Source organism: Crassostrea angulata, chromosome 6 (assembly GCF_025612915.1).
Source record: "Crassostrea angulata isolate pt1a10 chromosome 6, ASM2561291v2, whole genome shotgun sequence".
NCBI classification, from domain to species: domain Eukaryota; kingdom Metazoa; phylum Mollusca; class Bivalvia; order Ostreida; family Ostreidae; genus Magallana; species Magallana angulata.
In genome coordinates this window covers 57338777-57478064 of record NC_069116.1, presented here as the reverse complement: position 1 = coordinate 57478064, position 139288 = coordinate 57338777, and the positions used below count along the sequence as shown (strand labels likewise).

The window sequence follows — 139288 nt, the reverse complement described above, 5'->3', positions numbered from 1 at the left end:
CTTAAAGTCCTTGGTACATATTGTTGGGTGCTTGTGTTTGGGCTCTACTGTTGGTGTGGCTCCTGATTTTGTATCGGCAGTCTGTGTCTTTTCTGGAATGTTCTCCGCCTTGATCTTCCTAGGTGTCAAAGAGTCATTTAACAACAGCAACACGTTGAAATTTCCATCGGTGGTCTGTTCGGCCTCATCTAACCACGCCAGTATGGCCTTGACTGCCCCCATTTTGTCTAGCTTCTCTGGTTCGCGAACAAATTTCTTGTCTTTCAGAATTCCCTTCTGAGTGGCAGGGTTTCTGTAGATGCCTGGTACAACTTGGCTAGGACCTCAAACTCCATCTCCTGCTTCTCTCCCATGGCTATGGATATATAATCCCGGACGAGCCCCCAAATGTAACAATTGCTACTTTACCTGGAAAGAAGAGAGTGAAGATAGAAATAAATTCGTTTATTTGGTTGGGTACCAGATACTGACTTCTAATGTAAACAGTACTTACATAAGAGTAACTACGGTAATTCACAAATCAACATTTTAGTATCCTGTGGCTTATAAGGGTAAATACGGTAATCTCCCAAAAATCATTTGGTATGTAACAATCTCATGAACATGAATGAATATATGAGGAATGTTATTCTCTATTTGACAGATAAGTAATAAGTCTAAATTCCAGTTGAAAATGATAAAAAGAACACCAAAAATACCAATGGCGGGAACATGCACCGCACATGTGCTTGGCCAAACCCAGTAACACCCCAATTAAACAATATTATTGTGTGATAACACAAAAGATGAATATAAACATTATACGCTGGATCTTAGATATACTTCTGCAACATTACAAATACATTACAAGTCTCAAAATATGTAATAATTACCTGGAAAGAAGAGAGTGAAGATAGAAATAAATTCGTTTATTTGGTTGGGTACCAGATACTGACTTCTAATGTAAAAGAGTTCCAATAACAGAGGACCAGTCAAAGCGTTACCATAAATTGGAGTTACCTCTCTTTGCTTGTACATAAAAAATGGTATCCCCCTTATCCTATGCTAACACTATTAACAAAATATGTTTCTTGTAACAATAGTACTCTGATTTATTGTCATTTTGCGACATATGCTGTGCATTTATAAGCAAAATGTGTTACACATTTGACTAAATTCATGAAGCAAACAAATTTCCGAATTCGGCATTTTTTCGATAAAATGCGGATTTAAACTCAAACAACAGTAAATTTAGTCATCCAGGGTTGATAAGGAAATAAAACAACGGAAAAAAATGTTCATATATCGATAAAACAATGCAAGAAAACGAACAGTTTTCATACGATATTCCTGTTCCTCATAGAGCGGCGTTGACCCCGTGACGTCACAGTTCATCTCGCGCCAAATCGGTTCGATTCAAAACTCCTTCAGGTGTGAAATCGGGTTTTCCCCAAATATCTCGAAAACGCCGTAAAATTTTCAGGATGATGTTTTTACACATATATCTCCATTATATCAAAAATTGACAGGCACTGCAGGTACCCTTTAACGTCATCAGCTGTTGAAATATAATAGCATACAGCAATAAAAAATAACACAAGCACACCACACTGAAACACTTGCTTATCAGTGTATATATTATTTAAATTATAACGATTAGCTCCTATATGTATAGTGTTCCGATGGGGCCACTTCGACCTTTCCACTTTCGCCTTTAGGGCAGAGATGCGAGAGTGCGAAGTTGCAAAGGCGAAGGTGCGACGGCGAAAGTGCGAAGATACGACGGCGAGGGGCGATACTACTATTGCTCCTTCGCCTTTGCAACTTCGCACTCTCAACTTCGCACTGTCGCCTTCGCCTTTTTTTATAGCATTCAGAAAGTCTCGGTCGATTACATGGAATTTGATGCAGACACCGTACTCGCCAAAGTTTTCCGATTAATCCATGATACTATTGGTACGCATGCGCTAGGCCATTGTGCTTACTATGAGTGTTTGTAAATATTTTAATGTATATATATATATATATATATATATATATATATATATATATATATATATATATATATATATAATCAAAAAAGAAAAAGAAAATGAACAGTTCCAAAGTTTCTATTCACTAGCGCTTTCTGGATTTACATCCTTCTTCAGGTGAATGTACATAAGTTCTTCATAACTTATGTACATTCACCTGAAGAAGGATGTAAATCCAGAAAGCGCTAGTGAATAGAAACTTTGGAACTGTTCATTTTCTTTTTCTTTTTTGATTATTTATACTGTGTGATATCACCTTTCACTCATTTTGGATTATATATATATATATATATATATATATATATATATATATATATATATATATATATATATATATATATATATATATATATATATATATATGTTTACCAGTGCTGGCTATGACTAATCATTATGTACTCCACATAAAATGTAATGTCCGCCATAATGTATACATATGCACTTCCAGACTCCTGTCACTTACCAGCTGTCTGTTTAACGTGGATCAAACACAGTAACATTCTAATTTTATTATGCGACACTCCTTGTTCATGAATGGATCTAGAGGGGGATAGGGGTCCCCCACCCGGAGAATTCAATATTAATAACTTCACACATGCAGCAAAGGGGGACAGAGGGTCCGGATCCCATCCCCCCGGAAAATTTAATTTTATTAATTATATACATGTATAATAAAATCTCAAAAATATGTCTTGGAACCCCCCCCCCCACCCGACAAATATAATTATCAATCGATCCTCCCCCCCCCTCTTCCCAGAAAAAGTTAGATCTGCGCAGGCTGTTGAAAATGAATTCTAAAAAGTTCATCGTCTGCCTCAGATGTCCTTTTATAGAGCTAAAATTGTCTTTAAACGATAGAGAGCTCCACAATTATAAAAGGGCAAAGGCGAAAGCGCGAGGATGCGAAGGCGAAATTGCGAAGGCGAAGAAGCGATAGTAGTATCGCTTTTTCGCCATCGCAACTTCTCACTTTTGCCTTCGCATCTTCGCGCTTCGCCGTCGCACTCTTGTACTTTCGCCTTCGCAACTTCGCACTCTCGCACCTCGACCTAAAGGCGAAAGTTCGAAGGTCGGAGTGGCCCCATCGGAACACCATATATATGTTTTTATGTTTAAACTTAAGATGATTATTTTATTATCATAACATATTATAAAATTTAAAACACTGAATGTTTGAATATCCTCAATCATATTGAATTGTTCACAAACGAGTCGCTAGCGGTTGTATCCGTGGTAATACCTCCCTGTCCACATGATATAGAAATCGGAGCACACTGTATGATTAATATCCGCTGCATATAAATGATCATACTGCACTTAGATATTATGATCACTTGAGTTGCAGTACTTCTATTGTTAATCGCTACAGCAAGAACACCACCATATTAAAACTTTTAAAGATGATCTTAATATCTATGAATTGTCTTGAATTGGACAGGGTATGTAGTTTCATTATGCATCTGGATGATCAGGTGAAAACAGATCAGGCTCAAGAGCCTTCATTCTCCTGACGATTGTCTGCATGTCTGTCCTCAGAGATCCAATGTGGTTCTCCATTGTGGACAGATGCTGAAGAACATCATCAGATTGTTTGTAGCTCCACTCTGTTCAGTTGTAATGGCTTCTTCTCCGTCGAAGCCGTCAGACATCTTTCTCCAACATCCAGTACTGCGTAAAGGTCATCAGGACTCCATTTATTCAGTGGTGACTTACGGCCTTCCTGAAGGGTCGCAATGGGTGGATCTTGCACCTGTTGCAGTAATGGTGCATGCTGATCTGAATGCGGCTGTTGCAGGGTCTCATGGTTTGACTCATGCACATCAATAATGGTGGCATGTTATGTTCTTAATATGCAAAAGCTCTGTGATTGGAAATGGCAAAGTCATGCACAGAACTCTTGACATGCCTGAGCTACATGTATGACAGTACTTGTGAACAGTGCTGAAGATCCATAATTCTGAGCAGAACCCTGGACAATTGACAATACTGAACCGTCTATTGCCTGGACTGTTTCAGAAATAGCGAATGTCTCTGCATGGACTCTGCAACTGCTGACATCCCTTCAACATTACAGGGTATAGATTCAGTCTCGGCTTTAGCTATTAGCAGTGTATAACTACTTTGTAGCTAAGCCGTACTTACTCCATATTGTGTATCCTCTATATTAGGTTCAATGTTGACTGCAGCTATATGTGGTAATCTTCCATCCTGTAGTTGAGCCACATTAACCTGATGCTGTAGCCCACATTGTATTTGGCTTAATGTACCATCCTGTGCTGGACCTGCACATGCATCTTGTGTTGGTTGCTGTGCCATCGCATCGGTTGTGTTGGGGCAACACCATACTGGGGCAACATGTGTAGAGGATACTACAATGATGGAAAGCATGGTGGAGAAATCATACCATAACTTATCATTGAATATGGATAACAGACACTGGATGAAAAATCAAGTTTCAGCAAAACTGAAACTATATGGAAACCTTGCTGAAACTTGAAGTTGAAGTTTCATGTATAGTTTCCGCAATGCGGAAACCATTATATCGATTCAGCAAGTATCCGTTAGGTTTCAGTCAGCAGAAACTTTAGTCTAAGATTCCTGATGGTTTCCGCAATGCGGAAACTAAATTTGAATCGTGTGAATAGTTGTGTAAATTATTATGGAAATATTAATCAGTTTCAGAACATTTCCGCTATGTTTCAGTATGCTGAAACTTTAAGTTAAGATTCCTGATGGTTTCCGCAATGCGGAAACTAAATTTGAATCATGTGAAAAGTTGTGTAAATTATTATGGAAATATCAATCAGTTTCAGAACATTTCCGCTAGGTTTCAGTATGCTGAAACTTTAAGTTAAGATTCCAAATGGTTTACGCATTGCTGAAACTATTATTAAAATTGATTTGAGTTTAATAGTGATATCATTTATTTTCAACAGGTTTAAGTTTAATTCTAGCCTAATGATAATGAATCCGTACATACTAAAATGTATAGTAAGGTTTCAGCGTGACTGAAACTATATGTATACATGTAACTATCTTCAAATGTGGCAAATAAGGCGATTAAGAACCTTACTAAGTAATTAATTGAATTTGAAAAGAAAAACTGATGTCTGATCTTGTTTAATGCATATGATGAAATCATTAATCTTAGGTACTCGGGCACGTGTATACATGTGTATACATTCTTTGTCCAGGTGACCTCCTCTGTGATTTTCCTGTATATTCTGTGTGGATTGCAGGGTTTTTTCTGTCAGGAGTGAACAAAAGACTGTTACATAACATATACACAGTACGAAGCGTGAGTTTATAACTAAAGCCCGGCGGGAATTTTTTTTCAATTTGTGTGTACCTGAATTAGTAAAACTGATAAGTAAATTATAATTATTTAGTAAAATAAATTAATATACCTATTTTGTAAGACTCCTTCTTAAATCATTTAGTTATCATTGGAATGAACCTTGAGGTACAGTAACTAATTAAGCAAACAGATCAAGGTAAAGTCGTTGTAAATTTTTACAAATCGTACCAAATATTCGTACAACCTGAAGTTTAGAGCCAATTCATTTCTTTTTTAATACCACGCCAACACATGTACACAGGAATTTTTTTTAAAAAATTCTACAGTTGATAATAACAAGTAAAACCCACTTGGAGTTTGAGTTTAATATAATAATTGTTTGATTATTTACATGCATTTCAGACTTTACTGCATGTATGACTGTATGATGATTCACTGGCGTCGGAAGCAAATTGAAAGTGGGGGGGGGGGGGGCTAGACTAATCCTCAGAAATATTGAGGGAAAACCCTAAAATACCCTAATTCCCAAAATCATGAAAATCCTAATCCGTGGGGGGGGGGGGGGGGGGGTATACCTATACTATATACTTCCGAAAATAAATTTCCCTACCCAAATTGTTTCCCCCAAAATCATGAAATTCCTAATCCGTGTCGGGGGGGGGGGGGGGGGGGGGGGGGGCTAGTATGCCTATTACTCCAACTTCTCAATCTTTCAAGGTAAATTTAGGAACAATTATATTTCCGGCGAGAAAAAGTTGGGGGGGGGGGGCTATATGCCTATTGGTTAAGTCTAACTTTGCACTAAGCCCGCCCCCCCCCCCCCCCCCCCCCCCGGTTCGACGCCTATGTGATTCGTGCATTTCTATACTTTGTATTTACTTTCTGTACTGTAAACACAGATATTGATACATGTTTATGAAACATGCACATGTTTCTGTTATAAGATATACTAGTAATAAGCATTATTTATAATTTTACTGAAGTTATACGTTATATTACAAAATCAGTTTAAAATCCAGCACTAGCCTTGTGGTGCACGTGATTTTAATCCCATTTTTAAAATTTGATTATACATTCGTATACATTTGATGTAGAAAGTATATTAAATAATTAAGGTCTTCCGTTTCCAACGGAAGACCTTATAGAGATTGTAATGTTTTTAGGGTCTTCCGTCTTCAGCGGAAGACCCTTCTATTATTCTTCGGTTTCTTTTTCAATTCTATTATTAGGGTCTTCCGTCTTCAGCGGAAGACCCTTTTATTATTCTTCGGTTTCTTTTTCACTTTTCTTATTATTATTATTATTATTATTATTATTCTTTTTTTGTCTTACAAATTTTGTGCAGGCGATTTCTCAGAGATGGGAAGATCAATTTCTCTCAAATTTTCAGGACTGAAGCCTCGTTATCTGAAATTTATACCGCTGAAACAGATTTTGAAAATTCACTTCCGGTCGGAAGTTATCGTCCGTTTACGATTTTAAAAAGTCAATTTTGTCGCTCAGGTTTTTCAAAAACGAGCAAAGATAGAGAGCTGAAAATTTCAGAGATGATAGATCTATCGATTTCCTGGTGCACCTCGGTATAGAGAATGTTCGCCGTCACTTCCGGTCGTCACCGGAAGCAAAATTAAAAAATGAAAATTTTCAACTTTTTATATTTATATATTTTTTCCAATAAAATGATAGTGACCCTTTTACCGATTCAGAATATGTAATTTGTTTCAAAATCGATCAAGGCGTTCTCGAGAAATTAAGCGTCAAAGTCCTGAAGCGAGAGTCCGAGTAGCTCAGTCGATATAGTCGTGGACATGGCCCAGGCGACCCGGGTTCAAGCCTCGAGTGCCGCAAAATTTTTTTTCATTTTTTTTGCTTAGATCAACGATTTTATCTTTGAATTGATAAGTTTAATCTAATCTATTCAAAAATCGGACGGAAGACCCACTCGTTGCTCGCAACGAGATCGAATCTAGTTATTATTATTCTTTTTTTCCTTACACATTTTGTGCAGGCGATTTCTCGGAAATGTCTGATTCGATTTCCTTCAAATTTTCACTGATGATGCCTCGCCATCTGAAGTTTGTACCCCCGTGACATTTTTTCAAAATTTACTTCCGGTCGGAAGTTATCGCCGTTTTACGATTTTTTAAAGTCAATTTTGTCTCTCAAGTTTCTCAAAAACGAGTAAAGATTTAGGGCTGAAACTTTCAGAGATGATAGATCTATCGTTTTTCTGGTGCACCTCGGTCAAGAGAATGTCAGCCGTCACTTCCGGTCGTCACCGGAAGGAAATTTCAAAATTTGAATTTTTCGACTTTTTTATTTTTTGATATTTTTTTAAAAAATATTTTACACCTTATAGTGACCCTTTCACTGATTCAGAATATGTAATTTGTTTCAAAATCGATCAAGACATTCTCGAGAAATTAAGCGTCAAAGTTCTGAAGCGAGAGTCCGAGTAGCTCAGTCGGTAGAGTCGCGGACATGGCGAAAGCGACCTGGGTTCAAGCCTGGAGTGCCGCAAATTTTTTTTTAATATTTTTCGCTTAGATGTACTTTTTTATCTTTGAATTGATAAGTTTGATCAAATCTATTCAAAAATCGGACGGAAGACCCACTCGTTGCTCGCAACGAGTTCGAATCTAGTTTATTATTATTTTTTTCCCATTTTTTGTCCACAAGAAATCTCAGAGATGGCTGGATCGATTTACTTCAAGTTTTCAGGAGTGATAGAAAATAATCGTATCTCGAGGCGTTTTTTTCATTTTTTCAAAATCGACTTCCTGTCGTCCGTTTCCCGTCCCGCGACAAAAAGCTTGTCACATCGAGATCTCAGCAACGATAAAGATTTGAACATCCAAACTTTGAGGGATGATAGACCTATAGTTGTAGATGTGTTTAAACACTTTTGTTTTGTTCGTCGTAACTTCCGGTCGTCACCGGAAGCTCTTCAAAAATTTTTGTTTTTACGTATTTAATTTATTTTCCATAGAATAAAAATATTAGTATAGATCCTTACATATGTCATCTATGCAATGTTAAATAAACAAAAAAGTTCTACTTCCGGTGAGATACCTCGATTATCTCAGGAAGCTTTTTTAAAACATATTTTGTACCCGTAAGTTCTCGGGTACTGTACGTGATCAAGACACAAAACTTTCACTAATCATAGACATTTGATTGAAGATGTGTTTAAACAGTTTCATTTTGTCGTCCGTCACTTCCGGTCCACAGCGGAAGAGTTCAAACAAATCAAACTGTTTATCCGTTAAACTGTTTTAATTTTGATAGTTTTAGCTACTTTGATGAATAATAATGTAAAATAATGTAAAATAGGAAAGTAAACAAGATATGAAAAATTTAAATTTAATTAAGCACTTCCGTTTGTCCGTTTCCTGTCCCGAGACAAAAAACCTTATATCGAAGAGATCTCAAAAAAACCGACTTCAACAATTAAACTTTGTAGGATTATAGACCTGTGCATGGACACGTGTTAACACTATTTTGTTTTATCCGGCGGAACTTCTGGTCGTCACAGGAAGTACACCAAATTCTGATTTTTAAAAAATATGTTGGTTATTTACCATGGAAGTAACATTTTAGTTACAAAAATACATCCACACATGTTTAAAAAACCAAAAAAGTTCTACTTCCGGTGAGACATCTCAAATATCTCAGGTAGCCTTCTTTTAAAACAAACTACCCCCAAGATCTCAGAAACAGTGAGAGATCAAGACACAAAACTTGTATGGATAATGGACATTTGAATGAACATGTGTTGAACGGGTTCCGTTTGGTCGTACGTCACTTCCGGTTTTCACTCGAAGTGTTCAAGCAATAAAAGGTTTTTTGTTTTGTTTTAACATAAGAATTTTTTAAACATTTTACTCAATGTGATGAACAATAACGTATCATAGGTAAATGTACTAAAATACGTATTTTCAATTTCTTAATCACTTCCGTTCGTTCGTTTCCGGTCCCGAGACAAAAACCTTTTCTCAACGAGATATTATAACTAACAAAAACTTGAACATCCAAACTTTGAGGAAAGACAAGGCAATGTATGAAGATATGTTTACTATGTTTTGTATGATCCGGCGTAACTTCCGGTCGTCACAGAAAGTACTCAAAAAATGACGTTTTGTCTTTTTGTTTTGTTTATTTCTTGGGAATTCCTTTACAGTATAAATTATATCCGTTTTCTGTTTACAAGAGAAATGGATCTTTTGTACAGATTTATACGTGAGGAACGGAAGACCTTTTGTTGCTATAGCAACAAGAGTCTAGTTAAAATTATATTTTGATTATATATCAGTCCGACGTGTACGTCTTACTTCCCGGCTTGTTTAACGCGTTTGTACTTTAATTTCCTAAGTATTCTTAACGTACTGTTCATCGCATGACCAATCAGTGCACATGTGTAACTGTAAAATAATTGCCATCAATTCATCATAGTTGTAAATTCACCGTACGGGTAAACGCTGTTAACCGGACCCCGTTAATTGATCGGCATCTAATTATATTTGTGATTTCTGTGTGTTCATGCATAACCTGCTCTGTGATGAACATAATGTTTTCACACCTCTATATTTTGAATAAGAATATGACCGTGCTTTGAATCGCGGTGAATATTGGACAAGTCAAGACTAACTTGTCAGTAAACTATATATGGCTCTATCATATTTAGTTTGGCAAAATCATCAGTATATGTAAATAAAATATAGTTAAAGACAAAATCTGATACATATGTCTCATTAAAACTTGTTTAATTTTATTAGACATTTGTAAACAAACGGTCGGCCATTTTTTTTTTGGTTAATCACGTGTTACAAATATAATTGTAACAAACACACGCCAATACTTTGTCGTATTTAACCAAGAAATACTGACTCCGACAGTTCTTATTTAAAATAAATATACATGTAAAAAGTATACTATTCGGTAAAAAATGATTATTTTGATTAAACATTATTCATTTTAAACTATCCCAAGATGCACTTTTCCAAGATTTAGCGGGTTCTGATTGGTCAGTATTGGCGCACTTTATGATTCCGAGCGAAGGTTAAAATGGACAAGAAGGTGCTGTTGTAAAATGGAGAATTCAGAAGCATTTATGGCCTCTACAACAAGGAGATAATGCAGGAACGAAGAACTCATGTCAAGGTAACTTAATTCACAATATAGATACTCCCAATAACATTTTTAAGACTCTAATTTATCTCTCATTTGTAAACAAGATCTCGCGCCATCAAATCAAGATGGCGTCATTTTTTCAAACTTGGTTCGGCGTTTTAATTTTTATTACCGTATCTCTTTTAAATATACGTTTTGACCAAGTTAACCATTAACCAACTTTATATGCATGATAACCAAGATTATCCAGGGTATACACATATATAATTATATAAACGTCCCTAATATATGAATGCTTGGTTGGTAAACAAGACGAACAATGAATCTTTCGCACATTATACAATTTAAAAACTCTAAATGTAACGAAAAAAATTTATTAATTAAATCCGGAAAATGAAATCTTTCACGTTTTTCTTTTTCAGCATTGACAGCATTCAAAGTCAATGTTTCCGGTGATTAGTTGCACCCTCTGTTCGGTGATTCGGGTGAATGTTTTGACCAGCTGGACGATGTGAACGCAAGGTATTGCTTTGAAATTGATTATTTTCACCATTAACTTATACATGTGTTGGATGTTTATAATTTACTGTAGTAATTTTGGGGAAATCCAGGTCTAAGTTCTTGAAAAGGAGGTTGATTGGGGGGGGGGGGTGAAACACACTTATTGTTGATAAGTTTTTCCATTGTTCAGCAAACAATAATTGAATCAAAATGAAAATAACATAGCTTCAAACATAAAATGAAACATTTTAGACCAGATACTACTGTAGTCATTATATAACATAGTTTAAACAGCAACTGGCAACTGCATATAGTAGCTTCTGTATTCAGAATTTTATTCAGAATGCTTTTATTACATGTTAGGCTGAATGACTTATGTTTATTGTTTAAAAATCTAAATGAAACTTTATTATTCTTGTTGAAGATAAATAGAACAGATATAAAGTACAGCCCAGTGAAAGGAACAAGTTCATCGCAAGAAGAAGAATTTTAATGCTACCACTGTCCAGAACTACTAAGTCTGCTGTAGCCATGATGTGATCATATGAGTGCTTCACCGGTCTGGACAATGCTCGAAAGTCCCCCAAAAAGGCCTATTTCCATAAACTATGACTCGGGTTACATCAACAACAGCCAATGACACTCCTTATTGATTCGAATGGACACATCTCTACGACCCGACTAAACCTCTGCAGAACAAGACTTTTTAACTGTAAAGTATTCTCATTTCAAAAAACCTATAAAATATAAAAGTAATTTTTTTATATGATCAAATACCAGTATATTACAAGGTCTGTCTGTAAGCTAGAATCTTAGAAAATCACATGGTTTTGACTTATTGAATGATTGATTAGACCTTGCAGATATTAACTTTCATTTTCTTATTTGCAAATATTGCATAAAATATTAGACTCCATGTAACATATATCCTCACACCTCCAAGTGTTAACTACTTTTTTTTCCATTTTCTTTGTTTAAACATTTATTGATAACTTAGTTTTTATTTGCAGCAATATATGAAAAATTAAGAAACCAATCTTAAATGTAAAAAACTGCATTTGGAGATGAATGCATCGGTCATAGAAATGATAAAATACACCAAACAATATTCAATTATGTCGTATATGAAAATATATAAAGACAACAAATACCCCATGTATTACAATTTTTATATAACAAAATTACTTGGATGGAAAGTTGTTTCCATGTGGGTTTTATTTTAATCTGTGTTATGTAACTAATATATAATTGGAATTAGCTTTTATATCATAAGTAAAATGCTGGTATTGATGAGAATTGTAAGGTGAATGATCTGTGTGATACTTTGTATTTTATACATTTATGCTACAAAAAGCAAGTACATGTACATGTAGTAATACTTGTCATATATAAACAATGTATATTTTACTTCATGTCTTGGATTTAAAAATATTAATGTAGGTAAAGTAGTGAAATGTAGGAAGGTAAACCGTGTGTAAAGAAGAATATTCATCAGGAATGAAGTGTGTTGCAATCAGCATAATTAATTAAATGTGTACATCATATTTTTGCACATGATTTGACAGACTGCTCCATTGTTAGCTTTTTATTGGCCAACAAGCTTTTCATATCTCCCTCTGGGTCATCTATTAAATACTGACAGGCTTATGATATTAAAATCTGATCAGTTGGTACATCATGGGTGGAAATGAAAAGTTCACTTTGGACTTAATGGATTATCCAAAAAATGATATCAAATCCTGTTCTATTGTAAAACATTAGATTATATTACTAACAAAGAAAAGGTTTATCCCAACTTGTAAGTGGGTCACTTTGACCTCATTTTGGAATTTATTGACATACATATTCAAATCATATCTGGGTCATACCTCTATAGTCAACTACTATCTTGTAGTGTATTTTTTTTTTCTTTAAAGATGGATACTTTAGACTTTTCAAAAATATTTTATGGTGTACATATTCATTGTAGTTCAAAACAAATTGAGACAAGTGTATCATGTTCATGTAGCAGTGAAGTTTTCTTTGTTTATTCATGTACGTGCAGTTATTTTGTAAATTGCATTCATATTTTTAAAAAAGTAAGATCTTTGTTGCATTTTTAAAGGGAGATTTGATAGGCATTTAATCGAGATGAAAAAAAATATAAATGTAAAGATTTCTATGGGAGTTTTTTTTCTTGTGAAATTTTATCATTTTTTAAATAAAAGTCCCTAATAAGGGAATTGCCATATGGATGTTTCTCCATTATTGTATCTTGGCTGTATTTTATTTATTATTGGAAACAATTTCAGATTTTTGAACAAAATAAATTTGGAACTGTTTGAAATTGTTTTGTTTTTACATAGAGTAGAAACCTTGCTCAGCTTTTGTGAAAGCAAAAATATAAAAAGTTTCAGTAAGTTTCAGTTGCGGAAACCCTTTGTAAACAATATGTTTCCCAATTGTATATGGAGGTTGAAACTATGCAGAAACTTCAAGTTTCAGTAAGTTTCCGTCGCGGAAACCATTTGTAAACAATATGTATCCCAAGCGTATATGGAGATTGAAACTATGCAGAAACTTCAAGTTTCAGTAAGTTTCCGTTGCGGAAACCATTTGGATTCATGGACAGCCTAAGTTTCAGCACTGCGGAAACTTAATGAAACTTGAAGTTTCCGTGCTGAAACCCGTCGGAAACTTAAAGTAACCTTAAGTTTCCGCAGAGTTTCCAAAGGGTTTCCGCAGCGCTGAAACCAGATATTTCATCCAGTGAGAGATACTGAGGCATCACCCTCCATGGCATAAGATTTTGGTATAGATCTGCATATGGTATAGCGTATGGAACAGAAACACTATTGTATGGCGGGTAGAGGCCTGGCGGGACCCCACATGGCAACATGCCTGTCTGCTGGATAACATAACCATTTGACAGTATGGGACGTACTAATGGATATACACTATGTGCACACTCACCCCCTCACTAATATTCCACCGATTACTGAAGTTTGTACCTTATTGATTGTGGTTACACTGTACTTTAACAATGAACAAATGATGTTAAATGCTTAATGCGTGCTAAAATGCTTGTTGCAGCAGTAACAATTCATGCTTTAAATCTAAAGCTTGAACTGCTGATGACATTAGAATAACCCAAACTTTAACTTAAAAAGATTAAATTATTCAAACATGGGGAAAAACCTAATTGTTTCAGACACTGATCTTAACTGCTTGAAAAAAAATCAACCTACATGTTCTGAAAAAAATTTAAATTCTTAACTTCAAAAAATTCAGGAGAAAGTTGATAAACTTTGAAAAAATGTCAAAAGATCACCGAGTGTAAATTGTAAAAATATTATAACTTCCTAAAAAAATGCAAAATACTAAAAAATATGTTTACCAGTAATTAATTGAATTAAGTTATTAATAAAAATTTATAATATTATAATCAATTAGTACCCTGGCCTAGCCACTTATTGTTTAATTAATTAAAAATTATACCATAAAATTCAAGAAGATAGGCAGTGACTAAATTGTCATTACAGGAAAAACAAGAGGCCCATGGACCACATCGCTCACCTGAGGAACAATACGCATGATAAAATCAGCTTAATTGAGTCATAATACAAAATATCTGGGCAATGTAGTAGAATACATGTCGATACTATGGAAATAAAAATCCATTTTTTCTTAAATATTCTTATGTTTATAATCAAGTCCCTTTCATATTAACAGAATGATTTGTAGTCATATCACATGTTGAGCATCGTAGTTTTCACAAGATCCTAAACAATTGTTTTTATATGGGATATAAACCTACACCAAACTCTAAACCCCTTGTGAGATCCAAGAATCGTCCAGGTGCGAGAGTCTAATAAATCTTAAGAATCAGCAATATGTCAAAATGCCTGCATATAAGTTAAACCACATGTGATAACATTGTAGTTTTTGTGAATAATTAAAATGTTTTTCTTTGTACAATTTGACCCAATATATGGTCTAATCCGACTCCTTAATATTTTGATTTGAACAAACTTGAATCTACACTATCTGAAGTTGCTTTCACTAAAGTTTCAGCTTTCTAGGCAAATGATTTTTTAGAAAAAAAGATTCAAAATAATTTCTCTATATATTTCTATGTAACCCCCCCCCCCCCCACACACACACACACACACACACACACACACCTGTTGTGACCCCATCCTACCCCTGGGGATCATTAATTGAATAAACTTGAGTTTTCACTACCTGATGATGCTTAAACACAAGCATGCTTCAACAGTAGCTTCAGCTTTCCTTGCCAAAAGGTTCTTGAAAAGAAGATTTTTAAAGATTTACTATATACATTTCTATGTAAAAATTCGACCATCCCTTGTGGCCTCAACCTACCCCCAAGGATCATGATTTTCACAAATTTAAAGTAACCCTACCTAAAAATACTTCTATACAAGTTTTAGCTTTCCTGGCATAATGGTTTCTGAGAAGATTTTTAAAGATTTACTCTATATATTCATATGTAAAAAGTCGGCCCCCAGTTGTGGACCCACCTTACCTCCGGGGGTCTTGATTTTCAAAACTTTCAATTTACACTACCTTAAGATGATTCCACATAAGTATCAGCTTTCCTGGCAACAAATATATTGAGAAGAAGAATTTTGAAGATTAACTCTTTATATTCCTATATAAAAATGTGACCCTCCCTTTGTGGCCCTACCCAACCCCCAAGGGTCATGATTTTTTCAACATTGAATCTACACTACCTGAGGAGGCTTCCACACATGTTTCAGCTTTCCTGGCAAAATGGTTCTTGATAAGGAGATGTTTAAAGATTTACTCTATATATTCCTATGTAAAAATTCGACCTCAATTGTTACCCCACCTTACCCCCGGGGGTCATGATTCTCACAACTTTGAATCTACACTACATGAAGATGCTTCACACAATTTTCAGCTTTCCTTGTCAAATGGTTTTTGAGAAGAAGACTTTTGAAAATCTCGAAAATTTTCAATAATTCCTAATTATTTCCCCTTGTAAAAGGGTGAGGTCCTTTTTTTCATAACTTTCAATCCCCATAAGCTAAGAATGCTTTGTGCCAAGTTTGATTGAAATTGGCGCAGTGGTTCTTAAAAAAATGTTGAAAATATGAAAAGTTTTCAGACAGACAGACGGGCAGACGGACGGACAGACAGACGGACGACAGAGAAAAGGTTATCAGAATAGCTCATTTCAGCTTTCAGCTCAGGTGAACTAAAAATAATTCACAAATACTACAATTTCCTACCGCTGATAGAACACATTTGTATTGGATATTGTAAACACCCAAACATTTTCAAACAGCAAAAAATACGAAAAATAATTGTATACCAAAAAGATAGTACATTGTATTTAAATAATGCTGCAACTAATAATAACTTGAACCAAAATGTTTATAAAGGCTTAGAATGATTAACTGTTATTCCTTTATACTATATCTAAAATTGTAAACAAACAAAACAATTTTCAGAATTGAAAGCGAAGGTAGTTGTTACGTCACAGGAAGTAATCTATCTATGTGCAAAAATGTCACTGTCGAATTGGCACCAAAAATCACGTGGAAAAATATGGCAACCGACCAGATGACAAATGTCAAATTACAAAAAATCTAGCGCATTTTATAAAATATCACCCCAACCCAAGGTAAACGCTAGAAAGTGACAATAAACTATCAAAATGGAAAAATGCAAGAATAAATACGAAAAATTCTACACTTGCAGACATTATCATGCACCCACGTGTTTACAAAAACAAGAATGACAAAGTCTACAATATAGCAAAAATACGGCAAAATATCGCACAACACGTCTTTTGAGACGATACTGTGCGTGTTCAACAAAATAAACTCAAAAATTAAATAGCAAAGACGAAAAATTACTCGATAGACAATACACGCCTGAATCTCGTGCTGGACACGACGACACGCAAGTATTTACACATAAGATTGGTCAATGCATATAAAATACTCCCGTTGTCTAGCGACACTTAACGAAAAACATGAAAATAAATAAACTATCGACACTTGTGTATGCACGCTTTAATATAAAACGCTCTACACGACATAATCAACAGAAATGCAAAATGTCGGAATTATCGCATATACAAGTTTGTAAAGAACAAACGCTCAACACGACATTTCCGACAAAATAAAGCAGCACCTGCTCAAAAATAGAACTACGGTTATACACGTTTGGAAAATACAAGCGCTCAGTACGGATCTTCCAACATATGAACAAGTAATGTACCACTCATTGCTTGCAAATATTGCAAAAATAAAATGTACACACGTACCGGTGACGCAAATTGTCGAGTATAGTATCCTGCCGACAACGAGGTACATGATTAAAACAATAAGCCTTACCTTAGGTTGAACAAACAAGGAACAAGTCTGGTACATCACACAATACAAGGACAAACAGATAGATGTGAACTGGTGGGTTGAAGGAACACTAACACTTCAGCTCCAGATAAAGGGTTGGGTTGGACCAGGAACAGAGGCCGTATTAAACGGGTACGTGTATTTACTTAACAATGTACATTTCACTACAATATTCACTATTCTATTATTCTCTATTGTTAAACTGTGTTTTGTTGTCTATATGTAATTGTTGGTCATGTTCAATTATTCGGCAGTTGGAGAGCGACGGTCGAAACGCTCGTACCACCGACTCCCGACCTCGCGAATTATTGCTGTAAGTTTGCGGAGATTTTAATAAATCTTATAAAACAGATACCTACTTGTGCATTTTTCGGGGTCACAATCGGTCAATTTTTGGTCGTCAATCGGTGTCTGTCGGTAGACATTTTAGAAAAATCGAAATGCCTAGATATCGACTGACTAACGGCAGACTTTACAATCTGTCTGTCGATGCTCGGACGATCATCAAGGATTGATCGACGGACAATTTAACGACTGATTCAACAATCCCAGAGAAATTGGCCACCGACGCAAAAAAGTATAACCTGGCCTGATGGACACAAAGTTGATCGGCCGATGAAAAATGTCTAAACAATGGCTGATGATCTGCCGATTGTCGCCCGAATAATCACACTTTTCGCTTAAAAAACCGTCGGCTGTTGACTGTTTTTTGAAATGTTACTAGGGGTTAACGCATTTAATCACGAACGATACTTGATTATTAAAGCCGCTGTCCGATTTTTTGCTATTACATTTATATATTAAATAATTTCCAATTACATAATTATATCTTAGAAAGTTACAGGCGTTCGCCATTTTACATCAATAAAAGATGCCTCCTTTCAAAGTTAGAGTTACATAATCTATAAAACGTAAATGAAAATAATCTTTTTTCGGAAACACAAAAGAAAAAACAATGCATCATTGGCATGTTTAAAAAAGGGAACCGTTTTGTTTCGTCCCACGAAAATTAAATTAATTTAATCGCATATTATGCATCGATCTTAAACAAAACAAACTTCAGAAATATTAGTGAACAAATAGTGCACAGCTTTATTTTTGATTTGCCAAGACATTAATACTTTTATTTATAGCGATGTCAAAGACGTAATACAATCAAACCCGCCTCGAATTCGTGGGCGAATTTGAATGGGGTGAAATAATGCGATACCCTTTTTTTTAACGTTTTGTTTGGTAAACAAAGGATCAATTGCGAATAGCAAAAGAATTGACATATCGGGGAGATGGAATTCCCGAAAAAAAAATTCTTTTGAAAATCAAAGTTTTTTGTCATTTTTCTATCGTACATATTTCTTAATTTTCGAATTTGCATTTTGAACCTATCATATTGTTAATGCAATTTTATTATTAATCTTCAAAGTTGGCTAAAACAGCATTTCCTGAGTAAAGTAATGTATACCTGGGTTTTGGCCTAAATATCCTTCAGAACTGGCCTTGTTACAACGCACTTTGAAAATTAAGCACTTTAAACATTTTTTACAAAGTGCGTTAACTTTGGAACCCAGTTAATGCACTTTGAAAAAAAAATGATTTTTTTCCAAAGTGCGTTGATATCGTCGATATTAACGCACTTTGAAATAAAAATTTGGGGGGGGGGGGGGGGGGGGGGCAAAATAATAATTGATAATTTTATACACAATAAATGATTGTTTTAACCTTGCAAAACTCAATGTGAAGTATTAAAAAAAGAACCCGTTATATTCTCAGATAACTTGATAAACAGTTTCTCGATACGAATTTTTTTCCTCTCTCATAAGACAATATTGACAATTTACACATGAAGAACAATTCAGGAGATTTGAAATATCCAAATAGGACATTAACTGCATCGCTTAACAGCTGCATTTTCCTTTTTTGTGTACGTAGCAAATTTATTTCTTATCTGGTGTATTGGACAATGTCAGAACGAAAATGATTTATAAATACAGACAGACAGAGAGACAGACAGACAGATAGATAGATAGCTAGCTAGCTAGCTAGCTAGCTAGCTAGCTAGATAGATAGATAGATAGATAGATAGATAGATAGATAGATAGATAGATAGATAGATAGATAGATAGATAGATAGATAGATAGATAGATAACATTGTTCAATTGGTTAATTGCAATCCCTGTGCTTTAAAAAAATGATGTGAAAAAAGGTGCGTAGTTTTCGCACGGTGACTCAAAATGGATGATTTAATATTTGATAATGACAACGGAAATTAGAAGAGCTATACTCAAAATGTCATCATCATAGGATGGTTGCACGTATCATAAGTCATCATCAATTTACAAGTCATCAATACTCATCCGGAAATTGCACATGTTAACAAACCGAGTTGTTTTGGACATTGGTTTAGTGTCACGTGATTGCGATTTCTGTTCTAAAAATAGTAACTGGGATTGACACACTGAAATATGAATTTAAATTTAAAGCTATTCGATGTCTTTGGTTAGAAATATGCATTAACAGAGAATGTATCTTAATAAATATATAGTTCTTGAAGACATCATGTTTTAATTATAGGCTCTTGATCAATGCCACGATACAGTATTTAGATTCCCTCGCGCTTGCGCTATAAAGTGGAAGGAAAACTCAATATTTTTATGTTAACCTAACTCTTAATTCTATTTTTCTCTATTTATTTTGTTTTATTTACTTTTGAACACCGTAATTTTTCAAAAGATCATCTTTTCATATAATATATAAAATATGTGGAGATCGTGTTTATCCAAAACAATATGATCATTAAAAAGATCTGTACGATCTATTGTATAGTTTTAAGTTTATGATTATTAAATGTTTGTTAATGTATTTTTTTATATTGAAGTGATTTATTTGATGAGAATATTAAAAGAGGGTCTATGGTAAAACACTTATGGATCCTTTAACATACAATTTGAAAAATTATTGTTTGGCCAGCTCGTCTTTTTAATTTATGTATCATTGTACTTAACTAACATCAAAGCGTATCTCTTTTTCCAAATGTCACATAAAAGTCACACATTATTAGCTTTGATTTTTTGACAATTGAAATTATCCTGTGGTGAGCCCCCTCTTTTGGAATGTTACCTGTACAATTTACCTGTAACGAGCCTCAATTCACTAGACATTTAAAATTATGATCAGTCCGTGCACAATTTGGACACGGCAGTCCGAGTGGAAGGACGCAAACAAGACTTCTCCTGGTTTTCCTGTACTAGTCCTAGCACAGTTTTACTTTCCTTTAAGCATTCTTTTTCTGAGGTAAGCCTTGTTTTTGTCATAATTATTGTGCTTTTAATGTTATCGTTTCATGAGTGCAGAAGTTTCTCGGTAATTTCAACTTAAAACTATTCACGTTTATCATTAAATATCCTTACCAGCTGTTTACCTATATTTAGCATTCTTATTATGGTGGTCCGTTTATGTCTATGTATATGCTATGAATGCCATATGTTCCGTCGGTCTCATTTTTGTAAGTGTAAGGTGTGAGTAAGTGTATCAATGTGCAAAGTAATGCATGTATTTCATGTATGTAATACGTAACAGAAGTTACGAGAAATTAGTTAAATGTCTATCATTGAGACATGAAGTATTTGTGTAAATGCCACGTGTTGGTATGGTGTCCACCTTGTGACATAAGTATGTTTTTGTATTTGAACAATTAACAGGTCTAAGTCTTCCTGGTAGTTTTCTGGTGTTTTTCCACGTATCTACATCGTAGACATCTTCGTCATTGAATTGAGCATCAGCCTCCTACAAGACCAGCACCAGCAGAACCATATCTGAAGGACCGTCTCGCCACAACCGCTATACTCGGATCTTCAACTTAATAAGCAGTGCTATCCTCCAATACCGGATTCATGGAGAAATCATTGTTTTAATGTATTTTATAACTCAATGTAGAAAGAAAATATAAATCATTTATGTAAAATCAGTATTTGTTATCATATGAGGGTCGGGATCTTCTACTATCCATACGTCACTTGGTCATTTTGTGACACCGATCTTAAACGTTTACTTCAAATTGTTGACTAACATATGTTTTGGAAGGAAAAATGAGGAGTAGGGGACCTTCTTTCATTTAAATGATACACTGGTAATTGACCTGTGTCCTTGGTTAACCCCCAATCCCCGTTCTCAAAAACGGTAAATTAGCTTCTTTGGTTTTAACATAACGTCATAATATTAACAAATTAAAAATTCAATTCCAGAATTTGTGATTTATACATATTTTTTAAAGTGCGTTAACATTCTCAATGCTAAAAAATGTTGATGTACTTTTACAACGCACTTTGATTTTTTTTTTTTAAGTGGGTTACCTTGGTCTCAAATCTCACGCTCCTTGAAAAAGAAATTGAAATGTGTTGATTTGTTCCCAAATTTAACGCACTTTGACAATTTCTTTTCAAAGTGCATAACTTTTTTTCAAAGTGCGTTGCCACACACGTACGATCGGTACGTCAAACGTCCGTTTGTCTTCTGATACACTCACAATAACTTCAAACGATATTTAACGCTACGGTCAGCCACGTGAGCCACAACTGGTAAAACCTGTAGCACACGCACGATCACCAAACACGTGCAGCCAATTGTGACTGAGGCTTAAAATACATGTAAAAGCAATTAACCTGAACTATACCTTAGTGTATAGCATGCTTTGTTTGAGAACGAGAATCATATTCTCTGATACTCGAGACCAGTGCAACGTAAAAAAATCATGCCGAGCAAAAACTGTTCCGTTTGCCATTCCAATTAAAAAGGAATATTCCGATTTGTTAAATTCTGCTCGTTCTTCTTGAGCAGTTTATAGAAACTCGGAAGCATAATGTAGAGAGATTTTCATTAAAAAATAAGGTAATATGCCCGTTTTAGTTGAATCGGTAGTAGTCTAAGATGTTGGGTGATAAATCGGACGCGGGCGATGAACAACAACAAAAATTAAAGCTTAATTTTAAACAAAAATTAAGGCGGACTTGACTGTGTTCAATAAATCCAAAAAAGCAGCGGTGGGTACTTTGTGTTTTTATTTTTTTACAATGAGAAAAATATATAAAGTCAAGAGCCTGTTAACAGTACAGGGACCTCGCCAACTGACTACAAGCAGTGCTAATTTTTTAATGATTTACTGACAATATTTTAATCTAATCCTGTTTCCAAGCTGTAAGGCTACATTTCAGTATCGACAAAACTTCTTAAATTTTATTTTTTTTTTTTTAAGTGAACTACAAAACTGAGCTAAAAGGAATTTTATTCAATCATTATCTAGGCCTTTGATACTTGCTCTATTTAGTTCATTCAAGGTTTTTGTTTAAACGATTTCTTAGCTTTTTTAATGTTTTTATAAATTGACTTGTCTTAAAAACATTTATTATGACTTTAAATTTTAATTCAGATTGAACTGAGGAGATATAAAATCAGAAATTTACATTACTGCTGCAGATTTTAGTGATGTAAGTATTGAAATTTTGGAAATTTATTGAATGCAGATTTTAGTGATGTAAGTATTGAAATTTTGGAAATTTATTGAACTTTCTTTTATTCCAATCACATCAAAAAATAATTTTGCATCAGATAGCGTAAATTATAGAAATTGTGCAATGTATTGCATAAAATACATTGAAAAGATGTTTATGTACATATATTTACATTCAGTGTATATTCCATCATATACCATCGCAAATCATAACAGATCCTATATATATATATATATATATATATATATATATATATATATATATATATATATATATATATATATATATATACGATAAATCATATCTATTCGATAGTATAAAGATATTTTTCCCGACAATGCTTCTGGACGTAAGGAAACTATTTAGCATGTTGATAAGGCTGTTCAATGTTTGCTCTCTACCCTTGACTGAAAGTGTATATATTGGCTTTTAATCGAAGATACACAAATATTTGAAACAAATAAGCATTGATATGAGTATAAATATGGGCATTAAATGTTTATTTTATTCAGACCAGCAACACAAGGCGGTGCAGACAAACTATCGCTGATTTTGTATTAATACTTTTTGAAGTCTTGAAATTTAAATGAGACAATTAATTAAATGAAAAAAGTTCCATCAAATCAATATGTCAATATATAATAATATATATTATCAATATTAATAATGTTGCGAAAATCATTCATCACAGGGTACCCCTTTTCGTAAATTGCGATCACTTTCGCTTTTAGACAATAAGGCAATGGAAAAGTTGTTACTACGATGTTTTGCCCAAAAAATTAAATTTCCTGGCGAAATGGTTCTTGATGAGAAGGTGTTTAAACAGGTCGGGTACACTACATTATATGGATAGCATTATTTAACATGTGACAATATTTACGTCAAAAAGGTTCTCCATTCCAGTGAATGAGTCGCAAAGCATGACGGTCTACAACGTGTTTACTTTTCAACACATACACGTGGTTTGTGGCTGTTTTATACACAATATTTAATTGCTTGCGGGAAAATTCGTACAACTTGATTTTTACTTTAGAAGGTAAAAAGGAAAGCTTACTTACCGTAGACATTGTTCCATGCTCACATTGAAAAATACTGTTGTTTTAATTTATCAATTGTTGCTTTAAAGATCGATCAGTATCAACAGACTGGTAAACATACGCATACAAGTACAAGCCAATTTTGATAAGGAAAAACTGCCTAATTTTGTATTGGTGACTTAATTATTGTACACCATTGATAAATGCAGGTAACTGTACATTTTTAACATACATAAATAGCCACGATATTAGAAATGCACAAATATACAAATTCAGAAGTACAAATTATGTATCGTGAAGTATTTTGTACACTAAGCATTCTGATGAGTGTCCTGAAGAAACTTCAAAATTCTACTAATAGATGTTGTCCAAAACCTGGGGTATCACGTGAAAAACGTACTCACTGCTTCTAATATAATAGGGCGTACATCTCTTTTGAACGTTGACAATGAGGTATTTAGATGGGTTGGTATAAGGCCTCATAGGTAATATTTTTCAAATGTGAGCATAGAAATGAAAGATCAGACATGATTTTCCATGTTTTTTTCATTAATTATGAAAAATAATTGAAAATGAGTTTCCAAAGGACAATTCAAAATGGTAATATATTTTCAGTACGCTTTGTATGTACACTGAAACTTGTAGTAGTCCACAATGCCTTGCAACTCAATCACCTGATTGGTTTGGCAATAAAAGTAAACAGATACCTAATTTTGTATGCAAAAGTATGCCGACGTCACAAAATCTAGTGGTCTAGACCTGTTAAAGATTAACTATATATATTCCTATGTAAAACTTCGACCCCCATTGTGGCCCAACATTACCCCATTGGGTCATGATTTTCACAACTTTGAATCCATACTACCTGAGGATGCTTCCACATAATTTTCAGCTTTCCTGGCTAATAGGTTATATTGTTACCCGCCTTACCCCGGGCGATTTTCACAACTTTGAATCTTCACTTCCTGAGGATGCTTCCACACATGTTTCAGTTTTCCTGATCAAATGGTTTTTGAGAAGAGGATTTTTGAAAATCTCGAAAAATTTTAATATTTCCTAATTATTTCCCCTTGTAAAAGGATGTGGTCCTTATTTTTCCCAACTTTGAATCCCCTTAGGCTAAGAATGCTTTGTGCCAAGTTTGATTGAAATTGGCCCAGTGGTTTTTGAGAAGATGTTGAAAATGTGAAAAGTTTTCAGACAGACAGACGGGCAAACGGACGGACGGACAGACAGACGGACCACAGACAAAAGGTGATCAGAATAGCTCACTTCAGCTTTCGGCTCAGGTGAGCTAAAAATAAATCACAAATACATGTACTACAATTTCCTACCGCTGATAGAGCACAGTTGTATTGGATACTGTAAACACCCAACATTTTTCAAACAGCAAAAAATACGAAAAATAATTGTATACAGAAAACAGAGTATTTAAAGGGGCATGGTCACGATTTTGGTAAAAAAAAAAAATTCCGAGTTTGATATTTACAATGCTTTAGAAAGGCATTGTTGAAAGGCAACCGTAATTTGAGTGTCATTTGTTGAGTTATAAGCAAGTTACAGAGCTTGAAATTCTTCGCTATATAAACAAAGCGTTTGTTTACATTTTGAACGAGTTAAAAATTTCGGTTTTAATCCTAAAACAAATGTGTTAAACGTTAGAAACTGTTTATCTATGCTTAAAATGAATAAAACGATGAACAAATAAGATGGATTTTTTTTAACTGGTATATTGAACATATGTAAAAAAAAAAAACCAAAAAAAAAAAAAAACCATGGCACGAGCCTTGTTTACATGTTAAAGAATTGTGAGCCTTGTATCTTGCTTATAACTCTTCAAATGACCCTCAAATTTAATTTGATCAGTAGAAATGCATTTCTAAAGCATTGTTAATAATAAAAACGTAAAAATAAAATTTGACCAAAATCGTGACCATGCCCCTTTAAATAATGCTGTAACTAACAACAATTTTAACTAAAATGTTTATAAAAGCTTAGAATGATTAACTGTTATGCTTATCTACTATATCTAAAAATGTAAACAAAAAAAACCAAAAAAAACAGAAAATGCTGAATTCAAAACGAAAGTAGCTGTTTGGTCACAGGAAGTAAGCAATGTGTGCACGATATATGTGCAAAAATGTCACTGTCGAATTGGCGCCAAAATTCACGTGGAAAGATATGGCGACCGACCAGACGACAAGAACACGTTAACAAATGTCAAAATACAAAAAACTTAGCGCATTTTATAAAATATCACCCAACCCAAGGTAAACGCTAGAAAGTGACAATAAACTATCAAAATGGAAAAATGCAAGAATACGAAAAACTCTACACTTGTGCAGACGTTATCATGCACTCACATATTTACAGAAAAACGATGGACAAAGTCTACAATATAGCAAAACAACGGCAAAATATCGCACAGCACGTCTATTAAGACGACAATGTACGTGTTAAACAAAATAAACTCAAAAATTAAATAGCAAAGATGAAAAATTACTTGATACACAATACACGCCTGAATCTCGTGCTGGACATGACGACACGCAATTATTTACACATAAGATTGATCAATGCATATAAAATACGCCCGTTGTCTAGCGACACTTAACGAAAAACATGAAAATAAATAAACTATCGACACTCGTGTATGCACGCTTTGATATAAACGCTCTACACGACATAATCAACAGAAATGCAATATATAAGAGTTATCGCATATACAAGTTTGTAAAGAACAAACGCTCAACACGACAAAATGATGCAGCACTTGCTAAAAAATCGGACTTATTATAATCGTTATACACGTTCGTGAAATACAAGTGCTTAATACTAAACTTCCAACATATGAACAAGTAATGTACCACCCATTGCTTGCAAATATTGCAAAAATAAAATTTACTCATGTACCGGTGACGCAAATTGTCGAGTATAGTATCCTGCCGACAACGAGGTACATGATTAAAACAATAAGCCTTACCTTAGGTTGAACAAACAAGGAACATGTCTGGTACATCACACAATACAAGGACAAACAGATAGATGTGAACCGGTGGGTTGAAGGAACACTAACACTTCAGCTCCAGGTAAAGAGTTGGGTTGGACCAGGAACAGAGGCCGTATTAAACGGGTACATGTATTTACTTAACAATGTACATTTCACTGCAATATTCACTATTCTATTATTCTTTATTGTTAAACTGTGTTTTGTTGTCTATATGTAATTGTTGGTCATGTTCAATTATTCGGCAGTTAGAGACCGACGGTCGAGGCGCTCGTATCACCGACTCCCGACCTCGCGTAATATTGCTGTAACTTTGCGGAATTTTTAATAAATCTTATAAAACAGATACCTACTTGTGCATTTTTCGGGGTCACAATCGGTCAATTTTTGGTCGTCAATTGGTGTCTGTCGATAGACATTTTAGAAAAATCGAAATGCCTAGATATCGACTGACTAACGACAGACTTTACAATCTGTCTGTCGATGCTCGGACGATCATCAAGGATTGATCGACGGACAAAAGTATAACCTGGCCTGATGGACACAAAATTGATCAGCCGATGAAAAAATATGTCTAAACAACGGCTGATGATCTGCCAATTGTCGCCCGAATAATCACACTTTTCGCCTCAAAAACCGTCGGCTGTTGACCGTTTTTTGAAATGTTACTGGGGGTTAACGCATTTAATCACGAACGATGCTTGATTATATTAGCCGCTGTCCGATTTTTGGCTATTACATTTATATATTAAATAATTTCCAATTACATAATTATATCTTGGAAAATTACAGGCGTTCGCCATTTTACATCAGCAAAAGATGCCTCCTTTCAGCGTTAGAGTTATATAACGTTAATGAAAATAATCTTTTACGGAAACACAAAAGAAAAAAACCAATGCATCATGGGCATGTTTAAAAAAGGGAACCGTTTTGTTTCGTCCCTCGAAGATTAAATTTATTTAATTGCATATTATGCATCGATCTTGAACAAAACAAACTTCAGAAATATTAGTGAACAAATAGTGCACAACTTTTTGATTTGCCAAGACATTAAGACTTTTATTTATTTATAGCGATCTCAGTCATAATACAATCAAACCCACCTCGAATTCGTGGGCGAATTTGAATGGGAGCGAAATAATGCGATACCCTTTTATAACGTTTTGTTTGGTAAACAAAGGATCAATTGCGAATAGCAAAAGAATTGACATATCGGGAAGATGGAATTTCCGAAAAAATAAATCCTTTTGAAAATCAAAGTTTTCTGTCATTTTCTATTGTACATATTTCTTAATTTTTAGAATTTGTATTTTGAACCTTTAATATTGTTCTTGCAATTTTATCATTAATCTTCAAAGTTGGCTAAAACAGCATTTTCTCAGTAAAATGGTATATTTCTGCATGGGTTTTGGCCTTAATGTCCTTCAGAACTGGTCTTGTTACAACGCACTTTGAAAAATTAAGCACTTTGAACATTTTTTTCAAATTGCGTTAACTTTGGGACCCAGGCAATGCACTTTGAAAAAAATGATTTTTTTTCAATGCGCGTTGATATCGTCGATATTGACGCACTTTGAAATAAAAATTGTTGGGGGTTAAGTCAAAATAATGGATATTTTTATATACAATAAATGACTGTTTTAACCTTGCATAACTCAAAGTGAAGTATTTTAAAAAGAATCCATTATATTCTCAGCTAACTTGATAAACAGTTTCTCCATTAGAATTTTTTTCCTCTCTCATAAGACAATATTGACAGTTTACACATGAAGAACAATTCAGGAGATTTGAGCTTAGCAGCTGCATTTTCCTTTTTTGTGTACATAGCAAATTTTATTTCTTATCTGGTATATTGGACAATGTCAGAACGAAAATGATTTATACAGACAGACAGACAGACAGACAGACAGACAGACAGATAGATAGCATTGTTCAACTGGTTAATTGCAATCCATGTGCATTAAAAAACATGATGTGAAAAAAGGTACGTTAGTAGTCGCACGGTGACTCAAAATGGATTATTTAATATTTGATAATGACAACGGAAATTAGAAGAGCTATACTCAAAATGTCATCATCATGGGATGGTTGCACGTATCATAAGTCATCATCAATTTACAAGTCATCAATACTCATCCGGAAATTGCACATGTTAACAAACCGAGTTGTTTTGGACATTGGTTTAGTGTCACGTGATTGCGATTTCTGTTCTTAAAATAGTAACTGGGATTGACACACTGAAATATGAATTCAAATTTAAAGCTATTCGATGTCTTTGGTTAGAAATATGCATTAACAGAGAATGTATCTTAATAAATATATAGTTCTTGAAGACATCATGTTTTAATTATAGGCTCTTGATCAATGCCACGATACAGTATTTAGATTCCCTCGCGCTTGCGCTATAAAGTGGAAGGAAAACTCAATATTTTTATGTTAACCTAACTCTTAATTCTATTTTTCTCTATTTAATTTGTTTTATTTACTTTTGAACACCGTAATTTTTCAAAAGATCATCTTTTCATATAATATATAAAATATGTGGAGATCGTGTTTATCCAAAACAATATGATCATTAAAAAGATCTGTACGATCTATTGTATAGTTTTAAGTTTATGATTATTAAATGTTTGTTAATGTATTTATTTTATATTGAAGTGATTTATTTGATTAGAATATTAAAAGAGGGTTTATGTTGAAACATTTATAGATTCTTTATCATATTTGAGAAATTATTGTTTGGCCAGCTCGTCTTTTTAATTCATGTATCACTGTACTTAACTAACATCAAAGCGTATCTCTTTTTCCGATTGTCACATAAAAGCCACACATTACTTGTTTTGATTTTATGACAATTGAAATTATCCTGTGGTGAGCCCCCTCTTTTGGAATGTTACCTGTACAGTTGATGTCATGTTATGACGGACGGATGACAGAAAAATAACTGAGATCGCTGAGATATGGCAACAATTTGAACAACACGTTTTGTGCTAGTTTGACATTTAATTAAAGTGGTGCCTAAACTGGTGTTACATGTATAAAACGAAAGTGGACAAAATCATATACGTACAACATTAATAGTTCCGAATTGATACTTTACATAATAATATTACAACTTTCCCTTTTTAAAAAATGAGTGTCAATAAATTTGAAAATTAAAATCTGAGCTAATGTTCGTTGAATCAAGTTACTTTAGATATGAAATAAGTTCAACACAATCATGTGAAATTACTATAACAATTGTAGACTTGGGTAGACTGCCCAGTCTGCCTAAAATAAACATTCAAGGGATTGTTTTGCCCAAATTCACAAAATATAAACACTGTTCACTAATCCTCGAATCGCTTTGGTTTCCTCACTTCTCTTCCTGACCGCGTGCGGTATCCACTTTCTGAACTCGGTTGGACTTCTGATGTCAACGGATTTAGTTTCTTTGCGTCGACGACTTCTTCCTGACTGACATCTGGGTTTGGCTCTTCGTCTGTAGAGATATCTTTGTCTTTACGAAATATCTTCTCCTTAGATGCTATGATATCCCCTCGATACATGTCCCCATTTCGTGTGATCTACTGGTATGAGCGATTGTCTTGAGCGACGACGTTGGTTGGCTTCCAGTCTTTCTTCAGTTTGAATCGAACTTTGTGTCCATGATGAATTTCCTTTTGGCTTTTGGTAGTACGGTTATAGTAGTACTGTTGTCGATGTTGACTTCGTGCCCTTTCCTTGTATGTCTCTGTTCTGTTATTGGTTTTGGGTCTAAGTTGCTTCTTGGTTATCGGTAGAATAGAGTACAACTCTCTGCTCATTAAAAGCTGTGCTGGCGAACCGGTGTCCGTTTTGGTATTCCTGTACTCCAGTAATCCAAAATATGGGTCCATGCCATCTGTCTTGGCTTTTTCCAGTAGTCCCTTTGCTGTTTGCACTGTTTTCTCTGCACGTCCATTGGCTTGTTGATGATATGGACTGGATGTGGTGTGTTAAAAGTTTTACTTTTTGTGCGAATTCATGAAATTCCTGTGAGGTGTACTGTTTTCCATTTTCACTAATAACTTCAAACGATATACATGTACCATTTCTGGCAAAAATTGATTTGAGTCTCTCAATAACTGTACGGCTCTGTGTGTTCGGCAGCTTTACGACTTCAAAAAATCTGGAGTAGTTATCTGTTACTACAAGGTAGTCACTTCCATGTAGCGTGAATAAGTTTGTTCCAACTTTTTGCCATTGTCCATCTGGAATTGGTGTTGTTACGAGAGGTTCTTTAGGATTTTGATTCTTGAAGTCCATACATGTGTTGCATTGTGAGATCATCTCGTCAATGTCTCCGTTCGTGTTGGGCCAGTAGACGATGTTCCTAGCTCTTCTCTTTGTCTTCTCCATGCCAATGTGTCCTGTGTGTAACCTCTTCAGTATTTCTGGTTGTAGGACTGTTGGCACTACTATTCTGTTTCCTTTCAACACGAGATTATCAACAACTGTTAACTGGTCTTTGATTTTCCAGTATTTGTGTGTAGATCTTTTTCTGCTGAGTGGCAAATCGTTCTGTATACAGTCCATTACTAGACTGAGTTCATCATCTTTTTCCGTTTCCCGGCAGATGTCGTTCAGAATATCACGTGACATGGGTATGCTTCTTAAGAACACAGAGTATACAAAAGTCTCTAACTCCTGTGACTGGGACTGTGACTGGGTCTCCTCCTTGCCTGCTGGTAGGCATGCATGAGAGAGCGTAGCCGCAATGACTAGTTCTTTACCAGGTCGGTATTTGAAGTTGAAAGTATACTTCTGTAATCTGAGTAACAATCTCTGCAATCTAAGGGGTGCCTGTGATAGGGGTTTCTTTAAAATGGATTCAAGTGGTTTGTGGTCATTTTCCACGACAATAAGTGTAGTGGTTAAAACGTTCAAGTCCAAATGTCACTGCAAGTAACTCTTTTTCTATCTGAGCGTATCTGGTTTCTACGTCAGTGAGAGCTCTTGAAGCGTAAGCAGTTGGTTTGTTTTCTTGCAGAATCACAGCTCCTAGACCGAATTTCGAGGCATTAACACTCACTACGACCGGTTTATTGACATCAAAGAAGTTAAGTATGAGTGCTTCTTATAAAATTTTCTTGATGTCCTTAAACGCATCTTCCTGAGGTCGTTCCTAGTGGAATGTGAAGTCCTTCCTTAAGAGTGTTCTGATTGGCTGTGTGACTCTAGACTTGTTTGGAATTAACTTTGCTAAGTAGTTGAATGTCCCCAATAATCGTTCTACACCTTTCTTGTCCTCTGGTGGGTGCATCTTGGTGATCGCTTCTATCGTCTTGGTGTCAGGTCTCACACCTTCACTACTATTGCTGTGTCCTATTTACCTCACTTCTGGACTACGAAACATACATTTCTCCTTGTTGAGAGTCAAGTTTATCTCCTTGCACCTCTCTGGCACTTCTCGAAGTCTCTAATCATGTTTTTTTTTCTCCCCAGACCAAAATGTCATCTATGTCAACTTCTACTTCAGGTATGTGTCTGAAGTGTTTTGAAATCCTCGTCTGGAATAACTCTTGAGCGCTCTTTATTCCAAAGGCATCATGCAAAAGCAGTATCGTCCAAAGGGTGTGTTAAAAGTGGTGAGTTTCTTACCTTCTGGATGTGACAATCACTGTTCATATCGAACACACCCGATTTTATTTTTCCCATAATTCTTTGCAACGTGCTGGGCCGACGCTAACAATAGGCGCTAAGATATACCCGGCCGAGCTGTCCAGCGATAAAGACGTGCTTAGTGTATGAAGGGGGTATCGTGTTAGAAGCCTGTGTGGCATGTTTTAGTTTCACAAGTTCAGCATTTGACGCGGACACGGATAGCTGACCGTGGTAAGTATTTATTTAGTTTGGTGTAGTTTATTTGTAAATTTTTGCCTTTTTATTAGTATTACGCAGTCGTCCTATAAAGTCACCTTGACCATTGTTCACTGTAGAGTTACCTGTGTGTTCACTGATGTGTGACTTTAGCGAGAGTGTTTAAATGGAATTCGTCTTTTTCTATAGTACAGTTTTTGCTATTGCTGTATAAAGAAACGGTGATTTAAAGGGCTATTTTCTATGCGTTATTTTATTTTACAATTTATTGTCACTTTTTCCACTTAACTACTTGGGCGGAAGTGCGTCACCGGAAGTCTCAGACGCCATATTGTTTACTGTAAACAAATAACTTAGTTACCATATACTTACAATATTTTGAGATGTTGCCTTTAATATAATACTATTTATACATTATCCTAGTTTGATACTATCAGTGAGATACTTATATGATGTATTATACAATATTGTTTTTATTATGGTGTTATGGTGTCACTTGTACACTTATTGTAGTGTCATATTGTTGATGTTGAGAAGATGATGATGTTATGGTGATGTCGACGATGATGATGATGGTCATGTCGATGATGATGGTGTAGATGATGTCGTTCATAGTGAAGTCGATGACGATGCGATGTTCATGTTGATGACGACGATGATGTTATGGTGATGATGACGACGACGATGATGATGGTCATGTCGATGATGATGATGTAGATGATGTCGTTCATGGTGACGTCGGTGATGATTATGAAGTAGATGATTATGGTGATGACGATGATGTCTTTTATGATTATGGTGTTGTAGGCGATGATGTTGACGATAGTGTCGATGATTATGATGGCGATGGTGATGATGATGATTGTGGTGACGAAACTACTTTAGTTGTGGTTGTCCGTAGTTGGTCCAGGACTACAGCCCCGGAGATTCGGACACTCTTCTAATTTATTTTTGGTCATTTGTATAAACATCATATTTTTTCTTGTTGAGTGAAAGTTGTGTGAGTGTTTGTGTGGTTTAGTGTTTATATTTCTATCTTTTTTTTCTTTCTCTTATTTTTTTTGTTATTAAATTTTGTTAAATTTAAGATGTCTTGTTGTTGTTTGGAGTAGCCTCCGCTCATCCCGTTACAATTGGTGGCAGCGGTGGGATGAGTTGACTCCTCCAGATACTACAAGATATCTTTATAAGTGAACAGTTGCCAAGGTTTATTTCATTTTTCATTTTTTGATCTTTTTTGTAGTACATGTAAGAGCAAGTGTAGGTCGTTGTTTCCTTTTCCCTTGGTGAGTACATTACGTTAGGCAGATTGTTTTGTTAAAAGTTGAGAAGTTAGTCCCTTTATGAGATAATTTTGAGGTAAGTTGGTCTGTCAGTCAATGCACCATGTCTACTGTCAAGGAGATGCTGGAGCTACTTGAAGTGGGGACCAAGATGGGGATGAAGGATGAAGACCTTCAACAATTCGTGAAGGACGAACAGGCCAGAATGCGGGACGAACGTGAGAAACATAGAGTCGAGAGACAGGAGGAGAGAGACCAGGAGGAGAGAGACCGCGACTTCAAACTACAGATGGAGAAAGAGCGCGCCGCAAGAGAACATGATGAGCGAGAGCACGCCCGATTGATAGAAGAAAAGAGACATCAGCAAAAACTAGAAGAACTGGAACTTGATCACAAACTGCAACTCGAGAGATCTCACATGAAGCCGAGTGTTGTGACTAAAGAGGAGAAAGAAACTTCTCAAGTGATAAAAGGACCAAAACTTCCTCCGTTTGAGGATTCGAAAGACAACATTGACGCGTACATTCAAAGATTTGAGATATACGCAACAACGCAGAAATGGAATAAAGACACGTGGGGGACTCATCTTAGCGCATTACTCAAAGGAAAGGCACTGGATGTGTTCGCAAGACTCTCACCCGAAACAGCACTTGATTTCAACGAGTTGAAGAACGCCCTGTTGAACGATTTGACATGACGGAGGACGGTTTCCGCAAGAAGTTCCGATTTTCAAAACCAGACGGAAGTGAAACTTTTATGCAATTTTCTACCAGACTGGACAGTTACCTTGAGCGGTGGATTCAGCTGTCTAAGACTAACAAGACATTCGATGATCTGAAGGACTTGTTCTTACGTGAACAGTTTTTATTGTGTTGCTCGAAAGAACTTGCCTTATTCCTAAAGGAGAGGATTCCTACTTCGATCCAAGACATGGCGCGATACGCAGACCAGTTTGCTGAGGCCAGAACAGTGACATCTTCTTCACTTACGCAAAAACCGCTCTTTGACAGACGACAGCAGTCCGATAGACAACCGCCGTACAAAGATTCCGTGCAACAAAACCAATCTGGAAATGCAGTGAAGTGTTATGAGTGCGGACGACAAGGACATAAAGCCTTTAACTGCAACTTCCGCAAAAGTCCGAATAACAGGCCGTTTAATTCGAGCGAGAAACAAGAAACAACACCGAAACATACTTACCCTAGTGATTTTCAACGTGGGTCGTACAATAATGGGAACCATGGATATCCAGGACGCGGTAGAGGTCGCCAAGGAGCCGCGAGTGTCGTCGAGAAACATGGAAACTTACCGTGTGTTGGTGATTCGGTTGCTTTCTGTGAAACGGAAATGCCAGTTGTGAAAGGATGTGTTGGCAATAAACTAGTGACTGTGCTAAGAGACACAGGTTGTAGTGGTGCCGTTATTCGTAGAGAACTGGTAAACGATGATCAACTAACAGGGACATCTCAACGATGCAAGTTAGCAGACGGTCGTATTATTGATTCAGATGTGGCTAGAATTGATGTCGATACTCCTTACTTTACCGGAAGTGTTGATGCTTGATGCTTTGATTCGCCTTCGTACGATCTTATTCTTGGTAATATTCGTGGAGTAAGGAAACCACATGAACCAAATCCAGCCTGGATTCATTCCGTTGAAAACATAGCAGCTGTTGAAACGGGTGCGCAACTGAAAAAGAAACAGTCTCCATACAAACCATTGAAAGTACCGGAAGCAATACGGGATGTATCGCCGGAGGATATCTTACAAGAACAACGAAACGACGAGACACTGAAAAAGTTATGGAGCTTAGCTGAGAGTGGACAGCTTAAACATTTCAGTGACGGCGGATTTTCAAAAATGTGTGAACGGAAGCAAATGTTGTTCAGAGAATTTTGCAGTCCCAAAGTGTCCAGTGGAAAACTTTTCCGACAGTTAATCGTTCCTCGGAAATACAGAACTATCGTCATGAAGATAGCACATGAAACGCTGATGGGTGGTCATCTGGGATCAAAGAAAACAACCGACAGAGTAGTGTCCGAATTTTACTGGCCAGGAATTCAGTCAGACATTAGACGGTTTTGCAGATCAGTTGACGTGTGTCAGCGGACTATTCCGAAAGGAAAAGTACCTGCAGTACCGTTAGGACAGATGGACTACAATATCGATATGGGAGGCAAGCTGAAAACTTTCCACGCAAATCTTCTTAAGAAGTATGTTGAACGAGATACATTGAACTGTGGTGTTTTGTCAACATGTGCAATTTCACTCATAGACTTTAGTGACCTAGATGATGATGAACAACAGGACTCTATTCTTATGCCACCTGTTACTCAAACCGAAACAGCAAAGGACATAAAGTTTACAGACAGACTAACACCAGATCAGTTGGAAACTGCTAAATCACTGTGTGATTCGGTCTCAGATGTATTTACGGATATACCTGGAATGACGAACTTAGTGGAGCATAAGATTGTTGTGACATCGTCTGAACCTGTGCGTGTGAAACCATATCCAATTCCGTTCAGTACAGAGAAAACAATTACAGAAGAAGTTCAGAAAATGCTACAGTTGAATGTGATTGAGCCATCATCTTCCCCTTATTCAGCTCCAGTTGTCATAGCTCGGAAGAAAGATGGAACGAATCGATTTTGCATTGATTATAGACGACTGAACTGTGCTACGGTATTTGATGCAGAACCAATGCCCAGTCCAGAAAGCATATTTTCCAAAATGACCGGAAAGAAGTTTGTGTCAAAGATAGACTTAAGCAAAGGATACTGGCAAGTACCGATGGCTGACGAGAGTAAGCCGCTTACAGCCTTTTCCACACCATCCGGATTGTACCAATTCAGGACAATGCCGTTTGGTCTTGTAAACGCGCCGGCAACATTTAGTCGTATGATGAGAAAACTACTTCAAGGTATGAACGGCGTAGAAAACTTTATCGATGATGTCATTGTTTTTACAGATACCTTTGAAGAACATCTACACATACTGAAGACTGTGTTCGAACGACTCAGAGATGCGGGACTTGCGGCCAGACCGACAAAATGTTTCATCGGATTTGACAAGATTGACTGTTTGGGACATATGGTGGGCAACAAGTGTCTAGAACCAGAACAGGACAAGATTGATGCAGTCAGAAATGCGCCAATACCACAAACCAAGAAACAGGTTCGTGCCTTCCTAGGCTTAGCAGGATTCTACAGAAAGTTTATTCCGAATTTCTCTGCGATAGCCATTCCACTTTCTGATCTTACGAAGAAGGGCCAACCAAATAAAGTTATTTGGACTGAAAGTCAGCAACGAGCTTTTGATACATTGAAACACATGTTATCAGAAAGGCCAATATTGAAGTTGCCAGAATTTAATGAAACCTTCATTTTACGCACGGACGCTGCAGATGATGGGATAGGTGCTGTGCTGTTACAGATGGAGGATGACGAGAAACTACCCGTAGCGTACGCCAGTAGGAAACTTCAACCAAGAGAAAAGGCATACGCTATTATCGAGAAGGAGTGTTTGGCGGTAGTGTGGGGAATACAGAAGTTCCACCAGTACCTTTATGGACGCGAGTTTCTACTTGAAACTGATCACCAACCCCTGACCTACCTTAACAAAGCAAAGACAGAGAACTCCAGACTGATGCGTTGGGCTTTGCAGCTTCAGCCATACCGCTTTAGGATCATTGCGATCAAAGGAAGCGACAATGTGGGTGCGGATTACCTGAGTCGTCAGTGAGATGTATAGTAGACAGTACAGGTATGTATATAGGTTTTATTGTAAATACGTGAGAATTTTCAAAATTCAGTGATTGTTTATTTGAAATTGCAGGACAATTTTTTAAGGGGGGAGGTGTGTGACAATCACTGTTCATATCGAACACACCCGATTTTATTTTTCCCATAATTCTTTGCAACGTGCTGGGCCGACGCTAACAATAGGCGCTAAGATATACCCGGCCGAGCTGTCCAGCGATAAAGACGTGCTTAGTGTATGAAGGGGGTATCGTGTTAGAAGCCTGTGTGGCATGTTTTAGTTTCACAAGTTCAGCATTTGACGCGGACACGGATAGCTGACCGTGGTAAGTATTTATTTAGTTTGGTGTAGTTTATTTGTAAATTTTTGCCTTTTTATTAGTATTACGCAGTCGTCCTATAAAGTCACCTTGACCATTGTTCACTGTAGAGTTACCTGTGTGTTCACTGATGTGTGACTTTAGCGAGAGTGTTTAAATGGAATTCGTCTTTTTCTATAGTACAGTTTTTGCTATTGCTGTATAAAGAAACGGTGATTTAAAGGGCTATTTTCTATGCGTTATTTTATTTTACAATTTATTGTCACTTTTTCCACTTAACTACTTGGGCGGAAGTGCGTCACCGGAAGTCTCAGACGCCATATTGTTTACTGTAAACAAATAACTTAGTTACCATATACTTACAATATTTTGAGATGTTGCCTTTAATATAATACTATTTATACATTATCATAGTTTGATACTATCAGTGAGATACTTATATGATGTATTATACAAAATTGTTTTTATTATGGTGTTATGGTGTCACTTGTACACTAATTGTAGTGTCATATTGTTGATGTTGAGAAGATGATGATGTTATGGTGATGTCGACGATGATGATGATGGTCATGTCGATGATGATGGTGTAGATGATGTCGTTCATAGTGAAGTCGATGACGATGCGATGTTCATGTTGATGACGACGATGATGTAATGGTGATGATGACGACGACGATGATGATGGTCATGTCGATGAAGATGATGTAGATGATGTCGTTCATTGTGACGTCGGTGATGATTATGAAGTAGATGATTATGGTGATGACGATGATGTCTTTTATGATTATGGTGTTGTAGGCGATGATGTTGACGATAGTGTCGATGATTATGATGGCGATGGTGATGATGATGATTGTGGTGACGAAACTACTTTAGTTGTGGTTGTCCGTAGTTGGTCCAGGACTACAGCCCCGGAGATTCGGACACTCTTCTAATTTATTTTTGGTCATTTGTATAAACATCATATTTTTTCTTGTTGAGTGAAAGTTGTGTGAGTGTTTGTGTGGTTTAGTGTTTATATTTCTATCTTTTCTTTCTTTCTCTTATTTTTTTTGTTATTAAATTTTGTTAAATTTAAGATGTCTTGTTGTTGTTTGGAGTAGCCTCCGCTCATCCCGTTACAATTTACAATCCCACCGCTGCCACCAATTGTAACGGGATGAGCGGAGGCTACTCCAAACAACAACAAGACATCTTAAATTTAACAAAATTTAATAACAAAAAAATAAGAGAAAGAAAGAAAAGATAGAAATATAAACACTAAACCACACAAACACTCACACAACTTTCACTCAACAAGAAAAAATATGATGTTTATACAAATGACCAAAAATAAATTAGAAGAGTGTCCGAATCTCCGGGGCTGTAGTCCTGGACCAACTACGGACAACCACAACTAAAGTAGATTCGTCACCACAATCATCATCATCACCATCGCCATCATAATCATCGACACTATCGTCAACATCATCGCCTACAACACCATAATCATAAAAGACATCATCGTCATCACCATAATCATCTACTTCATAATCATCACCGACGTCACCATGAACGACATCATCTTCATCGACATGACCATCATCATCGTCGTCGTCATCATCACCATAACATCATCGTCGTCATCAACATGAACATCGCATCGTCATCGACTTCACTATGAACGACATCATCTACACCATCATCATCGACATGACCATCATCATCATCGTCGACATCACCATAACATCATCATCTTCTCAACATCAACAATATGACACTACAATAAGTGTACAAGTGACACCATAACACCATAATAAAAACAATATTGTATAATACATCATATAAGTATCTCACTGATAGTATCAAACTATGATAATGTATAAATAGTATTATATTAAAGGCAACATCTCAAAATATTGTAAGTATATGGTAACTAAGTTATTTGTTTACAGTAAACAATATGGCGTCTGAGACTTCCGGTGACGCACTTCCGCCCAAGTAGTTAAGTGGAAAAAGTGACAATAAATTGTAAAATAAAATAACGCATAGAAAATAGCCCTTTAAATCACCGTTTCTTTATACAGCAATAGCAAAAACTGTACTATAGAAAAAGACGAATTCCATTTAAACACTCTCGCTAAAGTCACACATCAGTGAACACACAGGTAACTCTACAGTGAACAATGGTCAAGGTGACTTTATAGGACGACTGCGTAATACTAATAAAAAGGCAAAAATTTACAAATAAACTACACCAAACTAAATAAATACTTACCACGGTCAGCTATCCGTGTCCGCGTCAAATGCTGAACTTGTGAAACTAAAACATGCCACACAGGATACCCCCTTCATACACTAAGCACGTCTTTATCGCTGGACAGCTCGGCCGGGTATATCTTAGCGCCTATTGTTAGCGTCGGCCCAGCACGTTGCAAAGAATTATGGGAAAAATAAAATCGGGTGTGTTCGATATGAACAGTGATTGTCACACTGGATCTAATGGTATTTGCCAGTAGCCACTGTTGGCGTCCAACTCGCTGAAAATTTTCGCACCTGCTAGTTTGGTGGTGATCTCCTCTATCGTGGGTAGCTGATAGTACTCTCGCTTGATGGCTTTGTTTAGGTCGCGTGGATCGAGACAATTCCTTAACTTGCCGTTCGATTTCTCATCACAAACTATAGAGTTCACCCTGACTCCTTTAAGCTCCATTAGGAGTGCTGCGGGAAATGTTACAGGTGGTTGCACAACTGGTTCTACTGTGCTGTCTATCTGTATGTAATAAGGTTCTTGTATAAACCTAATCCGCGAAATACTGATGCATATTCATTGAATATGTCCTCCTTCCTGTAGTCCTTTGACTGTCTCTGTGTCGTGAGTGTCAGCTTGACTAAGCCTAAGTCTCTACATGATCTGAGCCCTAGTATAGGTACTGATTCTGTTTCGGTCACATAAAACTCTGTGACATGGTTTCTGTGTCGGAGGTAGCATTTCCCTAGGATGGGTATTCTGTCTCTTGTGTAACTTGTTATTCTTGCTGAAGTCCGTGTGCCATCGGTTTTCACAGGAAGCTGACTCAAAATACTTCTGAGGATAATGTTAACTTGAGATCCAGTATCTATTTTGAATTTCACTTTCACCTTGTTGAAGGTTATGGTCGTGTGCGCTTCATCTTTCCTGTTGGATTCTCTGGTAACTGCACATAGGAAGTAATTTTCGTCATCTGTAGATCGACAGTCTTCATATCCTCATAATCAACAATATTCACATTTTTCGATCTTGAGCAGTTTTGGTAATGATTCGCTCCATTACACCTGTTACAACGTTTTCCGAATGCTGGACATTTCTTTTCCTCATGTGTCTTACCACACCTTCCACATGACTTTTTGTCCCTCAATGCGGGTGAGCCTTTAGGTACATAGGCTGTTGTAGACTGTTCTGGTTTCTTTTTGTTCCTCCATTTTCCACAAGCTGAATGTTTGTATTTCGGTTTCTTAAACACTGCTGCTGCTGTCGCTTCTTCACTGTGTAGGTCTTTCAGGTAGACCACAGACTTTTCGCTGGCTCTGCATACACTCAAAGCACTCTCTAAGGTCAGGTTGTTATCATGAAGCAGTGTCTCTTTGACCTTTTCCGAATTTACTCCGCACACAATGCCATCTCGCAACATATCATTTTCCAGAGTCCCGAATTTACAGTTTTTAGCAATTACACGCAAATCGGTCACATACTGATCTATTGTTTCAGTCTTACCTTGCTGTCGCGTGTAGAATTTATGTCGCCACACCGTGATATTTTCACGTGGGCACAGTAATCCTTGAATTTTTTAAACAACGGTTCAATTTTGTCCTTATCATCCTGTGAAATAGTCATTGTCCTTCCTGTCCGATTATATATGTAATGCAATGATTTTGTCCTTTTCATCCCGTTCATGCATGGCGATGTTCAAATACAGTCGCATGGTCTGTTCCAATTTCCTCCATTTTCGGGTAGGTTTCCATCCGATATAAAGAAATCGAGCTCCAGTGGCGGTCTTAAGTGTTCCATCTGATACCATGTAGTGTTATGATGGACGGATGGCAGAAAAATAACTGAGATCGCTGAGATATGGCAACAAGTTGAAAAACACGTTTGTGCTAGTTCGACATTTAATTAAAGTGGTGCCTTAAACCCCTGTCACACCGGAGCTGCGTCCTCACGGCGATCCCGCTGCGTCCTTAAATGATGTAAAACGCCAAGGTAAACGCAGTAGTGTCTCCTACAGCGCCGTAAGAACGCAACGGCATCTTCGTCCGTCGCTGTGGGATCGCCATGAACATTGAAGAACGCCATGCGACGGCGCGCACTTTGAACATGCACAAAGTACGCGCCGTGGCTCGGCGTTCTGATAAACACGCCGTAGAAGCGTAGTGAGATCGCCGTGACAGCGCCATAAGATATCCAACAGCGCCACGAGAGCTCCGTCGGCGCGCTCAAGGAACCTGCTAATCGCAGTGTAGACGCAGTGATAAGTCTATTGCGCTTGCACGGAGACCTCACGGAGTCCTTTGGGATCTCACTGCGTCTCTATCGCGCTCTGACTGCGCATCCACAGCGTTTGAACAAGTTGTTTTTCATTTGGCTGCGTTCACACAGCGACCCCATAGAACTGCTGCTGCGTTCATCGCGCTCAAGACCACGAAAACTCGAAAAATGGCTGTTGTACAATAGCAAGCGATGTAATAATAATAAAACTGGATGTAGATGACTATGTAAAAAGTAGAATTTGCTAATATTCCAAGACCTATCAATGGACGTAGATGGATTTCATGCCATTTGGTTCTGATGTTTTCAAATCTTTTTTATGTTTTCTAACAACTAATAACGGATCTTTTTTGTAGACATGACTACTATATAAGAGATTAATCCTACGCGGGTAGGTTAAGGCAACTCATAGTTTAATGACCGTCAAAATTATGATCAATTTAAATAATGTTTATTTTTATGAAAACAGCGCTGGATATTAATACCAAGTGAAAGAGTTCACCAAGGTATTATTTTTCTACATCGGAATCGACTCAATCTTTGAAGCTGCCGTGCCATGGTATCACGTGACAGTTAAAAATAGATCACTTTTTTACCTTAACAAAAAATCAAAAAGTGTAACACTACCCCGAAGTTCATTTGTATGTTTTCTACAATAATTCGATTGGAAATTAGTTCATGTTTATTAGTATTACTGCTAGAATCCTATTGTACATCGCATAAAATAAATATTGTAAATATTTATCGGAAACCCTCTCAACTTCTAAAATTTCATTGAAAATACTACGTATTTTTCGTTTTAAACAACAAAGCACAGGATTCTAGCAGCACTTTTCATGTATTTTAGGTCATATACCGTTGATATTTACCAAAGTCATCTTTCCTAATATCCAGGGTAGTGTTACACTTTTGCCATTTTTTGTACACACTGACAGAGGAAAGGCTGGTCAAGCCATATAAATGTCGATCCCCTTACCTTACAACACTCGCTGATTAAACAAAATATCCATGCCTGTATTATCCTGATTATATTCGAACTGACACTCATCTAAATCTTAGGTATCCGTATTAAATAAGTCTTATTTCGGCATTGTTTACACTGCATTCCGATAATTTGTCTCCCGACATGATCTTCTCTTTTAAACATGCTTGTGATGTCATCAATGATAATTATACGTAATAGAGAGAAATCGAAGATATATTCAGTTAGAAGAGTTTCTAGTGATATTTTATGTCTGTAATTTTTATAATATAAACCAGAGATAAAGTTAAAATCGACATGTTTCTGAGTAAAATATGACATCATGCTGCTTATTGTGACGTCATATTGATTAGAGGAATTTGATCGCTGTGAGTTGCCTTATCATACCCGCGTAGTCCTTCACAAATTGTTTAGAAGTAACTTTGTTTCAATTACAATGTACCTTTTCATAAAATCAAAATAATGTTTTAATCATTTCTTTACTAGTTGTAAATTCTTGTTTTTCCCATACAATTGTACAAATTAAAAAACGTCTTGTGGACGCGCGGTAAAATCTCCTAGCACGCCAAGAGCGCGCGGCGGATACTCAGCGAGAGTGCAGTTAATCGCCAACAAGAACTCCGTGGAAACGCAGTTACACGCCGTGGGAGCTCCGTAAGAACGCCTCGGTCGCCGTCAGGACGCCGTGAGCACTCCACTTGTAAAATTTTCAAATAAAACTGTACATTTTTTCTTAATTTTCCTTGCGATCCCACGGCGATTCCATGAATTTTACAACGCCGTGAACACGCCGTGGGGACACAGCTTGGTGTGACAGGGCCTTAAACGAAAGTAGACAAAATCATATACGTACAACATTGATAGTTCCGAATTGATACTTTACATAATAATATTACAATTCACCTGTAACGAGCCTCAACTCACTGGACCTTTAAAATTATGATCAGTCCGTGCAAAGTCTGGACACGGCAGTCCAAGGGGAAGGACGCAACCAAGACTTCTCCTGTTTTTCTTGTACTAGTCCTGGCACAGTTTTACTTTCCTTTAAGCATTCTTTATTTATAATGCCTATGGTCCAGCTTCTCTGAGGTAAGCCTTATTTTTTTCATAATTATTGTGCTTTTAATGTTATTGTTTCATAAATGCAGAAATGGTCTTAAAACATCCATTTACGAAGTTTCTCGGTAATTTCAACTTAAAGCTATTCACGTTTATCATTAAATATCCTTACCAGCTGTTTACCTATATTTAGCATTCTTATTTTGGTGGTCCGTTTATGTCTCTATGTATATTAATGACATATGTTCCGTTGGTCTCATTTTTGTAAGTGTAAAGTGTGAGTAAGTGTATCCATGTGTAAAGTAAGGCATGTATTTCATGTATGTAATGCGTAACACAAGTTAGGAGTTAGTAAAACGTCTATCATTGAGACATGAAGTAGTTGTGTACATGCCACGTATTGTATTGTGTTCACCTTGTGACATAAGTATGTTTTTGTATTTGAACAATTAACAGGTCCAGTCGTCCTGGTAGTTTCCTGGTGTTTACCATGTATCTACATGGTAGACATCTTCGTCATTGAATGGAGCATCAGCCCTTCAACATGACCAGCACCAGCAGAACCATATCTGAAGGACCGTTTTGCCACAACCGCTATACTCGGATCATCAACTTAATAAGAAGTGCTCTCCTCAATTACCGGATTCATGAGAAATCATTGTTTTAATGTATTTTATAACTCAATGTAGAAAGAAAATACAAATCATTTATGTAAAATCAGTATTTTTTATCATATGAGGGTCGGGATCTTCTACTATCCGTGCGTCACTTGGTCATTTTGTGACACCGATCTTAAACGTTTACTTCAAATTGTTGACTAACATATGTTTTGGAAGGAAAAATGAGGAGTAGGGGACCTTCTTTCATTTAAATGATACACTGGTTATTGACCTGTTTCGTTGGTTAACCCCCAATCCCCGTTCTCAAAAACGGTAAATTAGCTTCTTTGGTTTTAACATAACGTCATAATATTAACAAATAAAAAATTCAATTCCAGAATTTGTGATTTATACATATTTTTCAAAGTGCGTTAACATTCTCAATGCTAAAAAATGTTGATGTACTTTTACAACGCACTTTGATTTTTTTTTTTAAGTGGGTTACCTTGGTCTCAAATCTCACGCTCTTTGAAAAAAAAATTGAAAGTGCGTTGTTTTGTTCCCAAATTTAACGCACTTTGAAAATTTCTTTTCAAAGTGCATAACTTTTTTTCAAAGTGCGTTGCCACACACGTACGATCGGTACGTCAAACGTCCGTTTGTCTTCTGATACACTCACAATAACTTCAAACGATATTTAACGCTATGGTCAGCCACGTGGGCCACAACTGGTCAAACCTGTAGCACACGCACGATCACCAAACACCTGCAGCCAATTGTGACTGAGGCTTAAAATACATGTAAAAGCACTCAACCTGAACTGTACCTTAGTGTAAAGCATGCTTTCCTTGAGAACAAGAATCATTAACTCTGATACCCGAGACCGGTGCATCGAAAAAAAAAATCATGCCGAGCAAGAACTGTTGCGTTTGCCTTTCCAATTTAAAAGGAAAATTCCAATTTGTTAAATTCTGCTCTTTCTTCTTTAGCAATTTGTAGAAAATCAGAAGCAGAATGTAGAGAGATTTTTATTTTAAAAATGAGGTAATATGCCCTTAGTTGAATCGGTAGTAGTCTAAGATGTTGGGTGATAAATCGGACGCGGGCGATGAACAAAAAAAAAAATTAAAGCTTAATTTTAAACAAAAATTAAGGCGGACTTGACTGTGTTCAATAAATCCAAAAAAGCAGCGGTGGGTACTTTGAGTTTTATTTTTTACAATGAGAAAAATATATAAAGTCAAGAGCCTGTTAACAGTACAGGGACTTCGCCAATTGACTACAAGCAGTGCTAATTTTTTAATGATTTACTGACAATATTTTATAATTTAATCTTGTTTCCAAGCTGTAAGGCTACATTTCAGTATCGACAAAACTTCTTAAATTTTTTTTATTTTTTATAAAAATTAACTACAAAACTGAGCTAAAAGGAATTTTATTCAATCATTATCTAGGCCTTTGATACTTGCTCTATTTAGTTCATTCAAGGTTTTTGTTTAAACGATTTCTTAGCTTTTTTTTTGGTTTTTATAAATTGATTTGTCTTAAGAACATTTATTATGACTTTAAATTTTAATTCAGATGGAGATATAAAATCAGAAATTTACATTACTGCTGCAGATTTTAGTGATGTAAGTATTGAAATTTTGGAAATTTATTGAACTTTCTTTTATTCCAATCACATCAAAAAATAATTTTGGATCAGATAGCGTAAATTATAGAAATTGTGCAATGTATTGCATAAAATACATTGAAAAGATGTTTATGTACATATATTTACATTCAGTGTATATTCCATCACATACCATCGCAAATCATAACAGATCCTATATATATATATATATATATATATATATATATATATATATATATATATATATATATATATTATATATTATATATATATATATATATTTTCGATAGTATAAAGATTTTTTTTCCCGACAATGCTTCTGGACGTCAGGAAACTATATAGCATGTTGATGAGGCTGTTCAATGTATGCTCTATACCCTGACTGAAAGCGTATATAGTGGCTTTTAATCGAAGATACACAAATATTTGAAACAAATAAGCATCGATATGAGTATAAATATGGACATTAAATGTTTTATTCAGACCAACAACACAAGGCGGTGCAGACAAACTATCGCTGATTTTGTATTGATACTTTTTGAAGTCTTGAAATTTAAATGAGACAATTAATTAAATGAAAAAAGTTCCATCAAATTAATATGTCAATATATAATAATATATATTATCAATATTAATAATGTTGCGAAAATCATTCATCACAGGGTACCCCTTTTCGTAAATTGCGATCACTTTCACTTTTAGACAATAAGGCAATGGAAAAGTTGTTACTACGATGTTTTAGCCAAAAAATTACATTTCCTGGCGAAATGGTTCTTGATGAGAAGGTGTTTAAACAGGTCGGGTACACTACCTTATATGGATAGCATTATTTAACATGTGACAATATTTACGTCAAAAGGGTTCTCCAATCCAGTGAATGAGTCGCAAAGCATGACGGTCTACAACGTGTTTACTTTTCAACACATACACGTGGTTTGTGGCTGTTTTATACACAATATTTAATTGCTTGCGGGAAATTTCGTGCAACTTGATTTTTACTTTAGAAGGTAAAAAAGGAAAGCTTACTTACCGTAGACATTGTTCCATTCTCACATTGAAAAATACTGTTGTTTTAATTTATCAATTGTTGCTTCAAAGATCGATCAGTATCAACAGACTGGTATACATACGCATACAAGTACAAGCCAATTTTGATAAGAAAAAACTGCCTAATTTTTTATTGGTGACTTATTTATTGTACACCATTAATAAATGCAGGTAACTGTACATTTTTAACATACATAAATAGCCACGATAGTAGAAATGCACAAAAATACAAATTCAGAAGTACAAGTTATGTATCGTGTAGTATTTTGTACACTAAGTATTCTGATGAGTGTCCTGAAGAAACTTCAAAATTCTACTAATAGATGTTGTCCAAAACCTGGGGTATCACGTGAAAAACGTACTCACTGCTTCTAATATAAAAGGGCGTACATCTCTTTTGAACGTTAACAATGAGGTATTTAGATGGGTTGATATAAGGCCTCATAGGCAATATTTTTCAAATGTGAGCATAGAAATGAAAGATCAGAAAAATAATTGAAAATGAGTTTCCAAAGGACAATTCAAAATGGTAATATATTTTCAGTACGCTTTGTATGTACACTGAAACTTGTAGTAGCCCACATTGCCTTGCAACTCATTCACCTGATTGGTTTGGCAATAAAAGTAAAAAGATACCTAATTTTGTATGCAAATTTATGCCGACGTCACAAAATCTAGTGGTCTCGACCTGTAAAGATTAACTATATATATTCCTATGTAAAACTTCGACACCCATTGTGGCCCAACCTTACCCCATTGGGTCATGATTTTCACAACTTTGAATCCATAGTACCTGAGGATGCTTCCACATAATTTTCAGCTTTCCTGGCTGATAGGTTATATTGTTACCCGCCTTACCCCGGGCGATTTTCACAACTTTGAATCTTCACTTCCTGAGGATGCTTCCACACATGTTTCAGTTTTCCTGATCAAGTGGTTCTTGAGAAGAGGACTTTTGAAAATCTCGAAAATTTTCAATAATTCTTAATTATTTCCCCTTGTAAAAGGGTGTGGTTCTTATTTTTCCCAACTTTGAATCCCCTTAGGCTAAGAATGCTTTGTGCCAAGTTTGATTGAAATTGGCCCAGTGGTTTTTGAGAAGATGTTGAAAATGTGAAAAGTTTTCAGACAGACAGACGGGGAAACGGACGGACGGACAGACAGACGGACCACAGACAAAAGGTGATCAGAATAGCTCACTTCAGCTTTCGGCTCAGGTGAGCTAGAAATAAATCACAAATGTATGTACTACAATTTCCTACCGCTGATAGAGCACAGTTGCATTGGATACTGTAAACACCCAACATTTTTCAAACAGCAAAAAATACGAAAAATAATTGTATACAGAAAACAGAGTATTTAAAGGGGCATGGTCACGATTTTGGTAAAAAAAAAATTCCGAGTTTGATATTTACAATGCCTTAGAAAGGCATTTTTGAAAGGCAACCGTAATCTGAGTATCATTTGTTGAGTTATAAGCAAGTTACAGAGCTTGAAATTCTTCGCTATATAAAAAAAAGCGTTTGTTTACATTTTGAACGTTGAATTAAAAATTTCGGTTTTAAACCTAAAACAAATGTGTTAAAAGTTAGAAACTGTTTATCTATGCTTAAAATGAATAAAAAGATGAACAGATAAGATGGATTTTTTTTAACTGGTATATTGAACCTATGTAAAAAAAAATAAAAACATGGCACGAGCCCTGTTTACATGTTAAAGAATTGTGAGCCCTGTATCTTGCTTATAACTCTTCGAATGACCCTCAAATTTAATTTGATCAGTAAAATGCATTTCTAAAGCATTGTTGATAATAAAAACGTAAAAATAAAATTTGACCAAAATCGTGACCATGCATCTTTAAATAATGCTGTAACTAACAAATATTTTAACTAAAATGTTTATAAAAGCTTAGAATGATTAACTGTTATGCTTATCTACTATATCTAAAATTGTAAAAAAAAAAAAAAAAAAAAAAAAAATTCAGAAAATGCTGAATTGAAAACAAAAGTAGCTTTGAGGTCACAGGAAGTAAGCAATGTGTGCACAATATATGTGCAAAAATGTCACTGTCGAATTGGCGCCTAAAATCACGTGGAAAGATATGGCGACCGACCAGACGACAAGAACACGTTAACAAATGTCAAAATACAAAAAATTTAGCGCATTTTATAAAATATCACCCAACCCAAGGTAAACGCTAGAAAGTGACAATAAACTATCAAAATGGAAAAATGCAAGAATAAATACGAAAAAGTCTACACTTGTGCAGACGTTATCATGCACTCACATATTTACAGAAACACGATGGACAAAGTCTACAATATAGCAAAACAACGGCAAAATATCGCACAGCACGTCTATTAAGACGTACGTGTTAAACAAAATAAACTCAAAAATTAAATAGCAAAGATGAAAAATTACTTGATACACATTACACGCCTGAATCTCGTGCTGGACATGACGACACGCAATTATTTACACATAAGATTGGTCAATGCATATAAAATACGCCCGATGTCTAGCGACACTTAACAAAAAACATGAAAATAAACTATCGATACTCGTGTATGCACGCTTTAAAATAAAACGCTCTACACGACATAATCAACAGAAATGCAATATATATGAGTTATCGCATATACAATTTTGTAAAGAACAAACGCTCAACACGACATTTCCGACAAAATAATGCAGCACTTGCTCAATAATCGGACTATCGTTATACACGTTCGTGAAATACAAGTGCTTAATACGAAACTTCCAACATATGCACAAGTAATGTACCACCCATTGCTTGCAAATATTGCAAAAATAAATTTTTACACATTTACCGGTGACGCAAATTGTCGAGTATAGTATCCTGCCGACAACGAGGTACATGATTAAAACAATAGGCCTTACCTTAGGTTGAACAAACAAGGAACATGTCTGGTACATCACACAATACAAGGACAAACAGATAGATGTGAACTGGTGGGTTGAAGGAACACTAACACTTGAGCTCCAGGTAAAGGGTTGGGTTGGACCAGGTTCAGAGGCCGTATTAAACGGGTACATGTATTTACTTAACATTGTACATTTCACTACAATATTCACTATTCTATTATTCTCTATTGTTAAACTGTGTTTTGTTGTCTATATGTAATTGTTGGTCATGTTCAATTATTCGGCAGTTAGAGAGCGACGGTCAAGGCGCTCGTACCGCCGACTCCCGACCTCGCGAAATATTGTTGTAAGTTTGCGGAGTTTTTAATAAATCTTATAAAACAGATACCGACTTGTGCATTTTCGGGGTCACAATCGGTCAATTTTTGGTCGTCAATTGGTGTCTGTCGGTAGACATTTTAGAAAAATCGAAATGCCTAGATATCGACTGACTAACGACAGGCTTTACAATCTGTCTGTCGATGCTCGGACGAAAGTACAAAAGTACAAAAGTATAACCTGGCCTGATGGACACAAAATTGATCAGCCGATGAAAAAATATGTCTAAACAACGGCTGATGATCTGCCGATTGTCGCCCGAATAATCACACTTTTCGCCTCAAAAACCGTCGGCTGTTGACCGTTTTTTGAAATGTTACTGGGGGTTAACGCATTTAATCACGAACGATGCTTGATTATAAGCCGCTGTCCGATTTTTGGCTATTACATTTATATATTTAATAATTTCCAATTACATAATTATATCTTAGAAAGTTACAGGCGTTCACCATTTTACACCAGCAAAAGATGCCTCCTTTCAGCGTTAGAGTTATAAAACGTAAATGAAAATAATCTTTTACGGAAACACAAAAGAAAAAACAATGCATCATGGGCATGTTTAAAAAAGGGAACCGTTTTGTTTCGTCCCTCGAAGATTAAATCTATTTAATTGCATATTATGCATCGATCTTAAACAAAACAAACTTCAGAAATATTACTGAACAAATAGTGCACAACTTTTTGATTTGCCAAGACATTAAGACTTTTATTTATAGCGATCTCAAAGTCGTAATACAACCAAACCCGATTCGAATTCGTGGGCGAATTTGAATGGGAGCGAAATAATGCGATACCCTTTTATAACGTTTTGTTTGGTAAACAAAGGATCAATTGCGAATAGCAAAAGAATTGACATATCGGGGAGATAGAATTCCCTAAAAAATAAATCCTTTTGAAAATCAAAGTTTTCTGTCATTTTCTATTGTACATATTTCTTATTTTTTAGAATTTGTATTTTGAACCCATCATATTGTTCTTGCAATTTTGTCATTAATCTTCAAAGTTGGCTAAAACAGCATTTTCTCAGTAAAATAGTATATTTCTGCATGGGTTTTGGCCTAAATATCCTTCAGAACTGGCCTTGTTACAACGCACTTTGAAAAATTAAGCACTTTGAACATTTTTTCAAATTGCGTTAACTTTGGGACCCAGGCAAAGCACTTTGAAAAAAATGATATTTTTTTCAAAGCGCATTGATATCGTCGATATTGACGCACTTTGAAATAAAAATTGTTAGGGGTTAAGTCAAAATAATAAATTAGCAGCTGCATTTTCCTTTTTTGTGTACGTAGCAAATTTTATTTCTTATCTGGTATATTGGACAATGTCAGAACGAAAATGATTTATAAATACAGACAGACAGACAGACAGACAGACAGATAGATAGATAGATAGATAGATAGATAGATAGATAGATAGATAGATAGATAGATAGATAGATAGATAGATAGATAACATTGTTCAACTGGTTAATTGCATTCCATGTGCATTAAAAAACATGATGTGAAAAACGGTGACTCAAAATGGATGATTTAATATTTGATAATGACAACGGAAATTAGAAGAGCTATACTCAAAATGTCATCATCATGGGAAGGTTTCACATATCATAAGTCATCGCCTATCAATTTCCAAGTTAGTAATACTGATCCGGAAATTGCAAATGTAAACAAACCGAGTTGTTTTGGACATTGGTTTAGTGTCACGTGATTGCAATTTCTGTTTTAAAAATAGTAACTGGAATTGACAAACTGAAATGAGAATTTAAATTTAAAGCTATTCGATGTCTGTGGTTAGAAATATGCATTAACAGAGAATGTATCTTAATAAATATATAGTTCTTAAACATATCATGTTTCAATTAGAGGCTCTTGATCAATGCCACGCTGCAGTATTTAGATTCCCTCGCGCTTGCACTATAAAGTGGAAGGAAAACTTAATACTTTTATGTTAACCTTACTCTTAATTCTATTTTTCTCTATTTAATTTGATTTATTTACTTTTGAACACCGTAATTTTTCAAAAGTTCATCTTTTCATATAATATATAAAATATGTGGAAATCGTGTTTATCCAAAACAATATGATCATTAAAAAGATCTGTACGATCTAATGTATAGGTTTAAGTTTTTGATTATTAAATGTTTGTTAATGTATTTTTTTTATATTGAAGTGATTTATTTGATTAGAATATTAAAAGAGGGTTTATGTTGAAACATTTATAGATTCTTTATCATACAATTTGAGAAATTATTGTTTGGCCAGCTCGTCTTTTTAATTCATGTATCACTGTACTTAACTAACATCAAAGCGTATCTCTTTTTCCGATTGTCCCCTAAAAGCCATACATTACTTGTTTTGATTTTATGACAGTTGAAATTATCCTGTGGTGAGCCCCCTATTTTGGAATGTTACCTGTACAGTTGATGTCATGTTATGACGGACGGATGACAGAAAAATAACTGAGATCGCTGAGATATGGCAACAAGTTGAACAACACGTTTTGTGCTAGTTTGACATTTAATTAAACTGGGGCCTAAACTGGTGTTACATGTATAAAACGAAAGTAGACAAAATCATATACGTACAACATTAATAGTTCCGAATTGATACTTTACATAATAATATAACAACTTTCCCTTTTTTAAAAATCAGTGTCAATAAATTTGAAAATTAAAATCTGAGCTAATGTTCGTTGAATCAAGTTACTTTAGATATGAAATAAGTTGAACACAATCATGTGAAATTACTATAACAATTGTAGACTGGGGGTAGACTGCCAAGTCTGCCTTAAACAAACATTCAGGGGATTATTTTGCCCAAATTCACAAAATATAAACACTGTTCACTAATCCTCGAATCGCTTTGGTTTCCTCACTTCTCTTCCTGACTGCGTGCGGTATCCACTTTCTGAACTCGGTTGGACTTCTGATGTCAACGGATTTAGTTTCTTTGCGTCGACGACTTCTTCCTGACTGACATCTGGGTTTGGCTCTTCGTCTGTAGAGATATCTGTGTCTTTACGAAACATCTTCTCTTTAGATGCTATGATATCCCCTCGATGCCTTCGATACATGTCCCCATTTGGTGTGATCGACTGGTATGAGCGATTGTCTTGAGCGATGACGTTAGCTGGCTTCCAGTCTTTCTTCAGTTTGAATCTTACTTTGTGTCCATGAGGAATTTCCTCCTGGCGTTTGGTAGTACGGTTGTATTAGTACTGTTGTCGATGTTGACTTCGTGCCCTTTCCTTGCACGTCTCTGTTCTGTTAATGGTTTTGGGTCTAAGTTGCTTCTTGGTTATCGGTAGAATAGAGTATAACTCTCTGCTCCTTAAAAGCTGTGCTGGCGAACCGGTGTCCGTTTTGGTATTCCTGTACTCCAGTAATCCAAAATATGGGTCCTTACCATCTGTCTTGGCTTTTTCCAGTAGTCCCTTTGCTGTTTGCACTGTTTTCTCTGCACGTCCATTGGCTTGTTGATGATATGGACTGGATGTGGTGTGTTAAAAGTTTTACTTTTTGTGCGAATTCACGAAATTCCTGTGAGGTGTACTGTTTTCCATTGTCACTTATAACTTCAAACGATATACATGTACCATTTCTGGCAAAAATTGATTTGATTCTCTCAATAACTGTACGGCTCTGTGTGTTCGGCAGCATTACGACTTCAAAAAATCTGGAGTAGTAATCTGTTACTACAAGGTAGTCACTTCCATGTAGCGTGATTAAGTCTGTTCCAACTTTTTGCCATGGTCCATCTGGAATTGGTGTTGTTACGAGAGGTTCTTTAGGATTTTGATTCCTGAAGTCCATACATGTGTTGCATTGTGAGATCATCTCGTCAATGACTCCGTTCATGTTGGGCCAGTAGACGATGTTCCTAGCTCTTCTCTTTGTCTTCTCCATGCCCATGTGTCCTGTGTGTAACCTCTTCAGTATTTCTGGTTGTAGGACTGTTGGCAGTACTATTCTGTTTCCTTTCAACACGAGATTATCAACAACTGTTAACTGGTCTTTAATATTCCAGTATTTGTGTGTAGATCTTTTTCGGCTGAGTGGCAAACCGTTCTGTATACAGTCCCTTACTAGACTGAGTTCATCATCTCTTTCCGTTTCCCGGCAGATGTCGTTCAGAATATCACGTGACATGGGTATGCTTCTTAAGAACACAGAGTGTACAAAAGTCTCTAACTCCTGTGACTGTGACTGGGTCTTCTCCTTGCCTGCTGGTAGGCATGCATGAGAGAGCGTAGCTGCAATGACTAGTTCTTTACCCGGTCGGTATTTGAAGTTGAGAGTATACTTCTGTAATCTGAGTAACAATTTCTGCAATCTAAGGGATGCCTGTGATTGGGGTTTCTTTAAAATGGATTCAAGTGGTTTGTGGTCATTTTCCACGACAATAAGTGTATTGGTTAAAACGTTCAAGTCCAAATGTCACTGCAATTAACTCTATCTGAGCGTATCTGGTTTCTGCATCGGTGAGAGCTCTTGAAGCGTAAGCAGTTGGTTTGTTTTCTTGCAGAATCACAGCTCCTAGACCGAATTTCCAGGCATTAACACTCATTACGAACGGTTTATTGACATCAAAGAAGGTAAGTATGGGTGCTTCTGATAAAAAATTTTGATGTCCTTAAACGCATCTTCCTGAGGTCGTTCCCAGTGGAATGTGAAGTCCTTCCTTAAGAGTGTTCTGATTGGCTGTGTGACTCTAGACTTGTTTGGAATTAACTTTGCTAAGCAGTTGATTGTCCCCAGTAATCGTTCTACACCTTTCTTCTCCTCTGGTGGGTGCATCTTGGTGATCGCTTCTATCGTCTTGGTGTCAGGTCTCACACCTTCACTACTATTGCTGTGTCCTATGTACATGTACCTCACTTCTGGACTACGAAACATACATTACTCCTTGTTGAGAGTCAAGTTTATCTCCTTGCACCTCTCTGGCACTTCTCGAAGTCTCTAATCATGTTTTTTTTTCTCCCCAGATCAAAATGTCATCTATGTCACCTTCTACTCCAGGTATGTGTCTGAAGTGTTTTGAAATCCTCGTCTGGAATAACTCTTAAGCGCTCTTTATTCCAAAGGCATCCTGCAAAAGCAGTATCGTCCAAAGGGTGTGTTAAAAGTGGTGAGTTTCTGACTTGCTGGATCTAATGGTATCTGCCAGTAGCCAGTGTTGGCGTCCAACTCGCTGAAAATTTTCGCACCTGCTAGTCTGGTGGTGATCTCCTCTATCGTGGGTAGCTGATAGTACTCACGCTTGATGGCTTTGTTTAGGTCGCGTGGATCGAGACAAATCCTTAACTTGCCGTTCGATTTCTCATCACAAACTATAGAGTTCACCCTGACTCCTTTAAGCTCCATTAGGAGTGCTGCGGGAAATGTTACAGGTGGTTGCACAACTGGTTCTACTGTGCTGTCTATCTGTATGTGATAAGGTTCTTGTATACACCCTAATCTGATGCAAATTCACTGAATATGTCCTCCTTACTGTAGTCCTTTGACTGTCTCTGTGTCGTGCGTGTCAGCTTGACTAAGCCTAAGTCTCTACATGATCTGAGCCCTAGTATAGGTACTGATTCTGTCTCCTGTGTAACTTGTTATTCTTGCTGAAGTCCGTGTCACATCGGTTTTCACAGGAAGCTGACTCAAAACACTTCTGGGGATAATGTTAACTTGAGATCCAGTATCTATTTTGAATTTCACTTTCACCTTGTTGAAGGCTACGGTCGTGTGCGCTTCATCTTTACTGTCGGATTCTCTGGTAACTGCACATAGGAAGTAATTTTCGTCATCTGTAGATCGACAGTCTTCATATCCTCATAATCAACAACATTCACATTTTTCGATCTGCAGCATTTTTGGCAATGATTCGCTCCATTACACCTGTGACAACGTTTTCCGAATGCTGGACATTTCTTTCCCTCATGTGTCTTACCACACCTTCCACATGACTTTTTGTCCCTCAATGCGGGTGAGCCGTTAGGTACATAGGCTGTTGTAGACTGTTCTGGTTTCTTTTTGTTCCTCAATTTTCCACAAGCTGAATGTTTGTATTTCGGTTTCTTAAACACTGCTGCTGCTGTCGCTTCTTCACTGTGTAGGTCTTTCAGGTAGATCACAGACTCTTCGCTGGCTCTGCATACACTCAAAGCACTCTCTAAGGTCAGTTTGTTATCACGAAGCAGTCTCTCTTTGACCTTTTCCGAATTTACTCCGCACACAATGCCATCTCGCAACATATCATTTTCCAGAATCCCGAATTTACAGTTTTTAGCAATTACACGCAAATCGTCACATACTGATCTATTGTTTCAGTTTTACCTTGCTGTCGCGTGTAGAATTTATGACGCCACACCGTGATATTTTCACGTGGGCACAGTAATCCTTCAATTTTTTAAACAACCGTTCAATTTTGTCCTTATCATCCTGTGAAATAGTCATCGTGTTGAAAATTTCACGTCCATCCTGTCCGATTATATATGTAATACAATGCATTTGTCCTTTTCATCCCGTTCATGCATGGCGATGTTCAAATACAGTCGCATGGTCTGTTCCAATTTCCTCCATTTTTCGGGTAGGTTTCCATCCGATATAAAGAAATCGAGCTCCAGTGGCGGTCTTAAGTGTTCCATCTGACACCATGTAGTGTTATGACGGACGGATGGCAGAAAAATAACTGAGATCGCTGAGATTTGGCAACAAGTTGAACAACACGTTTGTGCTAGTTCGACGTTTAATTAAAGTGGTGCCTAAACTGGTATCACATGTATAAAACGAAAGTAGACAAAATCATATACGTACAACATTGATAGTTCCGAATTGATACTTTACATAATAATATTACAATTCACCTGTAACGAGCCTCAACTCACTAGACCTTTAAAATTATGATCAGTCCCTGCAAAGTTTGGACACGGCAGTCCGAGGGGAAGGACGCAACCATGACTTCTCCTGTTTTTCTTGTACTAGTCCTGGCACAGTTTTACTTTCCTTTAAGCATTCTTTATTTATAATGCCTATGGTCCAGCTTCTCTGAGGTAAGCCTTATTTTTGTCATAATTATTGTGCTTTTAATGTAATTGTTTCATAAATGCAGAAAATGTCTTAAAACATCCAGTTACGAAGTTTCTCGGTAATTTCAACTTAAAGCTATTCACGTTTATCATTAAATATCCTTACCAGCTGTTTACCTATATTTAGCATTCTTATTATGGTGGTCCGTTTATGTCTTTATGTATATAAATGACATATGTTCCGTTGGTCTCATTTTTGTAAGTGTAAAGTGTGAGCAAGTGTATCCATGTGTAAAGTAATGCATGTATTTCATGTATGTAATGCGTAACACAAGTTAGGAGTTAGTAAAACGTCTATCATTGAGACATGAAGTATTTGTGTATATGCCACGTATTGTATTGTGTTCACCTTGTGACATAAGTATGTATTTGTATTTGAACAATTAACAGGTCTAAGTCTTCCTGGAAGTTTTCTGGTGTTTTTCCACGTATCTAAATCGTAGACATCTTCGTCATTGAATGGAGCATCAGCCCTCCTACAAGACCAGCACCACCAGAACCATACCTGAAGGACCGTCTCGCCACAACCGCTATACTCGGATCATCAACTTAATAAGAAGTGCTCTCCTCAATTACCGGATTCATGGAGAAATCATTGTTTTAATGTACTTTATAACTCAATGTAGAAAGAAAATATAAATCATTTATGTAAAATCAGTATTTGTTATCATATGAGGGTCGGGATCTTCTACTATCCATACGTCACTTGGTCATTTTGTGACACCGATCTTAAATGTTTTTTTCTACTCTGTTATTAACTTTTGCTTTGTTTTTATTACATGTTTTTTCTTTTCTTTTTCATTTTTTCTCTACACTACATGTACTTTTTTATTTTCAACCTTAGCAATTAACCATTTTTTTTTTTCATTTTCCTATCATAAGCTATTTGTTTTGTTTATTTTTTTGCACTGTACCTCCTTCCAATGCCATTTATAATATTAATCTATTATACAAAATTCCATTGCAATATATATGTATATATATCTTATATAAAATTATAAAATTACTCATATTATACCTTGACTACAGGAGAGAACATAAATAGGCATTGTGCCTGCTGTTCAATCCATTTCAATGTATATATATACTTGAATAAATACTTCTTAACTTAAATATTTTCTTCAAGTTGTTAACTTACATACGTTTTGGAAGGAAAAATGAGGGGTAAGGGACCTTCTTTCAATTAAATGATACACTGGTAATTGACCTGTATCTTTGTTAACCCCCATCCCCTTCTCAAAAACGGTAAATTAGATTCATTAGTGTTAACAAAACGTCATACTATTAACAAATTAAAAATTCAGTTCCAGAATTTGTGATTTATATATATTTTTCAAAGTGCGTAACAGTCTCTATACTAAAAATGTTGATGCACCTTTACAACGCACAAAAATAAAAATTTTAAAGTGGGTTAACTTGGTCCCAAATTTCACGCTCTTTGAAAAAAATTTTGATAGTGCGTTGATTTGTTCCCAATTTAACGCACTTTGAAAATATTTTTTAAAGTGCTTAATTTTTTTTCAAAGTGCGATTGGTACGTCAAACGTCCGTTTGTCTCCTGATACACTCACAATAACTTCAATACGATATTTAACGCTCTGGTCAACCACGTTAGCCACAAATGGTAAAACCTGAAGCTCACCCACGATCACCAAACACGTACAGCCAATTGTGACTTAGTCTTAAAATACATGTAAAAGCAACCAACCTGAACTATACCTTAGTGTATAGCATGCTTTGTTTGAGAACGAGAATCATTTACTCTGATACTCGAGACCAGTGCAACGTAAAAAAAATCATGCCGAGAAAAACTGTTCCGGTGGCCTTTCCAATTAAAAAGGAAAATTCCAATTTGTTAAATTCTGCTCGTTCTTCTTTAACAGTTTATAGAAAATCAGAAGCAGAATGTAGAGTGATTTTCATTAAAAAAAATAAGGTAATATGCCCGTTTTAGTTGAATCGGTAGTAGTCTAAGATGTTTGGTGATAAATCGGACGCGGGCGATGAACAACAACAACAAAAAAAACCTTAATTTTAAACAAAAATCAAGGCCGACTTGACTGTGTTCAATAAATACAAAAAGGCAGCGGTGGGTACTTTGTGTTTTATTTTTTTACAATGAGAAAAATATATAAAGTCAAGAGCCTGTTAACAGTACAGGGACCTCGCCAATTGACTACAAGCAGTGCTAATTTTTTAATGGTTAACTGACAATATTTTATAATCTGATCCTGTTTCCAAGCTGTAAGGCTACATTTCAGTATCGACAAAACTTCTTAAATTTTATTTCATTTTCTTTATAACCTGCATTTCTTACACCTTTCCCACTTTCTATATAAAATTATGTTTGAAAAAAAATTAATTACAAAACTGAGCTAAAAGGAATTTTATTCAATCATTATTTAGGCCTTTGATACTTGCTCTCTTTAGTTCATTCAAGGTTTTTGGTAAAACGATTTCTTAGCTTTTTTAGGTTTTTATAAAGTGACTTGTTTAAAGAACATTTATTATGACTTTAAATTTTAATTCAGATTATACTTTGGAGATATAAAATCAGAAATTTACATTACTGCTGCAGATTTCAGAGATGTAAGTATTGAAATTTTGGAAATTTATTGAATTTTCTTTTGTTCCAATCACATTAAAAAATAATTTTGCATCAGATAGCGTAAATTATAGAAATTGTGCAATGCATTGCATAAAATACATTGAAAAGATGTTTATGTACATATATCTATATTCAGTGTATATTCCATCATATACCATCGCAAAAAATAACAGATCCTATATATATATATATATATATATATATATATATATATATATATATATATATATATATATATATATATATATATATATATATATACACACTACTTTATCAAAATAATAGACTCTAATTTTTGGTCTTTAATACCGAGAAATCGGAAGAATACTGTCTTTTGTTTTATATATTTTAAACATCATTGGTACTTTAAGATTACCAATTTGTTTTTATTTGTTCTCAGTTAAGCTTCGCTAATTAATAATCAACGAAAATTCCTAAAAAAAAAAAAAATCCCGGAAATCACCTGGATTTTTTGGATTTTACAATTTTGCTCTTGCGCAATTAATACATCCACGGTAACGGGATCTTTGGTTTATGTTTCCGCAATATCACATCTGCATGAATAAACTCAGAAACGATAATATATATACCGTAATACGGGTAAATCTTCATTGGACTTTTGCTATATATTCCGTTCATATATATTAATAATTTCTTATGAGAGAAAGTATAAAATAACAAATATATATTTCAACTAAGTACTGAATTTTGTCTTCGTGATGACAAAAAATGTTTGATTACATGCAAAAAAGTTACATTGTATTAATTTATAATGTACGTCCCTGGTCCTACGGACCCAGTTTTACAAAAAAAAAAATACGTGTACGTTGGTGAAAAGGTGTTGAATTCTTTCATTCTATAGATTAAATTGGTATTTGCAATCTCAAAAAGGTTTGTTGTGATGAATTTAACTGTTATTTTCAAGTCAACTTCATTGACTTTCTCCAAAATCGTTACGGAGCGATTCTGCAATTTTCTGCTACATCACGGGTATAAGGGAGGCATTCTAACTATGGCGGGGGCCTTTCCCGAGACACAGTTAGATTATTCAAACTAAGGAAAGTGTAGTGAAATTAATAGCATTATTGTAGGCTTATAACTTTGTTATGTAAATGTAAATAATACGGTGTGTCGATGTACCTATTTCGTTAATGTCCGATATGCAATGTCAATCCGTGCACGCACGGGTCAAAGTCTAGTATAATATAAACGATAAATCAAATCTATTCGATAGTATAAAGATTTTTCTGGACAATGCTTCTGGAAGTAAGGAAACTATTTAGCATGTTGATAAGGCTGTTCAATGTATGTTTTATACCCTTTACTGAAAGTGTATATAGTGGCTTTAAATCGAAGATACACAAATATTTGAAACAAATAAGCATCGATATTATATAAATATAGGCATTAAATGCTTATTTTTGGATGTTGTCGGAACAGCAACCCAAGGGAGTGCAGACAAACTATTGCTGATTTTGTGTTAATACTTCTTGAAGTCTTGAAATTTAAATGAAACAATTATCGAAATGAAAAAAAGTTCCATCCAATTAATATGTTAATATATAATAATATTTATTATTAATATTAATAATGTTGCAAAAACCATTCATCACAGGGTACCCCCTTTTCGTAAATTGCAATCACTTTCGCTTTTGGACAATAAGGCAATGGAAAAGTTGTTACTACGATGTTTTACCCATGAAATTATATATGGAATGCTTGCATTTGTTTTAGAATAAACAGCACGTCAAAATGAACTTTGTCACATGATCTTTGAGAAGCATGTGAAACGCAAAGGAATTCTAAGATAATTTGATAACGTACCAACCAAGTTCATATCCCTGTGAACTTTTAAACATCGTTGTTTATTACGTTTATTGACTTTTGAGAAAAATTCAATAAGACTAACATAAAACGTGTTTTTATGTTTATGATAATGCAATTATCAAATGAAAATTCGTTTGCTTTGCTCAATGAACGTAGAAATACTCTAGGCATACCAACCTTTCTATTCGAAAATAGAATGAATTCATATTTAGGCAACTGATTATACCAAGGCGGTGAAGAATTAAAAAAAAAATATGATTTTACCTGACGTTTTAAATCAAAAAGGGGGAAAGATGATGTCGAAAAGCCCTTACTTTTCGTTGAAGACAAATAAAAGTTTTAGTTATATTTTCAATTGTTTACAATGCTTTGTAATGCAATTAATGATCGACCACCAAAATCTGTGTGCGTTATACGCAAGATACATGTTTATCTTTTAACGACATGAACTCGTGTTTAATACACCTATTACCATAATATGCAATGACAGATTTACAAATTTGCTTAAGCTTGTGTTCTAATGATTTAACTTTTTCTTGCAGGGTTTTCACCAGTACAATTTCCTTGATTTTCTGTATATCAATACAGATATACAGTGGTCTTTGTATGTCAGCTAATTCCTGCATCGTGGATTCTTTATCTATTAAACACGAGAAAACTTTATTTAATAACATGACGGAAAAAGGAAAAAATCTTATATTTATAACTTTGAATTTTAATCAGTCGTACATGAATACATTCCTTCAAAACAAAACATTAGAAAGATGGGTATGGGTTGCCAATGACTACCGATATATTTTAAGTTATCCTGAGGATGTGGATGTTTTCAGTTTTGGTCTGCTGAAAGCAAAACAAGATTCGTTAGAAGTAAAAATGAACATTCTAAATATAACCGGAGAATGTGAGCGTCATTTTTACTCTTACATTGCTCAATATGTTTCACAAATTGTACAAAATAGTACAAAATCTGACTTTATAATAGACGCATCCAAAGGATATATATGCCATTCCAGAATTGTTAAAGACGTCGCGAAAGAATACATAAGTAATATATCTGCCGTCAACATCGGATATCCATTCTTGTGCTACACCAACAACAGTACATCTAGTATAGAAAAATCGTATGTCAACTACATCGTTATCTTCATCGTTTTATTTACCTACTGTTTTTATCCACTTGCAATGGAAATGGCATTTTATATTGAGGACAGAAAAATGTCCCAAGGATGTTATTATATGTCGGAGTCTCCTTATGGTCCATCGGTGTTTTGTAAAAGAATTCTTTTCGCAGGCAATAATAAATACCTCGCAACACTGCGTGTTATATTGATCGTAACAGTCTTAACAACTTTAGTTTACTACATAAAATCGGAAGTCTTCTATATCTGTAAATGTGTATTAAAGTCTTCAAATGATAACCAGAGTTTCAGGCGTGCTGAAAACATCTATATTAACTCACCGGAACTTGTATTTTGGGGAGCTGTGCATTTCGTGATAATAAACGTATGTGTTTTGATGAATTCAGATGGCATTCTTGATGATTTCGTAATTTTTGACATCTCAAATATTTGCAACCATGGCACGATTCTAAAAACCGTGAAAGTTTCTGCATTTTTAACAATTAACGACGAAAGGCAAAACCAACAACAACAACAAGATGACCATGATGAGGAAAACTTGCCCATCAATGAAAGAAAAAGTATCAAAACAAAGCATTTAGTTTCGTACAAAATTCGAAAAATATTTCTGATCCTATCGTTTTCCTTTTGGTCAAAGATTTTTTTTCATAATAGTATCAGTCATGAGGATAAGCAATGCATTGTTCTTCTGCAATCTATCTTGTGTTTTCCTGTTAATGTCATCCTGGTGTTCGGTAGTACGTTTTGTCCGGTAGTATTCACAGTTTACGTTTTTTTTGTTAAATATCTGAATGTCATTATCGGCAAACTTATTTGTAAAATATCATCAAAATGCTGCAAAAGATCAACATGCTGTGAAAGATCAAAATGCTGTAAACCTAGCAAGGCACTTGATGCATTTTTACAAACTGTATCTCACATCATTACTATTTCCTACCTATTTTTGACCTACAGGTACACATTCAATATATTCTTTTATGGAATGAGCTATGTCATACAGTTTTTTATATTTACTGTTTTTTTGGCGGTGCCTCATTTTTCTATTCAATCTTATATTTATATCATTTTTATAACATCTGTAATAATTTATACCTCTAGATTCGTATTTCAATTCATAGACCTTTATAGAAGCCTTTTAGAGAAAATTCTTGACATACAAGATAAAATTCCCTATATACAAATAAAAACTAAGATTAGAATCGAACATTTCGACGAAATTGTAGAAAAACACTTTCCTCTTTCCAACGAAATATTTTACTTATTTGTGAAGATTATGTTTTCATGTCTGTTTTTTGCCATATTATATGATACCATGCAAACGGTTGGTTACATCAGATCCGGAGAACAACCGGACTTGACAACTGTCATTTCCTTTATTTTCTTATTTGGACCACCACGTCTTGTAGAGGCGCTTTTAATGACAGATTTTACAAGTCGTGTTCACATGAAAGAAACAAAAATAAGAAAAGATCTTGAAACAATTTTGGAAAGCAATATAGAAGCAAATGAACCTGCTAAAACAATTTTTACTGATAAGGAAAGGAATCTTTGTTGCATGGAGTGGTTGAGAAGCCTATGGAGTGATGTAAGACCCGAAAATTCAAACGTGCAGCTCAAACATTCAGATGAACGTCTAAGCACTTGTACATATAATCCAAAGTTATTCTGGTTGCGGTGGTTATGCATGTTTTGCTGTGGTTGTTGCAATTGTATATTCGATGGTAAAGGATATTGTGAATGTGCTATGTTGAACACGGGTGTCAGATCCCCAGCAAATTCAACAAATAAAGATGAAGAGTCAAAATATGTACAAACTACTACCTTGAAAATACCATGTGTTTGCATTGAAGAGGAACTTTCAGAAAGTAGTGGCAGGAAGGACAAATCTGTCCCAGGCACAAGCGGTTGAGCGGACCTATTGGCCTCGATAAGGAGTGTTCACCGACGTTAAGAACCCCAATATTAATACTTTTTGCACAGTCGTGTTTGAAACTCTAAATCTTCCATTAAGGTGGAATAACACACTTGGAAAAATTTACTCAAATTAACAGGAAAGTTTTTGATAATGAAAGATATAATGATAAATAAACTGTACAAATGTCAAATAAGCGAAAAATTCAAATAATTATTCCAGTAAGTAACAACAAAAGCCCCTGTTGGATTCGAACTCGGGATGTACGGATCACAAATCCGACACTTCATTCACTCGGCTATGGAGTACGTTACATGTTTCAGTCCATAAAACCCTTTGAATAAAACGAAATGTCGTTTCGATCAGTGTCAGCCATTTTGTCATGATGTGTTATTCCACCTTAATATCATTTCATATATGTTCTCTTTTTTATATTTAATACTGTTTTAATGTGTTATATGCATTTCTATTAAAAGTGTACTCATCTATATATGTATAATCTAGAATTTTTATATTATTTTCATTTGATTGTATATTCATATCATTTTGATTTTAAAGGTTTTATTTCTTATATCCAGTTCAAGGTCACACAATTTGGTAAAACAATATTCTGCTTTTAAACAATCCACTGGTGATTTCAATGATGAAAACTTTCACTTGCACTTATATCCACACCGGTCATCACAAATACTAATACGAATACAAAATTAATGATGTGTTGACTTATATTTCATTTATCATGACACTCTTAGTATCTCTGGTTTCAGGATGGGGTTTTTTTCGGGCAGAGAAAACTTCTATTAGTCATTTCTCTTTAAAACAATCTCCTTACGCCAAAGCTGTTGAGAATGAATATGTTTTTCTACAAACTACAACTGAAAATCCTAAACACATTTCAGACGTTATCAAGGTTACTTTGAAATGGGATAATGTTTTATTTGCTCTCTCTCTCTCTCTTCTTATTCTAGTCATATATGCTCTAGTGCTACTTAATATGAGTAAGCGGTATCGGTGTGGAACAACAATTATTCTGGAGATAACTTCAGGTACATGTACTAATTGTGCTATCATTCCGCTGATTTCCCTGTCGTTGTGTCCATCCTTGCTCGAGATAAATCCACCCTCTTCAATTTCAAACATGTACATTAAAGACTTTCCATCCCGAATATTGATTACTGATTGGACAGATATCAAAATTACTAACAAATCAATATATTCAACTATTGAAATCCCAACGTGCACTAAACTGTCATGGATAAATCGATATCGAGTAAGGGAAGTTATGAGTCAACTATACATGGCATACTTCTTGTTGAAACATGGAAACATAACAATGCCTATTCCTTCAATCAGTATCCAAAAGCATCTTGAGTATTACAGATATCAAGAATTCTGTCTTCTAATGCTTAATTTGCACCATCATTGTCATGTTTGTTTATTATGATACTCGCATTTTTTCATATATTTCTCTCATTTGAACTTATTATTAAATATGAGCATACTATAATTACTTGATGTTATTTATCAAATATATATATATATATATATATATATATATATATATATATATATATATATATATATATATATATATATATATATATATATATATACTGAACTATATGAAATATGTTTTGTTATTTTATATTTACTAACTTTATTTTTTCTATCTATTTTTGCATGTACGTTTCCAAGTTTAATGGATTGACGATCCGCCCAAGGTGCAAAATCCAACTGTCAATAATTTGAAATCTGGGTGCCAAAGGACAATGTTTACATCTCACAAACATTATGCCAAGTGACTGAAAACATTTCATGAACTATGTGATCATACGAACACTGTGTTTCTCCATCAACAGTGATTATGTGTACTTGCAAAAAATTTACAAACAGTGGACACGGTGAACAGTGTTATTTTTGTGAACTGTATATGCATGACATTTGTAGTGAGATGTTGTTTCAATTTGCATCTATACAACTATAAACGACGGTCATGTAAAATATTGTTGGCACTGATACTATTTTTAAATTTTGAGCACCAAATTTGTATGGGCGTGGAAGTGATTAATATAGAATTTTTATATTATTTCATATTTGATTGATAAATATTCATAGTATTCATTGATTTAAAATGTCTTATTTCTTATATCTAGTGCAAGGTCGATTGTTATCTAACTTTTGGGTCAGTTGTGAGATATTGTTGATCTTTATTTACAAATTGTGTACTCTAGGTGGTCGCTATTGAAAGACGATCAACATATTATCTGATTTTTGATTACATCTAAGTATTGGGACCAAGCACTAGGGTTATTAATTAATTCATCATTTTTATGTACGTGATCACTGTTTGAGTAAAGATAAGAATGTTAAATTTTCATAAATTTTATTATTATAGGCCTTTGCTGATATTGGTGTTATGAAATAAGAAATTAGAAATTTGGTAATGGGTTAACTTTTAATTATGATTATGAAACAGTGATCACAGAAGGACCACATTCGGTCAAGTTACATGGGTACTAAGTAAGTTAACAAGTTGTGGAAACGTCATGGAAACCGGTTCTGGGGTATAAAATGGCCATGCGAGCCCTGACAACCTCATTTGCGGTTTGTTGAAATTAAAAGTATAAAACCATACAACTTGTTTTCTTTTAAGGTACGTATGTGTAATTCTAATCATATTAGCGTTAGTATTATTATTTATAAGTAAACGCAACGTAGCTGCAATAATTTGAAATTAAAATGTTATTATTTATTTTTCAGGATATTTTGATAAATTATTTGAATAATTGTTATTCATTAATTTGTTTATTATTTTTAATAATGTAGAGTTGCGGTTTCTTGTCATTAAAAGTGTAAAACCATACAACTTGTTTTCTTTCAAGGCCAAGATATAGAGGCTGAAAGCAAGATATACGATCCATTACCCTCACTAGCCAAGAATCCCCGCAACCCACATCAAAACCTAATATACATGTCACAAGTACTTGAGTTTTCTGTCATAATCGCAAAACTTTCATAAGCAAGCTATTTAGAATTATATGGATAATTTATGATTAGAAACCTTTTTACAGCGATGTTTTTTTAACGTTTTAAAACAACTTGTTTTCACTTTATCTAGTATCTGAGGAATGATTTTAAGATTAAGATATAATTTTAACCTCTTAATCCATGCGGTGCTTTTACATCAAAGGTATTAAATACTGTTTCCAAAGTCCACGTGTCACATTGCTTACCTAAGTGTAATTGAATCTACATGTATTTAATTTAACATATAAAAAAAAGGTTTGTAAAGTTTTGCATACTGTACAGGCATTAATTTTTACCCTTAAAATTGTGCAGTTTCTACCGGATGAGCACATTATCTTACACGTACCTTTAAAATAATCCATTTCTATTTTATTATGAAATAATATAAACTAATGTATTTAGTTTTAATTCAATACAATGCAACAAAAATGATCTGAAATACATAATCTCCAAGAGAATAATGATGAGTTGAACTTTGTATTAGAATGCATACAAATCAATTTTAAACTTCACACAATGGCAATGGTCATACAATTACCGTTAGAAATTCTAACGAACTCGATTCTTAATAATAATAGTAAAATGTTAAATTTCAAAACGTGTTGCTGAAAATATATTAAAATTTACCATAAAAATTAGTAAACCAACTCGTTATTTTCTTCTGTTTGGTGTGTCTTTATGTAAACTACCAATGATGATTCATACAACAATTATATTTTTTGGGTCTGCGTCAATATATGCTTTCTTGTTTTCTCTTCGAACACGTTATTCCACTGCCAACGGGCCAACAAAGTCTTTTGAACGTTCTAAAATTAGCTTTTCACATCACGCACTAATGTATATTTCAAAAACGGGCGTTTACTGACCGACCCGGTCAGAAATCAATTAGAATTTATATTCAATACTTTTAAATGCGTTTGATTTAAACTGTGTAATTTGCAGAAAGTTTATAACTTTTGTAGCTTTTATGAGGTTATCATTACAGTTGGCAAGTGATCAATTCCAAAAAAGCCCCATGGGTTGACAACTTGTATAACAGATTTAATAAACACTTCTCAAATCGAATTCCCTAATCTTGACTAAATAATAGGCAACAAATAGGCATCCGCCTTTATGAAAATTTGATTTTTATACGATACAATATAAGAATTGGCTGAAATCGGGGGCAGATATTTGACCATACCGCACTAAGTCCTTTGTGCAAGTACAAAGTTTATTCTTTATTTTACTGTCAATTGTAATTCACTTGTAATTCTTAATATCATGATGCCATACATTTTGGAAAAGAAACTATTTTTAGCACTTTATAAAGTCTCTTGCATAGATCAGTTTTGCAGAAAACTAGCTAAAAGAATACCAATGCATGTAAATAAAACAGAGAAACAAAAACCTTTAATTTGATGTAGTAAAAGGTTGTAATAACAAACATCATTTTGCACACTATTTTAGGCAATCAACAGCAATACAAGTATGTCAAACATTAGAAATCAGACAGGATCACTAAATGACCTTATACACAGGGTCCCATTTGTCCCACCAAATCCAAATGAATTAGTTAAAGCTGTCCTTACATCAGCATTCCATTTCCGGGATACCAATGGGACATAATCGAGTTCCACTCCAGTGTCTGGTTGGTGGAGATTGAGTGTGGGCGGGGCCACTCCTGAGTGACAGGACAAAACAGTAATGACTGCTTCCACACATCCTGCTGCCCCCAGCATATGTCCCAGGGCCCCCTTTGTTGAGGACACTAAAGGTTTATGATTACACTCCTTAAATATCCTCCATATTGCTTGACTCTCAGCTCTGTCACCTAATGGGGTGGAAGTAGCATGGGCGTTGATGTACCCAATGTCCTCTGGGTTGACCCCTGCATCTTTAATGGCTGCCATCATGCACCTGTATGCACCCTGTCCATCTGCTCTTGGGGCAGTCATGTGGTGGGCATCACCTGATAAACCGTACCCTAACACTTCGGCATAGATGGATGCCCCACGGTTAATTGCATGAGACATTTCTTCCAGAATCAAGATTCCCGCTCCCTCTGACATCACAAACCCATCTCTGTCTTTGTCAAACGGACGAGAGGCTTCAGCAGGGCAATCATTGAACTTTGTACATAATGCTCTCATCCTAGGGAAAAAAATCGTGTATGATAAGCCATTAAACATGTAATATACATATAGATTATGCTTGAACATCTTACATACAATATATGAATCTAAAGCTTAAACAATTCAAATCTTCTACATATCATGATGCATGCTTAAAAATAAGTTTGCATATTTGAGGAAATTCAAAAACAGCTAACAATTTATTATATAACACCTAAATCGGAGGAATTGTTGTTTAATTTTCTGTAAAATGTGTCAATAAATTAATAACATTCCAATGCATTGATAATTCTGATCAATACCTTGAGAACCCTGCTACAATCAGGGGGTTAGGGCTTTCCTCTGCACTGCCTGCTACCATTACATCAGCCTCTCCTCTCTGTATGAACCTGAACGCGTCCCCCACAGCATGAAGACCAGTTGTACAAGCAGTGGATACTGCATGGTTAGGACCCTTAACCAAAAAAAAAAACTATCAAACAAACAATCGCGACGATGTAAAATTGGGACAATAGAAGTCAATTTATAAAATGAGGGTAGAAAATACTGAATTCAGCACTCAAATTAATAATCATTCAACATATCGATAACTACTAAAATGTTTTTTCATTAGATTACTCACTTTATACCAGGTACTTTTTATAAATATTTAAATTTGTTTACATTTGCATGCAAATTGGAAAATAAAACTCAGACTGGAAATAAATACAAGATTTTTTGAAATTACAAACCTGAAATCCATATTTTAAACTGACATGCCCAGCAGCCATGTTGATCAAAATTTTTGGCATAAAGAATGGATTCACCTCTCTATATCCTTTGTTAAACAATCTGTCAGCTGTTGTGTATATTTCCTTCATTCCATTCAATCCCATACCCACTGCCACACCTTGAATTTCACAAAAAATAAACACAATGTGAGCTGCTATTTATTGAACGGACCATAGATTGATATACTAGAATATGAATAGTGCAATTCTGTTTTTTATTCAAGAAATAAAATTGAGGTTATCTATCTAATGCTGATACAGTTTAACTATAGAATTTAATTAAATAATAAAAATTGTATTTATCTTTTTTTTTTTACAAAAACAATTCTAAATTATGTTTCACAATAAGCAACCTACATTACACATTCAGTATGATCTCAGATTTTGGTTTTACACTGCTTTGTTCAAGAGTACCCGTTTTTTCTAGTTGTTCTTGTGTGCAAGGTTTCCAGTTGGCATCTGTCAAAGCTTCCTCTGCTGCAGTCAGTGTATACAATATCCCTTCAGACAAATGTCTCTGCTCAGTTGCCGTAAAGAGATCGGTGACCCTCTCAGGAATATATCCTGCTATTTTACAGGGAATGCTTGGTGGGAACTCTGAAATGGGATATATCATTCTACATAGTTTAATAAAATTCAGATATTTTGACTATTAACTAAGAGTTAACACATGCAATGGGTGAAGAAATCATATAACATATAACGTTGCTTTTTCGGAAATAAAAGGTTTGTCCCGGGTAAACGTGTCCGGTTTTGTTCCGTCCCGGGTTCATAATATTTGGCCATAATTTTATTAAGGTCAAGATCTAGTAAATGATTCAAAACTGCCTTTTTGGTGCTAGAACTATTATGACGTCATAATTGATTGGTGAATTTTTTTCCCGTATTTTACGGCTTGAAAGGAATTATGTAGAAAATAAAACAATATTTTGACCTTCTATATTAAATCACAGGAAAAGTAATCCCGGTACCTATATTCTATTTGACATCATTTTTAAGAGGAGGTCAAGAGCTTGTATAATGCCGATTTTTGACAGACTGTAGGCATTCTAGATATACTTCATTAGTCAAAAAAGGACAAAACTCTGAAATTTGTTACTTTTATCCTTCATATTTCATAGAAAATGATTGTTTAAAACATGATTTTTCATTGTGTTTACCAAAAAATCAAGCCCCGGTACACACTATGAAACAAAGATTTTGTTATGAAGCATCTTTAAAAGAGTTTATATCTTGAATTTCATAAACCTGTAGGCGCCTTTTATTTACTAGATCTTGACCTTAAATAACATTTTTTTACGGAAATGTTGAATTATCTAAGTATTTAAACTTAAATAGCAATTATAAAATAAACAAGTTTCCAAATTCAACAATGTAATTCGCTTAATATCGCCGAAATGTGTAACCCGGGCTCACTACCCATTTTAGTCACCTGAAAATGAAAATGTGTAATAAATATTGAAAAACTCATTCTGTGATAATAAAAATTTCAGCGAAGACAAAACAAGCTGTAAAAAAGTATTCCTGCAAATTTCGTGCAGAACAAATGAGTATTTTTTAAGAAATCAACAAAAACCCGGTAATCAGTTTCAAAAATCCCGGCCCGGCCCGGGTTTCGCTACCCATTTTATACTCTGTCCCAAGATATTTTGGATTCACGTTTGGACGAATTTTAATAAAAATACACTTACCTGTGAAAGAAGTGCAATTGAAATAGTTGAAAGGGATATTTTCCAAGATAATTTCATTGACACATTATCATCTTTCACTAGAAAAAAATCACAGGAACGAAAACAGATTCCTTATGGAGATTTATAATGGGGAATGTTTACATCTTTTCTCCATTCGGAATACACTCGGAATACATCGCGCAATATTTCAACGTTATCATCCGGGCTTGCTGCAATGCAAAATCTCCGTAGACATAACATTTTTTAGCATTGTATTGAAACCTGATAAGCTAACAGGGGCGTTTTGACTGAAAAATCTTGGAAATTTTTCATACTTTTGAATGAACATCGTTTGGATCCTGAGGTATTTATAAATATCAAACAATTAAGCCAAACGTGAATCCAACATATCTTGGGACAGAGTATAGTCACACTCCATTTTGTTTGTTCTTTAATGAACTATCTATGTAGAAATGAAGTTTTATCAAATATTTGCTTAACGGCTGTTAAAATAAAAATTCGTTTTATTGAAGTTTACAAACCTTCATCCTTAATCCTTCGTATTCCACATCTATCTCCATTAATTAGACTGTTCCATACTTTGTTTTTTCCTATACCTAAACATGTAACAAGTCCTACCCCCGTCACAACCACTCGCCGGGCCGGGATAAGGCGAGCTGGTAGCGTCATTGTTTCATGTGTTCTCTGTTACTTTAGCATTGGGTATTAATAATTTACATTCTACAAACTAAAATGTTGTTCATTTTTTGTAATCATTGCATCGAAACATTTTTTGGTAGCTTTAAAGTCGGTTATTCAAAACTGGAAGCAGTCATTAGCTCTATAATAATAAAACCGGACAAGGATACAACTAAAGACGAATTGAGCTGAATTATATTACTTTCTAAATTTTAAATTTCACTGACATTTGCCTTGTAATATTGTATGACAAAAAGCCCCACATTAAACGATGACTGAGTTACAATTTTTTTTAATATATTACTTTAAAGTCCGTTAAGTCACATGATCTCACATTGAGACAAAATGGCGGAAGGTACATAGTTGGGAGTCGTGATTATCAAAATATGCATTTCTGTACAATGTCTTATGCATAAATTTCTCTTAATTTTCTGATGCAGCATTGCTTTGAAAATCATTTAATCTAAAAAAAAAAAAATAATTGTGTAGAATATGCACAAGCTGTTTATACTCATTAGATCTAAATATCGTCTGAAATCTCTTATGAACTATACTGTACGCATTCTTGTTGCATTTTCAGGGGAGGTGGTAAAGCTACAGAATCACCTCAGTCTGCTGAGAGAGGAGTATGTCAAGCTCCAGAACCGCTTGGCCGAGGTGGAGAAGAAGTACCAGATTGCAGTGGCTGCCTCGGGACAGGGAGTGGATGACAACTTTGTGGCCAGGTTACTCAAAACAGTCTCCGACCTGTTTGACAAAGAATTGTACAGGTACATACACTTAAGGGTTTTTTCCTTTTTCCTCTACATAATAAAGAATCTCTGGAAAATATAATCAGGTAAAAATGTTATGTGCATGAAAAGTGTGCTGGAAAAATCCTGTTTAAAGGAATAAGGAGATACTGAATAAATTATACTACCGTTAATATCATACATATGTACATACTTTTAGCAGTGTAGACCTCTTCAGAGTAACTGTGATTATCAGATACTGCTCTTTTGCAGAGCAAAATGGCATAGTTTTCTGAAATATGACATAACATCAATTGTTTCATTTATAATGTCATTTAATTACCTACCTACTAAAACTTTGGCAAAGTATATCAATTTGCCCTGTGAGAGAGCAGTTCTGCATTTATCATGACGGGGTCTATTGATGCACTAAATATTTCCAACATGAAAAGAGAATCCTCTTTTTGTATTTTAGTGATTTGACCATTAGTCTTGAAGGATCCAGGAATTTGAGGGGCCATCGTTTTGTTTTAGCAGCAAGGAGTGACTACTGGGGGGTGGAGGACCTCTCTCAGGTCACCACTTTGGACCTCTCAGGTAAAGGACGTTAAAATATTTTTAATTGTACTTATTAAACTGCAGAATGAATTTATACATGTATTTGTATAAAATATGACCATTGACAATATAAAGATGAAGTGAAATTTATGCAATATATACATGTGTATCATTTTAGTTCCTCAAAGTGTCCAAACCATATCATGCTATACGATGCTTTTACATTTTGATTCCCCATGTGATTAAAATCAAAAAAGGAAACAGATTTGACTATGTAGTCTTGGACACATATTACGTATTATAACTTTGCATCTTGTTTGATCAGATGTTTTGCACTTAGGAACTTGACTAGATCCGACCCTTTAGGTCAAGTTAATGTTATGATACTACATTGTATTTATTTATCTTTTGATGTAATACAGATATCAAGTATGAGGTTTCCTATGCCCTGATGAAATGGGTGTACACGGACAGCATTGACATTAAGACAGACGAGTTGTTTCTGTTGGAACTTCTGCGTACTGCCACTCGATTCAAGTTAAAGGTCCTACAAGAAAGGTATTTTAATTAACAGCTGCAATTCTAATTGCTACTGTCAAGGAATGTTTAAACATCCAGTTTAATTATGCTGCTTTGCATCAATAGGTGTGAGAATGGACTGATGTCTTTTGTCAACATGAAGAATTGTATCCGGTTTTATCAGACAGCTGAGGAAATTCAGGCAGAGCTTTTAAAGAATCATTGTTCAGAACTTATTTCAAACCACTGGGTGAGTTGGAAGAGAGTGAAAAAAAAAAGATAGAGAAGAATTCTGCTCAAGATCAGTTGTTCTCATATTATCTTTAAAAAGTTCTGATATGTTCTAAGTAAAATTATGACTTTTCATTGATAAATAGGACTGCACCAAGAATTAGTTTGGAACATAAATTAACAAAAACCAGAAAACAACAATAAACACATGTATGTCTAGCTTGATTCTGGTTTTAATATTGGGATAGAATAGTTAACGTGCAGTTTATATTGTCTTAGCATCTAGAAATATTCTCCAATAGGCAAACTGGAAACTCTATTATATACTCTAATGATATACTGTCATTTTTTTGTCCGAATCAGAAAACTTTCAATCACGTTTAAATGTAAATAAATAATCATAGACACTATAATAATTGATGTAATAATTTCTCTGAAAATGCCCCACTTTAATGTCATTATGATGTTGTTATAGAATGATTTTACCAGTGAGGACTTTGAACACATGCCTGCCCCCCTGCTGTATCAGATGTTTAAGACAAAGACCGAGTACCCACTCCACACTGCCATCCGGGCCAAGCGGGAGGATGTGGTCTTCCTTTATCTGATTGAGTTTGATGCCCAGGTAGGACAGTAAAGAAATTTTGAAAACAGATAAAGATCAATTTCATGCATGTTATGTTAACTATGTACATGTTTGTGGTTATTGAATCAAGTTGTGACTTTTAAGAAATATTTCTGTTTATCTGAAGTAATAAAAATTACTCTTCCCTTTGGTCACATAGGGAATATTTCACTCTGAGTTTTTCTCCTTTTGTTGATTTATTCAGTTGGAATATGGATATGGAAAATGTTTTAATTCCAGTCTAATTATTAATAATAATTTTCACTAGAAAATATTTACATGCATCTTGTATGCAGATATTATTCTGCTTTGTTGTTCACACAAATTTCATTGCATGATGTCAAAAGAACCAAAATCTGCAAGAGAATGTCTATATTAATATTAAAAATGTGACTTAAACTTTCACTTGATTATTAATGTGGTAACAATTGTCCTATGCTAGCTCCGCGGAAAGGTAAGCAATGATCGGATCATAGGTTGGTTAGAGGACCATCTCTTATTATAATTGTTCATCTTATTAACATTTACACAGACGTGCATGCACATGGCCCACATTGGCATGAAGTTATGCATTTTGTCCCATTAACAGATTCTGTTCATTGATACAATCATAACATCACAGTGTACACATACTAACTGTATTTACACACATGTATCTTTGCCTATTCAGGCTGTGAATTTCATGTGGAATATCTTTTCTTTCTTGATCAGTATATTCATGTAGATCCCTGTTTGGGCTAACTGTCTTGAACGGCTTATTCTGCAATATTTATCTGTTGTAACATAATCATTATCGTAGTCTATTTAGCAGTCATTTATCACAGATATCACCTACAAACAAAATTTACACTTTGCATTTTAGGTTAAATACTGGTGTATTTTTTTTCCTCCTGAGTAAAAACTCACTGTTTATCAGGTACTGGTAATTTTGACATATTAAAAATGATAGTTGTGTTTGCAAATGAAAGAACATTGCCAAACACTTAAGTGCACATTTTTTCACTCTAGATTTACACTGGTAATTAATTTGAAATACTAGTGTGCTAAATTGAATTTTTCAATTTTTTTCAAGGCCCAAATAGCCAACTTTAGGCTGTTTATCATTTCCTAGAAAATTATATAACTAACCCAGAATTATATGTAGATTGTAATTATATAATAGACTCAGGTATAATGTATCCATGTTAAATTGTTAATGATTAATTGAAGTATGTAAATCATGGGAATGGCATAACTTATCTTTTCATTTACATGTCTGGTAAATGGGATATCTATTTTAATTCACGTAAATTCATGTAAAATCTTGAGTCAACGTACATTTACATTGTCTATTTAAAAAAAATATCATAAGTTACACACTCTTTCTTATTTATTTTTCCTTCCCATAGCATGGTTCTTGGATATAAATGGAGTTGAATTTTTAGTGATTTTTTTAAAACAGTTTGAAATTCTGTTCTATATCTACTGCAGTAAAACACATGTATAGCTAATTGCCAGGGACTTCTGATTTTGATTAAATATAAACAAGATTAAGGGGAATAAAACTGACCTTACTGCAAACTTAAATTGGTTACAAGGCTGGACATGTTTGCTGTAATCCTGTTTTATTGTTTATGATCATTGATGGTTTCACTGTTTTCATTATTTTCACTGATTAACAAATCTGTGCTTCCTCTCTTACAGTTAGTGGAGAAGCTGAATGAGGTGGACAACCGGGGTGATCTCCCCTTGGATCTAGCACTGAGCACTAAACAGGAGAGCATTGCCATGACACTTGTCAATCATAAAGTGGACGTCAATCGCCGTGACAATGCAGGGAAATGTCTACTTCACAAGGCTATCAAAAGAGGTTAGAAATTCTCTCCAGTTGCCAAAATGATCAACAATCACAATGAACAAGTATCTTACATTGTAATCATCCCCCCATCCTTCATACTCATCATAATTATGTAATACAGCTGATTGATTTTTGTCTCTGACTGGGAAGTTATGCTAGCCATATTACCTTCAGATAGATGGACCACAGTATTTTATCATTGAGTAATTTCAGAGTGATCTGAAGAATTTGACTGTAAACTACACAGGTGATGAGTTCTCTGCCACATTCCTGATTCAGCATCATGCTGATGTAAATCTGACAACTTACCTGGACAAGGAGAGTCCACTTCACATGGTGGCCAGCTATAACCCGGAGGTCACTGGGTCAGAGGTCATGGCTGGGATGGCCAGGCTAGCACAGAAAATGATCGACTTCGAGGCGGATCCCAACCTACAAGATGCCTCAGGGAGGTAAATGTAGATATTGAATCAGTCTTTGTGCAGTGGTTGCTGTATTTCTATCAATTGACTGCCTATTATGTTTAACAAGAGTTAGAATTTATTCCTCATCAAACTTTACCAAAGTAATGACCACTATTCTAATGACATAGAATACATGTAGTGCTACAGTCTGTCTGTTTTAAATTTGAATCATGTGAGTGACTGATCAGAATTTTACAGGTTAGACAGAGTATTACAAGTGAATATTGTGTCTTTCAGTACGCCACTTCACTGTGCTGTGTTCAGTAAGAATGAGCCAGTGTTGAAGATACTACTGGATTGTGGGAAGGTCAAGTTTGAGCTGAAGAACTCAGATGGTCACACCCCTCTCTGGCTGGCTTTACAACAGGTATGGTACAGTATACATTTAGGTGTCATAGTATTACATCAGATGTATTGTTCTTTTTGCTTTTTGTGCTTCATTCATATCGTAGACTACAAGATTTTGACATTGCTGAAGACAACAACACTGCTGAACAAAATGTGTTGTAGCATTGATAAATAGCGGTACCACAGGGGCCAAGCCCCTTTTAACATTAATTTCAATGTAACCACATTGAAATTAATGTTAAAACGGGCTTGGCCCCTGTGACCGGTACATGTATATTTGAGAAATACATTGATTTGATTGACCTGTGTTTAGGGGGAGGAGCTAGGTGGGACATCAGAACAGGTGTACAGTCCTTCGAGTTTTGCTGCGCAGCTTATCAGTAAGGGAGCCTCCCCAGATGCAGTGGAACCAGAGACAGGTACATAGATCAGATACTCTGCTCTCGCCACAGACACACATGTTAGCATGTCTTAACTTATTAACTTATTAAAGGTTGGTACTTGGAACAGTTGATTTGATTGAATGGTCTCCATTTCAGGTGATTGTCTTTTACATCTCTGTGCTCAGTGTGGTAACTCAAGGGCAGGAATATTTTTAGCCAAACATGGAGCAAAAGTGAATCTCACAAACAGTAAGGTAAGGCTGCAATATTCCAGCTTCATTTGTTGCCATAGATACCGGGGTACTGATATCTCCTGAAAGTTGTACCTGTATTTACTCTTTGAAATGTTTGATATTACTAAACACAATTTAAATATGTTAGTAAGATTATCAACCCCTCCTTGTCTATAAATTTTTGATATTCTGATTTCAGGGAGAGACTCCTTTACATTTAGCTTGCTTAAAAGGATTAACTGAATTAGTAGAAGTTTTATTAGACAAGGGAGCCAATCCCAACTCACAGACTCATACTCCCTCTACTGGACATCTGGGTCTTGAAGAGGAGACAACTCCTGTATCACAACAAACACCACTTCACCTTGCCTTGGTCAACAACCATTCCAGTATTGTAGAACTCTTTCTTCAACACAAAAGTAAGGAATTACAAATGATTGATCTGATTGACTTTGGAATATATTTAATTATTTTTGTGTTGCATGTGCTGTTTTTTAAACCCCTTAGTTTTGTAACTGTACTTGGCTTTGTGATTTAATGCATAAAAAATGCCAGTAATACATGTTCTTAAGGTTCATCATTGTGTGTGGTAGTCTAATGTTTGTGAATTTTTTGGATGCTTCTTACCCAGAAATTGTCATCCCCAAGAATTTGCTATAAGTATACACAGAGTCTTTTGGTTTGGTTACCTGCAAAATTACTGATATGCTTCTATGAACCAATTTATTTTAATAACCCATGAACATTTGCCCCCACAAAATAAAACTTGATTTTTATCTTGAACAATCCTTCAATCTAACTGTCTGTATTATTAACAGTCCATGCTGCACACAGTGTAGACTCCCTGAAGATTATACCAAGCTTCAACATCAAGGATTCTGAGGGTCAAACAGTGCTGGGTCTGGCCCTGTGGTCTGGACTCCACGAAGAGGCTGGGCGACTCCTTGGGGCAGGGGCCAACATCAACGAGAAAAACTCAGAGGGCATGACCTTACTTCACCAGGCCATAGAAAAACAGGACACCAGCAGTGCCTTGTTTCTGATAGAACACAAAGCTGACCTAACCATTAAGTACATATCAGAATGTCTCCCTGTCACATGTAGTATAAATCATGTTTATAATGATGTATCAGTGTATAAGAGAAAGCTTTTGTACATGTGTCAGAGAATGAATATTTAAAAAGACAAGCTCATTTCACTTTTAAAAATCAAAATTAAAAACTTGTTCAACATAAATTTAAAAAGACAGATAATAACATATACTGTTTAGTGATTAAAGAATTTTATTTTTCCAGAACCAATGATTTTGAGACCCCACTGCAGCATGCTATACGGCGCCACCTACCAGTAGTTGTAGATGTCCTCAGTAAAAAGGGAGCCAACTTAAACATCAAAAACCAAGAGGGAGACTGCCCATTGTGGCAGGCATTGGACTCGGGCCAAGAGGACGTCGCTCAAGTTCTGGTGAGGAATTACTGACCATTGAGGCATTGTCGAATGTTCAGAAAGAATTCATTATTTGATTAATTACTGGTAAAGAATAAGATTAGTTTAATGTCATTGTCCATTTAGTTTGTCAATATATTTGATATTTTTTTTTATTAGAGAAATAAAATGAGATTTTAATGTTCAGTGAATATGATATGAATATTTTGAATGCAAATTTGACCTGTTTTTACTCTGTTAGATAAACATTCTAAATGTATTAAGTTAATATCATCTAACAATCTTGGTGTCTCCTGTTCATGTAGGTAAAGCATGGTTGTGATGTAGATCTGTGGTCGGAGGGTCCAGGGAAATGTCAACAGACGCTGCTTCACCGGGCCATTGACGAGAACAATGAATCCATCGCCTGCTTCCTCATCAAAAAGTAAGAAGCTAGTTCTAACTGATGTAGTGCAAAGAAAAATTCGTCAAGGAGGATTATGAAAGGTTTTTATGTCAGAGTTCTGTATGTGAACTTTAATGCTTTGTTTTTTTGTTTGTCAGTGGCTGCGATAAGAACAGTCCACGCCGACCCGGACTGAATGGAGAGGGAGAGGATGAGGCAAGGTAATGCTCAAGACTTGCTAATATTAGGGAATTTCTCAATCAACATTTCAATAAAGTATTGTAAAAATGAACTATGGAATGTCATATGAATTCATACAGGAAAAGAAAAAATGCTGCAAATAATTTTCAGAGCTGAAATTACTATTTTGTTAATAAAAAAAATCTTAGAAGACAAGTCATTGATACATACATATTTTGTAAAACTACACTGTAAGAAAAAAACCAAGAGTGTTTTTGTTTTACATCTGGAGATATGGATATGAAAATTGATGTAATTGAATGTGCATGTACATGTATGTTTTCGAAGGGATGGGTGTTCCCCACTTCACTTGGCCTGTACCTGGGGCCTGGAGCTGGTGGTACAATGTCTGATGGAGTACAACGCTGATGTCAACACCAAGGTAACAGAGGCACTGTGTTTATGTTCTAGTACATGTATACCTCTGCATTAATTTTGAGCCTTAATTTCCTCTTTATTTCATCCATGTAAATCAATGTCCTCTTCACATATAGATGTTAAATAAAACATTAGTAAATGCAGATAAATTTTGAAATTACTTCTGTATTTACAATTTGCCATTGCAACTGAAAGCAAAAGAACTGAGAAATGACTAAGTTTGATTTGTGAAATGCAATTTGAGAAAAATCTCAGCTGAGTAAATTCTCAGGATTTGAGATTAAACTTAGGTAAAAACTTAAGTTTTTTTTGTGAAATCGGAGCCTGTATTCAACATTTATTAAATAGTTACATGTGCATTCCTGTTAACAGGGCACAGCTTTTGCATAATGTAGAGTTTAGAATAATAACTTGCTTGTATTTATATTTTTTATTTAGGATGCAGAGGGAAAGACTCCTATCCACATTGCAATAGAGAACCAGCATGCAGTGATTATCTCCCTTCTACTGGCTCATCCAGGATTAGATCTGACTATCAGGGACAGGGCAGGATTAACTCCCTTTGCTGCTGCTATGACAACCAAGAACAACAAAGCAGCACAGGCTATTCTGAACAGGGAACCTAATGCAGCAGAACAGGTAGTGCTTCATTGCATATTATCGCTATCATCAGATCCATTTAGAGTGGTAAATCTGTTGAGACATACATATAAGAACCACTTCACCAAAAATCATAACATTTACAAAAAGCTTGTGTAATAAAATTGGGGGATTCCACAACCAGGCTTTAACCTAAGACCCTTCAGTTTTAAAAACAACTTTCTACCAACTGAGATAAAGGGTTAACCCATTAGCTAGTGCAAGTAGGAGCATGGCAGTACTGAGTCTAAGTGCACTCTATCATACTTGTATATATAGCATAGATTCTAAATTGTTAAAATTGTGGCCTTCAGGCCAGCAAGCAGAGTCTGACTTCAAGTCTTTTATTCTTTCCTCTTGAATATTGCTATAAAGAACTTTGCAGCTGTTGTCTTTATTGATAGATTAGCTTTAAATTGAATGTCTTTTCTTTGATTCAGCATCACTTCTCCCTACCATATCATTATGAAGGAAATAAATACATCATATACGTATTATTCTGATTTTCTTTTTTCATTTAGGTGGATAACAAGGGGTATAACTTTCTCCACACTGCCATACAGAAGAGTGACATAGAGAGTGTGTTGTTTCTGATGAGTGTCCAGGCCAATGTGAACTCCCCCACTCAGGACTCCAAGAAGCTGATGCCCCTCCACCTGGCCGTGATGGCTGGCTCCGAGATGATCGTCAGGAACTTGGTCAGTCAAGAAAACTTCACCAAAATACTTTGAAGCCTTTTTTTTTTTTTACAAACATAGCAGATTTTTATCAATAGGGAAGATCTGATGGTTAAATTGTTGACCACCTAGCCTCCTTAACATACTTGATTATCTTGGTCAATGTGTAGAGTGTAGCTATAACTGATCTACTGTTGACCTACTGTTTGGTGTTTAATTTCAGTTACTTGCTGGAGCAGATATAAATGCCAGAACCCGACATGATGAGACCTCCCTCCATCTGGCAGCAGAAAGGGACCACGCCTCCATCTGTTCCATTCTCCTTGGCAACAAAATTGACTTTGATGCTTTGGATGAGAACCAGAAAAATGGCAAGTCTATAACACAAGAGAACCACGAATTGCCATTAAAGTATTCTTTTTAGGGCTTTTGGCAGAAAGCAGCTTTTGCAAAATCAAGTACATAGCTCAAAATCCTAGACATGTCAAATTATTTGTTTTAAATTCAAAAATGTGCAAAATCAGATCTACTCTGATATGACTAAAAACAAAATTTCCACCAAATGTCACATGTCTGGTAAGAAGTACAGGTATCTTACAGATATAAAAGCAAGACAATCATGTATCTTTATATAAATAGAGATCTTTTTGCATCTAGCTCTTCACATTGCCACTCAGGCGGGAAACATCAACACTGTGAGAGTGTTACTGACCGAATCTCGAATCAACGCTGAAGCTGTCAACGCCAAGTAAGATCCTCTATCTATTGTTATTTATTTGTTTTTAAAAAAATGCTTGCCTTAGAATAATGTTTAATCAATTTATTGAAATCTCTTACAATCTAGGGGACAGACTCCTTTGCATAATCTTGGTCAGTATGGGAAAGAGAATGCAGCAGCCATGTTTGAACTTTTCCGGGAAACCATGCCTGACTATCCACTGGATATTCCAGACTCAGAGGGGAATACTGGTAAATTCTGTCACCCTGTTTGCCTTCAAAACATGTTTAAACTCTATCAATAATCTGAATTTAGGAGACCAAACCAAAGTTATCAATAAGGTGATCATGTTGAAGGTTTTTGATCTTTTATTTTGTGTGTTTATCCAGTGCTGCTCCTAGCCTATATGAATGGTAATGGTAACCTTTGTCGCAGTCTGGTCAGGGCAGGTGCTCGACTAGGAACCATGAACAAACAGGGAATCAGTATATTCAATGCTCCAGTCGCCACAAAACAACTACTCTTTAAACTTTTAGGTAAGGGCAGCTGCAAAGTTAACAAAATTTTGTTCAAACTTGAAAGGGGGTGGAATTGTAAAAAAAAAAGGTACAGTGTTTTGTAAAAAAAAAAACAGATAGTTAAGATCTCATTCATTTTATTCCTGCTCAAGTCTGAATTTTTTCTATAATAAATGCTGCAAAATATTACGTTAAAACTCGAAAAGAAGTGAGATCACAATCAAAATAATTTGGTGTATTTAGGAGACCAAACCAAAAATAATGTAAGTGGCTAAGATATGGTCAGAATTTTTACTGTATTGTAACCTGCTCTGTGTATCGTCTAGTAGCATGAGCTGTAGTGTTTTTACTCTGGTCTTTCCAGATATGTTATCCTCAGAACCTCCTTGGTCTGAGGGGGAGATTTGTCTGGAGTGTGGGGTCAAGTTTGGCATCAAAACCAGAAAACATCACTGGTAAGTTAACGTTTGTGGATTCAATAAAATTAAATGGAATTTGTGAAATAAGATGGAACCAGGAAAAAATTTTAGGTAGCCAATTAATGGATGAATTGAACTTATTTTTATTTAAATCTTGAATATAAAAATTATATCACAATTAACATTATAATAATTTGATAATTGCAATTATCAGTAGAAAAAAAATTGGAATCTAAAAATTATAAATAGATTTATTATTGAATAAACAGGGTGTCAGTTTTAATAATACTACATATATATGTTAACTATATAAACTTTTATCAATGTAAAATCTCTGAAATTTGACCCAGTCCTAATGATGTTACACTGAGCAAATAGAAAATAATTTACATTCTTTTGGGTGACTCTCTACTTAAGTTTGCAGAAGTTTCAAAATGTTTTTCATCGAAACATTTTGTTGACTTTGAAACTATCAATTCTGTTTGATATGGCTGTAATCTGAAAAAACGTCAATAAGAACTGATGCATTTGATTGTGACCTTTCAGCCGCCATTGTGGACGATTACTGTGTTCCAAGTGCTCAGCTAAAGACATGCCTATCATTAAGTATAACCTGTCCAAACCTGTACGTGTTTGTGAAATGTGCTTCGATGTTCTAAGCCTCGGAGGGACGTTTTAATCGACATTCAACTTAGTTTTTTCTCTGTTAATGCTTACAGTAGTCAGTGATATATTTGCTTTGTAAGCTGTACTTTTTTTATTTGAAAAAAAAAGCATAAAAAATTCTCCAGTTATTGTGGACAATGTCTGAATTAGCATTCGCATTTATTTTGACAGCTTAGCATCAAAATGAATTTTTTTTTATCAAATGGGAACAAAATAACCTCTGTATTAATTGTACTTCCTTTTTATTTTGAATGTATGTACTGTAGTTTTGGTAGTAGTTGAAATTCTCTTTTATGAGACATGGAGAGAAGCTCTAAGTATAAATTTCTAGTAACCATGTCTTTATACATTCTGGGAACAGATTGATTTCTTGGGAATGGACAGCAAAGGTTAAGCGTCGAAGTACTGCTCTTTTTATTTGGATGGAGAGATTATGTTTCCTTAAACAGTTTTTAAAACAAAAACAAAACACTTTTCATTTTGAATTTGTGAACAATTCTTCCTAAGACACTGTTTTCCAGATAAATATAATCTTCCATATTGGAACTTCCTCACAAAATATTGCCCTGGTACACATAGATAGGCATACACTTCTTGTGATTAAGAAGAAGTCTTTGTAATTTGAGTACTAATAAACTGCTCTTTAGCCATGTCTTCTAGAACTTGTTACATGTAGATGCACAAGTGATACTGTATGTTCCTAATTAAACGTGAAGAATTAATATCTGCATAAAATCGCGAGAAGCACATCTGGCAGATTTTAAAATCTCACTTTAATTTTTGGACAGATGTAAACTACATAATTATGTAAATGAAACTAGTGCGGTAAAAATTGGGCATTCGCAATTTTATATTGCAGTGACTTGATGCAAAACTGTTGAATCGCATTATTAAGTACTTGCATAAAATAAGGAATCTACAGTTATCGGTAATTAGTTACATGTACTTATTTCATCCTCTTACCTTTTGTTTATAAGCCAATTATTTTCTGAGAACTGTAAACCAATTTTTCTTCACAACAAGTTTATATCTTGTAAAACCAGTGAAAAACTAGTTAGAATGAAATAATTTTTAAAGTAACTGTTGAAACCTTCATTGATGATATCAGGGACTTATATACTAAATAGTTATGAGAGGTATGCTTTGTGGCATTAGATCTTTTTAAGTTGAGACTCACAATCCGTGCAAGATGTTTTGGCAAACAAACAAAAACTCATTTCCAGAACTAAAACTTGCATTTGTGGATCAAATAAAACTTTCCATCCATTAATGGATGAAAAACAAATTTGATAGAATCACGCTACTTATGCTACATATAAAGATGGGATGATTGTTTTCATGAAATGAATCCTTTGGATTTTTTCTGTGTTTGATTAATAAAGACATCAAACCACGATATACAAAGATAGAGTGAAAATCAAACCATTTGACCCTTTATTTGAAAGAAACTAAAAATATGACAAGTTGGAATTGAACTTATTTACTGGTAATACTTACTGGTATATTATTATAAGTTACCTGCATATGTTGTCCATTAGATAATATAAATATATGGTCACCTTATGGTGTTCAAATATCATAAAATTACAACCTTATTACTCTATTCCTTATACTCCTTTTTATTCACTTATGAATTACCTCAAATATAAGTTGAAGCATATCTAGAATATAACAGTATGTATACTACTTGTATGGTAAAATCTGTCTTGGAAGTTGGATTAATTCAAACATGATGTTTGTATGTGAACTGTAAAGTTTAATGTTAGCTTGATAGTAATGAAATGTAATTTATTCTGTCAAGTAAGTTCCTGATTTTATTTTTGTAAGCTGGAACTTATAAATCCTGTATGTTTTAATTGTTATAATCTCTGTAGGCATTATGTATTATATATAACACTGTTGTTAATGTAAATTACAAAGACACAATTAATACTAATTAATATCAATACAAAATATTATAGGTAAAACAGGCATTACATATTATATAAATAGTGCCTGTTTGGGAGGGTAAGAGTTGAAATTGACACCCCGAGGAAACCATTGTCAACCGACGCAAAGCGGAGGTTGACAACGGTTTTCGAGGGATGTCATTTTCAACTGTTATCCTCCCAAACAGTCACTATTTATTTTATTATACTGAATGTCTTAATTTTAGAGAATTTTTATATTGCTTTTTTATAGAAATGACGTGAATTCTACTGCGAACCGTACGCGCATAATTTACGCGCATGTAACAATTCGTTGTGTTACCCGTTGCCAAGTGTGTTGCTAAGGCTGAGGGTAATAGAACTGATTATCAACTGCGTCTTAACCAATCAGATTTCAGTATTTAACATGAAAGTAAAGATAATGGTCAACCTGTTGTAAGTTTATAGCCATATCAGCTACTTAAACTATTTCTGGACATCCTAATCATACAATTTGTAAATATGCCTATTACTCTGACGAACCTCTGACTTGCATATCTACTCTGTGGTATACTGCGGGTAATAGCAATTGCAATTTTAAAGCTTAAGTTAGAAGGTTACCTATATCTTTCACAACAATTTTTTGCAAAAAATTACATGGCTTTTTTAAATGACATTTTATTTCAAACAGCTAGGTAATATTTGAATAAGTTTACACTTTTAACGTAGTTACATGGTTGAAATGACTATGTGTATACTACGGCACTAACGGTTGTCAGGGTCTTGGGAGTCAGGTCAAGGTCTGTCAAAATGAAACTAGATGATAGATCCACTCACATACTGCTTCAGTAACAAGTGATGGAGGGTATCTAAAATCCGACTGAACGGATTGACCCAGTCACACACAACTGAGTGACGTTCAGAACAACTTTTATATCCTGAAGTACAGGGTCTATGTGCAATACCAGGAACTAATTTTGTTATATTTATTTACAGTTTGTTACTGCTTTTTAAGTACTTGTAATGCATTAAATGTGTCCAAACACATGCCACTGTGTTTTGTGTTTCATATTGTCACTTCAGAAATATTTGCAGCAATATGGGGGTGGGTGGGTTATGTTGAATTGCGGACGCGAAATTTTTGAGATTAAAATATAAAGTAACACCCATCATAAGATATATTTTGAGATAAACTTGTATATAAAATGACATTTCACGGTTTTTTATGGCTTACGGCCATCTAGTTGCCGGGTAATCTTTACGGCAAAGAGTTCAGTTATCTGAACATGCGAGACAAAAAATAGTTCTATTCGAATGTTGCAAAGTTAACTGTTTGTTGTTCAAAATAAATATCTTTTAGCAAGATTATATTTTCCATATGTTATTATCACTTATGTTATTGTAACCAATATGAATTGACTTTATTTAAATAAATTCGAAATCTAACGCGAATGAATATTAAATGCAGTGTTTTCCCTAGGCCGTTTTTGCATAGAGGTATAGGCCCCGCCATGCATCACAGAGTGCCGCCATGCTTTCCGCTATGCATACATGTATTATAAGCAAAAACTCTTTTCCCAATTATTTTAGATCCTAACAGTGATAAGTAAATGTAAATTTGTCGTTAATTCGTTCAATCTTCATAAAAATGTTTGCACCCACAGGGAGCGTCGGTAACTTCGATCGACATCGATCTCAGCAAGGGGGAAAGTGTTTAACGATTAAAGACTGAACTTATGATTGAGATATATTGAAACTGGGGTTATAAATCGGTAATAAATGCGTATATAGAGGGGCAATTACTACTTGTTTTAATATAATGTGCCTTCTTCGACACCTCCGCCATTATCGAATGTTAGGGATTTTCCAAGATCTAAAAATAGCACAATGTTCCCTCGATGGAGTTACCTTGGTTGTGCTATGATTGAACTGTTCATATTGGAAACTTGAGACCAAATGTACTCAAATAAGAAAACAATGTACAGTAAAGCTTGATTGCAAGTCATATACGGAAGCGACGTCATATTACTATAACATAGAGACATCGTATAGTATGCCTCTGAAAATGACTGTGTACACATGTAATGTGAAGAGAGATTAACTGCAAAGTTATAGTGCAGTAATTAATTTTAATTAAATTTGGTGTCAAAACAAGTTTGCTGTAATTGAATAGTTCTGCCTGTTTCTTGCCCCCCCCCCCCCCCCCCCCCTCCAAAGAGTTTATCTCTGTACAAAGGGAAACAAAATAAAACAGAAGGTGTTAGAACTGCCCTGTGAATCTATATTTCTTATAAAAGCTTGTGAAGGTCAGCCTCTTAAAAAAGTAGAAAAAACCCAGAAAAATATATATGAATATACATTTATGAAATACAAATAAAATGGAATAATACTTGTTGGTGTAGATTTCATGAGAATTCATTAATTATAGTACATAACATGCAGTACTTTTCATCATTTGGTTATATTATTTTTACGCGCAGTGATTTTGCGCTGGCTGTGGCGCTGTTACATCGCACCTTGCACCAACTCTCGCGCAAGTTCATAGTGCGTAGGAATACAAGGTATACTTATATTTGAGAGCATGTTGGTTTTAAGTGTTTTTTGTGTCCTATTTCGTTGTATGAATTTACAGTTAATGTACTTCAGTCGTTGGATAAAATTAAAGAAAGAAGCAAATTGTCTCATATTGGAGTTTGAGTCTGACATCATCATAATTATTTCATGCAGTCTATGATTTTCCTAAAAGCAATGGTGGTTTCAACTAATTGATAAAATAGGCGTCTAGATTTCAATCCTGTCTTTTTCGGTCACTAAGGTTCGACCAATCAACAAATGGGGCATGTTGATATCGGTCCTGTTAGTTTCTATAGATCTATGAATTACATGTAGCTATAGTTACTTTCTATAGAGCTATAAATAAACTAAAGTTTCCGTAAGAAATAGAGGGAATCATACTCGATCCATGTAAATATAGTCATATCAAACCCGTAAGCCATTATGGCCCTTCAGGCCTTTGATATTAAATAAGATAAACTACAAATCCTGTCTTTCACAAAAATTTTATTTTATAAACCATTTAATTTTAAACCATCTTTTTATTATATAAACCATTTCATCAAGTTGCTATAAAGTATTCAAGTTACAAATGTCACAGTTTATATTTTTACTCTGCCCTATAAAAGACTTTGTTCTAGAATCACCTACTGAGCCACAAAAAGTAAAAAATGCATAATTTGGACGACATGATAACAATCTACCGATATCGATGTTTTCTGTGTAGAATACTTCAACATTAACAGAAGTATTAATGAAAAAACAATGTTTCGATCTGTTGTAGTACAGAAAAGGATTGTTAATACTTTCCAAGAAAATTAGATTTTCTTTACAAAATTTATCTGATTCACTATTGGCTTCTGTAACTACTAGGGTTACATGATGATTTGTATAATGACAGTAAAAGTCTGCAAAATACAGATTATTTTTAGAATTGAGAAAAAATGGCACAGCCACGTGAAATCTTTGATCTCCAAAAGGAGAAGTCGGGGGTACGATTAATTGTCCGTCACAGTTCTTTAAATAGAAGGCACTAAAGAAAAGGCCCGGTATAGCCCTGTTCAATGGAGATGCCTGGTCCCCACCATCATTTTTCATGTATCTTTTCATTTCTCCACGATTTTGAGAACGAATGTTATCAAAGTACTGGTGTGGTTTGTTCCTGTACAAGAAATGAATGCGACGGTGGAGAGCTCGATCATTGCAAAACTCGGTCGCTCGTTTGTGTAGCGAAGACAAACGACCTTTACTCATTGCTGTAAGATAATTTGAATTTCGTTAATTTTATTACTGGTTAAAATGTATTGCAATGCAAATTGGCAGAAACATGTTGATATACCTGCTTGAAACTTTAAGGATCCATGCTCACTAAGTGTGAATCTACCAGGATCTAAGCATTCTCCACGAAATACGTTTATCTCGTACTCTTTGGTTGGCTTCAATGGAAAGGGTATCTCGTACTTAGTTGTGCCGCTTGCACATTGGAAGAAATGTTTTTCGTCCGTTTCGCTCTCCGTCAAAAATATAAACTTGGTTCCGTCAGAAGAAGAAAATCTTATTTCGTATTTTGCTTTAGATATATGCCTGCGGGACAATTGAAGCTGGTTCTGCAAATAGAATCAACGATTAGTCAACTTTTTATAACGTATGGTATGTTGAAAATGGTTCATTCGCTCGATCCTTTCCTTTCGAACACTTTTAAACTTGTTAGATTCCATCCAGAGTAACTACAATAGAAATATTTTTGTTGCGAGATACTATTCTGTAGTGGTATTATCTATATACACTAAAGTATAAGTATTATCTACATAATAATTCAGATTGTGTGTGTGTATATATATATATATATATATATATATATATATATAAAGCACAGAGAAATTCACTTTTGTTGGAGCTCCACCTTCCGCCCCGACCGAGGCTTGAACTCATGACCTCTGGAACCCATTCCCCTAGCAGTGAGCGGCCACCGCGCTCCCCACTAGGTTATCTAGGCAAGACTAGAATCTTGCTTTCGATAACGAACGGAACCTAGCGCGCTGGCCTCGCACTACACAATCTGGAACCCATTGCTAGGAGAATGGGTTCCAGAGGTCGTGAGTTCAAGCCTCGGTCGGGGCGGAAGGTGGAGCTCCAACAAAAGTGAATTTCTCTGTGCTTTATATATATCTATATCATTCACTATGGGCAGGTACATGTCAATTTGAGAGTTATTGCAATGTTTGTGCTTATTATATATGTTTGTATCTATGCAATGTGTATCGTTCCGATCCTCTCAAATTGTCGTTTAACTGTATTCCACCTGTATCTCAAGCGACTGTGTAGTGCGTGGCAAGCGCGCTAGGTTCCGTTCGTCATTGAAAGCAAGATTTTAGTCTTGCCTAGATAGCCGAGTGGGGAGCGCGGTGGCTGCTTACTGCTAGGAGAATGAGTTCCAGAGGTCATCAGTTCAAGCCTCGGTCGGGGCGGAAGGTGGAGCTTCAACAAAAGTGAATTTCTCTGTGCTTTATATATATCTATATCGTTCACTATGGACATGAGAGATATTGCAATGTTTGTGCTTATTATATATTATATATATATATATATATATATATATATATATATATGTGTGTGTTGGTATGATGCTTTGTGAACATACTGTAGACAGTACATGTAGTTGGAATTGGTTGGGGTATAGTTCTTATCACATTAGTAGCTCTGAGTCACTCTATTGTCTGTGGTACTATGATATTAGAGACGAAAAGCAGGCTATCCATTATCTGGAGACTTCTATTTGAAAAAATATCTTATTTGGATAAACCACTTGTTTGGGTACTCGGAGGTATTTTTGGCAGTGTAGGAACGCAAAGAAAATCAGACAGACACTTTAATATTCAGAAGATTTAAATACCAATAGTTATAAATCATCTTAAATTTAATCATCTAAATTTGATCATCTGGGTATCTTTGTTACTAAAACCTTTCCAGAATATTTTTAAGCAATCTTTTTAAATGTTGATTTTTTGATCGTTAAAGTTTTGTGTGGTTTTTTTTCTTCCTTGTAAAATCTTTATATGAGAGAGAGAGAGAGAGAGACGTTCTTTCTTTGCTCGCTCTCTATTGAACGTCCTGTTGTCTCTATGGATTTACTTACCAAGCCCTCTACAGGATCAATCGTCTCGTTTTGTTCGTTTGGATCTGTTAAATATTTGGAAAGATATTAGCTTTTTTATATACCAGTATTCAGAAACTCTAAACGCTGTGAGAAAGATATTAGTTTTTTTTTATATACCAGTATTCAGAAATTCTAAACGCTGTGAGAAATATATTAGGTTTTTTTTATATACCAGTGTTCAGAAATTCTAAGGTGGCAGGGGACAGTTTTTTTGATACAATTCATTGTAGCCAAGGGATGCATGTCTTCGGAGCTCTGTAACTAGAATTTCCTCAGTTCCCATTCAGCACAAATACCTTTAATTCACTCTTTATAAGGCCAGTCACCAATTTCTGAAGAAAATTACTAGTCAAAACCTGTAAAATTCTCTACATACTGGTTTTTATGAGATTTTGACCCTTTCATATTTTGCTAATTTTTCATGATTTTTCAGCTTTTTAGACCTCCCCCAGCTAATTCCCTGCAGAGGGTTGACCTTCCGTACCGCGTGCATGTTGCACTATCACATGTCAGAAACTTACCAGTGTATAGTTTACAATGTCCCATCCACCTACTTTTCGTGTTATTTTACCTCCCGTCTGTAACTTGCAATTTCACTGTGTAAAGTCAGCACAACAGTCATAGCCGCAGGTTTCGCATTTTACTTCTGATTCTCATGTACCTAACATAAGGGGCCTACATATTGCATATCAATTTCAACAAGAGACACCCCTCTAACTAATGATAATCATTAAAAATCATTTCATGAATTTTAGCAACACTCATAAGCCTTCAAGTACAGCAACTCTCAATTTTACAAAAATATTGACGGGTACTTTATTCGAAACTGTCCCTTGCTACCTTTAACATACACTTACATTCTCTGAAAAGTCATCTTGTCTTAAAATTAAAAGGCTTATGCTATTCTGAGAAAAAGTACACCACATTTTGACAATTCCATTGAGGTTTAAGAAAAATATGGCCATTTAAGTGAACCCACCATTTCCACTTTCCTCTATTTAACACAGATTCATAGGGTTCTCCATAAATAAAGCATCTTTACCTAATCTTTTAGAGGTCAACTGTTGTTCAACCTCCTTAAATAAGAAACCTTATTCAAAACTACATACATTGGCTTGATATTATTATGATAAAAGCATCACATCACTTAGAAATCCCTCTACATGTATACCCTCCCCCTATCTTTTGATTTTCACAAGAAGGATTAGTTTGAACACTTTAACCTAATATTATGAAACTTTTGGCAGTTTCCTTGAGTCATTTCTTACACATATTTAAAAACAACCAACACTGCTATCTAAAATTGATCTTTTTTTTGGTAAATGGATGATTTGTAGCATTTTTATTCAGAAAAAATCATGTCGCCCAACATGTGATTTCTTGTTTTCATGAAAAACTAAGCCTAAAATCATATTTAGTGGATATCTTACATATTCTGGTTTCTAGTCTCCTTTTAACTTTGCTAAATTAGTAAGACCTACAAGTGTGATGTGTGTGTTTAATTAAAATGAAATTCAAATACACCCGGGTACCTGGGGACGGATGAGAATTCCATGAAAAATGTTCAAATTTTACATGTTTTTCTACATTTTTGATGAATATATACAATAAAAGGGTAAAAAATATGTTGTTTTTTATTCATTTCAAGAGTAATTATCATAGCAGATGTTATTTCAAGGTCAAATGTACATTTACATATCCTACATGTAATGGTAATGGAGTCCATTGGAAAGAGGGGGTGGCTTTTTCAATTCTGTAAATACATCTAAAATACCATTTTTTGATAGGAAGGAGCAAAAACTTGAGTTTTTTGACATATTGTATACTTTGATAACTGCATTTGTCTACATGTAAAGTTCACTTGATATAAAAATATGCTGTTTTAAAAAAATTGGGTGATATAAGTCAGGTGGCTTAATGTTATTTCATAAAATCAGACAGCAAAATGGCTGCAAATTCATAAATTTAATGATTTAATTGATAAAAACTGTTTTAAAATATTTATTCTTATCTCAGTAATTAACTTAAGCCTATTAATTGTCATCAGGATAGGAAATACCTACTCTCTTAGCCAATTTACTCTAGTGGTGGTCATTCTACACATTTAAGAGGGAGTTACTCCCCTTGAATATTTTAGCTAATAAATCATGTAATGACATCTATAGCCAAGAAAATCATCCATTTTCACAAAATGTATTACTTATGGTACAAAATCCACTCAAAATTACAGTTAAAGGAGAAATATGAAAATACCATGTAGTCTTGAAGGTGGCAGGGGACAGTTTTTTTGATACAATTCATTGTAGCCAAGGGATGCATGTCTTCGGAGCTCTGTAACTAGAATTTCCTCAGTTCCCATTCAGCACAAATACCTTTAATTCACTCTTTATAAGGCCAGTCACCAATTTCTGAAGAAAATTACTAGTCAAAACCTGTAAAATTCTCTACATACTGGTTTTTATGAGATTTTGACCCTTTCATATTTTGCTAATTTTTCATGATTTTTCAGCTTTTTAGACCTCCCCCAGCTAATTCCCTGCAGAGGGTTGACCTTCCGTACCGCGTGCATGTTGCACTATCACATGTCAGAAACTTACCAGTGTATAGTTTACAATGTCCCATCCACCTACTTTTCGTGTTATTTTACCTCCCGTCTGTAACTTGCAATTTCACTGTGTAAAGTCAGCACAACAGTCATAGCCGCAGGTTTCGCATTTTACTTCTGATTCTCATGTACCTAACATAAGGGGCCTACATATTGCATATCAATTTCAACAAGAGACACCCCTCTAACTAATGATAATCATTAAAAATCATTTCATGAATTTTAGCAACACTCATAAGCCTTCAAGTACAGCAACTCTCAATTTTACAAAAATATTGACGGGTACTTTATTCGAAACTGTCCCTTGCTACCTAAACGCTGTGAGAAATTTAAGTTGTTTTACCCAGGGATCTAGTACAGCATGTCACAATCTTGCCATTACTGTTTACACCAAAGATTTCCATAATGAAGTCGCTGGCTCTGTTGGAATAACTTTTATTGTGTGGGACTTCGACAAGCACCTTCTTGTGGGTTTTTGCGTCCAAAACGACAACAGCTAACCTCTGACTGGAGGATGTGTGGGTCAGCATTACCACAGAGTTGGTCCACTCATGTACTATGTGCTCCTCAGATTTAATACGCATCATCCTCAACTTTTCACCCGAGCCGTCTCGGACTTCGATATCATGCATCAGTATTGCTGTCTAAAGAAATAAACACTTCAAATACAAGTTTTTAAAAATAAAACCGAAATGTTAAATATATTGTTTCTTTTCTTACTTTTTATTTTGTTCTTTTGTGTCTGAAATAATTTGTATATTTCTATGCTTTTTCTTTGTTTTAATTACTAACGTAAGCAACAAAAATCGAGATGTAAGTTATTAGGTGCGTAGGAAATACATGTATTTCGCCATTTCCTAATTTTATTAATTTTATGGCGTTGATACCAACATTCATTCATTTTAGCTACATTTGCACATGCACATTATATAGAGAGAGAGAGAGAGAGAGAGAGAGAGAGAGAGAGAGAGAGAGAGAGAGAGAGAGAGAGAGAGTGGCAGGAGTCAATATAGAATGTAACACGGTTTTATCAGAACAATCGGTACATGTTATAATGCACACTGTTGTAATTTTGCACGAGAACATGTATAGTATATCTATATGTTTTACGTTCCATATTTGCTGTACCTCTTAGTTATAATCATGCTTACTCAAATGCTCAACCAGTACAGTGGTTTTATTGATTCTAAAACATGTTGTTTATAGCGTTTACGATTCTATTAATTTGGTTTCCTGGAATGCATTGATACATTATTGTTTTAGATTTTGATTAGTTAATAAACGTACTTTATTTAATTTCAGTTTTATGATCTTTTAATATCATTGTTTTATAGATCTTTTGAATGTTAAAAGATGATTTGTAATTTCAAATTGATAATGTGTTTTAAATCGTACGGTGTTATATAGTGCCTTTTCCCCCTAGCCATCTTTCCCCCCGGAAAAATGGCTATATAGCAGTTCTACCCCCCGGAAAAATGGCTATATAGCAGTTTTCCCCCCACGGAAAGCTGACTATATAGTGGGTTTTCCCCCTTTTTATAGCCAGATTACCCCCACGGAAAACCTACTATATAGTGGAGTTTCCCCCATTTTTACTTTCCGGCCATGTTTATTGCGGACCACTCGTGACAATAATTTGCAATAACTGATATGATATTAATTTCTCACAAAAAGGGATAATTATGACATTTATTAATACATAGATTAAAATACATCGTTTTTCAACCCCAAATGTGAACTAAGGCATGCGCCTTCATAACATGCATGTGTCATCATCGTTTATTTCACCTGTTCTCACCCCTTTTTGGAACACCTTTTACACGGATTTCGGAATACCTCGAATCTTTTTCATCTAATCGATGCTTATCCACAGTTTTGACTTCGACGTTATGAACACGCGAGAACACATTTGAGTGAAAATACATACGCTGGTTTGGAAAATTAATTTTCCAATGTATTACCATCAATGTATAAGCTTCTCCCAGGGAACTAACTGACCAATCTTGACTTAATTTTGTAGAGGAAGGGAATAAAAAGTGGAAATGTATTACTCCCTTCGTCCAAAAGGTTATCAAGTTTAAATTAATACCGTTAGAATTGACGATCTTAAAAACAAATATATATTTCTTCTGCTAAATATCAAACGGGAAACAGGATGCAATGATATGATGAGAAACTGAAATGATTTAGTTTTACTTTGATTGATGGGGTTCTAAATCATGGGTAAGGGGTATTTTAATTATGTATTAAAAGCAAATGTGAAGTTAGTGTTTACCATTTCGTTTTAAAGTTACGCATATTCATATTTTTAAGCACATTTCTACGAAACGCGAGATATTATGATTTAAACATTTTAAAAAACAATGAGATGTCTTCACAACCAGAACAATGTCGGTATCTTTGCTGGTTACTTTGGAAAATGTGAAATGGATCCTGAACTAAGTTTATGTTTATATTGTCACTCACTATTTGCTAATTTTTCCACTTTTAAGTTTGCAACGTGATTTATAAATATACAATTTTGAAAACGATGCCATATAAATCAAGATGTACGATTCCATTACCTAAAAATTTATACTATGTGTTTCATATTTTTGCAATAAAGATTTACTTGTGTACCATATTATTTCTTCGAACAATTAAACAAGGGTAATTAAAAATACAAAACAAAAAAACTCAAAAAACAACCAACACATATATTGTGATGAGCTGACTTTTTTTTTAAATATAAGCTTGTTTTCCTAATCAACTAACAAGTAAAAAAGTCGTATATGCGCTTAGGTTGGTGATTTATTTTTGATTTTCGGTTTCTCCTTTTATGAATAAACGTTCATTGATTTATTTATCTAATTATCTATTATATCATTAGTCATCTTATGAATTGATTAAATGTTTTGAAGAATAATGAATTTTACCCGCGTACCTTTTTAAAAAATTTTGTTTGTAAATTCAAAAAAAAAAGCAGCAGAATTAAAGTAATTTTCAATCATTTTGATAAAGAAATATATGAGTGGTTGTGTATTTTTAAATGATGGTTTTACTTTTAAATGACCGTAAACATATGTTCATGTGGTCATCTATAGTTTTTGAGATATGGGGCCCTAAAAATACATATTCTTTATAATTGGATTTCAAACATCGGGCTCGAAAACAACAAAGGCTCCTACCCTGCATGGGGGCTTTTTTCGGTGTCATCTACTAGTGGTATACCACTATCACTGTGAAAATATGGTTAATTGGTCATCTCTAGAATTTGAGATTCGGGTCACCCCTCATAAAACACTATTCAATCATTATAATGGGGTTTTAAACATCGGGCCCTGAAACATTAAGGGCCCCTACCCTGAGGGCTGAAATTTTCAGAGTCATCTTCAAGTGGTAAACCTTTGCCACTATAAAAATATGGTGATATGGTCATTTCTAGTTTATGAGACATTGGACCCTAAAGAATATGCATTATAAATATTATAATAGGATTTTAAAAATCGGGCTCTGAAACATCGGAAACAAAATTTCTCTAAAACAGAGGTTTAGCCTGGATGAAATTTTCACAAACAGACAAAAAGTCTGATAGATTTATCAAGAAATTCTTAAAACATTCTCGTTTAATACAATTTCAGAACACAGAATTATGAATATAAGTGTTTAACTTGTAAAACTTTTTTCAATAAATTACCTAAATTAAATTCTATGTGTAATTCCATTACACACATGTTCAACTTTCAGCACCGTCTATAAAGATAATAAATCGGCAAAACGAAACTTAACCTGTACAGATGAATGCAGATATACATGTATACAACATGGGAGTGTAGAAACATTGATTTTAATCCTTACTGGATTTCCATAAATATTTTTTATAAAATCTGAACCAAAAACGTGCGGGAGAAACCCTACTATGGGGGAAAAGCTACTATATATATAGTAGGTTTTCCGGGGGGAAAAGCTACTTTGGGGGAAAAACTGCTATACAACAACGGCCCTAATATGCTTTCATACCTGCGAAATCTACTAATGTCGACTAAAAATCATGTTATCACTGGCCCCAACAAATGTCAACAAAATATTCTATTTGTAAATATATGTAGATCAATCACAAAACAAACATCGATTATTAGTAAATATTGATATGTATTTATAAACTAAACAGTTGTCGTCCACAGACTTTGTACTGCAGATCATTATCCGTTGGGGGTGATGACTTAAATAGTCAACAATCTACTGATGTTAGATATGTTTTTCTTCATAAATAGGTAGGTGGTATAATTCTTTTCATCGAGAAATTCTTGTATATAACGTAAGGTGCCCGTGTTCAATATTTACAATTCTTATCAAAATACAAACTACATACTTACCATGATGTTGATAGATCAAACTACTCGTAATCAACTAGTTTGTGAAATTCTGAGGACAATCATTTATATAGAATAAATTTCTATCTGTAAATTTTGTAAATCCAATGGATTTAGTGATAGGCTCACTTCTATACATAGAATGGAAACCGAAAGAAAAAGAATTCGCTTCATTTTGTATGTACTTACATTTTGACTCATTTAATCAATAGTAGGTATAACAAAACACGACAATCGTTGAATGCAAACCAGGTAACCCGATGTATTTTCTGAAATAGGTTGACCTAAATCCGAGTTCAAGGAATAGTATTTGGAATATATAAACCATTACTACTATGTTTAGTAACTTGTTGGTGGTATATTTCATGTATTGAAAATTTTACATCTAGTTATTTTTTCCCTTTTAAATTCCTTCTTTAATTTCGAAGAGTCGCTCATTTCAGGAATGGATTGGTAAGTAGAAACTTTAAACTATACTTTACACTGAGATATAACCGTACAAATAAAAAATATACAATTGTACAGATGTAGGTTTTTTGTTTTTGTTTGTTTGGGGGGGGTTTGGGGGGGGGGGGTTTAATTTTGTTTTTTTTCTCTTTTTTTTCTTTTTTTTTGGGGGGGGGAGGGTTGGGTGGGGGGGGGGGTGTTCATTTGATGAAATAATCCTTGTTATAACTAAATATTTTTTGATTGAGCATACTGTGTATTTCATGCAACAGGCTATTGTGGGTATTTTATTTGTTTATTGTCATTGTTTTTCAATTTCTAGTTTAGCCTTTGGTGATGATCTATACGGCTGCAACTGAATTGGCTTTTCATTTGTTATTTTTATGGAATGATAAAAATTGTTGCATTTACCCAGTTCTGATAAATCATTTGCAAACACGCCACTGTTGTTGTTTATAAATACTTGTTTTTGATCATTTGTTAAAACCATAGATGTCAAATCTAAAGGAACTTGTTTATCTAAAGGAACCTTTTTACATTCACCTTTTTCCGTTGTTTTATCTTCATTCATAGAATAAATGTTGTGCTTGTGAACTTTATTGGCACGAGCTACTATTGTTCCCGCTTTTAGACAAAGATCATTAGTAGATGCATTAGCGACCTGCATAACTACACGTTTTGGGCGATTGATAACAAGACACTTGGCCATCCCGAGTTGTTTCTGGTTAGTCGCGACCGGTTCTAATAATATTGTTTCATTAATTTCCGTACGCGATATCTTGACTGGAATGTTAGCAAAACAATTCGGCGGAATATTGACTGTTTTCACTACTCTCGCCGCCCCTTGACCAATGTTCATTAGATTAACATGAGTAGAACATTCCTGTAAATACAAAGATCTAGTGCATTCCTTTTGTTTTTCCATAAAATCAGTACCTAATATAATAGGCTGACACAAATCCTGAATCACATAAAAAGTTTGAACCAAATTCAGATTTGCAATTTTGATTTTTAAATCAATTTTGCCATTCACATTATACGCTGTTCCTCCTGCTCCCGTTATGAAAGAGATAGCTGAATTTTGAAGTTTGTCAGTATGCTTTTGAATTCTTTTCAAAGTTTGTGAATTAATTGCTGAAATTGTGGAACCAGTGTCTAAAAGAGCTTTGAATTGAATATTTTCAACAAATAGCGGAATCGAACATTTTTCTTAGAGGAAATTAATGTACCAACAGATTTTGTCTCTTGCCCATCTCTAGAATCTAAATTTTTGTGGGAACAATAAAATTTAACTTTTGCTCGAGATTTCAAATTCAAATTTTTTGGAAAATTTTGAAAACTTTTCAGTTTGCTTTCACCTCTTTGATTCAAATTAAATCGTTGTTGAAATCGAAATTTTGAAAAATTTTGTCTGTTTGAAACTGTCCCAAAATTCCTAGACAGTCGCGAATTCCTATTGTATTGCTAAAGTTTTTCTGCTTGCCCTTGACAATTCTGTTGCAATTATAACAGACCGCATTCTGGGCAGGGCATCTATTTACCATGCACATGCCAAGGCAATTTCCACACGGGGCGGAGTTATCATGCGAGGGTATCTTGTTTTGAACTCATTACTTTGGAGTTGCGCAGTGACCGGTGACCGTGATCTAGCCCTTGTAAATCGAGGGTTTGGTCGTCTTGACCTCTCACGTGGTTCATAGAACCTGACCCTTTGAGATGCTCTTTCTCCAAATATGGGCGCACGCTGTACATGTGGTTGCTGTACATATTGCCATGACTCAGAATACTGCTGAGGCATATATGGTTGGGCGTATTGCTGACCTTGGGTCATCTGATTGACTTCAGACTTTTTTACCATCTGATCTTTAATGCTTTTGATTTCTTTTAACAAATTTTCATAAGTTTCCAAAGCAGTGACTTGGTTTGATTGCGATTTTTCAGCCAAAATAGCAATTTGTCTTAATTGTTCCATAGTTTTAGGATTTTGAGTTACTACAAGAGCTTTTATTTTGATCAATCTAGACAAAAATCAATCACAGGTTCTGTTCCGCCTTGTTTCATTTGTAACACAAATAAATCTAAAAAAATTCCAATTCTTTGAATCTTTCAAAAAACAAAGGTTTGAACATAAAAGGATTTGATTTTTAGCTCACCTGAGCTGAAAGCTCAAGTGAGCTTTTCTGATCACCCGTTGTCCGTCGTCCGTCTGTCCGTCTGTCCGTCTGTCTGTCCGTCTGTCTGTCCGTCTGTAAACTTTTTACATTTTGATCTTCTTCTCTAAAACCACTTGGCCAAATTTAACCAAATTTGGCACAAATCATCCTTATAAGAAGGTGAATATAAATTGCAAAAATGAAAGTCCGATCTGTATTCAAAGCGGAGAAAACCTCGACACTGTAAAAAAGGGGGGTGCATTTTAAAAAATCTTCTTCTCAAGAACTACTGAGTTAATCTTAACGTAATTTAGCATAAATCATCCTTAGGGAAAGGAAAATATAAATTGCAAAAATTATACGCGAATTCTGTTCCAAATTTGAGATAATTGCGAAAATACTAATAAAGAATGGCTCGTTATACCATATATCGTAGACTGGCAATTCAATGCGATAAACTGGTCTTATGACAGGCATCGCCAGTCTACTGCATCTCGAAAACAAGGTTCTTTGTTTGAAGCTGGCAGTTTGTTGTGCAACATTTCACGTGCGAATATAATCTATGAAACATGGAATTAACATTGGTGCCGATTATTGTGAAGTAAATTGAGGTTAAATATTTCAACGCGTTGTCATTTTCACTTGTGAGGGTGGTTTTAGCTTGTTTTGAATTTTTCGTTTCATTTTGCTTTTTAACTTGGGAAACAATCGCCATGTATTTGAAACATAAACTTCGGTAAATAGGCAGTTGATTGTTTACCTGCAAAAATGATAAAATCTGATGCATTAACAACGTACTAAAGTGCATTTCCCTCTGTTTTTATTGTTTATTAATTTCTAATTGTGTCAACAAGGATCAAACAAGGGAGCGACTTTGATTGAAATAATCGATTTTTGATCGGTAACTTCGCCGGAATTTCCTTTGAAAGAGAATTTGAAGTAGCCATGTATTCCGAGTTCATAATCGTGTAAATTAAATCCAAAGACAATAAAAAGATGTTTATGAATTTGAAAAGACGTTTTCACAGCCTCAGTTAAACCCTGTTGTGATTAATCACCCGCGACTGTCTTATCTTTAGAGGTTATAAATACGGGTGATGCAAACACATATACCGTGCATTGAAAATTACAATCGATAATCATTACATTTCTTGTTGATACTACAATATATAAGAAGGTAAGTTGTAATTATTTAATAACTCTGCCAAATTAATGCAAAACCGTTTGTTTACAGTTATCTTTAAAACTAAAAACTGTTGTAATTGGGTCATAGGGTAGGACTAATTTCTCCAAAATACACAGTGCATTAACTGATTTTGTGTCACCTGGCTAACTCAATTACAAAACATTTTATCTATATAATGTATGAATGCATTAAATAAAATGAAATTTAACAAATTGGATAAGTTTTTAAAAGTTGCCTATCATTCTACGACTGACGCTGAAATGTTTGTTGATCATTGGAATTGTCTTGCTAAACATTATATACTTGTGTACAGAAAAATCAAAAGGATGATGTGCTATAACTACTTTCTGGGGTCCTTTCTCATTTGATAAATTATTTTACATCTGCAACAATTTTGGTATTTTTCAAACGAGTAAATAAAAACTTCTTTTTAACAGTTCTGACACATTATAATTATGAGGATATCCGTGCATTATCATTATTTTAAAGAAAATATTGCAGCAGAAAATCATCTTGGTTTGTAGCCGTTTGTTGTTTTTGAGGGAATATGAAATAATTAATGGGCCTTAGTACAGAACTGATACCTGTATGCCTGACAATACATTAAATTATATAGCTTTTTAACACATCATGTGACAACATTTTCCAGTCAAATGTTTTCATCGATCAAGTGAGTAAGGATATTAAATGTCACACAAGTTTACATCATGTAAACAATTATTTAAGAGAAGACCAATTAAGTTTTTTAATGTAGCCTTAGCAACTTTTGCCACAGAGTTCAAACACTGCGTACTGCTTTCCAGACTAGCTGGCGATTCTCTGTCCCTCAATCTTTGTTAACTTTCACATATGAGATATCAGCTGTGAAAATGAAATGTATCTCATCTGCATGGTATATTCATAGATCTTGGCATCTTAAATAAACACACAAAATATATTCACTTAGATGTGGAAAATGAAAATTACACTAATTTAAGTTCGATATTTTTTTTCATAAATATCAATAAACCAAACAAGAAATATTGCAGGTAAATGGTAACTACCTTTTCCAGTATTTTCATCATATAAAATAAATATGCATTGCATAGCCTCTAAGACAACATATTAATGAAATAAAATGTTGGCATCCTTTAATTGTGTAGATTCAAAATGTTCAAATTATGATTACACACAATAAGCTAGGCCCACAATGGGTGCTGATTTTTTAACTGATGTACGTCTTAGGAAATGTATGATTTTTTTTTATCTTAAATGAGCTAAAACTGTTCACATATGTGCAAAAACTGTAGGAAATAATATACCGGTGTTATATAATTAATATATCACAATATATTTTACACCCCTACGCCTTTATAAAATATTGAATTTTAGGTCAGAAAATTATCATGGTACTTAACTTTGCTAAATATTAAATTTTACAGTTCATAATTATTTAAGGACACACGAGACGTTCCTCAATTTTATATAAATTTCCTTGATAAATTATTCCTTATTTATTAACATTTAAACCTGTTAATTCCAAAAAATTCAAGGTTTATTACCAGGCTATTTTTAGAGCTATAATATTTAGAATTTTCCTTAAAATAGCATGCAACATGCATTTGAATGCTTATAAATAAAGTAATAATATATATTTTCAATTGAACACTTTATATCTAAATAAATAAAGTATCATATAACAGGAAAATATAATTATGGAATAACTTGGTGGAAATCTTCACATTGTGGAGATAGGAAAAAATAGAAAATAATGGAAGATAGGTCGCGTCTGACCGTAAAGTGTGTTAAGTCAATGTAGTTCGCCATTGTTGCTCAGGTGAGCGATGTGGCCCATGGGCCTCTTGTTTGCTGTTGAGACAATGTTTCATACCAAATTTTCGCATGACCCTCTAAATAAAATGGAAAGGCATCCAACGCTTTGTCGTCAGACAAGTCATGAAATTTAGCCCATTGACGAAAACTCTCAAACCATGCATTTACATCTTGTGTACCGTCTCCTTTAAATGTCTCTAATTTAATTTTTTGAAGACATGCTTAAGTTTCTACCTGAAGCTGATTGAATCGTTGACCCTCCAAAAATCGTCGGATTGTCTCTTGTGTCTGTTCCAGAACGCGCACTCTGTACGTGGTCTTCTGTCGCACGCGTATTCCCGTCCTGGTCCATTGCGTCCTCGTATGCTTGCTGCGAATGACTCGACCAACCATCGTCGGAAAAGGTTCCAAATCGACCACGAATTTGCTCTTCTTTTAGATCAGCACGCACAAACGTTTGAAAGTTTGAAAGGTGTTGTCTTTGACGGATCTACAGTACCGTCGGGCTCTGTCTCGTGATCGTAACCGTGCTCCTCGAGTTTATCTTTAGTTGAATTTTCGTTACGGGCGGCGGTGGGGCTGACGGAGGATTTAACGCCAAATACTTTTCCTGCTGACTTGAACTTGGCTCCGCCTGTCTCCGATAATTGTCTAGGCGTAACTCCAGGTTCAAACCTAATTGGAGGAGATTCTGTTGAAATATTCCAATAGTCCGGTTTATAAGTATTTGAATTGAACAATATTTCGTTGTCCGTATCGTCAGGCTGTGTATATTTATCCAATGATAACTTTGAACCTAGGTTATCCACGGAACGTCTGGACACCACACGTTAAAGTTTTTGGAATGGAGTCAGTTTAGTTTGTGACGTGTTTTCTGCTATTCATTTGCCATTCATGAAAAATATTGTAATGTTAACCGTAACACACTGCCTCGCCTCTGGATCATTTTATTCCTAGGGCTCCGCGTCCTCTTGCAAACGCACCCTAATAAAGGCCTGGGGGAAGCCTGTACACCGTTCTTTCAGCAACGAAGATGAAACCCCAGATTCTCCCCACTTATTATGACAATTCTTAGTGTTACTGGGGTAAAATTGTCATAATGTACGGGATCTTGAAATCGCTGTTTAACCGAAGGAATCTGGACTGCGCACCGCTATGGGGAGTGGCGTCCTACCCGCTCTAGGGTGTAAATGCTTTACCCAAGCTCTGAATATAGAACAACGCAGACAAGACTTCGGTTTACCACTCATTTATTAAATATTATTAACCTTTTATTTTTATAATTTATAGAACATTCCAATTTTAACCATTTAACAAATCAATATAATACATAATAATTATAAAATATTGAAATCCTCTGAACAACTAATAATATGATCTTACCTGAATATAGAACAACGCAGACAAGACTTCGGTTTACCACTAATCCAAAAGTCCTATCTCCGCCGTCCATATGCCCTTACCTACGTCACCTCAACCTCCGTACCCTTATATGTTCATCTCACAACGCGTTCACTTACTCCGACGCGCCGTGGTCAGTTTATATCGTATTTTATATTTAACACTTAGCCACAAACTCGGTTCCGTGTTTCTTATCATATATCAGCAATACAATTCCCCTAATGATGTAAACATAACCCCTAGTTCATCTCTTAAGAATTCTCTATTTACTGACCAGCAGAAAATAATCTTATGAATGAATCTGTACACGTGTTTCTAATCATTGCCGCGGTATATTTAGACTATATTTACCCACATGTACTTTAAGCAAATTTAATGTAAAATATTATTATGATAGGAGGGTGGAGGGGGGGGTGTTCATTTAATGAAATAATTCTTGTTATAATTAAATATAACAACATTCAATTGCTGTTCTGAATGGTTTCAGGTGCACATCTTACATTAACTCACAGGTGTTGGCAGGTCACACAGTGACGAGTCGTTATCTACAATGATTTTTAATTTATACAATTCTTCACTGAATGACATGTCGTAATAAATAGGCTACCCGTTACGGTCACTACACACAGTTGGCGCATTGATTTCGCATCATAATAATTTGGTGTTACTACCCATTCCAAAGACTCGTTCATAATTTAGTGTTCAATTTAACGATTATTCGACGGATCACATTGCTTCTAAATGTATAGCTTTATTTTGTAAATGATTTACAAAACATCTAAATATTTTAACAAAGAAAGTGGGCGCTTAAAATGAACATTCGGCAGGAATCTGGGCGCACAAGGAGAGTTAAAATTTTATCAATTAATTTTGAATATTTTTCGAATTATAACCGTTATTTGGTTTCTGTTGGATGTGGAATGAGTGGAAAAATAGTTGAAATGCAAAAGGTTTTATAATATGGGTCTAAATATAGCAACACGATGCAATTCATGCAAAATCCTACTTATTTACAACTGTTTTTAAATGCTTTTGTTGTCTCTGGATCTTCTCTCCACAAATTTGAAACGTGTAAAGGTAACATATTTCAACATTAAAAATGTCGGTTTTTAAAAAAAAGATGGAGAGATGACCCAGAGATGACTAATTATGTACTTTTTCAAATTATTTTTTGAAGGGTAAAAAACAAAGTCCATTGATATGACAATGTTGTTTCAAACAGAACTTTATAGAGCATATTGACAAGTCTCGCATGGCTCAGTGGTTTCGTCCTGGATTAGTGAATACAAACATTCAGTGTTTTGGGTTCAAATCCGACTGGTGGTCTTTTTAAAAAAAATTAAACTTTTTTGTTTTAAATGTTTGTTATTATAACATGATGTTGAATTATGATATGCCGGTATATTTTGATTTGTTGTTATTGATTTATAGATCTGCTGAATGAACACTATTTTCTTTTCTTTTTACTAGCTTTTTTAGGATATACACAATATAACATCATTAAAATATGTTTGCATTAACATTTCCAACTAGTTATCGGTTTAGCTCTCATTGCCATTTTTTGAAAGCTTGTGAGTTTTTTAATAACCGGAATAGACATGTACTTCGACTCTCAACATAATATATTTTTGTTGAAGCCTGTACATAGCCTTTCGAGGTTATAGACATTTAAATCACAATTGATTCGTGTCGAGGATTCCTGCAAACTTACAATCTTGTGCGCTCACTTTCTTTATAGATTCAGGTTACAAACGCTACAGCTTTTATTTTTTCTTTGTCCAATGAAAGACTTTTTTCTAGAATAACCCTTTGAATAACAAAACGTAAAGTATGCAGCTTTGTCTGATAGCAGTTCACCAATATCAATGTTTTCTGTGTAAAATACTTCAATGTTTACTGCCAAGTTTGTAAAAAAGCCATTTTGCCACATATTGTAGTAGAGGAAAGGATTTCCCCTGCTCTTTAAGGGAATCAAATTTTCGCTGCAAAATTTATCCGAATAACTGTTTGCTTTGGTAACTACAAGAGTTATACGGTGATTCGTATAATGACAGAAAAAGTCTGCAAAATACAAATTGTTGCTTTGGTTAAGAAAAAATGACGCTTCCACGTGCAATCTTTGGTTTCCAAAAGGGGAGCACGGGGGCACAACCGTGCGTCTATTTGGAGTCGTTTTGAGAAAAGCGCTGAAGAAAAGGCCCTGGATGGCCCTGTTCAGCGGCGAGGCCTGGTCCCCGCCGTCATTTTTCATGTATTTGGTCATTATTCCACCATTCTGAGAACGAATTTTATCGAAGTACTGATGTGGTTTGTTCCTGAACAAGAAATGGATGCGGCGGTGTAGAGATCGATCATTGCAAAATTCAATCGCTCGTTTATACAACAACCTCAGCTGACTCTTGTCCATGGCTAAAACAACATCAAACATAATCATTTTAATGCATGCATTGCATATAAAACATATAAAACAAAACATAATCCACATGTACTTGTATATACATCGTCATATACCTGCTTGGAATTTTAAGGGTGGATAAGCATCAAGAGTGTATCTACCAGGACCATCGCAGCTTCCACAAAATACGTTTATTTCATACTCTTTGGCTGGCTTTAGTGGAAAAGGGACTGTATACCTAGTAGTGCCGTTCGCACACTGGAAGAGATGTTTTTCGTCGGTGGAAACCTCCTTCAGGCATATAAATTTGTAACATGGTTGTCTGGTCAATATTGGCAGTCTGACTTCGTATCTTGCTTGTGAAATGTGTTTGCGGGTCAGTTGAGGCTGCAAGTTCTGTAAATCAATTTGAATTATCTGGTGTACAGTGTATATTCAACTGTCTCTGTTGAATGATTAAATATTATAAAGTCAAACTCGCTACAAAAGTAGAAAATATATGAATATTTTACTGAATGCTCTCGGTTTAAATTTGGAGATTTCCCAGTTCTGATCAATGACCAACAGACAATCCTCTGTTATATGGGCATGGTCAAATTTTGAGCTTAAACATAATTTTTAATATTTTTGAAATTTTCAATGTTAGTTTTCAAGTAATAAGCGTGACATAATACCGGAATTATTTAACCCATATCGTGACCTTTATACACTAAGAATGAACAATGTAAAAATTTTAATTGCTTAAGATTTAATATTTTTTTAACAAGAAGAGTGATGTTTGGGGTTTTTTCAGTATTCGTAGTCAAATATTGGACTATTATTAGCTGCAATAATGCAGCTCTCTCCCATTTTCTTATATCTGATGTTTACTCAAAAAAAAAATCGAGAGATGGCTATATTAATGTACAATACTGAGATACTTTTTTTCTGATTACTAACCGTATTCTGCCTAGAATCCGTGCCCTCATTTTGCTGATCGGAATCTGCTGTAAATAGAACCGATGAAATCTTTACTTTTTACAGTCTAGCTCTTTTCAATTCGTGAACAATTTGAAAAATGTGATATATATCAAAATTACCTAAAGATTTGGTATCGTATATCACAACCTTGCCGTTACTGTTTATGCCGTAGATCTCCATGTAAAAGTCGCTAACTTTCCGGGATGTTCCCCGATTTCCAAGAATCACAACAAGCGCCCTCTGGTGTGCCCTTGTGTCCAAAAGGACAGCTAACTTCAGACTTGAGGATTTGTGTGCCAACATTATCACGGAGCTAGCACATTCTTTGACCTTGTGCTCATCAAACTTTACAGGCACGTCGATTTTCTCACTTGCACTACTGCGAACTTCAATTTTATGAATCAGTATTTTTGTCTATAAATGAAAAAAATGGAATTTAGTTTTAAAAGAACAAAATCCCATCTTTAATTCTTTCGTACAAGCATGGTCAGTCAAAACATTTAATTTGAACCCTTTGTGTCAGGAGAGAAAAGAATGTGCTTTCAATACTGTGTCATGTGTTTATAAAACAAAAGTTCAATCTCAAACGTTTCAGTTATGCCTGGACCATCGACGATTATTTCGCTCACAATTTATCAACTAAGCTTAGATTTTAATGATACATAAAGTTTTCTGAAACTTCATGTTAATATCTTTAAAAAGGAGTTACTAAATAAAAACTTTACAATATTTTAGTTTACTGGGTGACAATATATTTAAGAAATGAACTCAATGTCTACCCAAGTTATACTCGTATAACCTGGGTTGGGGCAATTTACGCTTTATAATCCGCGAAGCGGATTATAAAAAAAGCGTAAATTGCTCCAACCCAGGTTATACGAGTATAACTTGGGTAGATATTGAGTTCATTCCTTATAATTTAATTTTCTGGAATTTGCTGTACAAACTGAGTCCGTTTTACTTTTAAAAATGATATAAATCTGTTCAAAATTCAAATGTAACGCCAAGTGAATTAGTACGTTGGTGCATTGTGACGTGTCTTGTGACGTGCAAACCAGGTTATACAAATTTAACTAAATTTTTCTATCCAATCAAATGCCGCGTTACAACCAGAATTAAATTATACATAATTATGTTTAAAAATGATATAGTTTAAGGCTGGATACAGTAGACTCAAATCAGTCAAATGTTAATCTTGCTCTGTTATTAATGTCATTATAATCATTAACTGGAATGCATTTTACTTTTCTTTTAAATTAATCATATTTTTGCTAGTGATGATGAAACTGTTTATATGATCTTAATAAATCTTTTTATGATTGTTAAAGATGGGCGAAACAATGTGTAAAATAATAATGGCAATGCCAAGCTTGCATTTTGTGGACCAATCCTAGGTGCATGTTCCAAAAAATGTCAATTCATAGAGAACCTTAGAAGAAGTTTACTGTTGCTTTACTCACCTCCAAGTAAGATATTTACGTTTATAAATAATATGTTTTTATGATTTTATTTTTCCTTAGGAAATACAATATTAAAACATACTCAGAATCTCCTACCGAATTAAAATACCCCCGATGGAGTCAAATATTCGGTAGGCAAATATAATGTCCTTTAGAAAAACTACCTGTCTGCATTTTATCCCACTTGGAAACGCTTATATCCTATAAGTTCATATAATTCCGGTAGAATGTTTTGAAGTTTATACAGAATTTTTTAATCACCCTGAAAAATTATACTTCTCTTAGAAATTGTTATTTTCCCATGGGATATTTATTTCCATACGTAAATATCTCACCTGCCACGTGAGATAAACTTAAAACAAAAGTGGTTATATATACCGGTACTCTCTAGGCATTGACAAACACCTAGGCTTTTGTTTGATTTATTTGGAATTGTACGAAACGCATCTAGAGCAGGTGCAAAAAATGCAATCTTTGCACAGGGATAATCATCCGGCATAATGTGTCAAACACCTTCGTTACACCGCATTTTTATGCTTATGATAACAAATGTCTTAAGCACCAGGTAACATCTACAAAATGTAACAGTTTATTAATTAGTTTGTTTTTCAGAAACTTTGCGTCTTGATCAAACCAAAGTTGATAACAACTTCGTCCCCCACACCAAAGTCTGAAGTCATCTCTTATTGCAAAACGATTGGAATTTTAATTTTGAATAGGCTAACTCTTTAAATCTTGGTCGTTGAAAATCAATTACTTTTTGAAACTCTAAATACTGGTTTGAATGTAACAATGTTTATCATTTTAATTTCGCGAAGGTTTGTAGTTTATAGTGAACCCTCGTTTTTTATTTTACTCAAAAGCGTTTTATTAAAATTCATCGAAATAAGCAGTATTATCTTTTATAAGCTATCCATTCACATGAAATACTGAAAACAGAACTTACCATGATATCGGACAGATCGATCTATTGAAGTGAACTGCTCGGGTAGTTAAAGCTAGAACGCCTTGGTTTAAAGCGCAGCAATATATTCGTAACTACAAGTATGCACATGCAAGTTTGTCTGGATTGTCACAGCCATTAACCCCCGAGTGTTTACATCGACGAATTAGGTGAAAACACTGGCTTCTATTTTTAATAATCATGGTTCTGTGAGTTAATGTTTGACTTTAGCAAGACTGATGTTTTATAGTAGCGATTCATCCACATTAACTTAGCTTCACATCCCCACCAATAACGTCATTACAATTAGTACTACTCTTTACAATTGAACATAACAGAAAAATTGATAAGAATCAGTCATGTGATAACATGAAAAAACTATGCTAAAAATGAACCTTTCAATACATTTATATTTATTTCTTCATCTAGAGATACAGACTTTTTAAAAAGATTTACTGAACTATTTACAAATTTTATGAAACTGGTCAGAAATCAGTTTTGTCTCATTTCTTCTTACTACTTTCTTCAGCGAAAATCGAAAGTTTAAATCATACATGTAAAGTTAAGTGTTAAAATAGTTTTATTCTCAAATACTTGTAAATACACATCCACATTAATATTTTATACTTATATGTAAGTTCTAAGCAGATAGAAATACAGTAACATTAAATGTCATAAAATACACAAAGATAGGTGTAGAAATACAAAAAAGGAAAGAATAACAATAGCATGATAAAATTTCAATAATATCACTTATTAAGTGTACATTTGCTATGTTTAATTACTTTTGAAATACGTTAGATTCAATTATAAGCAATAAATCTTAAGTACCTTTCACAGGCATATGGAAAGTTCGATTTACAAAAGGCTTTTGACACCGTTTACCATGCAATATTGTATGATAAACCAGACATGTGGTGTTATCTACCCAGTGACAAGTTCAACAATGTTTCATCAAATGTTTATGTAATATATCACACTTTTCCATATTGGAATAATGTCGGCCCTTTCTTTATTCTAATTAATAATCTTTTATTGTTGCAGAAAAAGAAGACAATTTTCTTAAAGGGGCATGGTCACGAATTCGATCCAGTTTTAGTTTTCTGTTTTCATTATATACAATGCTTTAGGAATGCATTTCTAATGTTAAAATGAAATTTGAGAGTCATTCTTTGAGTTGTAAGCGAGATACAGGGCTCACAATTCTATGGCATTTAAACAAAGCTCGTGCCCTGTGTTTGTTTACTTGTTCAACATACCAGTTAAAAAATATTATTCAAGCTGATTTTTCTATCCTCATATTTTTAAAGCATAAATAAACAGTTCATAACGTTTTAAAGATTAATTTTAGGTTGAAAACTGGAATTTTAATTTCAACATTCAACATGTAAACAAAACATAGCGAAGAATTGTTAGTTCTGTAACTCGCTTATAACTAAACGAATGACACTCAAATTTGGTTGCCTATTAAAAATGCCTTACTGAAGCATTGTAAGTAATAAAATCGAAAAATATATTATTTGACTACAATCGTGACCATGTCCATTTGATAACAGATTGCACTTCATTTAGCCAAAACAGAAACAATTCTATTTGTTTTTTTATTTCATTAACTATGAAGGATTACAAATAATACGTACTGTTATTTAAAATATAGTGTAATGATCATATTATGACAGGTTCTAAAAAGTAAAATATTAAGGAATTTCTTGGTTTTGAAAACCTTTGATTTGGCATTTCAAATTAAAATGAAATATCTGAGATAATGTAATTTTTGAAATGTATAATATGGCTTTAATGCAAAAGAAAAACCCTATGTACTGCTTTGATATAATGTTTGCCAAATGTTTGCACTTCTAGGTATTGTGGAATAAACAATGAATTTGAACATTGATAAAATTGATCAAAGTAGTATGGTTAATTCAAATTTGGTCCCTGAGAAAGTTTAGACTTTAAATATGTTCAGGTTGAGGATTGGGTTACAAACAAACATTAGAATACTTTATCATGGAAATTCGCCGATATATCAATGTTACGATTTTGTACCAAAAAAATCATTTTAAGAGAAATTGTACATTAAATTATTTTTTTACCATATAAGGTAAAAGTTTCCCATGCCACTTATACAGTGCGAACTTAGACTCGAATGCATTAACACTGTAAGGAAGTGAAAATCATTATCTTAAAAAACAATATATAGTATGTATTTTTTTCATATCATTTAAAGTTAATAAATTTATGATTGTTGAAAAACCCCACTGGGCTTTCAGAACTGTAAATGATTATCCTTGTGGAAAATTCATTATATGTATGACATATGTACTATATACTAGTAGTTGCATATTAGTAAAAAAAAAATGTCTGTTTTCTAAATGCTGTAATTCACATGTGCACAAATATGTCATTGTTTCGATGTCGCCCGCTTGGACACGTGGGTTCTCTCCGGGTACTCCGGCTTCTTCCCACCCCAATGACCCCTCGCCCTAACATCCGTGCCAACGAGAGATATTAATATAAGTTGTAGAACTTGCTTATCAATTGTTGTTAAATAAATAAAGTTCAGGTATGTTTTGATTTATTGACTCTGATGAAGTGAAATGCAAAATTTTTTTCAAAAATATGTTACGTGCGAGGTGTCGCAACTAAGCTACAATATTAACAAGAGGCCCAGGGGCCACATCGCTCACCTGAGCAACAATTGCCTTAATTCTGATCAAATTAGCATTACAGTATCAAAATATCTTGACAACTGAGTACAGTAGATCTTGCTAAAAAAAATTTGAAAATCTGCCAATTTTTATCCACCTCTTATTTTTTAGTAAAGCCCCTTTTGTTGTTGTACCTGTAAGAAGATTTTTCTCTATTCCTATAACCCCCCCCTCCCCATTTCGTGGCCCCACTATTCTCTAGGGAATCATGGTTTCATCAAACTTAAATCTACCTTTAATCTCATAACCTGTGCTTTCACACTAAGTACTGAGTTTTGGACCGAAAACTTTCCCAGAATATTTTTAAGGATTGTAAAACTTGATCCCACAATTGTGGCCCAACCCTACCCCCGGGGACCATGATTTGAACAAACTTGATTCAACACTTCCTGAGGATGCTTCCATTTTAATTTGAGCTGTCCTGGCCTAATAGTTTTTGAGAAGAAAATTTTTAAAGATTTTCTCTATATATTCCTATGTAAAACTTGATCCCCCAATTAAGGCCCCACCCTACCCCCGGGGACCATGATTTGAACAAACTTGATTCAACACTTTCTGAGGATGCTTCCATTTAATTTGAGCTTTTCTGGCCTAATAGTTTTTAAAAGAAATTTTTAAAAAGATTTTCTCTATATATTCCTATATAAAACTTGATCCCCCAATTGTGGCCCCACCCTACCCCCGGGGACCATGATTTGAACAAACTTGAATCTACACTACATGAGGATGCTTCCAATCAAATTTGAGCTTTTCTGGCCTAATAGTTTTTGAAAAGAAAATTTTTAAAGATTTTCTCTATATATTCCTATGTAAAACTTGATCCCCCAATTGTGGCCCCACCCTACCCCCGGGGACCATGATTTGAACAAACTTGAATCTACACTACCTGATGATGCCTCCACACAAGTTTAAGCTTTACCGGCCGAATAGGTTTTGAGAAGAAGATTTTTAAAGATTTTCTCTATATATTCCTATGTAAAACTTGATCCCCCAATTGTGGCCCCACCCTACCCCCGGGGACCATGATTTGAACAAACTTGTATCTACACTACATGAGGATGCTTTCAATCAAATTTGAGCTTTTCTGGCCTAATAGTTTTTGAAAAGAAAATTTTTAAAGATTTTCTCTATATATTCCTATGTAAAACTTGATCCCCCAATTAAGGCCCCACCCTACCCCCGGGGACCATGATTTGAACAAACTTGATTCAACACTTCCTGAGGATGCTTCCATTTTAATTTGAGCTTTTCTGGCCTAATAGTTTTTAAAAGAAATTTTTAAAAAGATTTTCTCTATATATTCCTTTGTAAAACTTGATCCCCCAATTGTGGCCCAACCCTACCCCCGGGGACCATGATTTGAACAAACTTGAATCTACACTACATGAGGATGCTCCCATTTTAATTTGAATCTTTCTGGCCCGATAGTTTTTGAGAAGAAAATTTTTAAAGATTTTCTCTATATATTCCTATGCAAAAATTGATCCCCCAATTGTGGCCCCACCCTACCCCCGGGGACCATGATTTGAACAAACTTGAATTTACACTACCTGATGATGCCTCCACACACGTTTAAGCTTTACCGGCCTAATAGTTTTTGAGAAGAAGATTTTTGAAAAATACCAACAAATTTTCAATAATTCTCAATTATCTCCCCTTTAAAAAGGGCGTGGCCCTTCATTTGAACAAATTTGAATCCCCTTTACCTAGTGGTGCTTTGTGCCAAATTTGGTTGAAATCTGCCCAGTGGTTCTTGAGAAGAAGATGAAAATGTGAAAAGTTTACAACGACGACGACAACGACAACGCCAACGACGACAGACAACGGACAAATTGTGATCAGAAAAGCTCACTTGAGCCTTTGGCTCAGGTGAGCTAAAAAAGATACGATAATTAAATTTAAAACGAATGGTTTTATAAACATCTGAAATAAATATCGCAATATAATACATCCGAAAATCTTTTATGCAAGAAAACATAGCATTTCTGAGAGCAGATACTATTTTTACTTTAAAAAATATCAATGAATAAAACAAAAAATTCATGAAGGCTCCTTAATATTGCAAATTTTACAATCTTTTCTTTTCGGAAGACCAATAACTGTTTTTAATGCAGCATTACCTGATTGTTTTACTGAACTTAAATATGCTAGTTTTGACCGTAAAAATTCGACTATATCAATGCTTTCAGTATAAAACACTTCCACTGTGACTTTAGTATTCACCATGGCATGTTGTTCATGTGGACGGCGGTACAGAAACTCGTTATACGCAGGGTTTAAGGCCAGGAGTCTTGGTAGACAAAATGCGTCAGCTTCGCTTCCTTTCAATGTAATAACTAATGTCACGTGATGGTTGACGTAATGACAATAAAAGTCTGCGAAATACAAATTCGTGCTTTGGTTAATCATAAAACCGACGGGGATGTGGATTCTCTGGTCCCCGTAGTAAGATACAGCCGGGGGCTGGCCAGTGAGGGGGTCCACACTAGCACTGAAGAACAGGCCGTGAAGCTTCCTGTTCAGTGTTGATGCTGGGTCTCCTCCAAAATTCTTGATGTATTTGTACATGATACCGCCAGTGTTGTTAAATATGTTTAGGAAATGTAGAATTGGTTTACTACGATATAGGTGCGTGACAGGGTAAAAGTCATAGGGTGGCCCTGGTCCGGGAGATAATGAATGGGTACAGGCTTTTCCATACAGCAAATACAGTTCATTCTGTGTCATGTCTACAAAATAGCAAAACAAACGTTAGAAAGAATCAAATAAATCGATCGCGCAGCTGTTTGAATAGATATGAACAATACAAGAGCTTTGTATAAAGCGATAAGGGGAAAGAATTGTTGAAATCATATTTTTCCAGAATAAATAAATGTCAAAATAAAACTTGTGTCATGACCTCTTTTAAAAATTAATCCAAAATTCGAATAAATAAAATTTTAAAAGTGTTTTTATATGGTGTTTAGTTTAAGTAACTTACATGATTTAAATGAACAAAAAGCCACAGCATTAATAATAAACAAGCATCTCTTTGGCTCATATCCTCTTATTACCAGCAATTCATAATCACACACAGGCCGAAGTTGAAAAGGGATAGTCAATTCAGAATCCATGGTTGAAAATAGAGAAATAATTCCTGTTTCGGTATCTTTTAGAAAAACAAGACATATATGCGGTAGAAATTTCCTGCCAGCTTTATTGAATTCACTTTCCAGTGGAGCATGTATGAGTCCACTAGATGTCTTTGTAGCAGAGAGACACAACTTCCGCAGACCCCTTTGAATGAAAAACGTCGGGTCCTCTAATGCTACACTTCTGGTCTGACTGATTTGACTGAATGGCCTCGAGGGTTCATTGTCGAAAACACCCGAGTACAGGTCTTTCACAGTGTATGTAGAAGGGGGATGATGAGATACATCTACAGAAAAGGTTCCCTGAAGTCAAAAAATTACCAAAATTTCAGGCACAGTATTCCTCTTTCAATTTTTTTTTTAAGATTTATTTTTAAACTTTCATTTTTTGAAATACATGTAAATGATTTTAGTAAACTTATTTATTTTAATAAATTCGCTTTCGATATCCCCTTGCATTGTCAAAACAACAAATCATTATTTATCAAAATGAGTTCTCACCACATTTGAATTTTTCTTTATATTATTAACACTTTCTTGTTCATCTCTGCCATCTAAAACATTCATTGAATTCTTATTTAATATTTGGAATAAAATCATCTACCTATATATATCTTTGTCACTGATAAACATAAAATATAAACTTTTCACTTTTATACATTTAATTTCGTTTTCTTTTCTCGTAAATTGCAACCGTGAACTGACTTAGGGCGATAAAATTCATACTTTTGACAGACTGCTGTACACTTTAAAATTCGCAGTTTTATGGTATAATTGTATTTTATGGTAAGAGCAATGATTTAACCTTGAAATAATGTTTCACATGTGTAGTCCGTGACGTCAGATGACAGACCGACGAACAGAGGCACAGTCAAAGTGATGGGAGTCGAACCCTCGACCCCAGTACTGAGATACAGGTGCAGCAGAGCTGTTTGTGCCTTCCTCTCTGTAATTAATAAAGGTATCCACACAGGAGTCAGGCATCTTTCGAGTGTAACAGTAACCACTTTCGTTGTGAGTCCTGACTGAAAAATAACTTCCTGGTTGTAGATCTGAAATTGATAAAAGCGACGATGACTAATAAAATCTATCTTATATATCTATTATCCATCAACCTTATCGGTTAGATCTCCAAGGTCCCATATCGAGTCTTTTTATCTTTAAACATTCAAGAAAGTTAAAAAATTGATTCGCTGATAAATATGTAACTTAATAAACAAATATTTATACAGACAAGTTTAAAGTAGACAACACACAGTAAAGATGTTTAATATAGCAAGGAATCCTTTATCTTAAAAATGTTTAGAAGTATGTCTTACCTTGCTCGCCATTTAAACTATTGACATATAAATACGTATATTGCGTAAGATCGAATGCATTTCCTGGTCCACGGTACAAACGCATGCGCAGCAAGAGCGCGTTTACTAGGTTTGTCACATCAGTGACAAAGGTTAACATGTTCATTCTGTATTTTATTTCAATATGTGAAATGCAATGTATACACGATATCGACTCGATGTCGATCAACCTAGCCATATCGACAATATCGACGATGTAAACAGGATATCAGAGGTACGATGTTGACACAATGTCGACTCGATGTTGGTCAACATTGCGATATCAAAAATGTCCACAGGATATATATGGTACGCTGCAAATGCAAATTTAATAATTATGCTAATATGATACTAACACAATGTCTGCTCGGTATTGGCCAAAATTGCGTTGTCGACAATATTGATAAAACATCGTGCATTTGACATAAAATCGATGTCCTTCAAATACAAGCTAAAAAATTTCAAGATATAGACAAATAGAGTGAATGGGTTGCTGTGAAAATGTTAAAAGTTTTTTTATTTTGTCTGAGTTTGGTATCATGACAAACGAGTTTGAAAGGACTAAAGCATAAAATATGTGATTACATCCTTTTCAGCGTTCCCCATGAAAGGGTGTGTCATTAAGAACGCATTGCCTGTTCCTACGAAACACTTAAAGTAATCAAAATATCTAAATTGCAATTTCTTGCCCTACCTGGCCTGAATGCAAGAAAAGGAAAAATTTATTTATAAAAATTAGCACAATTCATTTGTAGCTGGGGTCATTGGAATTAAAAACAAGCGCCCTCTGGTATGCCCTTGTGTATCAAAAAGGACAGCTAACTTCAGACTTAAGGATTTGTGTGTCAACATTATCACGGCTAGCTAGCACATTCTTTGACCTTGTGCTCATCGAACTTTACAGGCACGTCGATTTTCTCACTTGCGCTACTGCGAACTTCAATTTCATGCATCAGTATTTTAGCCTATAAATGAAAAAAAAAACGGAATTTAGTTTTAAAAGCACAAAATCCTATCTTTAATTCTTTCGTACAAGCATGGTCAGTCGAAACATTTAATTTGAACCCCTTTGTGTCAGGAGAGAAAAGAGTGTGCTTTAAGGTCAAGATCTATTAAATGAAAGATGCCTACAGGTTTATGAAATTCAAGATATAAATTCTTTTAATGATGCTTCATTACAATATCTTTGTTTTATAGGATGTACCGGGGCTTAAATTTTTGGTAAACACAATGAAAAATCATGTTTTAAACAACCATTTTCTATGAAATATTAAGAATAAAAGTAACAAATCTTGGAGTTTTATCCATTTTTGACTAATGAAATATATCCAGAATGCCTACAGTCTCTCCAAATACGACATAAAACAAGCTCTTGCCATCCTCATTAAAATGATGTCAAATTGAATATAGGTACCGGGATTATTTTTTCCGATTTAATATAGAATGTCAAAATATTGTTTTATTTTCTACATAATTCTTTTAAAGCCGTGAAATACGGGAACAGATTCATCAAATCAATTATGACGTCATAATGGTTCTAGCACCAAAAAGACAATCTGGAATCATTTACTAGATTTTGACCTTAAATACAGTGTCATATGTTTATAAAACAAAAGTTCAATCTCAAATGTGTTAGTTATGCCTGGACCTGGACGATTATTACGCTCACAATTTATCAACTAAGCTTAGATTTTAATAATACATAAAGTTTTATGAAACTTCATGTTAATATTTTTAAAAAGGAGTTACTAAATAAAAACTTTACAATAGTAAAGTTTACTGGGTGACAATATATACATAATTATGTTTAAAAATGATTTAGTTTAAAACTGGAGACAGTAGACTCAATTCAGTCAAATGTTAATCTTGCTTTGTTATTAATGTCATTATAATCATTAACTGGAATGCATTTTACTTTTCTTTTAAAATAATCATATGTTTTGCTAGTGATGATGAAACTGTTGCTAACGCATTATATAATCTCAAATACATATTAATCCTTAAAAATTGTTTTATAATTGTTATAGATGGGCATAACAATGTGTAAAATAATTATGGCAATGCCAAGCTTGCATTTTGTGGACCAATCCTAGGTGCATGTTCCAAAAACTGTCAATTGATAGAGACCCTTAGAAGAAGTTTACTGTTGCTTTACTCACCTCCAGGTAAGATATTTACGTTTATAAATAATATGTTTTTATGATTTTATTTTCCCTTAGGAAATACAATATTAAAACATACTCAGAATTTCCTACCGAATTAAAATACTCCCGGTGGATTCAAATATCCGGTAGGCAAATATAATGTCCTATAGAAAAACTACATTTCTGAATTTTATCTCACTTGGAAACACTTTTATCCTATAAATTCATAAAATTCCGGTAGAATGTTCAGAAGTTTATACAAAATCTTTTAATCACCCTGAAAAAATTATATTTATCTTAGAAATTGTTATTTTCCCATGGATTGTTTATTTCAATATGTAAATATCTTACCTTCCACGTGAGATAAACTTAAAACAAAAGTGGTTATGTATACTCACTAGGCATTGACAAACATCTAAGCTTTTGTTTGATTTATGTGGAATTGTACGAAACGCATCTTGAGCAGGTGCAATAAATGCAATTTTTGCACAAGGATAATCATCCGGTGTAATGAAGAATAATGACCCCCGTAGAATAATGACCGGGGGTCATTTTTCGACGTAAAATAATGACCCCCGGTCATTTTTCTACGCAGAAAAATGACCCCCCGGTCATTATTCTACGTAGAAAAATGACCCCTTTGCCTGAAGAATAAGTGTCATTTCCATAAAAATGAGCACACTCCACATGAAGAAAAGTGACCCCTGTAGAATAATGACCCCCTTGTAGATTAAAGTTTTTTAGTATATTTTTTTATTATTTATGAAATAGTCTTTACACTATTGTAATTTTTACTGCTGCAGTTTACAGAAAGTAACAGAATTATAATTCATATTCAAATAAACTTAAAGTGAAAGAATGGGTATATCTTTGAAAATAAAAATCCTTCCGTTTTAACAAGACTTTGACGTATTGCATCGGGGTATAGCTGTCATCTTAAAGGGGCATGGTCACGATTTTAGTCAAAAATTATTTTTCCGATTTTAATGTTCACAATGCTTCAGAAAGGCATTTTTTATAGGCAACCAAACTTTAAGTGTCATTCGTTGAGTTATAAGCAAGTTACATAGCTTGCAATTCTTTGCTATGTAAACAAAGCTTTTGTTTACATTTGATCATTTTGAATGTTGAAGTAAAAATTCCAATTGTAGACCTAATGAATGTGTTAAACGTAAGAAACTGTTTATTGATGCTTAAAATGAATAAGAAGATAGACAAATCAGCTTGAAAAAGATTTTTTACTGGTATATTGAACTGTGTAAACAACAACAGGACACGAGCCTGTTTACATGACAAAAAATTGTCAGACCTGTATCTTGCTTATAACTTTACAACTGATCCTCAAATTTCATTTGATCAGTAAAAATGCTTTCCTTAAGCATTGTAAATAATGAAAACAGAAAAATAGAATTTGACCAAAATCTTGATCATGCCCCTTTTAACAATTACATTTTCATATATCTATGGTGTTCCGATAGGGCCAAATGTGCGAAGATGCGACGACAAAGCGCGAAGATGTGATGCCTTAAGTGCGAAGGTGCGAAGGCGAGCAAGCGATACTACTATCGCTCCTTCCCAACTTCGCACTCTGGCCTTCGCATCTTCGCACTTTCGCCTTCGCCTTTTTTTATTGCTTTCAGCAAGTCTCGGTCGATTACATAGAACTTTATGCAGGCACCGTACTCGCCACGGTTTTCCTCATAATCCCGGCTATTATTGATACGCATGTGCTAGGCCATCGCGCTTACTATGAATGTCTATAAATATTTTAATGTGTACATGTGACATACATGTATATGTTTACCAGTGCTAGCTATGCCAATCATTATCTACTCCACACAAAATTTAATGTCCACCATAATGTGTACATATGCACTTCCAGACTCCTGTCTCTTACCAGCCGTCTGTTTACCGTGGACCAAACACAGCAAATTCTAATTTCATTATGCGACACTCCTTGCTCATGCATGGATCTAGAGGGGGAGAGGGGGTCCGTCCCCCCGGAAAATTCAATATTTATAATTTCACGCAGTAAAAGGGGAGAGGGGGTCCGGACCCTATCCCCCTGGATAATTTAATTATATTAATTTTATAAAAATAAAAACTTCCAAAATATGCCTCGGAACCCTTAAACGATAGAGAGCTCCGCAATTATAAAACATAGGTAATCACAGATTACAAAGCTCACCGAGACGAAGCATCACCTTTATGAGGCATCACCTTTATGAGACCATCTTTATCATATTATATGAAAACCGTCCTTTTTGATCTTGGATATTCATGGATTCTGTTTTGACACAATATCGTATATTATCTATTATAAAATTGTTCACTCAAACGTCACAGCTACTTATAGCAAAGCATGTCAGTATATACAAGACTCGGCATTATAATAACAATAGTGTTGTGTTGTGCATGTGCTATGCCTAAATAGTAGTAGGCATAGTACATGCACAACACAACAGTGGTGTTTGCATACAAATTTTCACATCGCGCTAGCGCACGTAACTCAATTTGTATGCACACACCGCTGCAGTTTTGAGACTATATCTTAAAAAAAAACAATGATTCAATGCTTAAATATAATATTGTATTGTATTATCATAATGTATTATATGATACAATATAATTTGATAAAACATTGTATCATATCAAATGATACATTATCATGGGATAAAATGAAATATTACAAAATACAATTATATTATACATATTGTATCATATGATGCAATAATACAATTTCATGTGATATGATAATATATCATATAAACCAATATCGTATTATACAATATCGTATGATACGATATTTTATGATATAACAATATCATATATACAATTTCATTTGATATAGTTCTATATTACAGAAACCAATATCATATTATACAATAATGTATGATACAATATCATAAAATTTACAATATTATATCATATTATTTATTATATATTGCAATATCATATATAATTTCATTATGTTATTAAATAATTAGTAAATGATACAATATAATATTATTCAATATTGTATCATAATATACAATACTATACATAACAATATCATGATACAATATCAAATCATAAAATATAGAAAAAAAAATATACAATATCATATCGTATTATATAACGTTTTACAATATAACATATGGTATTTTATTGTATCCTGTTAAACAATAGTGTTTCATATCATACAACACTATATCATAGGAATCATGTTATATCATTTAACGACAGCCACATCTATCTATCAGCAGGTTTGAGTGAGGTAGGAGATTTCTTTAGCATACTTGATAATGGAGATCAGGCTCAGCATCTGAAGCAACCTCTGCGTTCCATTTATAATAAAGTTAAATCAACTATGCAAGCTATCATCTATAAAACAAGTGACCTATTCCAAAAAATTAACCTCATCAAGCATCTTAAACCTTTGGCTCAGATTCAGCATTCAAGCCTGTCAGGTGCATCAGTATCATAAGACGCACCATCCATGCAAGTTTGGTGAAGTTAGGACCAGTAATAACTTAGATATCATCATCAGAGGGCACCAGCAATTAAAACCTTTACCTCCTTAAGCATCCCCAACCTATGGCTCTGATTCAGCATCCATGCCTGTCAGGCCCATCTGTATCATAAGGCACACCATCTATTCAGGTTCGGTGAAGTTAGAAAGTTTGGTGAAGATAGGACAAGTAATAGCTTAGATACAGGACCTGCAACAAAAACTTTAACCAGCTCCGGACGCCGACGCCGGGGGTATAGCATAAGCTCCCTTGAGATCGTCTCGGTGAGCTTAAATGGCGAAAGCGCGAGATTCGAAGGCGAGAGTACGAAGTTGCAAAGGCGAAGAAGCGATAGTAGTATCACTTCTTCGCCTTCGCAACTTAGCACTTTCGTCTTCGCATCCTCGCGCTTCGCCGTTGCATCTTCTATATTCTTCATATTGTTCATGAATTATACTTGCAATGAGTTTTTTTCACTATTACAAACTGCTGGGTATGCACGTGCATCACCTAGAATTAATAATGAAACCAAAATTATGAAAAGTTTACTCCACAGTTAGGCATCATAACTAAGCTGAAGTTAGTAGGCACTGACAGCAGCCATTACGCCAGTAGAGGTGAACGACCAATAAGGAAAATCGTCAAAGTACTGATAGTATTCGTACAGAAAATATATTTTACTTTATTGTCGGCATCCTTGAGTAAGTTTAGTTAATATCAATATGATTATTACATCAATAGTTTGTATGAGCATTGGTAACTTTGGATACAATAAAGATCGTGTGATCAAAATCAAGGGGGGTATAAACCCCTAACATGGGCCCTAACCTCTTATCAACGCTTTCAGAAACACTCTTTTCTTATTATAATCGATCAGTGTCTATTATCCATTAAGATTTACTATAGTCAGGTACTCTTCACACATTTGCTCTAAAAGAATAAAGTCTTTTCATGATCACAAATACAACATTACAACAAATGTTTAGAATATTGATGTTCATGTATTACGTAGATGTCACAATTTTGTATATATGTTCAATTCAAGTTTTATTAGTCTATTAATTTTTGTGAGTAACGGCGCTCCATAGAGTGCCACGGTCAGCTAGTCATTGTTTGTTAGACCGGTTTTCGTGCATGAGTTACTAGTAGTTCCGGCCAGGTCGTTGATGAGAGAAGGTGTGTCCTTCTGTATGAACCTTCGTGGAGTTTGACAATATGTCTTAGGACCTGTGTGGCCTATGTCTAATCCTGTGTGGAGTGTTTGAATAGAATTCCTGTGTGGTGAAAGTACGATAAACCGTGTTGAAAAAGAACAGCAGTAAGTGAGAAGTATTTTTCATTATCATTTCAATTTAGAATGCGCATACTTAAGTATCTATATTGTCTATATATCTATATTGTCCTTTGCTAAGTGTTTTATGACATTTTTGTTTGTTTGTATAAGAATTTAAAATATGGTAGCCCGACGGTTGAATCTAATGTGTGTTTTGAACAGTGTAGTGTAATTTTCACTGAGGACCCGACAATGAATTGAATTTTAGGTGACTAGCTGAGTGGGTGTGGTTGGTTATATACATGACGGTATCATCCGTGGGTGCAGGACAACGACAAGCTAACCATAGTGGACCCATAGTCAACGTGGGACATGTGACACACGCGGACGCACGGGCACTATATGAGCTGGTGATATGGTCCAGTAACATCCGTGACGAAAGGTTTGGTTTACATGACAGTGTGTCTACGCACGTGTACCAGTTTATGCGATATACATAACGTGTGAATTATCCTTACCACCAATGATGAACATGAATTGTGGTCTCAACTATGCGTGTACCTGCTGCGGGTGAAATTATTTATTAAAGTACAACTTCTCAAAAGCATTGTCCGGACTTAGTATTCATAAGTGACATCAGCCAAAGTCGGGTTATTTATTCTGTTTCTATATGTTGGGGTTATTTAGGGGGTAAGTTTTTTTGTTGTTAATATTGTTTGTGCGAATGCGTTGTGTGATTTTTCAGCTATTTGCGTGTGTGAATTGAGTGTATGAGTGTGTGTGTGTGTTTAGAGAGGGTTGTATGCATTAGAGTTATATGTTTTCTTTACACTGTAAATAAAGTTATTTTCACTGTTCTGCCTCTTGATCTTTTCAAAGTTCAGTTTATAAACGAGGGAATTTCCAGGCCTTTTAACACAAATTGTGAAAGTAGAAGAAAACAAAACTAACGCAAAATGATTTTTAAAAAAACTACTTTCCTCAAGAAAGTAATTAAGAATTCATACTCCTACGTTACCTGCCCCTTTAGTCTTTTTCCATAAAGATAAATACATGTATCATTCTAAGATTGACAATTCATTCACCAATGAATATTGCTTATATTATTACAACAATTATTCTTTCATAATTATTGTTCGTTAATTATCACACAATATCCTCATTGTGTATGAATCTTTATTTGCGTCATTTCCCGCCGTATGTCGACAAGAGAAGTGACGTAACTGTTAAAAATCAATTTGTGGCAATGTAAGAGTGTTTTGTGTGTGCTTGCTACGGATATGAAAAACTATATACAGCGATTTATTTACAAATTCTGTGTTTATGATCTCAAAATCAGTTAAACAGAGTGAAATATTAAGTAATTTCAAAGTCATATCTTTGATACGGGGAAATCAATGTTTACGGGGGGGGGGGGGGGTCATTTTTCTATAGGAGTCATGTTTAACATGAAGAAAAATAACCCCTGGGTCTTTTTTCTTCAGAAAAATCCAATTATTCTTCAGCTAGGGGGGTCATTATTCTACGTCGAAAAATGATTAAAGTCATTATTCTACGAGGGTCATTATTCTTCATTACACCGGCATAGTGTGTCAAGCATCTTCATTACACTTTTTATGCTTATGATAACAAATGTCTTTGGCACCAGGTAACATCTACAAAATGTAACAGTTTATTAATTAGTTTGTTTTTCAGAAACTTTATGTTTTGATCAAACCAAGGTTGATAACAACCTCGCCCCCCCCCCCCCCCAAAGTCTGACATCATCTCTTAATACAAAACGATTGAAATGTTAATTTTGAATAGGCTAGCTCTTTAAATATTGGTCGTTGAAAATCAATTACTTTGTGAAACTCTGAAGACTGGTTTGAATGTAACAATGTTTATCATTTTTATTTCTCAAAGGGTTTTGGTTTATAGTGAACCCTCGTTTTTTATTTTACTCAAAAGCGTTAAAATTCATCGAAGTAAGCAGTATTATCTTTTATAAGCTATTCATTCACATGAAATACTCAAAATAGAACTTACCATGATATCGGACAGATCGATCTATTGAAGTGAACTGCTCGGGTAATTAAAGCTAGAACGCCTTGGTTTAAAGCGCAGCAATATATTCGTAACTACAAGTATGCACATGCAAGTTTGTCTGGATTGTCACAGCCATTAACCCCCGAGTGTTTACATCGACGAATTACGTGGAAACATTGGCTTCTATCTTTAATAGTCCATAGCAAAATGGTTCTGTGAGTTAATGTTTGACTTTTGCAAGACTGATATTTAATAGTTGCAATCCATCCACATTAACTTAGCTTCACATCCCCACCAATACTGTCATTACAATTACTACTGCTCTTTACAATTTCACATGAGCAGGAATATGATAAGAATTAGTTAGATGATAACATGAAAAAACCGCTTAAATATGAATCTTTAAATACATTTATGTGTATTTCTTCATTTAGAAATGCAGACTTTTTTATAAAGATTTACTGAACTATTTACAAATTTTATGAAACTGGTCAGAAATCAGTTTTGTCTCTTTGTTCTTCTTACTACTACCTTCAGCGAAGATCGACAGTTTTTATCATACATGTAAAGTTAAGTTTTAAAATATTTTTATTCTCAAATACTTGTAAATACACAACGATATTAATATCTTTATACTTAAGTTCTAAGCAGATAGAAAAACAGTAACATCAAATGACATAAAATACACAAAAATAAGTATAGAAATAAAAAATAAAAAAGAATTACAATAGCATGATAAAATTTCAGTAATATCACTATCAAATGTACTTTGCGACGTTTAATTACATTTGAAATACGTTAGATTCAATTATAAGCAATACATCTTAAGTACCTTTTAACGGCATGTGTTAAATTTCAATTTAAAAAAGCTCTTGACGCCGTTAACCATTAACTAGATTCCTGTGGTGTTATCTACCCAGTGACAGGTTTACTCAATATATCACAGTTTTCCAGATGGAAATAATTTCGGTCCTTTCTTTTTACTAATTAATAATCCTTTATTACTGCAGAAAAAAGACAGTTTTCTTAAAAGTACTTTTCATAATTCGGTGATAACAGATTGCATTTCATTTAGCCAACACAGAAACAATTCTGTCTTTTTTTTAATTTCATTAACTATGAAGGATTACAAATAAAACGTATTATTGATGAAATAATCATGAAGGTTATAAAAATGGTAAAATATTGAGGAATTTCTTAGATTTGAAAATATTTGACTGGTATTTACAAAAATGAAATGTCTGAGAGAATGTAATATTTAAAATGTAATACATGGCTTTGATTAAAAAAAAGACCCCATGTACTGCTTTGATATAATGCTTTTGTCTAATTTCTGCATTTCTAGGTATTGTGGAGTTAACAATGAACTTGCAAAATTCATCAGAATAAAGTAGTATGGCTCATTTCATTCTTGGTCTGCGGGAGAGTATTTATGTAATATTTTATACTCTGAATATTTTCAGGTTGAGGATTAAGTTATAAACAAACATTAACTTCATCATGGAAATTCTCCAATATAACACTGTGACATTTTGTACAAAAATAAAATTCATTTTTAGAGAATTTGTAGATTTAATTATTTTTATATACCATAAAAGGTAAAAGGTTCCCATGTCACTTTAACAGTGCGATATAAGACCGGAATACATTAACGAAATTAGAAAGTGAAAAACATTATCTTTCATAAAAAACAGTATGCATTTTTTCAAATCAATTATATTTATTAAAGGTATGATTGCGCTTTTAGAGCTGTAAAGATTTGTCCTCAGGATTACTTAAATTCAAAACATCCGGATTGAATATATCAATATACATAAAAAAAAAACTAGTATGCAAGAAAAAAATAGCATGTCTAAAAGCATACTAATTTTTTTACTCCAAAACTTACCAAAGTAACCAAAAATATTACAAAGGTTTCTTAATATTGCAAATTTTACAATCTATTCTTTTCGGAAGACCAATTACTGTTTTTAATTCAGCATTACTTGACTGTTGAACTGAAGTTAAATATGCTAAATTTAATCTTAAAAGTCTGAATATATTTATGTCTTCAGTATAAAACACTTCCACTGTGACTTTAGTATTCACCATGGCATAATGTTCATGTGGACGGCGGTAGAGAAACTCATTATACGCAGGGTCTAAGGCCCGGAGTCTTTGTCGACAAAATGCGTCAGCCTCGCTTCCTTTCAACGTAATAACTAATGTCACGCGATGATTGACGTAATGACAATAAAAGTCCGCGAAATACAAATTCCTGCTTTGGTCAATCATAAAACCGATGTGGATGTGGATTCTCTGGTCTCCGTAGTAAGATACAGCCGGAGGCTGGCCAGTGAGGGGGTCAGCGCTAGAACTGAAGAACAGGCCCTGAAGCCTCCTGTTCAGAGTTGATGCTGGGTCTCCCCCAAGGTTCTTGATGTATTTTTCCATGATACCGCCACTGTTGTTAAATATGTCTAGGAAATAAAGAATTGGTTTACTACGATACAGGTGCGTGACAGGGTAAAAGTCATAGGATGGCCTTGGTCCGGGGGATAATGAATGGATACAGGCTTTTCCATACAGCAAATACACTTCATTCTGTGTCATGTCTACAAAATGCCAAAACAAACACTATAGAAAGAATCAAAGTCAAACTTGCAGCGGTTTTAATAAAATGAAAAACCATTCAAAGGCTTTGTACCAAGCGAAGCTCAAGAATTGTTGAATTCTTTTCTTATCAGAATAAATAATTGTAAAAATAAAATTGTCATTTAAAATAAAAATAAAATATAAAAACTCACTACGTCATGACTTCTTATAAATCGTAGAAATTCAAAATTGAAATGAATAGAAATTTAAAGGGGCATGGTCACGATTTTGGTCAAAATTATTTTTCTGTTTTTATTATTTACAATGCTTTAGGAATGGATATCTAATGATCAAATGAAATGTTGGTGTCCATCGTCTTGTTATAAGCGAATAAACAAAGCTTCGTTAACGTTTTGAATGTAGAAGTTATAAATTCCAGTTTTAGACCCAAAACGAATGTGATAAGTGCTAAGAACTATTTATTTATGCTTAAAATGAATAAGAAAAGAATAAATCATTTAGAAAAAGAACATATATTGAACCAATGTAAACACAGACAGGGCACAAGCCTTGTATTGGAAGCTCCTGTATCTTGCTCTTAACTCTACGACAGACGCTCAAATTTTGGTTGATCATTAGAAATGCATTATTAAAGCATATCAACACTAAAAATAGACCAATGAAATTTGAACAAAATCGTGACCATGCCCCATTAAAAGTGTTATGGTATTTAATTTAAGTAACTTACGTGATTTAAATGAACATACAGCCACAGCATTAATAAAAAACAAATATTTCTTCGTCTCATATCCCCTTATTACCAGCAAATTATAATCACACAGAGGCCGAAGTTGAAAAGGGAAAGTCCATTCAGAACCCAAGGCGAAATGAAGAGATTTGAATCCTGTTTCGGTGTCTTTTAAAAAAACAAGACTTTTATGTTGTATGAGTCCATTTGATGTGTTTGTAGCAGAGAGACACAGCTGCCGTAGACCCTCTTGGATGAAAAACGTCGTGTCCCCCGATGCTACACTTCTGGTCTGACTGATTTGACTGAGTGGCCTCGAGGGTTCAATGTCAAATTCATCCGAGTTCAGGTCCTTTACAGTGTATGTAGAAGGGGGATTATGGGATACATCTACCGAAAAGGTTCTCTGAAGTCAAAATTACAAGCATTTAGAGTACAGTATTCTCTTTGCAATTGATTTTTTTTTAGATTTACTTCTAAAATTTCATTTTTGAAATTGATATTTTTTCTCCAACAAATTCGCTATCAATATCCCCTTGCATTGTCAATACGACAAATGATTATTTATCAAAATGAGTTCTCACCACATTTGAATTTTTCTTTATATTATTAACACTTTCTTTTTCATCTCTGCCATCTAAAACAATCATAAATACTAATTTAATATTTGGAATAAAACATTTACCTATATACATGTACATGCATCTTTGTCACTGATTAACAAACATTTAAACTTTGTACTTCTATAGATCTAATTTCCTTTTCTTTTCTCGTGAATTGCAACCGTTAATTGATTTTGGGTGATAAAATTCATACTTTTGACAGACTGATATACACTTTAAATTTCACGGTTTTATGGTTTGGTTGTATTTATGTACGTAAGTGCAATGATTTAACCTTGAAATAATGCTTCACACGTGTAGTCCGTGACGTCAGATGACAGACCGACAAACAGAGGCACAGTCAAAGTGATGGGAGTCGAACCCTCGACCCCAGTACTGAGATACAGGTGCAGCAGAGCTGTTCGTGCCTTCCTCTCTGTAATTAATAAAGGTATCCAAATAGGAATCAGGCATCTTTTGAGTGCAATAGGAACCACTTTCGTTGTCAGATCTGACCGAAAAATAACTTCCTGATTGTAGATCTGAAATTGATAAAAGAAAAGATGACAAAACACTTAGTTTATAAACCTTATCGATGAGATCTCCAAGGTCCCATATCGAGTCTTTTTGTCCTTAAACAACCAAGAAGGTTTGAAGAATTGATTCGCTGATAAATACGTAACTTAATAAACTAATATTTATGCAGACAGGTTTTTAATATATCAACACACGGTTAGAATGTTTTATATTGCAAGAAATCAATCTTTTATCTTAAAAATATTTTAGAAATATGTCTTACCTCGCTCGCCATTTAAACCATTTACATGTAACTACGTATATTGCGTAAGATCGAATGCATTTCCTGGTCCATAATACAAACGCATGCGCAGCAAGAGCACATTTATTAGGTTTGTCTCATCAGTCACAAAGGTTAACATGTTCATTCTGCAAACTGTATTTTATTTCAATATGTGAAATGCAATGAAAACTAGTTCAAAAGTTTTTAATAAAATGAGTCATATTGAGGGACGGCAAATAGTGAACAATTAAAGTACAGTAAAACACGCTTATAACGAAGTCCCAGGGACGGCCAATTTAACTTCGTTATAAGCGTAATTCGTTATATCCGTCAAGTTTACAACATGAAATAGAGACTTGGGGAATGAAATTCACTTCGCTGTAAGCGTCAATTCATTATAAGCGTGTTCGCTATAACCGTGTTTTACTGTACTTTATTTATTTACACAACCCACATGCAGCCACTTGCTCTAAAAATATTTCTTTTCATAGATAGTTTTTCAAGTATAATAACAAGAGGCCAAATGGGCCACATCGCTAACCTAAGCACCACTGGCTTTATATGGGCGTTCAATAAAGAAATAAATGGCAATTTAAAACGTTCACCGGGAAATGAAGTTGGTTTGTCATATGATCAAATCCTGTGAAGCCCGAATGGCTACTCAGCAGATCTGATCACGTACCAACCAACTTCATATCCCAGTGAACTTTTTAACATTGCAATTTATTACTTATATTTACGTTTGAAAAAAGACAAATCGTTCAGAACTGTTAAAATTACCGAAATTTTAAGTTTACAATAATCCAAGCGATAAGTGCGTGCTGTGATCATTGTGACGTCATGAAAAAGTTCATACAGAATTGAATGTGTTTGCTGTTTCATAGGTTCATATATGGAAACTTATTTGCAAATGTAAATATACAGAACTGGACGGTTTCGCTTTTCTATAGGTTCATATAAGGAAAAATATTTGCAATTGTAAATATAGGATATTGTGAAATGTGGCCCCTCGGTAGACTAACCAAAAATGAATACTAGTATCCGAATTTTACACTTATTTTTGCACATACTTAATCTTTGACATATTTACCTTTATGGAATACCATTTTTACCTAAAATAAGATCAAACTCAATATAAATAACTAAATTTTCAGTTGGTGCTCACGGTTAACTTCAAGTTCCCTTTATTTTAGCCCCCCCCCCCCCCCCATCACTTTATAAAACGATTAAAATGCATGAGAGCATAAAGATATATTTTCTCCCTCCACTACGCACTATACTCTGTCCCGATTTTTTGCTTCCACCACTTTTCGCTTGATATTTCGATAATAATAAATACCTTGTGTTCAAACTATGATCATCCACTAATATGAAAAATATCCAGATTATCTCTTTTGAAAGGCCACCTCTATCGCTCTAGGTCTCAAAACACATCCCAAAATAAAAAGTCTACAGGGGTTTTGCATTGCATCAACCATTAATAAGCCTGTATGATAACGTTGAAAATTTGCGCGAGGTGTCCCTAGTACTTCCGAATGGAGAAAAGATGTAAACATTCCCCAGGAGTGAGCTGTTGTTTCAAGTTTTGTATTTTTGAAAAACAAAAAAATGCGATTAAAACTTGGGTCTAAGATGAGGATCTTAGCTATGAAATATTGAACTTTTTTCTAAAAAGAAATACATGGTGTATTAAGTTTATGAAATCGAAAATGAAAACAAGAAAGTATCTAGAAGTTATATTGCAAAATGACAACCTGGAATTATTCAGAAGTGATTTGGTTTTCGATTTCTTAGAAAAATTTGTATGAAGAGTTTCTTTTAGTATTTTAAAACCAATAAATTTTTGGGAGTTGATTTTAATCAACTCTCCTATGCAGTTACTCAGACAAGCCGAAAGTGAAACAGTGTTTGGCAGGGATGGGGTAATTGAAAAAAGTATTTGTAATTGAGTGTAATTAATTACATTTTTCAAAGTAATTGAAAGTAATTTGTAATTGAGTCTGTCTTCAATCACAAGTAATTGAATGTATTTAAATACATTCCAAAAATATTGTGTATTTTCAATTACTTTTCAATTACATCTCAATTACTTTTTTTCCAAGTTTAAAATATAAAAAGGTGTCTTATAATGATAAATAGATTTTATACATGTTTGGCATGGACTTTTGTTTATACAATAATTATATGTCCCATAATGTTTAATATGTTTTTACAGCATAACACACTGCCCAGGGCAATAGGTAAAGATCTAATTTTGTGGAGGTGTGAACTCCTCTAATACCCAAGAACACCCATTGATTTTAGACTTAAGTACGAAAGCCGAATAGGGCCACATAAAAAAATATTTTTATCTCGTAATTACGAGAAAAGATCTCGTTATTACGAGTTAATTATCTCGTTATTACGAGAAAAGATCTCGTTATTACGAGTTAGTTATTTCGTTATTACGAGAAAAGATCTCGTAATTACGAGAAAAGATCTCGTTATAACGAGTTAATTATCTCGTTATTACGAGTTAATTATCTCGTATTTACGAGAAAAGATCTCGTAATTACGAGAAAAGATCTCGTTATTATGAGATCTTTTCTCGTAATTACGAGATCTTTTCTCGTAATAACGAGATAATTAACTCGTAATAACGAGATCTTTTCTCGTAATTACGAGATAAAAATATTTTTTTTTTAAGTGGCCCTATTCGTCTTTCGTACTTAAGGGAGTCAACATATCTCATTTTTGTGGCAATTATTATTTATACATGTATGCTGTACTGCCAAAAGTTGTACTTTCTGAATAAACATAGTTTTAATATGTGAATAAAAATTAATTCACTATAGAGAAAATATTATTCAGAACCAAAAATGAACTCAATGGTACTTAATGAATTTAATTTAAAAAAAAAATTCTAGAAATTTTCAAGAAATCTGATCTGAACTGAACTATACAACCAAACATAACCATACATAAAGCTCTGTATATCTTAATGCTGTTAATATATGTATATGTTCTCAAGATTTAAAAAAATAAAACTAATAAAGTATTTGAAATGTAATTAATTACATTTATCAAAGTAATTGAGAGTAATTAATTACATTTTAAAAAATCAATGTAATTGTAATTGCAAGTAATTGATAAAATTGTCAATGTATTTGAAAGTAATTAATTACTTTTCAAAGTAATTGACCCCAACTCTGGTGTTTGGACCTCAGCACAAATCATTGCTGCTGACAAGACTTAGTTCTTGAAAACAATGGATAAATTCGATGTAATGTATGCTAAAGCGTTCAATACAGTCTCGTTCAACTCGACGCTTGGCTGTCTCCGTAAATCCTTGTCGGAGATTTACGGTGTCAGCTGAGCGTTTGGTTGAACGAGACTAGAATTCAATATTGCTTGGATCCATACAATTTTCGAGAAATATTTCTGTTACTGATACATAGTTTGATTGAATTGATTTTATCTTTAAATATTATTTAACATGATTCATATGAGGGTTTCTCGACATTCTTGTCGAAAAAGTCCAAAAATTCATATTATAAAAATGTGCGTATTTCAAATTAGAAACTACATGTACTTGTCATGCAAAATAACATATCATTGATTTTAAAATAAATAAACATCGACAAAATCAACACCCGTCAGTTCTTCAGTACTTTGTTAAATAGCAGCACCGACCTTTATCAACGATTTTAAAGGATTTCTATACCGACACGAGTTGAAAAAGTCGCCGATTATTTCTAAATATTGAGTACCCTACTAGTACCATTGTCTTTTCTTTTGATACAAAGATGTTGCCACATACGTTAAATTTCATTTTATTATTACTATGAAATAGTTTTCTAAAGTACCTCTATTTCTTTTTGGAGTTTAAATTTCATTTTGCATTTTGCTGTTCACTGTTCAGGGTAAATCACCTTAAATAATGGTCATGATAACGTTTCGAATGATGGGAGCCATGCTCTGTACCAGCTTTAAGCTAGTCTCTGGCTCACAAGTGTCTGACGTTATTAATTTTATTTCTCTCTCCATAACAGGAAAATAAGAAAAATAACATCAGACGCATGTGTATGTATGTGAATAAAATCGATGTGCTCCAAATAGAAGCTGAACAATTTCAAGGTCTAGACGAAAATAGTGAATTAAGGTTGCAGTGAAAATGTTGAATTTTTTTATTTTGTCTGAGTTGGGTATCATGACAAACTAGTTTGAAAGGACTAAAGCCGAACACAGCTTTGTCCTCTTGTCATCTATGCAGCATAAAATATGTGATGACATTCCTTTTAGCATTCTCCCATGAAAGATCGTGTGTGCCATTAAGTCTAAGAACGATGATCTTGGTATTGTTGATGGTGCTGTGTTGACGCTTTTCTAATGAATACATAAAAAAATGAGCATTTTTCGAGATAGAGTTATTTTGAGAAATTGCAAGTAACTTTTAAACAGTTTAGACAAATTTATCAACTGTTTCTGTGCGTAAAGAAATAATGATTTTAAAAAAATTATTTAAAAAAGTTGATATGTGTTCTCGCTAGATTTTTTGCTATTTCATCTTTATTTTTGATAATTTTACCGAAAATTGCCGTATTTTCGTATTTGACGTCGTTTGATGACGAAAGTATGGTGGCATATCTCTGCCCCTTGTGTGCAAGTTATTTTTCCATCAAATATGTCGACATGCAAGATAAATATGTTGACATGCAAGATAATTATGTCAACATGCAACATAACTATGTTGACATGCAAGAAAATGGCGTTAAGGTATCCGATCCATAATAGCCTCAGATTCAATGAATCTGGGTGCATAACAGATATATATGGGCTTAACACTCAGTATACTTGAACATAATGTTCCTATTTAAGTATCAATATGTAAGTGTGGAATGTGTCCTAATTAATGACCTTTTCCTTTTTTTGAAGAGTTGTCCCCCTTGCTTTTATTCTATAAAAATAAATTCTAAAAAAAATCTACATGGTATAAAATTTATTTTTAATAGTTTTTGTATTTCTATTGATAAAATACATCTTTCCACCAAAGCATTTTTTAATACTCCTAGTAATTATTTTTTTATCTTAAAAAAAATGTGCTTGTCTCCGTAGA

The 139288-nt window shown here is 34.5% G+C and overlaps 7 protein-coding genes and 1 long non-coding RNA gene across 15 annotated transcripts; 3 read left to right on the top strand and 5 right to left on the bottom strand.

The window, feature by feature from the left end:
* The first annotated feature begins 9629 nt into the window (after positions 1–9629).
* On the top strand, positions 9630–13563 carry LOC128188908 (uncharacterized). Its single transcript, XR_008244199.1, has 3 exons — positions 9630–10470; positions 10863–10962; positions 11366–13563. It is a non-coding gene; the product is annotated as an uncharacterized LOC128188908 (long non-coding RNA).
* Positions 13564–45720: 32157 nt separating this feature from the next.
* LOC128189161 (uncharacterized) lies at positions 45721–67264 on the top strand. Of its 4 annotated transcripts, XM_052860656.1 has the most exons (5): positions 45722–46418; positions 46807–46856; positions 50812–50956; positions 60778–60835; positions 63224–67264. In XM_052860656.1, coding segments are annotated over exons 4-5 (2508 nt in total). In that variant the 5' UTR covers positions 45722–46418; positions 46807–46856; positions 50812–50956; positions 60778–60833; the 3' UTR covers positions 65730–67264. The 4 variants fall into 4 exon arrangements, with proteins under 4 accessions (XP_052716618.1, XP_052716617.1, XP_052716616.1 ...); XM_052860658.1 differs by lacking the exon at positions 50812–50956 and having other exon boundaries at positions 45721–46418; XM_052860657.1 differs by lacking the exon at positions 50812–50956 and having other exon boundaries at positions 45721–46856.
* Positions 67265–69149: 1885 nt separating this feature from the next.
* Positions 69150–74146, bottom strand: LOC128190918 (3-oxoacyl-[acyl-carrier-protein] synthase, mitochondrial-like). Its single transcript, XM_052863163.1, has 5 exons — positions 73856–74146; positions 72058–72240; positions 71605–71762; positions 71176–71327; positions 69150–70892 (listed from the first exon to the last, which is right to left on the bottom strand). The coding sequence occupies exons 1-5, from the start codon at positions 74001–74003 to the stop codon at positions 70247–70249; spliced, it is 1287 nt and encodes a 428-aa protein (XP_052719123.1). The 5' UTR covers positions 74004–74146; the 3' UTR covers positions 69150–70246.
* Positions 74147–74354: 208 nt separating this feature from the next.
* LOC128188887 (rabankyrin-5-like) lies at positions 74355–88982 on the top strand. 2 transcript variants are annotated; one of them, XM_052860196.1, is made up of 26 exons: positions 74355–74367; positions 74593–74782; positions 75219–75340; positions 75724–75859; positions 75947–76070; positions 76527–76676; positions 77119–77130; positions 78360–78525; positions 78761–78965; positions 79215–79344; positions 79639–79744; positions 79865–79962; positions 80141–80360; positions 80760–81012; positions 81237–81405; positions 81693–81811; positions 81931–81993; positions 82301–82394; positions 82829–83029; positions 83551–83727; positions 83930–84077; positions 84364–84454; positions 84551–84675; positions 84814–84960; positions 85307–85397; positions 85908–88982. In XM_052860196.1, the coding sequence occupies exons 1-26, from the start codon at positions 74358–74360 to the stop codon at positions 86038–86040; spliced, it is 3480 nt and encodes a 1159-aa protein (XP_052716156.1). In that variant the 5' UTR covers positions 74355–74357; the 3' UTR covers positions 86041–88982. The 2 variants fall into 2 exon arrangements, with proteins under 2 accessions (XP_052716156.1, XP_052716157.1); XM_052860197.1 differs by lacking the exon at positions 77119–77130.
* A 1316-nt stretch (positions 88983–90298) lies between these two features.
* On the bottom strand, positions 90299–107988 carry LOC128186831 (phytanoyl-CoA hydroxylase-interacting protein-like). 4 transcript variants are annotated; one of them, XM_052856757.1, is made up of 5 exons: positions 106434–107971; positions 96593–96893; positions 93624–93667; positions 91827–92094; positions 90299–91743 (listed from the first exon to the last, which is right to left on the bottom strand). In XM_052856757.1, the coding sequence occupies exons 1-5, from the start codon at positions 106590–106592 to the stop codon at positions 91058–91060; spliced, it is 1458 nt and encodes a 485-aa protein (XP_052712717.1). In that variant the 5' UTR covers positions 106593–107971; the 3' UTR covers positions 90299–91057. The 4 variants fall into 4 exon arrangements, with proteins under 4 accessions (XP_052712717.1, XP_052712719.1, XP_052712718.1 ...); XM_052856758.1 differs by lacking the exon at positions 106434–107971 and adding an exon at positions 100605–101073 and having other exon boundaries at positions 90301–91743; XM_052856760.1 differs by having other exon boundaries at positions 91536–91649; positions 106434–107988.
* Positions 107989–108024: 36 nt separating this feature from the next.
* LOC128186836 (phytanoyl-CoA hydroxylase-interacting protein-like) lies at positions 108025–113433 on the bottom strand. The gene is made up of 5 exons (XM_052856765.1): positions 113362–113433; positions 111075–111369; positions 110935–110981; positions 110112–110391; positions 108025–110009 (listed from the first exon to the last, which is right to left on the bottom strand). The coding sequence occupies exons 1-5, from the start codon at positions 113362–113364 to the stop codon at positions 109333–109335; spliced, it is 1302 nt and encodes a 433-aa protein (XP_052712725.1). The 5' UTR covers positions 113365–113433; the 3' UTR covers positions 108025–109332.
* A 4530-nt stretch (positions 113434–117963) lies between these two features.
* Positions 117964–120635, bottom strand: LOC128186832 (uncharacterized). Its single transcript, XM_052856761.1, has 5 exons — positions 120517–120635; positions 120003–120249; positions 119699–119751; positions 119047–119500; positions 117964–118795 (listed from the first exon to the last, which is right to left on the bottom strand). Exons 1-5 carry the CDS (start codon positions 120526–120528, stop codon positions 118107–118109), a joined length of 1455 nt encoding a protein of 484 aa, XP_052712721.1. The 5' UTR covers positions 120529–120635; the 3' UTR covers positions 117964–118106.
* A 9434-nt stretch (positions 120636–130069) lies between these two features.
* LOC128186846 (uncharacterized) lies at positions 130070–133868 on the bottom strand. The gene is made up of 3 exons (XM_052856776.1): positions 133746–133868; positions 132793–133198; positions 130070–132064 (listed from the first exon to the last, which is right to left on the bottom strand). Exons 1-3 carry the CDS (start codon positions 133866–133868, stop codon positions 131376–131378), a joined length of 1218 nt encoding a protein of 405 aa, XP_052712736.1. The 3' UTR covers positions 130070–131375.
* Between the last annotated feature and the right edge of the window lie 5420 nt (positions 133869–139288).

Coding starts and splice junctions, on each gene's coding strand:
- LOC128190918 (XM_052863163.1), bottom strand. CDS start 74,003: ATGACGCTACCAGCTCGCCTTATCCCGGCCCGGCGAGTGGTTGTGACG. Junction 72,241..73,855: donor ACGAAGGATTAAGGATGAAG/GTTTGTAAACTT, acceptor ATCCCATTTCAG/AGTTCCCACCAAGCATTCCC. Junction 71,763..72,057: donor AGAACAACTAGAAAAAACGG/GTACTCTTGAAC, acceptor GTGAAATTCAAG/GTGTGGCAGTGGGTATGGGA.
- LOC128188887 (XM_052860196.1), top strand. Junction 83,728..83,929: donor AGATGATCGTCAGGAACTTG/GTCAGTCAAGAA, acceptor GTTTAATTTCAG/TTACTTGCTGGAGCAGATAT. Junction 84,455..84,550: donor GCTGAAGCTGTCAACGCCAA/GTAAGATCCTCT, acceptor CTTACAATCTAG/GGGACAGACTCCTTTGCATA.
- LOC128186831 (XM_052856757.1), bottom strand. CDS start 106,592: ATGGTTGGTCGAGTCATTCGCAGCAAGCATACGAGGACGCAATGGACC. Junction 93,668..96,592: donor ATGCTGTACTAGATCCCTGG/GTAAAACAACTT, acceptor AATATTTAACAG/ATCCAAACGAACAAAACGAG. Junction 91,744..91,826: donor ATCCTTAAAGTTTCAAGCAG/GTATATCAACAT, acceptor ATTATCTTACAG/CAATGAGTAAAGGTCGTTTG.
- LOC128186836 (XM_052856765.1), bottom strand. Junction 110,392..110,934: donor CGGATTCTAGGCAGAATACG/GTTAGTAATCAG, acceptor ATTGATTTACAG/AACTTGCAGCCTCAACTGAC. Junction 110,010..110,111: donor ACCCTTAAAATTCCAAGCAG/GTATATGACGAT, acceptor ATGTTGTTTTAG/CCATGGACAAGAGTCAGCTG.
- LOC128186832 (XM_052856761.1), bottom strand. Junction 119,501..119,698: donor TAAAGAAAAATTCAAATGTG/GTGAGAACTCAT, acceptor TTTTGACTTCAG/GGAACCTTTTCTGTAGATGT. Junction 118,796..119,046: donor TTTTTGTTCATTTAAATCAT/GTAAGTTACTTA, acceptor GCTATTTTGTAG/ACATGACACAGAATGAACTG.
- LOC128186846 (XM_052856776.1), bottom strand. CDS start 133,868: ATGCCTGATTCCTATTTGGATACCTTTATTAATTACAGAGAGGAAGGC. Junction 133,199..133,745: donor ATCACTTTGACTGTGCCTCT/GTTTGTCGGTCT, acceptor TTTTGACTTCAG/AGAACCTTTTCGGTAGATGT. Junction 132,065..132,792: donor TGTATGTTCATTTAAATCAC/GTAAGTTACTTA, acceptor GGCATTTTGTAG/ACATGACACAGAATGAAGTG.